This window comes from Oncorhynchus keta, chromosome 23 (assembly GCF_023373465.1).
Source record: "Oncorhynchus keta strain PuntledgeMale-10-30-2019 chromosome 23, Oket_V2, whole genome shotgun sequence".
In the NCBI taxonomy this organism is placed as follows: domain Eukaryota; kingdom Metazoa; phylum Chordata; class Actinopteri; order Salmoniformes; family Salmonidae; genus Oncorhynchus; species Oncorhynchus keta.
In genome coordinates this window covers 39,499,767-39,643,945 of record NC_068443.1, presented here as the reverse complement: position 1 = coordinate 39,643,945, position 144,179 = coordinate 39,499,767, and the positions used below count along the sequence as shown (strand labels likewise).

At 42.7% G+C, this 144,179-nt stretch overlaps 3 protein-coding genes, 1 long non-coding RNA gene and 13 other non-coding genes across 25 annotated transcripts in view; 3 read left to right on the top strand and 14 right to left on the bottom strand.

The window, feature by feature from the left end:
* Nucleotides 1–25,073: 25,073 nt before the first annotated feature.
* Nucleotides 25,074–84,930, bottom strand: nyap2b (neuronal tyrosine-phosphorylated phosphoinositide-3-kinase adaptor 2b). Of its 5 annotated transcripts, none has more exons than XM_052477205.1 (7): nt 84,793–84,905; nt 48,278–48,481; nt 38,084–38,406; nt 33,996–35,075; nt 30,738–31,781; nt 29,731–29,828; nt 25,074–27,583 (listed from the first exon to the last, which is right to left on the bottom strand). In XM_052477205.1, exons 2-7 carry the CDS (start codon nt 48,454–48,456, stop codon nt 27,368–27,370), a joined length of 2,940 nt encoding a protein of 979 aa, XP_052333165.1. In that variant the 5' UTR covers nt 48,457–48,481; nt 84,793–84,905; the 3' UTR covers nt 25,074–27,367. The 5 variants fall into 5 exon arrangements, with proteins under 5 accessions (XP_052333165.1, XP_052333163.1, XP_052333164.1 ...); XM_052477203.1 differs by lacking the exon at nt 84,793–84,905 and adding an exon at nt 51,853–52,711; XM_052477204.1 differs by lacking the exon at nt 84,793–84,905 and adding an exon at nt 51,853–52,711 and having other exon boundaries at nt 48,278–48,478.
* On the top strand, nt 65,740–73,692 carry LOC118402308 (uncharacterized). Its single transcript, XR_004829467.1, has 3 exons — nt 65,740–65,869; nt 65,980–66,068; nt 73,209–73,692. It is a non-coding gene; the product is annotated as an uncharacterized LOC118402308 (long non-coding RNA).
* On the top strand, nt 84,154–91,412 carry zgc:110269 (probable flap endonuclease 1 homolog). Of its 3 annotated transcripts, none has more exons than XM_035800404.2 (11): nt 84,154–84,349; nt 84,678–84,753; nt 85,070–85,172; nt 86,767–86,821; nt 86,911–86,972; nt 87,103–87,239; nt 88,986–89,046; nt 89,289–89,420; nt 89,698–89,843; nt 90,110–90,254; nt 90,694–91,412. In XM_035800404.2, exons 1-11 carry the CDS (start codon nt 84,268–84,270, stop codon nt 90,748–90,750), a joined length of 1,056 nt encoding a protein of 351 aa, XP_035656297.1. In that variant the 5' UTR covers nt 84,154–84,267; the 3' UTR covers nt 90,751–91,412. The 3 variants fall into 3 exon arrangements, with proteins under 3 accessions (XP_035656297.1, XP_035656300.1, XP_035656299.1); XM_035800407.2 differs by lacking the exon at nt 84,154–84,349 and adding an exon at nt 84,868–84,946 and having other exon boundaries at nt 84,686–84,753; XM_035800406.2 differs by lacking the exons at nt 84,154–84,349; nt 84,678–84,753 and adding an exon at nt 84,799–84,946.
* Nucleotides 91,413–91,515: 103 nt separating this feature from the next.
* Nucleotides 91,516–102,561, top strand: LOC118402306 (arf-GAP domain and FG repeat-containing protein 1-like). Of its 3 annotated transcripts, none has more exons than XM_035800403.2 (12): nt 91,516–91,819; nt 93,825–93,918; nt 94,277–94,392; nt 94,597–94,738; nt 97,799–97,955; nt 98,310–98,417; nt 98,581–98,725; nt 98,842–98,927; nt 99,021–99,089; nt 99,384–99,545; nt 100,918–101,015; nt 101,321–102,561. In XM_035800403.2, the coding sequence occupies exons 1-12, from the start codon at nt 91,653–91,655 to the stop codon at nt 101,378–101,380; spliced, it is 1,404 nt and encodes a 467-aa protein (XP_035656296.1). In that variant the 5' UTR covers nt 91,516–91,652; the 3' UTR covers nt 101,381–102,561. The 3 variants fall into 3 exon arrangements, with proteins under 3 accessions (XP_035656296.1, XP_035656295.1, XP_052333167.1); XM_035800402.2 differs by having other exon boundaries at nt 99,021–99,107; XM_052477207.1 differs by lacking the exon at nt 98,310–98,417 and having other exon boundaries at nt 99,021–99,107.
* A 17,743-nt stretch (nt 102,562–120,304) lies between these two features.
* On the bottom strand, nt 120,305–120,377 carry trnam-cau (transfer RNA methionine (anticodon CAU)). The gene has a single exon. It is a non-coding gene; the product is annotated as a tRNA-Met (tRNA).
* A 7,802-nt stretch (nt 120,378–128,179) lies between these two features.
* On the bottom strand, nt 128,180–128,252 carry trnav-cac (transfer RNA valine (anticodon CAC)). The gene has a single exon. It is a non-coding gene; the product is annotated as a tRNA-Val (tRNA).
* Nucleotides 128,253–128,689: 437 nt separating this feature from the next.
* Nucleotides 128,690–128,762, bottom strand: trnav-cac (transfer RNA valine (anticodon CAC)). The gene has a single exon. It is a non-coding gene; the product is annotated as a tRNA-Val (tRNA).
* Nucleotides 128,763–129,900: 1,138 nt separating this feature from the next.
* Nucleotides 129,901–129,973, bottom strand: trnav-cac (transfer RNA valine (anticodon CAC)). Its single transcript has one exon. It is a non-coding gene; the product is annotated as a tRNA-Val (tRNA).
* Nucleotides 129,974–130,414: 441 nt separating this feature from the next.
* Nucleotides 130,415–130,487, bottom strand: trnav-cac (transfer RNA valine (anticodon CAC)). Its single transcript has one exon. It is a non-coding gene; the product is annotated as a tRNA-Val (tRNA).
* A 5,184-nt stretch (nt 130,488–135,671) lies between these two features.
* Nucleotides 135,672–135,745, bottom strand: trnav-cac (transfer RNA valine (anticodon CAC)). The gene has a single exon. It is a non-coding gene; the product is annotated as a tRNA-Val (tRNA).
* A 1,135-nt stretch (nt 135,746–136,880) lies between these two features.
* On the bottom strand, nt 136,881–136,953 carry trnav-cac (transfer RNA valine (anticodon CAC)). The gene has a single exon. It is a non-coding gene; the product is annotated as a tRNA-Val (tRNA).
* A 1,138-nt stretch (nt 136,954–138,091) lies between these two features.
* trnav-cac (transfer RNA valine (anticodon CAC)) lies at nt 138,092–138,164 on the bottom strand. Its single transcript has one exon. It is a non-coding gene; the product is annotated as a tRNA-Val (tRNA).
* Nucleotides 138,165–139,301: 1,137 nt separating this feature from the next.
* trnav-cac (transfer RNA valine (anticodon CAC)) lies at nt 139,302–139,374 on the bottom strand. The gene has a single exon. It is a non-coding gene; the product is annotated as a tRNA-Val (tRNA).
* A 1,137-nt stretch (nt 139,375–140,511) lies between these two features.
* Nucleotides 140,512–140,584, bottom strand: trnav-cac (transfer RNA valine (anticodon CAC)). Its single transcript has one exon. It is a non-coding gene; the product is annotated as a tRNA-Val (tRNA).
* Nucleotides 140,585–141,722: 1,138 nt separating this feature from the next.
* trnav-cac (transfer RNA valine (anticodon CAC)) lies at nt 141,723–141,795 on the bottom strand. The gene has a single exon. It is a non-coding gene; the product is annotated as a tRNA-Val (tRNA).
* Nucleotides 141,796–142,933: 1,138 nt separating this feature from the next.
* trnav-cac (transfer RNA valine (anticodon CAC)) lies at nt 142,934–143,006 on the bottom strand. Its single transcript has one exon. It is a non-coding gene; the product is annotated as a tRNA-Val (tRNA).
* A 1,138-nt stretch (nt 143,007–144,144) lies between these two features.
* The window catches only part of trnav-cac (transfer RNA valine (anticodon CAC)), a 73-nt gene continuing 38 nt past the window's right edge, over nt 144,145–144,179 (bottom strand). Inside the window, exon 1 of the tRNA in view lies at nt 144,145–144,179. This exon is cut by the window's right edge and continues 38 nt beyond it. This is a non-coding gene — a tRNA (tRNA-Val).

The window sequence follows — 144,179 nt, the reverse complement described above, 5'->3', positions numbered from 1 at the left end:
AATTATAAAAAGGGTTATATGTTTACGTTGTCAAATGTCAAACTTCTCAAAATACACTTTCTGGCAATAGGCCTAGCTGATTATTGAGATGCAGCTGTCAGTGAAAAGCAACGCATCTAAAATATATGTGACGATAATTTGAAATGTTGAAGAGAGAAGAGGGGGAGGGGTGTGTGGTGACGATATTGGTGTGTTTCCCGCCAAATCTTGCACATTAATTGCTTGAAATTGTTTGCCCTTTGATTGTTTGTATCAATTCCCTATTAAATATGTAACCAGTAGTACATTTACCGTTAATCCTTGTCATTTGTTTGCGTTAATGCATGGATTCATTAGGCCAATAGTCATTCATTACCGTTCCCATTCTCGACGTGGAAACGTTGTTTGCAGAGTTCACAATCTGCTACACTTGTGAGAAACAAGTTATGGTTGATTTCGTACCGTTATTTACAAGTTGTCAATTTCTTCATTGTGTTTTGTTTAGAGCGCTCCATGTGAGCAATGCGCATGTGGCTGGTTTCTCTGTCTTAATGTTGATTTGATTTGATTTGCGCTTGCGCGCCTGAGCGCTCATATAAGTACTTGGCCTGCTGCCTTCAAATCTAGGAAAGTGCCCATTAGAGGATGTCTGATTGTCTTAATTATCTCACCACCAAATAACCTGTATTTATCCGGATATTTTGTGAATTTATTTGTAGTCATTTTTGACTTAGTTGACTTAGTAGACCTACTGCTACATTGGCCTAGGCTATATCTTAGTTCCATGCGCTCATTTCTTTAGCCTCCAATGGATCACGGTCCAATCAGTGTGCATATAGCAAAACCTGGTGCTCTCGCATAAGTGGCATTTTAACTTTGAGATTTTTTATCATTTGTATTAACCACGTGACAATTATTTTGAGACGGTATTATTGAAATGCGCATATGAAAATCATAACTGGCACACAGATCGGTAGAAACGTTAGGATAAATGTAAGCTTCCTCAAACCTTAAACTCACAAATTGAAACTAGCGCCACCTAGGAATAGGCCGATGTGAACAGAGCGCACTTTTCTTTGTAGGTCTACTGCATAATTACAACGTGTGTGAGAGCGAGCGATAACGAGAAGGGTGTTGTAACTTAGATGGTTCCTATGCGATCCATCGTGGAGAAAAGCGCTCACCTCTATCCAGCACGAGCGGGCGGTAGCACCACTTGTTGTGGCGCGCCCAGCGCTGTGTTGCTTGCTTGACTAGTGGGTGTGTTGTTATGTGTCAATAACATTTAGACTACGTTACCCAGCAGGATATGCGGGATGGTTGAAGAATGCCTTGCATGGCAAAACATGGAGTTTTCTTGCTGAAGTATCTGTTCATTAAAAGTAGTTAAACCCACGCCCCAGTTTGTAATTATATAAGGAAAAAAAACATAACAGTGGGCTGGCTAATACACCTAAGTGTTTGACAAGGGCAGGACAGGCCTGCGAGCCAAGGGCGAGAGAATGCCATGTTCCTTATTTGATATTGTTCCCATTCCCCTTTCTCCAGGTTTAGAATTGTAAATAAAACAAAAGAGTGTAAAATGATTGCGAGAGATGCTCCAGAGCACTTGATATCCACCACAAGGGGAGAGAGAGAGAGACGTGACTTAACTCAAACTAAACTGTCTATCAATAGAGCAGAGCGTGTGTCCAACTCCAAACACCCCACAGGAGCATATCATGACCACACCAGTTATAAAACAAGGCTGAGAGCTCTCCATGCAAAATGAGGCCCATATACATTTCTCTCTCCCCTACCAATCCCATTTTCATATCAATAATGCAACATAAAAATAGTTGAGAAGTTTTATTTTTATAGTCCAAAAGCACAAATTCTTGCAGTTTTACCATCACCACCAGGGGGTGCTGCAGCACCCCCAGCACCTGTACTTCCCACATCATATAGTCGGGCAGTCGCGGATGGGTTATTACTATCAGCAATTGTGAGCGGATGCTGGTGAACAAACAGCTGGCCCATGCACCACTACAATGCAGATTTGCAGCATAGATTAAGGGACCAGGCTTCCGACAGGCGGTACTTTAGTTTAATTGATGCAGTGCCCAGAAAAAGTCCTAAAGAGACACTTATCAACTTTGTGCCAAATATATCCATTTCAATTTGACATAAATTGTCTTTCAAAGTAAAAAAAATATATATTTTTTTTCTCCATCACTCGACCGAAATTATTAACATTTTAAATTCATGTTGTTACATGGACAAGTGTGTCACATGCTCACACAGAAGGAAAAACTATGGAAATCACTCACACTCTTGTCTGGGACCTGCTCGTTCTTATTATAGCACAGTGATCTCATCTCACACAGTGAGTGTAATTTGTGTTCATGGCCAAATGATCACAACTGTTTGTGGCTAGACAAACTAGCTAGTTGAGTGGCTTGATAATGGTAGCTAGCGTTACCCTAGCGGCTGGGCACACAAGTCAACAAAATACTCTAGCTAGCATTTGAAGCTAGCTAGCTAATGTAATGTTACTGTACCAGTAGGTTTGCTACTTGCTATCTAGCTAATGTTAGTAAGGGAAAAAGATCTGTGTCTGTGGAAAAGATAGTTAACTTATCCTATTGACTAGCTAGCTAACACTACTGTAATGTTACAGTTAACTTATCCTATTGACTAGCTAGCTAACACTACTGTAATGTTACTGTACCAGTGGGCTTGCTACTTGCTATTGTGTGTCACTGTGAAAAAGATGGCTAGCTAATCATATATACACAGCCTATTTACTTGGCTACTAGCTGATGTGTTTGTTAGATAGCAACTTGAATTGAGTGTTTGTGTGTGTGCTCTGTGTAGGGACCGCGGTGGTGTAGCACTGTAGTGTGTTTGAAGACTTTCTGTGTCCGAGGGGAGTGGAGAGCTGAGAGAGTTCAAGGTGACTGTGGAGATTAGAGGGCCAGTCGCAATCACACAGCCTTGGACCTATCACAACACTCCATGTGGTACAGGGAGCCATCACTGGTAACACAGAGGGGATGAGATAGGGGAAGGGAGGCGAGAGGCGCAGGTGGAGGAGGACGTTTGAGATGGGGGAGAGTCTGACAGTTGGACATTCTAAGTCTGTGTACTGTTTCAGTTTTCAAACAGCCTACCTGTCTATGAATCTGGAGGTGTTTGGGATGGAGAGGACAGTGGACTCAGTGGAGGACATCCCAGCCACTTGGCAGTTTTGTCACTGCTATTTCCTACCGACGGATAACAGGACAACACTTTTAATTATACAATTCACTCGATTCATTGATTATATTTACAAACAGGTCACCACTGCTCCAGCCATCTCCTTCTCCCTTTTTTAATTTTTAAATTTTTAATTTTACCTTTATTTAACCAGGCAAGTCAGTTAAGAACACATTCTTATTTTCAATGACGGCCTGGGAACAGTGGGTTAACTGCCTGTTCAGGGGCAGAACGACAGATTTGTACCTTGTCAGCTCGGGGGTTTGAACTCGCAACCTTCCGGTTACTAGTCCAACGCTCTAACCACTAGGCTACGCTGCCGCCCCTTTGTGATGTCTTATCCCTTTCCTGGCACCTGGCCAGCTGAGTGCAGGTGGGCTCTCCTTCAACATATGTTGATGTTCTCACCCCAAATACACACAAATACACACAGGTGCACACATACACAGGTAAACACACTATTAGGAGTGTTCATCACCTATTTCCATGTTTAGGACTTTGTGTGTCAGAGGTGAGGGATTATAAACCAGTATTTGAGTTGAGGCATCTGGTGTTGAAGGAGGACATGCAGATGCACTCCAATTTCCTGGACAGAAAGTTGACATTGTTTTTCCCTACACCCTTTCCTTTAACCCCAACTCTCACCCTGGCCTAGCCCCTAACTTTCAAACCCCTAACCCCCAAGTTTCTGACCTGACGTGTGTGTTACAGGAGGAGTTGAATGCGGAGCACCCGGATCTCTGCGCCATGATGGCTGACTTCTTGCAGTTCCTGTTACTACGAAAACCGTGCGATGTCATTATGTACTTCACTACTTTCCTAAAGAAAATAATGTACTTTTTACTTAGGAAGCATAATCTCAGGCTTTGAAATGACAGAGGAGCATGCTTCAGTGCAGTCAATGAAGAGCACAACCACAGGGAAATATTTATTGGAGGAGGTTAACAGTGTGGCAATGCTGGGACTGTGTTCTGAAAAGTTATCCAGTTTGACCACTGATGGGTGCCCAAACATGAAATAAAAACACGTTGGCTTTTTGAGAAGGATACAAGCTCAAGTAGCTGGGCTCAACCCAGATCAAAACATGAACCATGTTGTGGATACAGTCACTAAAGTGGTAAACTTCATAAGAGCAAAATCTTTAAACCACAGGCAATTTGTCTCACTTTTGGAAGAGAGAGTCAGTCGGGTCATGCAGATCTCCCTTACCACACAAACGTGAGATGGATGAGTTCAGGGAAGGTGCTTCAAAGGGTGTGGGACCTGAAGTCAGACATTGATGAGTTATTGCAAATGAAAGGAAAACACGTGGTTTCCCTCAAATGCAAGATAAGGAATGGTTGGCTGGTTTTCCTTCACCGTGGACATCATGGCCTTACTGAATGAACTGAATTCCAAACTACAAGGGAAGGGCCTGTTTGCACAACAAATGTACAGCCTTGTCAAAGCCTTCAAGGGAAAATTACTCCTCCTGACCCACCAAGTAGAAGCCAACAATCTCACCCACCTTCCGACACTACTAGTCTGTTCCCTATTAGATGATCAGAGGGAGAAGTATACATCGCTTCTGCATGCTTTGAATGGTGAGTTTTCTCATCGTTTTGAGGATTTCAAAGTGTTGGAAAATGATATGCTGTTGCTTTCTTCTCATTTCACCTTCAATGTGGATAACGCTCCCACTAACCTGCAACTTGAGCTTATCGATCTTCAGTCTGATGGATGCAGTGATTCAGTCTGATGCAGTGATTGGAGAACTATTCAAAACAATGTCACTGACGAGGTTCTATGCATCTCTCAATAAACAAAACTTTCCAAAGATTAGGAGTCATGCTCAGAAGATGTTTGTACTGTTTGGGTCAACCTATGTGTGTGAACAGACATTTTCAGTGATGAAATATAACAAGTCAAGGCACAGATCATCTCTTACTGACTCTCACCTCTCAGCAATCCTTCGCATAGCGACGTCAGAAACTATACCTGACTTCACTGCTCTAGTCAATGCCCATCAGAGGCTTCACTCCTCACACTGATTGAGTATTTTAAATGTAATTTCTCTCTCTCTCTCTCTCTCTCTCTCTCTCTCTCTCTCTCTCTCTCTCTCTCTCTCTCTCTCTCTCTCTCTCTCTCTCGTGTTTTTGTGCATACCCGTTAACAAGAATTCTGTCCGGGGTGCTGAATGCACAGTGTACTTTTTCCCCTGTGTAGTTCATTGCATGTTTAATATTGAGAATACATACCAAAAGGAGAACATGGATGTGGTTTATTTCTATGCACGTTAAAATAAAAAGTTACAATTAGTAGCATATTTGGACGTGATTTACAGTAGATGTATCTGTTAACACAGTCATACACATGATGTATAATCCTGTAATATGATTCTGGCCCGCGATGGCAAAAAATATATTCTAATGTGGCCCTCCATAGAAAATAATTGCCCAGGTCTGTTCTAGTAGCTTCCACACAGGTGCTTTAATGAGGACAATACTCTTCTGGTTAGCAGTTGACGCTAGTATGTAAAGTGTACCTCGATCTAGAGTATGGATCAAATATGATTGCTTTTATGGATGTTTTTTATTTTGTGAAACTGTTTTTACAATGTCTACTGTTTTTGTTTGCATGAGCTGTATTGAAACAAAGTCCAATCAACTCTGTTGTAATAGCAATCGCAAGAGTTACACTAATGTCAGTTGGTGTGAATGAAAGAAAATGTATTATTTAATGTCTTGTATGTTTCCCATGGTTAATACTGTATCTGTTAATTTTATTTTATTTTATTTCACCTTTATTTAACCAGGTAGGCAAGTTGAGAACAAGTTCTCATTTACAATTGCGACTTGGCCAAGATAAAGCAAAGCAGTTTGACACATACAACAACACAGAGTTACACATGGAGTAAAACAAACATACAGTCAACAATACAGCAGAAAAATAAGTATATATACAACGTGAGGAAATGAGGTGAGATAAGGGAGGTAAAGGCAAAAAAAAGGCCATGGTGGCGAAGTAAATACAATATTGCAAGTAAAACACTGGAATGGTAGATTTTCAGTGGAAGAATGTGCAAAGTAGAGATAGAAATAATGGGGTGCAAAGGCGCAAAATAAATAAATACAGTAGAGGAAGAGGTAGTTGTTTGGGCTAAATTATAGATGGGCTATGTACAGGTGCAGTAATCTGTGAGCTGCTCTAACAGCTAGTGCTTAAAGCTAGTGAGGGAGATAAGTGTTACCAGTTTCAGAGGTTTTTATAGTTCGTTCCAGTCATTGATAGCAGTGAACTGGAAGGAGAGGCGGCCAAAGGAGGAATTGGCTTTGGGGGTGACCAGAGAGATATACCTGCTGGCGCGCATCACTATCTTCTAGTGAGAATTCACAGAACTGCTACTTTGCTTTGGCTCCGACGCGATCAATCCATACATTGTAAGAATAAAGTTCTAAATGATATTATGCTCATGCTCGTCTGACTTAACAAGTAATGCTATTGTTTGTATAACCATTTTGAGTGCAAATTAAAAGCAACATTTCATCTGTATACATGTATATACTGATGCACTGGCACTTTTTAAAGCACTTAAGAGGCAGGGTCAACTCAGTGGGGACAGGTCAGGATGGTGAGCACACACCAGATACAGCATCATTACACTCTTCCAGTATACATTGTCTACATGCTTTAGTTTCAATGTAATTATGTAATTATGTATTATGACCTAAAAACACATTTGAGCCACTGGGAAGGAGACCCGAGTCGGAATGTACTGTAGAACACACATGTCTGAACTGTTGTCTTTTTCATTTGGTGTGATCGGTGTTCAACAACAACAAAAATGAAACAAAAACAACTTTGTGATGTGCTGAATTAAGAGGACTAGAGTTCCCAGAGTACACCTGCTGTTACTGGCTACGTCAAGTCATTATTGCAGTTGCATTGTACAGAAAATATCATACAACTGTCTCTTGAGGTGTGTTTATAGAGAAAGTTAGGGCACAGTACTCTTAGTCCTGAATAACTTACTTGCATACACATTTTCTTCATTTTTCCTGTGGTTGTGTTGCTGCTTCGTGCCTGCAGATTTCCCTTCCCCACTGATCAAGGTCCCTCTCTAGCTCGAGCTGGAATGCTGTCCACGCTCCTGTACATGCTGGGCTCAAAATCTATTGCGTGTGTATTAATGGTCTCCTGAAGCCGGAACTCGCAAGATGTCAGCCCCTGTGAATCGGCCAATGCAACCATGAGTAGGTTGCGTTGAAAACAATGGTTGGCCATCTTGGAGGCTGTCTCTAGTACCTATTATAGCTCAGTGTGATAGACCTACTACCGTCTTGTAACATTGGGGTAAACACAATATTTAAAAAACTGGTTCAAACCTGTAGGCTTATTATTGAATGGTAAATGTGTGAAATCTACATTTGTATTTTTTGTGTGTATTCATATTCATCTGTATACAGTGTTATCTGTGCTTGGCAGGTATTGCCAACATTAGCTGAAAGGGGTGGGGTGTTTTGATGTGACTCTGACCTGTCACGGGGGCAACACTGTCAAGATTGCGCCGAAGAACATGGCGGACACTAATCCAGACGCTTATAAGAAATCCTGCTATGCCCTCAGACGAACCATCGAACAAGCAAAGCGTCAACACAGGATTAAGATTGAATCACAGGGATATTCCATGTCTTATTTTTACCCATCTACTATTAGGTGCCCTTCGTTGTGAGGCATTGGAAAACCTCCCTGGTCTTTGTGGTTGAATCTACCCCATAAAAAACAAAAATATCTTATTTACATAAGTATTCAGACAGGTTGCTATGAGACTCGAAATTGAGCCCAGGTGCATCCTGTTTCCATTTGATCATCCTTGAGATATTTCTACAACTTGATTGGAGTCCACCTGTGGTAAATTCAATTGATTGGACATGATTTGGAAAGTACACACCTGTCTACATAAGGTCTCGCAATTGAAAATGCTTGTCAGAGCAAAAACCAAGTCATGAGGTCAAAGGAATTGTCCGTAGAGCTCTAAGACAGGATTGTGTCGGTGCACATATCTGGGGAAGGGTACCAAAACATTTCTGCGGCATTGAAGGCCCTCAAGAACACAGTGGCCTCCATCATTCTTAAATGGAAGAAAGTTTGGAACCACCAAGACTAATCCTAGAGCTGGCCACCCGGCCAAACTGAGCAATCGGGGGAGGTGACCAAGAACCCCATGGTCACTCTGACAGATCTCCAGTTCCTCTGTGGAGATGGGAGAACCTTCCAGAACGACAACCATCTCTGCAGAACTCCACCAATCAGCCCTTTATGGTAGAGTGGACAGACGGAAGCCACTCCTCAGTAAAGGGCACATGACAGCCCGCTTGGAGTTTGCCAAAAAGCAACTAAAGGACGCTGACCATGAGAAACAAGATTCTTTAGTCAATTGAAAACAAGATTGAACTTGGCACCATCCCTATGGTGAAGCATGGTGGTGGCAGCATCATGCGGTGGGGATGTCTTTCAGTGGCAGGGGCTGGGTGACTAGTCAGGATCGAGGCAAAGATAAACAGAGCCAAGTACGGAGAGATCTTTGATAAAAACCTGCTCCAGAGAGCTCAAGACCTCAGACTGGGGCGAAGATTCACCTTCCGACAAGATATCAACCCTAAGCACACAGCCAAGACTGTAACGGTTGTCGTCTTCCTCTTCTGAGGAGGAGTAGGATATATCGGACCTCTCGGTCAAACTGGGAGCGCGGTATATAACATACTATAGAATTTAACAGGTGAACATACAGGTGATTTTTTTGCATTGAAGTGTGTTGTCTACCACTGTAAGTATGTAGAACTACTGTAGTTTTCATAATTGTCCCTCAAATCAAATCAAATCCAATTTTATTTGTCACATACACCTGGTTAGCAGATGTTAATGCGAGTGTAGCGAAATGCTTGTGCTTCTAGTTCCAACAATGCAGTAATAACCAACGAGTAATCTAACCTAACAATTCTACAACTACTATCTTATACACACAAGTGTAAAGGGGATAAAGAATATGTACATAAAGATATATGAATGAGTGATGGTACAGAACGGCATAGGCAAGATGCAGTAGATGGTATCGAGTACAGTATATACATATAAGATGAGTAATGTGGGGTATGTAAACAAAATGGCATAGTTTAAAGTGGCTAGTGATACAAGTATTACATAAAGATGCAGTAGATGATACAGAGTACAGTATATACATATACATATGCGATGAGTAATGTAGGGTATTGAAACATTATATTATATTAAGTGGCATTGTTTAAAGTGGCTAGTGATACATTTTTACATCAATTTCCATCCATTTCCATTATCAAAGTGGCTGGAGTTGACTCAGTACGTTGGCAGCAGCCACTCAATGTTAGTGGTGGCTGATAAAAAATAATAAAGTGCAAATTTGATATAAAAGAATAGCCAATCAGTGTTGAGCTAAACTGAGTGAGCACATCTGTGAATGGTCCTGTGCACACACAAAAAAGTATCAAGCGAAGCCAGTTTGGATTTGACTTCACTCCTATCACATCATTGACAGGAATACATCATTGACAGAAACAACTTGAATTGTTGCATCTTGTTGTGCTGTTGTCCTCCGGTGGCTAGCTAACTAGCTAAAATTGTCCCTTTCCTAAATTAGCCATGGATGGAGATAGGGATTTGGACAAGTGGTTTCACTTAATTCTCCTTACTGGCCAATGATTATAATAGAGATTCTGATCCAACCATGAACTCATACATTGTGCCCGTGGACTGAGAGTATGGAAGTTCACTATGTAGCTAGATGTAGAAGGCTAATGTTAACTAGCTAATGTTGCCCATGAAAGGAAGTTAGGCTAGCGAGCAAGCATTTCAGCCAGGTAGCCTAGGACAAAAAAAAATAAAAGCATGTACTGTATCACAGAGTCATAAACCGTTTCATCAACATGAAAGAGAGGAGGATGTCTACAAGTTTCTCTACAAGTAGGGTGAGCTTTTTCTACAAACGCGCACACTCACACAAAAATCAGAACCAAAGACAGACACATCATATTTAGCTGACGAGGATTGAACTATATTGTTTTTATTTTATTTTTCACTGTATTAGACTAAGCAGGTCTAATACAGGTGATTTGGTGATGTTATAGGTGATTTGATGATGTTGAAATGGTGCTTGAGTAGTGGAGGCATCTCCTGTTTTCTTTGTGACTTGCGGTAACTCTCTGTGGATCTAAATCAATAGTTGTTTAGTAGACATAAAATCTCGAAATCTCTAAAACATTAACTTGCTTGACCATGCTGTATGTCATGTAACTGTTTGTTACATGCAAAATGCTTTGTCGACTTCACCGGTCAGAGATTTGCGTTCCGGTTTTGTGATGAAACAAAGGTGCGGTTGAATTTATTCTGCAACTGTCTTTTTATTGTCTTGGCCTTAGGTCTATATATCACGGTTGCAAGGCATATGAACTAACACTTTTTAATCATTGCATGTATCATTTAATTTACCTTTTTTTTAATTGCATTTATCAGTTTGCCATTCTAATTTAGGATAAACATTGCATTTATAATTCTAGCATTTCAATTTAGCATTGAAGCATTGCATTTTGGAATTGGACTTTAACCCTCCATAATTCTGTGCCATGATCCACACACGCCAAAAGATTGCATCTGCACGTACAGAGACAGATCTAGTGTCAGCTTAATCTCGCTAAACTAACCTGACCTTATTGGTTGAACATGCATCTCTCTCCTTCATACCTTCGCTTGTAAACATTGGCAGGAGCCTCTTTCTGGCAAGGAATAGTATTCTGGGAATTATTGCTGTATTTACCGGTAATGTGTTTTGGCTTCACTGGTGAAATGTGGGTTGTTTAGAGCTAGGATAAACTTAAATTCATCACCTGGGGAATTTCTGTGTTGACCTTAACTCCACCTGTTTCATTAAGAGTTGATTATGCAGTGTCATTAGGTTTGTCTGTCTGTGTCCATGTTCAGTGTTACACATTGTGAAACCCCATGGTACTGTCCAAGGTTTGTAGTGATCTAGAGCAATAGGATCCCAATGGAATTGCCCTACGCCCTCAGCACTTGCATTAATGCCTACATTATGTTAACAGCTACACATCTACGATAAAATCATTAAGGCATTAAGAAACTGTTAAATGCAAGTCTGGTTTAAGAGTTCACACAAGGATTGGAATCTCAAATCATTTGGAAAGTGAAAGTAGGCCAGTTTTATTGCCAGATGTGTAGTGGGAGTTATCCTGTCTTACAAAATAAATCCCCCAAATATCCAAATATTTAGGAAACATAAGTAAATGTTGCTCCATGTTTGTGAAACTAACTTTCAACACAAGATATGGAGAGGAGACAGCTATAAGTTGATTAAAAAAAGCACAAGCTGTGAAATACATTTGTCACACACAAACACACATACACTTTCATGGGGGTCTATGACGGACGGCCTAGTGTAATGACCACGACTGTGTGGGACCCGTACAACTTGAACTCTATGGTTGACACTACGGCTGAAAATATTAAAAGGAATCAAAGAAATTCTGCATCATCTTTAGAATCTTCTGTCATAAAACATGCATGCAAAGTTTCACAGTTCACCCTCGTGATGGGCACCGATTTTGTTGAATCTTTCCACTTGATATCGATATCATAATGGAATACTGTATATCAGAAACACTTTTTACCTCAGTTGCAATGTTTGATAACAACAATATTGAAACTGTGCCAATGTTCAATTTCTCTAGACAACTGGTTGCCCATTAGGCCAGGTGTGAATGTTCTGGGGGCCTTAAACTTACCCAACCAGTTTAAATGACTGCACGGCCAGGCACGACTCCAACACCATCATTAAGTTTGCTGATGACACAACAGTGGTAGGCCTGATCACCGACAATGATGAGACAGCCTACAGGGAGGAGGTCAGAGACCTGACCGTGTGGTGCAAGGACAACAACCTCTCCCTCAACGTGATCAAGACAAAGGAGATGATTGTTCCTTGGTGTTCACATCACCAACGAACTAGCATGGTCCAAGCTCACCAAGACAGTCATGAAGAGGGCGCAACAAAACCTATTCCCCCTCAGGAGACTTAAAATATTTGGCATGGGTCCTCATATCCTCAAAAGGTTTTACAGCTGCACCATCGAGAGCATCCTGATGGGTTGCATCACTGCCTGGCATGGCAACTGCTCGGCCTCTGACCTCAAGGCACTACAGAGGGTAGTATGACCCAGTACATCACGGGGTCCAAGCTTCCTGCCATCCAGGACATCTATACCTGGTGGTGTCAGAGGAAGGCCCTAAAAATCATCAAAGACTCCAGCCACCCTAGTCATAGACTGTTCTCTCTGCTACCGCACGGCATGCACTACCGGAGCGCCAAGTCTTGGTTCAAGAAGCTCCTGAACAGCTTCTACCCCCAAGCCATAAGACTCCTGAACAGCTAATGAAATGGCTACCCAGACTATTTGTATTGCCCCCCCCCTTCTACGCTGCTGCTAGTCTCTGTTATTGCATAGTCACTTTAATAGCTCTACCTACATGTACATATTGCCTCAATTACCTCGATTACCGCACATTGACTCTATTTATTTTTTGTGTTATTTTTTGTTTAGGTATTTTAATACAAGGGTTAAGGGTTTGTAAGTAAGCTTTTCACTGTAAGGTGACACCATGGGGCGGCAGGGTTCCCTAGCAGTTAGAGCGTTTGACTAGTAACCGGAAGGTTGTAAGTTCAAATCCCCGAGCTGACAAGGTACAAATCTGTCGTTCTGCCCCTGAACAGGCAGTTAAACCACTGTTCCTAGGCCGTCATTGAAAATAAGAATTAGTTCTTAACTGACTTACAATTTGATTTGATTTGAAATCCCATCTTCCCAATCAGTAGGCTAGGTTGAGAGCCAATGAGAAGGGCTGTGAGAGGGTTTTATGAATGCAGGAATAGTCATGTATGCTTTTTTATCGATATCTTATTGATATTGATGCCCACCACTAGTTCACACTAACTTATCTGTTCAGTGCATCAGTGGTCAATTTTCATGTCTGTCAGCATCTCATTGGTCTGTGTGTGTGATACAGTATGTGTTTTTTTTTTCACTAGCTCCACCATGAGCTAGTGCTCAAACATAAACAGTATCCTACACTCTTAGTAAAAAAGGTTCCAAAAGGGTGCTTTTGGCTGTCCCAATAGGATAACCCTTTTTGGTTCAAGGTAGAACCATTTTTGGTTCCATGTAGAACCCTTTCTACAGAGGGTTCTACATGGAACACAAAAAAGGTTCTAACTGGAACCAAAAGGGTTATCTTATTGGGACAGCCAAAACGGCCTTTAAGGTTCTTGATATAGCTTATTTAAAAAAAAAAAAAAATTAAGATTGTGTTATTTATCATGTATTGAGTATATACGTTTGATAAGAAACTTAATAAGAAAGTGATGTCTGCACAACGTTTGGAAAAAAGACTGAGACGAAGCTGCAGACTTATTGATAGATGTACATGGTGGAATGACAAAAGGGTTAATATTGTGCTCCATGCAGTAGCAGCAATTCATCACATGCTTTCAGCTCATACATATCCATGTTTTCCAGACCTGAATACTCATGCTAGCTCCCATAACTCATGCCTAAGCTTTAGCTTAATAGGCTAATATGTTCTCGAGGACCACTACACCTATATCAGACACATTTGATGTGATGTGTCATTTCCTCTCCAAGGGGCACCAGGGAGGCTGAAGCAGGTCACAGGGGCCTTGCAGGGCCTCACGGCGAGAAGGGAAGGAGGGGTGACGAGGGACAACCTGGGCTGGAGGGGGCATGAAGGGGATAGGGTGTGTGTGTGTGTGTGTGTGTGTGTGTGTGTGTGTGTGTGTGTGTGTGTGTGTGTGTGTGTGTGTGTGTGTGTGTGTGTGTGTGTGTGTGTGTGTGTGCTCGTTTGTATGTCTTGGCCAAACCACCATAGCTTTAGTCCTACATGGTGCAATATTACTTTTACCCCCAATACGATCAGAAATTGTGCTATTTGTGATGGAAACTGTGAACACTTTATCAAACAGCCAACTGTTATAATGCTTAATTACTTGTTATAACTGTTTATGAGCTCGTATAATATCATATTATATGGCTTGTAACATATAACATATCAGAATCAATTGATTATAAGAATCAACAAATAGTTTGGAGAGGGAGAGACTCATTTTAGAGTTCACAGAATTGTGGCCAATACTGGAATATTAGGCCATCTAGTGGTTATGCGCATGAAGTACAGTAAGTTAGAACCAAAAGGTTATCTCTGAAGCCAGCGAAAAGAGATAAAGAACTGCACAACAATTCCACATTTGTCTTTTTTATAAATTGAAACAGACTTGTACAAAAATGCACTTGTTCCTCTTTTAAAAAATGCCATTGTCTGTCTTTTCCTACAAGCACTGACTTCGCTAATAACTTCTATATTGAGGAAATAAACCCTCTGTCTATAAAGTGTTCATGAAATGCTTGCTCGCACGCATATTACCATGGCTCGTAGATACAGGCATTTTCTCTCCCAAACATGATAAAAGGAAAACTTAAAATATTACTTTCAAATATTATGAATGAAGAGATCATAATGATTCCTTCTAAATGTTATCTTAAAAAAACTCAAAAAGGATGAAAATAACAAAAGACAAACAAACGAATCACACTTCTATTGTTAAATAAATATAATATAGTAGATATACACCGAGTATACCAAACATTAGGAACAACTTCCTAATATTGAGTTGCACTCCTCCCCTTTTGCCCTCAGAACAGCCTCAATTTGTCGGGGCATGGACTCTACAAGGTGTCAAAAGCGTTCCATAGGGATGCTGGCCGATGTTGATTAAAATGTTTCCCACAGTTGTGTCAAGTTGGCTGGATGTCCTTTGAGTGGTGGATCATTCCTGATACACACGGGAAACTGTTGAGCGTGAAAAACCCAGGAGCATTGCAGTTCTTGACACACTCAAACCGCTGTGCCTGGCACCTACTACCATACCCTGTTCAAAGGCACTTAAATCTTTTGTCTTTCCCATTCACCCTCTGAATGGCACAGACAGACAATCCATGTCTCAATCTCCTCCCCTTCGTCTACACTGATTGAATTGGATTTAAACTTAAATGTGCACATGCACTCTGATCTGAATGGATCTGAAAAGCGCATTCACTCTGGGTGATTGAACGACCCCATTGCTGGTTTTTTATTTTTTTTATTTTTTATTTCACCTTTATTTAACCAGGTAGGCTAGTTGAGAACAAGTTCTCATTTGCAACTGCGACCTGGCCAAGATAAAGCATAGCAGTGTGAACAGACAACACAGAGTTACACATGGAGTAAACAATTAACAAGTCAATAACACAGTGGGCTATCCCACCAATAGAATTCTACTCAGTCAACAAAATCACAGACTAAATCTTGCAAAGTTTGATTTGTTTTGGTTTGTTGCATTGAATGTCCTAGGGATTGATGAGGTGCCTTCCTAGGTCAGTTCCCAGTCCGTTACCAGTCAGCTGTGGTTCTCAGTCTCAGTCTGCTGCTGTTCCCAGTCAGCTGTTGTTCCCAGTCTCAGTCCGCTGCTGTTCCCAGTCCGATTTCAGTCCGCTGCAGTTCCCAGTCAGCTGCTGTTCCCAGTTTGTTCCCAGTCTGCTGTTGTTCCCAGTCCTCTGCTCTTCCCAGAATGCTGCTGTTCCTAGTCCACTGCTGTTCTCAGCTCTTAACTCCCAGTCCGCTGTTGTTTCCTGTCCGCTGCTGTTTCCAGCTTCACTCTTAACTCCCAGTCCGCTACTGTTTCCAGTCCGCTGCTGTTTCCAGATCAGTTCCAGTCCGCTACTGTTTCCAGTCCGCTGCTGTTTCCAGATCAGTTCCAGTCCGCTACCGTTCTCAGTCCGCTGCTGTTTCCAGTAAGCCCCTCCTGACAAAGTGGGTGAAAACAAGTCCTCTCTGTTTTGGCCTGGTTTTTCTCGCTGCCGCCTCCAGCTGGGCTATTATTGCTGTATAGTATCTAGATCCAAAATATATGTGTTCACTCGAAATGTAAAATTTGTGTTGAGGGAGTGAGTCACACTTCTAGATGGTGTGAGCAGGTGCGATTGGTCCTAGGGTTGTACAATTCTGGCAACTTTCCCCAAATTCCCAGAGGTCCTGGTTCAGGATTCGTATTTCCTTCTAATTTCCCCCTGATTCTTCAAACCTTCCAACTTTGAAATTCTGGAAAACCTGGGAATTTGGGGAAAGTTCATAGAAACGTGCAACTTTAATTGGTCCTCTTCTCTCTATAGCCTCACTCGGGGACCAAGGAGATCCAGGTGACCCAGGACCCAGAAGACCACCAGGAACACTTGGACACCCTGGCGTCTACGGAGCTCCAGGCACACTGTAATGGACCCCTACAGTCCCCGTACTGTATGTCTTCTTAAGGCATCTAGATGTAGTTTCAAAGAATCACTGGAGAAGTCCGAAGGCCTCTCCTTCTATTAAATGACGTTGCAACTTTGTGTGTGTGCAGGTTTCCCTTGTCCCTCAGGTCCGCCAGGTTGTCCAGGACCCCCAGGACTTCCCAGAGGACCTCTCAGAGGTCAAGGCCTTAAGGGTAGTCGTAGAGCGGACCTTCCCACAGGTACTAAGACCCAACCTACGTGCCACCTCGTAACTTACATATTACATTGTAACCTCTATCTCTTTTGTCTTCTGTACCAGTATACATTTGTGCAGTTGACCCTGGCATTGTCACGCCCTGATCTGTTTCCCATGTTCTTGTGCTTGTCTCCACCCCCTCCAGGTGTCGCCCATCTTCCCCATTATCCCATGGGTTCTCTGTTTGTCTGTTGCCAGTTCGTCTTGTTTGTCAAGTCAACCAGCGTTTTGTTTCTCCTGCTTTTCTCCTCTCTCTCTTTTCTCGTCCTCCTGATTTTGACCATTGCCTGTCCTGACTCTGAGCCCGTTTGCCTGACCACTCTGCCTGCCCCTGACCCTGAGCCCGTTTGCCTGACCACTCTGCCTGCCCCTGACCCTGAGCCCGTTTGCCTGACCACTCTGCCTGCCCCTGACCCTGAGCCTGCCTGCCGTCTGGTGCCATTGCCCCTACTCTGGATTTCCGACCCATGCCTGTCTTGACCTGTCGTTTGCCTTCCCCTGTCCTGTTATTGTAATACACATTGTTACTTCAACACAGTCTGCTCTTGGGTCTTACCTGAAACCGGATAGGCATGTTTTTAAATTATTTTTAAGATAATAATAATAATAATAATATATGCCATTTAGCAGACGCTTTTATCCAAAGCGACTTACAGTATTGAATCTTTTATAAACAATGCAAAACATACACATACAAACAACAACAACATCATACAGCCCCTGGCATGGTTTTGATGTACATAGGATTGACTTGACTACGAATTTCTCCACAGGGCCCTCGGGACCCCCAGGTGTGCATGGTCTGGATGGGCTAAGAGGTCAGAATGGAGAGAAGGGAGCAAGAGGTGAGGGGATTGTCAATGAATAACAGTCTCTGAATAAAAATACTGTGGCTACACATACTGTATGTATCAGTACAGATGCACAGTAACAATTTATTTTAAATAAATTGTCATTGCATGATTGATATGCCATACCCTATGTAAGAGGTTGGAATGTATTAAAATAGATTTGTGTGTGATTTTCTTTAACTTTATACAGTAGATATATAAAACGGCTCTGTGTAGTTCCCTGGTGCGGTGGTGTACAAATGAGTATTGCATGTGTAACCTGTGTGAAATGGCTAGCTAGTTAGCAGGGTGCGCACCAATAACGTTTCAGTCGGTGGCGTCACTCGCTCTGACACCTTGAAGTAGTTTTTTCCCCTTGCTCTGCAAGAGCCGCGGCTTTTGTGGAGTGATAAGTAATGTTGCTTCGAGGGTGTCAGTTGTTGATGTGTGCAGAGGGTCCCTGGTTCGAGGCGAGGAGAAGGACGGGAGCAATACTGTTGCACATGGAATTGCTTTTTAAAGTGGTTGGGTTGTTTTTTATTTTTTTATTTTAGAATTCAACCTTTATTTAACTTGGTAAGTCAGTTAAGAACAAACTCTTATTTACAATTACGGCCTACCAAAAGGCAAAAGACCTCCTGCGGGGACGGGGGCTGGGATTTAAAAAATGATAATAAATAAGTTAAAAATCAAATAAAACAATGAAAAAATGTATAGCGTATAAATATAGGACAGAACACACATCACGACAAGAGAGACAACACGACACTACATAAAGAGACTTAAGACAACAACATAGCAAGGCAACAACACATGACAACACAGCATGGTAGCATCACAACATGACAACAACATGGTCGCAACACAACATGGTAGCAGCACAAAACATGGTACAAAAATGATTGGGCACAGACTGCACAAAGGGCAAGAAGGTAGAGACAACAATACATCACGATGTTAGCTACTATATAACTCCTGTATGGTTGATTAAATGTGTGATGTCACTCAGGACCCCCAGAAAAGTCACCTGATTCCAATCAACTAGTCTTTAATCAAGACTATACTTAGAAGACCAACATAGGCTCAGGATACGAAGGCATTCATGGACCTCCAGGTGCGTATGTGTGCGTCTGTCTCTGTCTGTTTGTAAGAGAAAGAGTGCACTCCAGAATATGTGATTGGAGTTTATTGGTCAGAAATCCCGCTAATGGCTCATGGAGCATGGCACTCCACATCCTTTCCAACAGCTCTGCTAAAAACTGCTCAGCGCTCACAGGGAGAAAAAGAACTGTCACTCCGAATTCGCTCTATTCATTAAAATCACAATTTCAATCAACACCCATGTGTTTTTGTGACGACCTGGACCCATACTTTGATTTTGAAGTATTGAAACCAAACCATATGATTTGAATGAAAAAGTATTTTAATAAACATGAAAAGGTTTCAAATACATGTCGTATTAAACAGCATATAAACACTCTAAAAAGATTAGGAGCCAGACAGGGAGCCTAAGAAGGGGAAAGAAGGGGAAAAAATAATTATTTAGGCTATATTATTTCAATTATTTCAAGGCTGTAGCCTACAAAGAAAAACTTTGTGAAGCATTTGCGAGTGCGACACTAGGTTGGTAGGGACATAAAGTTCTCAGCATTTAAACAACATTTCATTGTATTAAATCACTATAGTATATAGTCTGTGACTTACTTATTAGGCTCAGTCTACAGTGCCTTTGAATTCATTTTTAGAAAGTCGAGTTTGGCAAGAGTCGGTGGCTTCAGTCTCACGCGATGGTGCCTGGAGAGCAGGCCAGCAGTGGAGAATATCCTCTCCTCGCTTGCAGAGCCACTGGGGATACGAAACATCCTTCGGGCCACTCTTGCCAGACTGGGCAGAGATGCAACATTTAAAACAATATATATACACTGTTGAAGTCGGAAGTTTTCATACACCTTTTGCCAAATACATTTAAACTCAGTTTTTCCACAATTCTTTACATTTAATCTGAGTAAAACATTCCCTGTCTTAGGTCAGTTAGGATCACCACTTTATTTTAAGAATGTGAAATAACAGAATAATAGTAGAGAGAATCATTTCTTTCAGCTGTTATTTCTTTCATCGCATTCCCAGTGGGTCAGAAAATGACATACACTCAATTAGTATTTGGTAGCAGTGCCTTTAAATGGTTTATCTTGGGTCAAATGTTTCAGGTAGCCTTCCACAAGCTTCCCACAATAAGTTGGGTGAATTTTGGCCCATTCCTCCTGACAGAGCTGGTTTAACTGAGTCAGGTTTGCAGGCCTCCTTTCTCCCACATGCTTTTTCAGTTCTGCCCACAAATTTTCTATGGGATTGAGGTCAGGGCTTTGTGATGGCCACTTTGTTGTCCTTAAGCCATTTTGCCACAACTTTGGAAGTATGCTTGGGGTCCATTTGGAAGACCCATTTGTGACCAAGCTTTAACTTCTTGACTGACGTCTTGAGATGTTGCTTCAATATATCCACATAATTTCCCTGCCTCATGATGCCATCTATTTTGTGAAGTGCACAAGTCCCTCCTGTAGCAAAGCACCCCCCACAACATGATGCTGCCACCCCCGTGCTTCACGGTTGGGATGGTGTACTTCAGCTTGCAAGCATCCCCCTTTTTTCCTCCAAACATAACGATGGTCATTATGGCCAAACTTCTATTTTTGTTTCATCAGACCAGACCAGAGGACATTTCTCCAAAAAGTACGATCTTCGTCCCCATATGCAGTTGCAAACCATAGTCTGGCTTTTTTATGGAGGTTTTGGAGCAGTGGCTTCTTCCTCGCTGAGCGGCCTTTCAGGTTATGTCGATATAGGACTCGTTTAACTGTGGATATAGATACTTTTGTACCTGTTTCCACAAGCTTCTTCACCAGGTCCTTTGCTGTTGTTCTGGGATTGATTTGCACTTTTTGCACCAATGTACGTTCATCTCTAGGAGACAGAACGCATCTCCTTCCTGAGCGGTATGACGGCTGCGTGGTCCCATGGTGTTTATACTTGCATACTATTGTTTGTACAGATGAACGTGGTACATTCAGGTGTTTGCAATTTGCTCCCAAGGATGAACCAGACATGTGGAGGTCTACAACAAAAGCAATGAGACACGGAGTTTGAAGGTAGGCCTTGAAATACATTGACAGGTACACCTCCAATTGACTCAAATGATATCAATTTTCCAATTTTTTGAAAAATTACTTGTGTCATACATAAAGTAGATGTCCTAACCGACTTGCCAAAACTATAGTTTGTTAACAAGAACATTTTAGAGTGGTTGAAAAACATCCTAAAAAAACTATCCTAAAGATTGATTCCATACATCGTTTGACTTGTTTCTACGACCTGTAACGGAACTTTTCCAGTTCTTGTCTGGACAAAGTGCTCGCACCTCATGAAGATGGACTGAACACGCTAACAACAAGTGGCTATTTGGACAAAAATGATGGACTTTATGGAACTTTATGAAACAAATCAGTCATTTATTGTCGAACTGGGATTCCTGGGAGTGCCTTCTGATGAAGATCATCAAAGGTAAGTGAATATTTATGGTGTTATTTCTAACTTCTGTTGACTCCAAAATGGCGGATATTTCTCTGGCTGGATTGGGCTCTGAGCGCCGTTCTCAGATTATGCTTTTTCCATAAAGTTTTTTTGAAATCTGACACAGTGTGACAGGTTAAAGGAAATATTCATAGCCTGTTATACATTAAAAAGTATTAGTAAGTTCATAGTATGTGAGGATCTTAAAACATCTAAGGTTAAAAAGATGCATTCAGTATTAGTTGATAGAAATTGATAACATTCATATAATTGTGTTAAAGTTCAAATCTGTCAAAGGGTACGAATTGTGAGAGTAATGTGTAAACGTTATATTGATTACTTTATTTTGTGGTGCCTAAAAGTGTTAATCTGTGATCTACGAAATGCTCTTAATCTATGAGCCGGAGATCGATTGCTCTGGTCACCATCATGCTTTCGGGATTTGTGTCTTTTCAGATTCCACAATGATTCTTTAGATGTGGACACTACATCACCGCACTCCCTCTCTTGCTCTTGGTCCTCATCTTTGTAAGTCACCTTGATTTTGCACCTGTGTGTTCTATCAATTTAGCAAACTCCATGACAGTAGCTAAAGCAAGGGGCTATAGCAGCACACAAGTAGACTACAAATGCATGCTGGGCTCGATTGAGCTCTACTGGAGGCTACTGGAATGAAATTGGAGCGGGCTAGAAGGCCAACGCTCCAGACTTTATGAATCTCCCTCTGGCTTCAGTCAAATTGGGCATGCTCTGCTCCTCGCTCTGCTCCAGCTCTGCTCCCACTCTCTGGTGCATAGGAGGGGTTTACCATGTGTTTTTATTGTCTCAGTATTCAAGTGCTCTGTTTTCAGGACCACCCAGTGAACCGGGTCGCACTGGTACTGCAGTGCCTTCCCCAGGAGACGCAGGCCCCCCCGGGCCACCAGACTACTCAGGACCACAAAGGCCGAAGGTAACCACACAACACACAACTCCGAAACACTTTTTTATTTGACAAGTCGAGGTAGTTCCTCCCTGATGCATTCTGTTTTCTTCTGTTTGGTGCCTAATGTTATTTTCTGAAAGGTGCCAGAGGCCCAGCGGGGCACATGGGCCCCAATGGACCAAGAGGTCCTCTAGGTGCCTATGGCCTCCTGGGGCCCAAAGGTGACAAAGGCAGACGCAGGTGACCACTGAGATCAGCAGAGCTAACTGAGACAATTCTAGCTGTTTTAGCCTGTCCCTCTGATAACACAGTTCCTCTGTATCACCTGCAGGTCCCAAAGGCCATCCCGGTCAGTACCATTGAGGAACCCTACTTTGTCTCCCTGGCCCCTCAGGATCATTAAGTCTACCTGAACCCCAACCCCAGGAGATGCAGGTAGCTTAGTGTTTGGGCCAGTAAACAAAATGTTGCTGTATCGAATCCCTTAGCTGATAAGGTAAAAATCTGGCATTCTGCCTCTGAACAAGGAAGTTAACCCACTGTTCCCTGGTAGGCCGTCATTGTAAATAAGAATTTGTTCTTAACTGACTTGCCTTGTTAAATAAAGTGCACATTTTAATGCTGGGCCCTGTGGAAACCCTGAGCCTCATGGTAGCTGACCAACAGAAACAGGAGAGTTGTGTGTGTGAGTGCGTGCCCCCTTACCCTCACACTGACTGATCCTGGTGTTTGTGTTCTCTCCTGGGTCCTAAGGGTCCTGCTGGGTTGCAAGGGCCCCCCAGGGAGAAACAGACTTGGAGACACGAGCCAGGCAGGCTCATGTCTGCAAGTCTTCAGCACCATGCCCTTCTGCTACTGCAACACCTGTGACTACGCCAGACACAACGGTAAGTCCTACTGGCTCTCCACCTCTGCGGCCGTGCCCATAATGCTCATGTCGGGCTGCGAAATCCTCGGCCACATCAGCAGCTGTGCCATGTGTGAGAGACGCCCTCGCAGCCAAGATCACAACGCCCCCAGCTGTCCCCTCGGATGGAGGAGTTTGTGGGCCAGCTACTCCTTCCTTATGGTGAGTGTGTTAGGGGTGTGGTAGGTGGTAGGGGTGGGGGATCTCTGTATGTGTGTATGACTTTATTGTCTGCAATGTTGTTTGTGTGTGTGTGTGTGTGTGTGTGTGTGTGTGTGTGTGTGTGTGTGTGTGTGTGTGTGTGTGTGTGTGTTTGTACTATCCTCTCCTCTCTCCAGCACTCCGGAGCAGGTGGCGAGGGTCAGTCTCTGACCTCGTCGAGCAGCTGCCGGCGTGGAGTGGCACGTGCCAATACTTTGCCAATGTCTACAGCTTCTGGCTGACCCTTGTTACCCGAGCCGAGCAGTTTGGCACCACCCCCGTCCCTGGCGTGTTCCTCCAATCAACAGCGCCAGCAGGTCAGCCGATGCCACGTGTGTACCAAGGGCTGATGCACACACTGTATATATGCACACACCTTATGTCACCTATTTATTTTCTTTATTCTTTATTGTATTTTTATTGGATTGAGAGAGTTGGAGGTGAAAGATAGGAGAGAGAGTGCTAAAAGAGCAGTGGGCCGGATTTGAACCCAAGCTGTAAATGTGCTCCAGAGGCAGTGACATAGACCATTAAACACTCCAGGCCACGTCACCTCCTATTTCATCCATAAGTCAAGTTACCTCATACTATGATTGCCGAAATTCCCTGACCCCTCTAAATCACTGCTATTTTGGTTTTTCCCAATTCTGTGCTAGCCCTGTCGGTTTTCCACTGTATAGCCTTATACATTTGTCAACTCTTCGGGGCTACCACCATCATCTACCATTTGATCATGGAGGCACGGGGGCTAAGAGGCAGAATTTTCACTTTTGGATAACTAGCGTGCCCAATTTCAACTTCCTGCTACTCATGCTAAGAATATAAGATATGCATATTATTCATAGATTTGGATCGAAAACACTCTGAAGTTTCTACAACTGTTTGAATCATGTCTGTGGGTATAACAGAACTGATGTATCAGGCAAAACCCAGAGGACTAACTGTTCAGAATTATTTTTTTTGCCTCTCTCTGTTCCCTGCCTTGTTATTGCCAAGGGATATTTCTTAGGAACCTGTTTTCATTTCCTACCACTGGATGTCTCCAGTCTCTGGAATTTGGTTGAGGTTATTCCTTTGTGCAATGAAGAAATAGGCCAACTAGGAACTGGGTCCACTTTTGTGAGTTGCGCAAGACGTGAAAAGTGGCGCTGGTTTGTTGTCTTCCTGTATTGAACACAGATTGCCCTGTCTACAATTTGATAGATTATTAACGTTTAAAAATACCTAAAGTTGTATTACAAAAGTAGTTTGAAATATTTTGGCAAAGTTTATAGGCAACTTCTGAAATATTTTGTAGTGACGTTGCTTTTTTTGTAAGTTGTTGTTTTCTGGATCAAACGCACTTTATAAATTGACATTTTGGATATATATGGATGTAATTAATCAAATGTGATGTTTATGGGACATATTGGAGTGCCAACAAAAGAAGCTTGTCAAAGGTAATGCATGTTTTATATTTTATTTCAGCGTTTTGTGTAGCGCCTGCAGGGTTGAAATATGCTAACTCTTTTGTTTACTGCTGGTGCTATCAAATTGTGCTATGCCATGTTTGTATTACAGATAAGTAAAAGTTTTTATTCTTTAAAAGTTTCATCCACAAGAACAAAAATCCCTTTAAATCAAGTTGTGATTTACAGGGACCTTTTCCATTAACTTTACCAAGTGCCCTTTGAGTACCACAATGTGGGTTACTATTGAAAAAAGATATGTATCAGAGTAAACTGTAAAGACCAAAAGCACAATCACATAATACACCAGGAGTCCGAGCTCTTCCACAGCGGGTTGAAGTTCATATTTATTTCTATCGACAACAGAACCCATGTGACAATCAGCATACAGTACTTCATTTTCGCAAACATTTTTTTTTCTTCTTTTCCTTTTTAGAAATAAGACAGATGACTCTGACAGTGCTGTGCTCTCTCTACCTTTCACAGTGCTGTGCTCTCACTAACTTTCACAGTGCTGTGCTCTCTCTACCTTTCACAGTGCACATATTCTATACAGACACAAAAGAGATTGTACATCGTTATACATTTCAGACCTGCGCCGACCAACCGTGTGGGGCAGAAAAATTCATGTTTACAACAATCATTTCAGAGTTGACCTGCATACAGTGTAGCTTGGCACACACTAACACACACTAACACACACTCACACACACATACAAGTATAAAGGACTCGGTGGGACCTCCGTGTTGATTTCTCAATGGAAGGGGTACTGCACTGGCTTAACCAGTTAGGTTGTTCATGCTACTCCTAGGTTTCCTTTCCTCTATTCCTGTAGGACTGCTGCTCATGTCTGCCAATGAATGGACAGATTTGGGGATCTAGACGTTTATTGGTCTCTCACCCATGTTATTCCCCAACAGCACTACAGTACACTGCACCTTAAACAACCTCAAAGGGATTCATCGCTTGATGTAGGACCATCCCCCAACACAGATCTATAGTTAGATTACCCAAATCCTAACCTTAACCTAGGAGATCATTAAGAAATCTGGCCCTGGAGCAACTGTTAGAGGCAACTCCTGAGTCACCCATGACTTCAGTCACACCCCTATTGCCCATGCAGGTGCATGCTGGTCTATGGAGGACAGGAATAGGAGGGGGGGTACATCTAAAACAGTTTGGCAATGTAGACATTGCATTTCTTACGTGCAAAAGATAACCTCTTTAGATGATGTAGAAGGTAGAGGGGGAGTGGAGTGGTAGCTGGACATGGATCCAGTCTAATTCAGTGTGATGGAGGATGATGGGTAGTGCAGTTTTTCATTATTAATCTTTACTTTACAAAGCCTTGATCTGTAGGCCCTTGTGTAACCCATGTCCTTATACTTGGGCAGAGCTGTGGCCACCCTATAGGTCCTTATCATCTGATCCCTAAAATGGATGCTGCCAAGCAGCCAATCACAGGGGACAATGCGTCACAGACAGCCAGTCACGGATGACGGCATGTCACAGACAGCCAATCATCTGTGATCATACCACCCAGCCAACCAGTGATAACGTATTACATGGCACGGCTCTACGACTCTACATTTTACCCAAAAATATATAAGCACATTTTTCCAAAGTTATTTCTCAAGCAAGTGCATAATATACACATATTCTGCCGTAAGTTTAAGTTTTTGTCTAAAGGTTCAGGCGTGGATTGTTCCGGCTGGTTGTTGGTGTGGATTGAGTTCCGTATCTACTCTGTGGGAAGATGCCCTCAATGTGTCTGGCAGAGTAGGAGAGCTGACCTGTGCCAGCTATTGCCACCAACCCAACTTAGATAACCAACCCTTGCAAAGTGCAACCTCACCAACAATTTACCTCAGCAGGCTGGTTTGGGATAATAGGTTTGTCCTTAGGTTTATCTCCCTGACCCACCCTCGTTTCTATCTTAGTGTTGTGTACTATGTACATGCTAGCCAACCCATCTCATAACAAATAAATCCTTGTCAAAGGCTCTGACTGACTACACAGCTTGTAAACTTTTACAAACTGAAGCACAAGATTCCTGACCTGTTCTAGGACTAAGTATTGTACATACTAGAACACATTGGCCCAAAGGCTAATGGCAACCAGAGCCATGTATTTAGATCGAAATATATGACTCTGATAGTCAGAATATCCTCCATTCAAAAGAATGCTTTGAGTACTGGAAATTCATTGAGCATTTGGCATAAATAATTATCCGTGATAGATTATGCTTTAAAATGTAAAATACCAAAACGAAAACATAAAAGAAACATTGGATTGCTCTACATCTACATAGTTTTTGCTGCTTTATCCCCTTTTGTTTAGAAAATATTTATTCGTACTAAGTATTTTACATGGAGTCACTTGAAATAGAAAAATATCAAATATCACCAGTGATGATGAGAGAACATTACAACCTGAACAAGCGGAAATATTGCTATGGTAACCACCATTGTCCTTTGACATCAGCGATCCCCTCCCTGCTCTTATTGGCTGCCCCAGACCCCCGTGATGCGGAGTAGGCCAATCAGTAGGCACAAAGTCTAGATGGGGATTGGGCGTGGGGCCAAGTGGGTTATAGTTAATCATTGGTTATAGTCAGATGGCTGTGTCCCAGAACACAGTGGTCTGAGTGGGGTATGGGGGCGGCTGGATCTTTTTGGCCCCGTTGTTCTTCTGCTTGCACAGGTTCCTGTCTGGGTGGTTTCTGTCTGGGGGCCGCTGCCTGGAGCGGATCTCCATGCATAGGGTGCGCTTCCTCTCGATCTGCTCCAGCATGGTGCTGTCCCCACACATCCACGGCATCTGGGGTACCTGGGGAAAAGTGGAGAAGAGCAGTAGGCAACCAGGGAACGTAAATCAAGCACTTCCTAAGAATGAAAGAAAACAAGATAGATATTGATCCAGGTCTGCAGTAGGGGCCAATCTGTTTTATTATTAGTATTTTTTTTAACCTTTTTTAACCAGGTAAGTCAGTTGAGAACAAGTTATCATTTACAACTGCGATCTGGCAAAGCAGTGTGACACAAACAACCACACAGAGTTACACATGGAATAAACAAACAGTCAATAACACAATAGAACAGCCTATATACAGTGTGTGCAAATTAAGTAAGATTTAGGGAGCTAAGGCAATAAAAAGGCCGGCCATAGTGGTGAAATAATTACAATTTAGCAAAAAAAAAAAAAGTTTAGCAACACTGGAGTGACAGATGTGCAGAAGATGAATGTGCAAGTCGAGATATTATATATGGGGATGAGGTAGTTGGGGGGGCTATTTACAGATGACCTATGTACAGGTGCAATGATCTGTAAGCTGCTCTGATAGCTGATGGTTAAAGTTAGTGAGGGAGATATGAGTCTCCAGCTTCAGTGATTTTTGCAATTTGTTCCAGTCATTGGCTGCAGAGAACTGGAAGGAAAGGTGGCCAAAGGGGGAATTGGCTTTGGGGGTGACCAGTGAAATATAACTGCTGGAGCGTGTGCTACGGGTGGGTGCTGCTAAGGTGACCAGTGAGCTGAGATAAGGTGGGGCTTATAGATGACCTGGAGCCAGTGGGTTTGGCAACGAATTTGAAGCGAGGGCCAGCCAATGAGAGCATACAGGTTGCAGTGGTGGGTAGTATATGGGGCTTTGGTGACGAAACGGATGGCACTGTGATAGACTGTATCCAATTTGCTGAGTAGAGTGTTGAAGGCTATTTTGTAAATGACATCGCCGAAGTCAAGGATCAGTAGGACAGTCAGTTTTATGGGGGTATGTTTGGCAGCATGAGAGAAGGATGCTTTGTTGCGAAATAGGAAGCCGATTCTGGATTTAATTTTGGATTGGAGATGCTTAATATGAATCTGGAAGGGGAGTTTACAGTCTAACCAGACACCTAGGTATTTGTAGTTGTCCACATACTCTAAGTCAGTGCCGTCCAGAGTAGTGATACTAGGCGGGTGGGCAGTTGCGGGCAGCGATCGGTTGAAGAGCATGCATTTAGTTTTATTTGCATTTAAGAGCAGTTGGAGGCCACGGAAGGAGAGTTGTATGGCATTGAAGATCATCTGGAGGTTAATGCAAAGAATGGCCAAAAGAAGGGCCAGAAGTATACAGAATGGTGTCATCTGCGTAGAGGTGGATCAGAGAATCACCAGCTTCAAAAGCAACATCGTTGATGTATACAGAGAGAATTGAACCCTGTGGCACCCCCATAGAGACTGCCAGAGGTCCGGACAACAGGCCCTCCGATTTGATACACTGAACTCTGTCTGAGAAGTAGTTGGTGAAGCGGGCGAGGCAGTCATTTGAGAAACCAAGGCTGTTGAGTCTGCCAATAAGAATGCGGTGATTGACAGAGTCGAAAGCATTGGCCAGGTCGATGAATACGGCTGCACATTATTGTCTTTTTTCGATGGCGATTATGATATTGTTTAGGACCTTGAGCATAGCTGAGGTGCACCCATGACCAGCTCAGAAACCAGATTGCATAGTGGAGAAGGTATGGTGGGATTCGAAATGGATGCTGATCTGTTTGTTAACTTGACTTTCGAAGACCTTAGAAAGGTAGGATAGATATAGGTCTGTAGCAGTTTGGGTCTGGAGTGTCTCCCCCTTTGAAGAGAAGGATGACTTCGGCAGCTTTGGGGATCTCAGACGATACGAAAAAGAGGTTGAACAGGCTAGTAATAGGGGTTGCAACAATTTCGGCGGATAATTTTAGAAAGAGAGGGTCCAGATTGTCTAGCCTGGCTGATTTGTAGGGGTCCATACTTTGCAGCTCTTTCAGAACGTCAGCTATCTGGATTTGGGTGAAGGAGAAATGGGGGAGGCTTGGGCAAGTTGCTGCGGGGGGGTGCAGAGCTGTTGACCGGTGTAGGGGTAGCCAGGTGGAAAGCAAGGCCAGCCGTAGAATAATGTTTATTGAAATTCTCAATAATTGTAGATTTATTGGCAGCATATCTCATCGAATTACCTGTGCCTCTGGTGCTTGCCTCTGTGGGGTCCCCAAGGGAGAGGGTGTAACTGGGGCAGAGAAGGAGCGGCCATACTTCGGAAGTGCTGGTTTCAGTTCTATAAAGAGGGACAATGTACTTAAATTAATACATTTAGCTCACTCTTTCAATAGTTTATATGCAACAAAACTAAAAGTTATGGTGAAGCAATACACAGTTATAAGCCTAATCACAATCGCAAACCCTTACTAATCATCTCTCAGCATGTTTTATGTCTTGTCTATAAGATAACACTTGGAATCACATTTCATTTTATGTTGTGCAGCCTAGGCTTCTAGCTATTTAGACTACAGTGTGTTTCAAAGGGCACCTGCACCTGGTCTCAGTATTCCCGCCAAACCAGAGGAAATCACCTTTCTTGAGTTTGAAACTGCACCCTGATGAGAACAGTTGGCCTAGGTAAGTTTCTTATTTCGTGTGAAATGTTTCGTGAAAATTGTGTTTGTTCTTTTAATTTTAAAACTTTACTGATTTAGTATGAAATATCCTTATAATTAATTCAAATGGTCTTCAAATGACAATCAAGGTGACGGACAATATGCTAACTAAATTAGCCTAGCAATCTAGCTAACAAGCACACTCAAAATATGTTTTATTGTCACACACGCACCGGATAGGTGCAGTGAAATGTGTTGTTTTACAGCATGTGTCAAACTCATTCCACAGAGGGCCGAGTCACCCGAGTGCCTGCGGGTTTTTACTCCATCCTTGTACTTGATTGAAGAACTACCTTTGTTTTATGTACATTTTAGTTACCCATGTAACCCAGTCAGAGAATGTTCAAATTGTTTGATTATGGATATGCTACTTGCATGTTATTGCAATCAACAGTATAGCATCTCTAAACTTTGCAGATTATTGTGCTTGATGAGGACATGTTTAGTGCGTGTCAATCATTTACCACAGTCACTTCCTGGTGTCTGGTTGTGTTGAGCTGCATGTGCATTTTAAAATAGTCTATCCTCACCTGTATTGCCAGTTCCCAACATCATTGGCGGACTGCCAGCAGGTCTTCCATGCCGAGTTGGTGTGGCCGTCGATGATTGTTGCCCTGATACACCGTTCTTCTCTTGTGCTTTTGATTGCTCAAAGTTGTAGGTCCCCCTATCTCTGCTATCACGCCTGGGCAAGACATCTGAGCTGTAACCCACCCGGTCTTTGTCGCGCCTAGGATCTACGCCATTGGCACTCTTGCCATAGCTATCGCGCCGGGGGGGCAGTTCTGAGCCATTGCAGCTTCTGTCCTTGCTGTCACGCCTGGCTTCAAGGCCATGTCTGGCGGACTCTTTGATGTCCTGTCGGGGTAAGAGCTCCATTCCATTGTAACTTCGTTCTTTGCCCTCTTGTCTAGACTCCAGGCCGTAGCTCGCCCTGTCTCGGTCTTTGCTATTACGTCTGCACTCAAGGCCATTTCTGGGTGAATCTTTGCAATTTTGTCTGGGTAGGAGCTCTGGTGGCTGATCAATTCGTTCTTTGCTGTCATGTCTCGAATCCATTTCGTTCCTGGTTCGGTCTTTGCTATCTTGCCTGGGTAGAAGTTCCGGTGGGTTCTGGTGGCTGAGCCTTTCTTTGCTGTCTGGTCTGGACTCCACACCATTCCGGGGAGAGTCTTTACTGTCCTGCCTTAGTAAAGGCTCCATGCAGTGGACACTTCTGTCTTTGCTATTGCGTCTAGGCATCAATTCTATGTTATTGCAGCCCCTGTCCTTGCTGTCCCGTCTGACAGGCGGGGGCTCAATATTTGTGCAACCCCGATCTTTACTGTCTCTTGTCATAGGCAAGGGCTCCACACTATTACAACCCCGGTCTCTGCTGTCCCGTTTCATAGGCAGGGGTTCAGCACTGCTACAGCCCCTGTCCTTGGTGTCGCGTCTGTGAGAAGACGACTCTTTGCTACGTTCCTTACTCTCCCGTTTGGACTCCTTGCTCTCCCGTTTGGACTCCTTGCTGTGACTGTGCCGCTCCTTGCCGTCACGTTTGGACTCGCTGTTAGGCTTACACTTGGACTCGGCTATAACAGAGGAGAAACACAGTCAGACACCAGAAAATACCAAGTTTCTTTAAGTCCCTAGTTATTAGTTAGGCCTAGTGGTATCTACTGTTATTTCCTAGGAGAAACACAGACAAAAACCTTAAAATGCCAAGTTCCTGCATGTCCTTACCAATTAGTTAGTAGTTGTGGCGCAATGCCATATTCTGTTACTTCAACACAACATAACTAGTAAACATAACCTATATAAAAATGAACAATTGTATTAAAGCACTGCACTAACGCTATATGGCCACTTGGTTTCACCCATGCGCTGTGGGTACTATGAACCACTGGGATGAGACAAGGTCCTTTTGCCTGAATTACTGGGAAATGCTGTTGTTTCATTTGACAGATGTCATGGAGACATCCATGATGTGAATTGCATAGATACTATTACCAATGGGTAGGTAAAGGCTCAGTAACCACTTTCAATGCATTCTTGTTTAACACATTTATTTGCTGTTTTAATCGGTCATATTTGGTGAAATATTTCTAAAACAATGCAGTTGGTATACATGGAAATTGTAATGTTCTATCTCTTTCTGCTTGTCTCTCTCTATTAGGCTAAAAGACAACACAAAACTGCGCATCAATAAGACATTACTGCATATGCATGAAGAGGACAGAGCCAACAAATGATCCCACAAGCCAATTAAAGCTAAGAAATTCACAGAATTTGTATAAAAGGCCAGATCAAAACATTTGCCAGAACCACCAACCAATATTTCCTACATTCAGAGAAGATTGTGGTGTTACAATTCCAGGAAGTCAGCATCTGTCATAGATTGGGGCTTCTTTCTCTCTCCTGATTGGTGACTGTGAAGCTGTTTCCCTGATTGGTTCAATCTTTACTAGCTGATTGGGCCAAGATAGGAATAGAACTCTCTAATCAGGTGTAAATGTCTTGGTTGTCTCTTAGGAAGCCTACTGCTGCTGCACATGATCAGTTGGAAGCTGGAGTGACCTGCGCTGCGATTGGCCCACTTCCCCACAGGGAGGGATGCTGCAAATAAGAGAGGCTCCTTCTTCTGTTGCTATGACTGGGTTGGAGTTGGTGGTTGCTATGAAGCTCTCGGAGTTAAGAACAGATTGACACGTGCCCAGTCATTTTTTATGTATAGCCCGAGATGGGTTCAAATGCACTCAACCAGTGGGAATTCCCCCATGGAGTTAGTTGCTATGTTAGATCTCTCTCCAAATCATCAGCCAATCTGATAAAAACCCAATAACACACTTCACTGCTCTTGTGACCATAATTAAGTCCTGGATACCTACACACAATTTACTCTTTTACAATTTGTAATACAGTATTGTGTGCATATGCAATGAATAGCCTATGTGGTTTCACACACAAATTCATATTTTATTTCTTTGCATTTTAGGCCCATTCAAATTTCAGGCCATGTGTCAACAGGGGTCATTAATTAGGAGAAAATCAATGGCTGAATTATGCATACAAATTAAATAAATGAATCCACGATTGAATATAAAGATTACAGGATGGTTGACAAAGCATGGATATGGAAAACCAGTTCTGAAGTTTTATAAATAAGTATTAACCTCTGGAGTTGGGTAACTATCTGGATTCACCATTTGTGCAATTTTGGAAAAGTACTGGATGCATTGGCCTCCTGTGTTTAAACATGTTTACATATTTAAGAGTAATGCTGTGCGGTGGCTTAATGCCATTGCGTGGTTTGAGAGGCATGCCGACCGCTTTACTCCCTAATCCGGGCCAGATTAAATCATATGATCTGTATCAATCTATGTTTGGTGGGCATAGATTAAACGGGCTCACGGAGGAAATGCTTGCAAAGAGCCACAAACACCCACCGCAAACATCAGCAGCAGCATCTCCTAATTTAGTGGGATTGGAAGTTGTTTAACCAGATGAAAAGGGGTTTATATTAACGCGACACTGATGAGAAAACGAATAAATCATTTCACAAAAAAATTGAGCCATTGCTGTAGTTTGTGCATCAATGTGTCAACAAACGTGTCAATGTTACACTGTGGGTTATGGCATGGCAGTCAGTTTGGATCAGACTGGATAGTGGATACCTGTGGAGGAACTCTTTTTTTTACACTCTACCTCTATGTTCATATTGACTGATTCTGTAACTAGATTGACAAATAGATGATGTGATGCGTTGATTGACTGATTGATTGACTGACTGAATGATTGACACTCACTCTCCCCGGGCTCCTTCGACTTCCTTCCGCTGGTGTTCTTCTTCATCATGTTCCTACCGGCGGTGAATAGGTTGGTCAGCTCGTCCAGGGGGCTGGTCGGTGTGCGTGAGCGCCCCGTCGACACGTTCTGCATTGACCCATGCAGCCTGCCCCCAGCAACACAGTCCTGGGGTGGCGAGCCCTTTCCGTGGGGAGTGGCAGAGGCACTGCGCGGCAGCCCACCTGGAAAGGGAATGGGGGCGTCGAAGGGTGGCGCACGCATCAGGCTGAGGGGAGTTAGGCAGCGGCCCATGCTGACGGGCGAGGGGCAAGCTGAGTGGCTGCGCTGATAGCCGTGGGTCGAGGAGGCCGAGGACTTGTAGAGGGTGCAGGGCAGGGGCGGGGCCGACGAGCGACCCGACACGGTCAAGGTGGGCGTGGCGGTCAGCTCCCGGCGTAGGTGCGCCAAGGGGGGCTCGGAAGAGGAGGTGGGTGACTTGCTGTAGGCACCGGGGTTGTCCATCATGGGCAGTTTGGTCAGTGCATCCAGAGGGGTGAGCGGGGACTCGTCTGAGTTTGGCGAGCACTGGGCTGGTGAAGGGGGGAACACCAGGAGAGGCGGCCGGTGGGTTAGCAGGTTGGGGAAGGGCGCGGGAATGTCACAGAGGGGGATGTTGCGCGGAGTGGAGCAGCGGCTGAGGGGCTCTGGGTCCAGTGGTGCCGGGGTGGGGCAGGCGGAGCGGCATCCCGGGGGGTCCCAGCGGTAGTCCATGTCATCCAGGAGGGGGTACTTCATCTCCTCATACACCGACTCGTCCGGCTCCTCGTCCTCACTCCTGGGCGCCTCTGTTTGCCCCCCGCCCCCAACACTGGCGCCCATCTCGATGTAGACGGGCTCATCCGAGTCGGAGTGGTGGCTGGGGCTCTCGTCGCTCGGCGGCGAGGGGTTGTGCTCGCGCTCCGCAGAGGGGGAGTGACCCTTGCAGCCTCCGTGCTTCCTGATGTAGGACTCATCGAAGGAGGTGCTCAGCTGGGTGTTGGGATTCCTCCTGGGTTTGGGGGGAGGGACCCTCTTGCAGTCTTCGCCGCAGCCTTGTGGCGCTGAAGGAGCAGAAAAACAAAACGTGTTAGCCATATCATAGTAAACCTTCCCTGTAGTATTATTACGTTTTACATGTCTTTGTTTTTAGGTCAGATATACGGCAATGTAGTAGTTAAGTGTATCTGAGTCAAACTGTGTGGGTTTTTTCAGGTTGTTATGACGTAGCGTTGCAGTGAATCCATTTGGGTCTTGTATATCACAGCCATATAGAGACAGGTGTTCCTTTAGGCTAGATATGTTCTGGTTACAGTATATTGTAGTGCAGAGGGAGAGAGTGTATTTCTAGGTCAAATAGTGTAGTGTATAAGTGTGTCCCTTTTTCCCGTTGGTCAGATGTAAGTGGAAGATAAGAGCTGGAACATGTCTCCTTCAAACTGCAGATTTTACACCTTTAATAATTCAGACGCCAGATGGTCCAGGCGCACGCTCCTCTCTATGACTCACCACCGCCATCACGACACACACACACACACACACACACCCACACACCATTCATCCCTTTGAAATCTTTCATGTACAGTACATCCATAACCTCAACCCAACCTCAACATATTCACATTCATCGTCTCTGAACTTAAATCTCTCCCTACTACACACACAGGGAAAGGGCAAATATGTTGTTTTCCTCCAACAAGTGCACATAAAAACACAGGTTGCACAAACACAGGTTGTAAATTCAACAGGGCTTTATATTCCGGCACCATTTTCTCAACCAGATGATAATAGCATATATATATATATTTTTTTTGTCAGTTGAACAACTGAATGCATTCAACTGAAATGTCTCTTCCGCACTTCACCCAACCTCTCATTTGAGCACAGTCAGCGCGTGCGTGTGTGTGCGTGTGTGTGCGTGCGTGTGTTTTTCAATTGTTGATGTGGCTATGTGTCAGTGTAATTTGTGTCTCCGCACTCGGATGTGTGTCCTGTTATTACTATCATTATGCTAACTGGGTTGCATGGTGGATCTTGAGATCTGTTTCACGCACAGATGATGAGTTCATCCTCCCCCGCCTCCCTTCCCCCGCTCTCTCGCCCCCTCCCCCGTAGCGGATGTGTTTACCCACACCCCCTCTCCTCCTAGGGGAAAAGGAATCTAGGTCAATCGCTCCTCCTGAATGAATTCTGCTTCCGACTGGCCCCTCCCCCCTGCTCGGCGCAGAGCCTGCTCCGGCTCACGCAACAACCCTTCTTTCTGTGATGGACACCCCCACACTCCGACGGCGATTGGCCGGGACGCCTTAGAGCTCAACCGTTGCCACAGCTTCATTGGCCCTCGCTGCCTGCCGCTGTTCTGATTGGCCGGGCTACGGGGGTCTTGTTTCTGTGGGATGGTTGCCGTGGTGCAGAGGAAGATCTGTGCGCACACAGTGATCCCCTCCAATCTGAGACAGCCAGGGCAACTCCCTAACCAACCATCACATCGGCACACACGTCAAACTGCAACGCAGTCGAATGCGGCCGTATATTCACCTTTAAGTCTCTCACAGGCCTTTAAGACTAGAATACTTTAATAGCCTGTTAATTTCTTCACTTGTTGTTTCCTTGCTTAGCAGGTGTTCTTTGTTTCTGTCCAACAAACAAACATTTTTTTTCATGCCATTTGATATAGGTCTACAGCTGAACAGTGATTGAATTTATGGCTCTTATGCTCTATTGGTTCACATCCCAGTATCCACAAGGCCACACTACTGATTTTATCTATGATTAGCGATGGTTGAATGTCGATCCAGTCAAATATAGCTTGTCTCTGCTTACATTTTCTAGTACAGTAACCATCTTTTTCCCAATGTGTCCCGCTTCCGTCGATCGTTTCATTAATCTGCTTTCCCCTGAGATCTGCTGTTATTATTAAATTCAGGGGAATTGCCGATTGCATGCAACAACGACTTACAGTGAGTGACCTCTGACACTTTTTCCTCACAACAGACGCAGAGTGGATCACTTTTGTCTACCTGGTGAGGATTCATGCTAGAGCCAGATCACAAAGTGGATAAAGGCTAAACGAGTCACACCAGGACACCAAATTCAGATCTCTCCGGATGTGACCCATTCTCGGAGCACATTCTTGTGCAAAATGTAAACTGGATCTTTGTGGGCTTTGAGGAGGAAAACGGATGAGCAGACACTGTAAAACACAGATACTGTAGGTTGCACATGCTGTGTGGAGGCATTTTCCAAGCGGTTAGCTTTCGACAGCTCATCAAAAAGGAGACCGGTCACTTTGCACGCACCCTTCCAACCTCCTCAAGCCTGAATGAGTTACTAGAGTCAGGTTGTGTTGCTGTGAAATCCACAGGAGGTCGGTGGCACCTTAATTGGGGAGAGAGTGCTCGTCTTAGTTGCTGGAGCGGAATAGGTTGAACTGTATCAAATACATCAAACACACGGTTTCCGTTTCGGACATTATTACGAGTAGTTCACCCCTCAGCAGCCTCCTGTGGTGAAATCTCAAGCGGGGGGAATCTAACACTGCAACATGTCCGTGTGTGGAGGACAAAAGTATGATGAAAATAAAGTCTGTTCGCACATCCGCCATCCAATAATAGTGGAAAAAAACTGGCCGACTGGGCCTACATAAACACCATTCATGACCGTCAGGAGCAGTGAGATTCAATGACCAAGCAGAGCCTCACCCACCAGAAGCCAATGTTCATCCGCATTGCTACACTCAACCTCATGTACACTCACTGCACTCTGGCTTGTAAGGGCTCATTCAGTCCCACTGCAGTGGATGGTCATTTGTTTACGGAGTGTGGGCCAAATTGTGTTGTTGTTATGTAAAGTCAGACAGGAATGCTGTACAGCGCTGTCACACATAAACCACTCAGTGCATATTGTAGTGTAGTGTTGCTCAGAGTGTTTCTCAGGTCTTGTGTGTTTGTGTAGCTGTGCGTCGGGTAGTATTTTTCATAGTTGTGTACTAAGCCAATGTTGCCTTAGCTACGTTGGATTACAGGCTATAGCTAGCTACTTTGCTTAGCTAGCCGTGCCATTCCATACTTACCATCACAACTGTCCGGATTGGCCCTGCAGCCCCTACAGACCAAGGTGGGGCTGTGGTCCACTGTCTCAGAGGAAATGCTCAACTTGGTAGCCGGGTCCCTCCTGGGTTTAGGTGGGGGCTGCTTGCGGGACGTGGGGCTGCCCACTTCCTCCTCCCCACCGCCATTACTGCCCCCACCCACCGAGTGTAGGGACTGGGAGCGCACAGCGAAGCCCGGCCCGCAAGCAAGATAGGGGGGCACGGGCATGCGCTCTGGGGGGGGTGGCATTGTCATGGAGCCCATGCGCAGGAGCTTCCCCTCAGTCACCACCTCTTCGCCCGTCCTGAGAGAGAGAGAGAGAGAGAGAGAGAGAGAGAGAGAGAGAGAGAGAGAGAGAGAGAGAGAGAGAGAGAGAGAGAGAGAGAGAGAGAGAGAGAGAGAGAGAGAGAGAGAGAGAGAGAGCTGGTCTGGAATCTGATAGTATAGGTGCTCGTGTGATAATGCACGACGGTACATAGAACTATCTTTGCATTCGACATAGAAACAATTTATTATGGATGGAAAACCAAGCAAATGTAACCACACTGAACACTATAAAGATGAAATGTATTGCTTTCAAATCCAAAATGATTAATCCAGAAATAAACAATAAATCGATCAATCTTTCATTCAAACAGTTGTTGTAAGTTACTGTGACAAAGATTAATCTATAAAGATAATTAGTCAACTTAAACATCACCGATACATCAGTCCTTCCCTCACCTCTGGAAGTCTGCCCTTTCACAAGAACTTCAACCAAAAATAGCACACAGAGGTCTACTTCGATGTTTGTTTGTGCACGTGGGTGTGTTTCCGCTTGCCCTACTCTCTTTATGAGTGCTCAAATGATGCAAGCGTCAACAATGAGAGCCACATTAGTACCACTCAGCCGAGAGAATCTCTCTGTGGGTAGCCATTGATTTGTGTTTAACCCTGGGCATGGTTAGCTCAGCGCTCCCAGCCGCAGAGACACAATGACACGATGGAAGTCTCCCCACTCCGGCCACCATCGATCCCTCTTTAAAAACCCGGATGATTAGCCTGAATGGAGTGGTTCATGTGGCAGAATGGGGCTTTAACAGTCACAGGACTGTAGAGTTGATTTCTGACTCTCTTACTGCCAGATGGTGGTGACTTTAGCTTCATTTCAAGTACTATTTTTTTTATTGAGAAGGTCACCAGCAAACAGAATATATCACGGCGAAAGTTTAAATAAAGTTTGGAGATGATGAGGCGGACAAAAATAGGAAGTAGTAGTTAGGCGACTGAATAAAAAAAAAATTGTCTTAGTTTTTATAGCCCTATATCATCAGATATTGTCAGATACGAAAATGTGTTGATTGTGGTACAGTATATGGTCAACACCTTGAATACATTTTTGAAAAATCAGAGTAAATACCTGTAAGTCAAGTTGAAAAATGACAAAAGCAAATAGCCTAACAATTATTCTGTCTCCAACCACAAACCTACAGAACTTTTTGCACATGCACACACCCACTCACACAGTGCCCATTCAAACTACTGTGCATCATCTGCTGTGTTGAATGTGTACTTCCTCCCTACTTATGCATCGTTCTCTGTTGGTGCTCAACTACAACTCAAACTCCTCATTGCACTTGATACAGAGTTTTCACAATGTCAATGGATGAGAGTTGAACCACATGTAATTCATCCCTGATGGAGACAGTACTCCAGTTGCAGAGTGCCTCTTTGAAAAGGTTAGAAAATTGGAATGACCAAATTGTTTTGGAAAATATAGAATGAATGTTCCATCAAGACCAGTTGGACAGAAACAGTGATGTTGACATATTAGTATTCTAAAACATTTTTGTCCAGTTACTGTCATTGAGGGGAATCAATCATCTGCACTGAATCAGTTAAAGGAAAACCAACCTAAAACCTTTTGTGTTTTTGGTATCTTTTGGTGGTTTAGCCCACATTGTGGAAATTAAGTCCAAGAGTTTATCCATACATTAAGTCAATGCGTCAGTCAAAATACTAAGTTGGAAGATTATTGTGACATTAAGTGGCATTGTGTGCGTACAAATGCTTGAATGCATGCATGGGCGGGGGTGGGTGGATGTTTGCGTTTTATGTGTGTGTGACTTTGCTGACTTCCACTGACTCCAAGCCAGCTGCTGAGCAGCAGGAGCTTGCAGGGTTGGGTTCATTGGTTAGGGGCTTAACTTTGCCTAGCAACAGGGTACCCACGGAAACCAGACACAAAGCCTGCTGCTGTCCAGCTCCGCACAACAAACGAACAGATGAGAGACTACAACTCCCAAGTCCTAAACCTCGATCTGTAGTTATTAAAAGGCAAAATCCACTCAAAACTATTAATTCCTAAAATTCACAGTGTTAAATAACACTAATATGTGAGATTTTTTTTTTTGTGAACAAATGTTTCATTTTATTGTTATACTAAGATTGTATGCAACATCTGAAAATCGTTGTGGAAAACTGTTGCAGATCAAGTCGACTACAACACACGCAATGCTCTCTCAATGGGCTGGCTGACTAGCAAGCTAGGTAGCTAGCTAGCAAATGTAGCTACACACAATACTACCAAAGTCAATATCAGCATGTGAAGTAGCTAGTTAGCTGTACAATCGCCTAAACAAACGGCACTATAAATATAGGAGTCTACAATCCCGCCATGTTCAATCTACAGATCAGTGTGCCTCGCAGTCTGATATTTGCAACGGCCTTGCAATGGCACCATGCAATGCACCCTGGACTGAAGAGGCAGACAAATAGGAGACATGTGGAGGACCCACTGTTAAATGACACATTTCTCGAGGTAGGAATATTGGAGAAATATTCTAAATGGCTCCCGCGTTATGACATCAGCCAGTATTGAAATCTGACATGCATGACAGACGTTTTTGCAATCAGTCTAGTGAGAGCAGCTTTATCGCAATGCTGTGTCATTGCGAATTTCTGCATGCTTGAACGGCAATAGCTCAGATACACATGAAGACATGAAATGACCCAAGGAATCGATAGAACATCGCTCAGAGATGTAGCATTCAAAATGGGTGACTCTTTCCTTGAACCTGTAGACCTCCCTTGTGGACAGCTATATGACACCTACCCTCCTCCAGCTACCAAACCTATCACACACCACCTGAGGGTTCCAGGATCTCAGGTTATGAATCACTACAGTGGATCGTGCCAGTCACGCACATGATGGAGGTAGCATTGAGCTGGCATTTTCAAGACCAGGGAGGGAAAAATCAAACAGCTCTCAGTGTGTATTCCTGGTCATGCCTTGTGCCCAGAGGAGCTTGGCACCAGCTGATGTTATGTAGCCTAGAAGACAGTGCCTGTTTCAAACACTCTCTTTGGTACTTTCCTATTCTTTTTTTAACCATGAACACACTAATCATGGTATCTGAATGGCAGGAGTTATAATTTTCCCTATGTACACTGTTAAAAATAAAGGTTCAAGGTGAAACCAAATAAGGTTCTTCAGGGCGATGCCATTGGGCAGGGCTGCCCAACCCTCTTTCTGGAGATCTACTGTCCTGTAGGCTTTCAGTCCAACCCTAATTTATCATATCTGATTCAGCTAGTTAAGGTCTTGTTGAGCAGCTAATAAGTACAATCAGGTGTGTTAAATTAGGGTTGGACTGAAAACCAACAGGAAGATAGATCTCCAGGAAGGGTTATGCAGCCCTACCATAAGGGAACCATTTTAGGCTCTCTAAAGAACCTTAAATGAGATGGTTCTTTGAAGAACCACACACACTTAACACCCTATTGTTGAGAAAAATCTGCATATTTCTCAGGGTGCCTTTCAAGTACATTTTTGAGTTACCAGTACCACCAATAACTGTGTTTGCTACAGAGACATGGTTGTTGCATTCATACATTTTCAGTCCTGTGGCCTTCACCATGTGAAATCCTAAGTGAATGTGTTATCATTAAACATTTATTTTTTAACACAGCATAATTCATAAGGCTTATTTTGAGACCCTAGTTTTACCCTAATACAGTAGCCTGAAACTCGTGGTTTACAGGCCACATCAGGCCTGAACGGCACATTATGCCATCTTGCAAAGTGATGTGTAAATCCTATTGGAATCAAGGAAGCGGGGATAGCCAGCATTTGCCTTCAGAATGACTGCCAGTGTTAGGAAGACTAAGATATGAGATGATATAAAGTGGAACAATAATTTCAGTAATGGGTGCCATAGCCTCAGTCCATAGTAACCGATTGAATTAGTTTACAAAAATGTATGTTATTTATATTTGAGTAGAATACGATTAATTAATCAATTGTGTACATGCAAAAACATAGATATTGAAACAAACAATTCTTAAAATCCACCTGCAGTAGAGCATGCTGGGAAATATGATAACGATGGGCATGGTTTTGGTTCAACTTTGGTTATTGTCACCAACACTGGGGTTATTTTACACCACTGAGTGTTAATTTAACTCTTCACGGTGTTAATTTAACTCCTGAATCAACACAAAAAGTGTTACACAGAAATATCAACAGCAGTTAATAACTCTTTGGGCTGGGATTCCGCTAACGGGATCGATATGACGACAGCCAGTGAAAGTGCAGGGCGCCAAATTCAAAACAACAGAAATCCCATAATTAAAATTCCTCAAACATACAAGTATTTTATACCATTTTAAAGATACACTTCTTGTTAATCGCACCACAGTGTCCAATTTCAAAAAAGGCTTTACAGCGAAAGCTAACCAAATGACTATGTTAGGTCAGAGCCAAGTCACAGAAAAACACAGCCATTTTTACAGCCAAAGAGAGGAGTCACAAAAAGCAGAAATAGAGATAAATGAATCACTAACCTTTGATGATCTTCATCAGATGACACTAATATGTTACACAATACATGTATGTTTTGTTTGATAGAGTTCATATTTATATTAAAAAAAATCTCAGTTTACATTGGCGCATTACGTTCAGTAGTTCCAAAACATCTGGTGATTTTGCAGAGAGCCACATCAATTTACAGAAATACTCATAATAAACATGGATTAAAGATACAACTATTATGCACAGAATTATAGATACACTTCTCCTTAATGCAACCGCTGTGTCAATTTTTTTTTAAACTTTACGGAAAAAGCACATCATGCTATAATCTGTGTACAGCGCTCAGAGACCAAAACAACCCAAACAGATATCCACCATGTTGTGTCGTCAACAGAAGTCAGAAATAGCATTATAAATATTAACTTACCTTTGATGATCTTCATCAGAATGCACTCCCAGGAATCCCAGTTCCACAATAAATGTTTGTTTTGTTCGATAAAGTCCATAATTTATGTCCAAATACCTCCTTTTGTTTGCGTGTTTAGTTCACAAATTCAAACTCACTAGGATCACTTGGAGCAGACGAAAAATCAAAAAGTTCCATTACAGTTCGTAGAAACATGTCAAACGATGTTTTGAATCAATCTTTAGGATGTTTTTAACATAAATCCTCAATAATGTTCCAACCGGAGAATTCCTTTGCAATGCAATGGAACAGAGCTAACTCTCACGTGAATGCGCGTCACCAGCTCGTGGCTCTCTGGCAGACCTCTGACTCATTCCCCTCTCATTTGCCCCCATTTCACAGTGAAGCACCAAACAAGGTTCTAAAGACTGTTGACATCTAGCGGAAGCCTTGGGAAGTGCAATTTGACCCCATAGACACTGTGTATTCGATAGGCCAAGAGTTGAAAAACTACAAATCTCAGACACTTCCTGGTTGGATTTTTTTCTCAGGTTTTTGCCTGCCATATGAGTTCTGTTATACTCACAGACATCAATCAAACGTTTAGAAACGTCGGAGTGTTTTCTATCCAAATGTTTGGATAGTTTACTCTGGGCACCTTTTTCATACAAGCTACTCAACTTCTTTGGGCTGGGGGCAGTATTAATACTGGCCAATTTTCTGTATGCCATGACAGGGACACACCTGCAGGCTTCCATATATTTCAAGACCTTTAAGAATTCCCGAAGAACTGTAGATGTCCCATGAAGAAACCTCCACTTAACTCAAAGGTTCTTTATCGGCTAAGAGTTCCCCAAGGAACCATACCAGCTGAGGAAGAACCCTTTAAGAATCTTCATCGTTTTCAGTGTAGTAAATCAAGTGACGAGTTGTAGCTTTTGCTTTGAACTCATAAACGCTGCAGAAATGATCAGCTAATGTTATAACATTATTGTTATTTCATAATCATTTGTTATTTCCCTAGAATTGGAAAAACTTTATCCATGCAATGTGGAAATATGGCTTCACTATAACATGGTGGTACTTAATTCATATACTCTGCAGAAATGACAATAATAATGTAATCATAATCAGACGTAATAATAATTAAGCTCTGCTCGCTCACACACAGGCGTCTGCAGGAAAGCACCCATGAACATTAACACATACAGAACTGTGTATGTACCAGGTGTGTAACTGCTGGAGTGTATGTGTGTGTTATTTATAGGATCTTTGCCCAGTGATTGGCTGGAACTTAGACCACAGGTGCACAAGGAACAGTTGGATGAAGGGTTGTCGTCGGGCAGTTCTGGCTCTGTGTCAGTAGGCTACTTGAGTCTATGTGACATTGAATGCACAATAAGACACCAAAAAAGAACAGAACTAAGTTTTTGTGTGTGTGTGTGTGTGTGTGTGTGTGTGTGTGTGTGTGTGTCAATACACACGGAGTGTTATGGACAGACTTTTCCCTTACAATTAATCTCACACATAAACCCAATTATTTTGTTTGTTGGTGACATATTGCACATTCCAAGTCACATAGAGACACAAGTAGACACAGAACCAGAACTGCCCGACAACAACCCTGTGCGCGTATATCCCTGTGTGTGTGTGAATAACTACTCCTTCAGATACAATGGAAACACAAGTGGGATGGCACTGTAGGCAGGAAGACCCTCCTCACTCAAACCAACTTGGTGCTCTGATTGGCCTGCGGCTGTTCCAGCTGTCACCAGGCAGAACACATCTCCTGCTAGTGAGCTCTCCACACTTAATCTCTTTCTAACAGGTTTCTTTTCTCTCCCCCTCCCTCTCGCTCTCTCCCGTTCTCTCCCATTCTCTCTCTCCCATTTCCTCTCGTATATCTCTCTTTCTCCCCCTCTCTATCTCTCTTTATTTTTGCTTCTCTCTCTCCCTCCATCAGTTACTATAAAAATGGGTCGTCTCATTGACCTACTTATAGGCCTCGTCCAAAATCCAGCTATTTTTTTATACTCTTCCTCTAGCTACTGTGTATTAATATTTTACATTGACAACAGCTGAGAAACGGATAGAGAGATATCAGGACACTAGATAGCACTTTCCTCAAGGCAGCACCTCCCTTGGAATGGGTACAAAATTAGGATGACATCAGACTCGCTGTCGGTGTGCTAGGTAACTTTTGCTGCAATGTGTTCATTAAGTGAAAAGTAATATGAGTTTCTTGTGCTCTCCACAGAACGTTTCGTCATACGACTGGAGGACCTGGGACTTTGTGCTTTAAAACATGCACTATATTGGTTTCTCAAACAGAACTTGCTCATAAACGCTACTCATGTAAACGGTGCTGTGCATAGAAACATTGCAAGTGCAGAGAACATATACAGTTAATGAATGGAAAATAATATTACGAGTCAACTGTAGTTGATTTACTATCAGAAGAAGACACTAAATGGCCCAAGCTGCACATACACTGCACATACCTGACACTCTCCACAACATTTGCAGAGCTTAACAGGTGAAAGCAATCAATGCCGTACAAGGCTTAAAGAGTGATGACTGTTCAGGTTTGGAACACATTCCCTAGACCTAGAAAATGTTGCAAACACTTGTAGAATAAGAATCTGTCGAGGAACTCTGCTACCACTGTTAACATGTAGCATTGGAAAGCGACACACAACCAGACGCCTCTCTATCCATCTGCTGTCATGTCTTTTATGGGCGAACCACACACTTGCCTCCACAGCGCCTACTTGTTCACACACAACCAAAGCACGCCGGCTCCACGTGCTGCCCATGTCGTGCAGCCACTTCCTATTCGCTCAGCTTTCGGATGCCACGTGGTGCCGCTACATAGCCCCAAGTAAGGACAACCAGTCTCCTCTGCCTCACTTTCACCTGGACAGAGGATGAAAGAGGACGCAAACATTTGCAAGACACTACTGACTATTCCAATGCAAATTCCAATGCAAATTCCAATGCTTTGTAGGAGTGTTTGTAACCACTGTATCAGTTGACTGAAATTACAAACTCTCAGTTAGTAAATCATATTATGTACATTATATTTGACTGGTTTTGAGTTTTGGCCCAATCTTCCATCATTAGCCAGCTAACAAATATAGCCTAGAGTTCTGTTGATTAAAAACAACCTTAAACCAATCACACACTTAGTGCATTTATGTCCAATAGTGAACGTGGGCTCATCCATCAATTTTATGATCACAATCTCCCTAAATCTAGCCTGGTCCCAGATCTGTTTGTGCTCCTATGGTTGTTGTCATCTGTTTCTGCCGTCTTGCCAAGTCCTATTGTCGTTACCATGCCAAACAATGACCATAAGGGTTGGCTGTACGGCACAAACAGATCTGAGACCAGGCTACCTTAAAACTACTCTCCATCAAGTGGAGCAGGCAGGGACGACCTCTAGCCAAGGACAAGTCCCAAATAAGTCAGTAAATGATAAATTAACTCTACTCCGTAGAGAGGCCCGCAACGACCCACTGGCACCCCAAAGTACAGCAATATGCCATGGCTTAAGGGACACACACACACACGCACACTCTGTGAGCTCTTAACAGAAGGGACTGAGGACATGTTACACACCCAAGACACACACACGTGCACACACGCACGCACACACGCACGCCCATGCACACCCACTCAAGAACCACAAACAGTACACACATCCTTTCCTCTCTGTTGTGTATGGCAACTCAACAGTTTGACCAACGCAGTACAAGCCTTTGCTCCAAATCAGAATAGCACACCATAACGCCGGGCGGAACACTTTTAAAATCCTAACATCGCCGAGCCTCTCACATTAAACAACCGTCTTTCCTGTTGTGTTTTTGCATTGCCGACGTAGTGGTGTGCACCGTGCACACTAAACGATGTGGCGCAGACGTGGGTCACACACGATAAGGTTCTTCCCTTTGTGGTGAGGATTCTCGATACCACGCCGTCTCGTTAAAACAAGGATGTGACTAGATAGCTAGAACGAGCCATAGCTCAAAGCAGCCTCATAAACGTCAGACATTCACGCGTGTGATACAGTTGAAATATCTAGCCAATACATTTTGAATTTAATAACATTGTGTGTCAGAGTCATTTCCCCAGCTCCAGTGTACACATTCTGGGTGATGCGATGCAACGTCATCATCTCACTGGCTACTGCAGATCACAGTTCTCAAATCTTGTTGCTGCATGTCTCACGCTACAAGAGCATTGCAGATTTTGTGCCGATAAATTCAAACACGTTTCCAAATATTGGGACGTCTGAGACTGCTCAAAGATGGGTCAAAGCCCTCGGATTGTGTCTCTGACTCGTTCACATTAAACGAGTGTCGGTGGCGGCCGCGCGACCCAAGTAGTCAACGACATGGGGATTTTGTCTCCGATCTCAAAAACTTCGGGGCAAAAATCACATAGTGTACACTCAGCTTAAGGAAATGGAAATCCGAAGGCCCCCTTGAAAGATTGGACAAGGTGCCCTAAGGGCTCGTTTGGGCCAGATTCATTGTCTTGGAGGCTGTAATTGTAATTGTAAGAGGTCCGTGGCATCGGCAGCACAATGCAACTTAAGCCTGCGACTTTACAAGCATATCATGTATAAGTGAATCTATATATAACTGTATAAGCATGCGGTGTGTGTGTGTGTGTGTGTGTGTGTGTGTGTGTGTGTGTGTGTGTGTGTGTGTGTGTGTGTGTGTGTGTGTGTGTGTGTGTGTGTGTGTGTGTGTGTGTGTGTGTGTGTGTCTTCAGGTGTATTATAAGATGCATGACTGTCGTTGATGCTTTGTTACATTTAACGTTAAGTCCTCACACTAGTATGGTGTGACATCTCACGTCTATAGACAAGCATGACGTGACTGTATATTTGTATCATTTCTCAAAGGTCTGCGGCCCAGGTTTTGGAAGGAGTGTCCTGTAGGTGTACGAACACATTTTTAAGTCTCCTACCTCTTTATGGCTTCTTCCTGTTTTCTCTTCTTGTCGTTCTTCTCCTGTAGGTAAATCCTGTTCCTCTCATTCCTGGCGTGATCCAGGTTCTGAGAGACCAGCCCGCTGTAGGCTCTTAGTCCGCTATCTTCAACATACTGGAGAAATCTCAGAGTTTCTTCCTCTTTGGAGCTCATCATTCTTCACAAGCGATCCGGCAGCCTTCTTCGAGAGGAACACAGAGCAGTGTTAATGACAAATATGGTATAGTGGGCTCAGTGATGTTTACGGTGGCTGGTGGCTGTGTATGGGTGGGGTTTTTTTTTGCTTATAAATGGGTTGTTAGTATTAGTGGTAACAGTTGCGTCATGGCTGCGACCACAAGTTTCATCATTATCCCCCCTGGAGCATGGGAAACGTATAGTACAAACACACAACTCTGAAGGGGCCCCACTGTCTAGTCGCCCTGATAAATGGCTTCAATGGATCAAGAACTTACGGATGAAAGAAGGAAAACAAATGACACACAACCGAATGACAGTAGCCTTAGGCTTAGGATGAAGCAACATACAGTACTGAGAAGTCCTTCAACGTCACGTACTACGCATACAGAATATCAGGCATTATGCTACCGATTGCACTCATGTGCATTCCTGTGATTTGTGCTGGATTTACACGTAGAACTGCTGCGGTTCCTGATCAAATAATCTGGCTTGTGCTTTTGCCTGCTTCTCCACAAGATTATTCTTTATAAGATTTCCTCCACAAACAGTTGTGCGTCACAGGCGAGCTGCGTGAAGGAGGATGCTCCATTGGGGGAAAAAGAGCCTCTTCCCTGACGGCTGCTCGACTGTCAACCCCTTTGCTTTCGCTCATATGAGAGGAATGGACGGTGAAAACAGCACTGTTTACAGCCACATCCAAACGCACCATTGAGCATCTGACGATGAGGTGTGCGAATTCAGTGAGCTCGTAGATGCAGAGTGCACACTGTGCATAGATGCTGTTTGAGAGGGAATGTGTGTGTACCGGTATGTGTGTGCGTGCAACAGCACAATGCGTCCTGCAGGAGTCTGTAGCAGAAGAGAAGAGAACACACACTTTTATGTAGGTCAATGTTTTCAGATAAGCCTAAGAGACTCGTGCTGTTTACGTGTGAGCGGCACTGAGTGGACTGTGTGTGGAGTGGGGGGAGGGGACCTGGGGGACAGTGTGTGTGTGTGTGTGTGTGTGTGTGTGTGTGTGTGTGTGTGTGTGTGTGTGTGTGTGTGTGTGTGTGTGTGTGTGTGTGTGTGTGTGTGTGTGTGTGTGTGTGTGTGTGTGCACATATGCATGTGTGTGTGTGTGTGTCTGTCTGTGCATGTGTGTGTGAGAACGTGTGTGTGTGTGTGTCTGTCCATGTGTGCATGTGAGAACGTGTGTGTGTGTGTGTGTGTGTGTGTGTGTGTGTGTGTGTGTGTGTGTGTGTGTGTGTGTGTGTGTGTGTGTGAGTCAGAGAGTTTGGAGAGCAGCCAAATGGATGGCATGGCTAACTTAGAAAGACCAGATAATTGTCTGGCACACTATACCTCTACTGTCTGTCTGTTCTGTCTGTCCATGAATAACCTCAACGTTGGGGTTAGTGAGTTTAACTGCACGTGGGGCAGTCTGTTCCGGTTTGCTCCAGAGACCACTCATTTTTAAAAGGGCCCAGTTTTGAATCAGGGTCACAGAGAGACGAGAGACAGACCTAATTTACAGAACTGTGTTTTAGCTTGTGGCTGGAGCGCTACAGTTAATGCTGCAGAATTGCATCTCATAGTTGAAGTTTATCATTGATGCACAGGCACAGGGCACTTTTGCATCTTTTTCTGAGTGCCGGCCCTCTACGCTGCATCTAGTGGTTGAATTTTGGTCCATGTACCATAGTTAAAAAGCACAGTGGTTTCATGAAGCTGCTGAGTGGTGAAGCACTTTTGAAGCCCACCGTGAAATCTCAGTGTTGAAGTGATGAGTGGACATGTTAAGTGGATGTGTTCAGTGCAGAGGTAAAATTCTGTCAGTGACAGGGGGGCAACGCAGGATTCAAACACTGCTGGAGCTGAATTAAGCCTGCCTCTGTAATCCCTGTAAGCCTGCAGCGCTGTGCAGCGCTGGGATCAGCTTGTTTATCACACTGTTTTTCAGTAAAACCTTGCAGCCCTGTTTCTCCTCCTATGGTCCTGCACAGTTCATCATCTCTTCCCTTCCTTTCACCTCTTTCTTTGATCTTTTCTCTCGTTTAAAATCAGCTATATCTGTTGGAGATGCTCTCTCTCCAGTGCGTGCAATTTGTTACTCAATCTTTTCTCTTAAAATGTTGTTTTGCAGCTCCGAACCTAACCCACATCCTTTCTTTCCCTCACTACGCCTCATTTTTGACTACCCTCTCCATCCAATCCTCTTCTTAGGTGACATTGATTGCAACAGTTGGTCATCCAAGGCAGCCTTTTTCCCCAAACGGGAATGAAAGTGGCGCACTACGTCCGTATCTAGGCAACGGTGGCACTGGGGGTATGGGGATATTCTCGAGTGGTGTCAAAAAAAATTGCACAGCTAGGTCAGTGAAAACCATCCCTCATCATACAGAGGATCAGGTAACAAAGGTGAACCCTATGAAATCAATGGCGCTGTTTGCTGACGACACAACAGTGGTAGCCTATAGTGAGGAGGTCAGAGACCTAGCAGTGTGGTGCCAGGACAACAACCTCTCCCTCAATGTAAGCAAGAGTTTCAAGTTCATTGGTGTCCACATCACTGATGAACTATCATGGTCCAAACATACCGAGACAGTCATGAAGAGGGCACGACAATGCCTTTTCCCCCTCAGGAAACTGAAAAGATTTGGCACGGGTCCCCAGATCCTCTAAAGGTTCTACAGCTGCACCATCGAGAGCATCCTAACCAGATGCATCAGCGCCTGGTATGGCAACTGCTCGGCATCTCACCGTAAGGCGCTACAGAGGGTAGTGCGTACGGCCCAGTACATCACTGGGGCCAAGCTTCCTGATATCCAGGACCTATATACTAGGTGGTGTCAGAGGAAGGCCCAAAAAATTGTCAAAGACTCCAGTCACCCAAGTCATAGACTGTTCTCTCTGCTTACGCACAGCAAGCGGTACCGGAGCGCCAAGTTAGGACCATAACAGCTTAACAGCTTCTACCCCCAAGCTATAAGACTGCTGAACATTTAATCAATGGCCACCCAGACTATTTACATTGACCCCCCCCCCTCTTGTTTTTACACTGCTGCTACTTGCTGTTTATTGTCTATTCATAGTCACTTTACTAATTACCTCGACTAACCTGTAAATAGCCTCGTTATAGCTATGTAATTTTCTTGTGTAAATTTGGATTTAATTTTTTACTTTCGTTTATTTAGTAAATATTTCCTTTATTTATATTTTCTATATTGCTGGTTAAAGGCTTGTAACTAAGCACTTCACAGTAAGGTTGTATTCTGTTATATTTGGCACATGACAAATACAATTTCACTTGATAGGTTAGGAGAATGTGTGTGTGTGTGTGTGTGTGTGTGTGTGTGTGTGTGTGTGTGTGTGTGTGTGTGTGTTACTTACAGTGGAGCTGTGTCCCTGCTGACTTGAGGGCCAAAGCGGTGTTCTCCAGGTGAGTCCAGTGCGAGCCGCTGAACAACTCGGACAGATCCTGGAGCATCTGTGCAGAATTCCACTTAAATCCACAGGGAAGTCCAGTAGCCATTGTACGCTCCCGACAGTAAGGCTTGCTCAGAGGAGTACTCCAGGGCAGGGGCAGTGCCAGCAAGGCCGGTGGATGCCCAGATCAGTGCTCCCTCCCCTGGGTAGCCGGAGAGACCCGAGACCCAAGTCCCTGTCCAAACGATGCTAGACTCCAACCCAGGGGCCAGCTTCACACTCATCTGCACATGCTACAGAGCACGGAAGGAGGCAGCAGCACTGGACCCGACCCTAACAGCATCACACACACATCCTCACTGACAAACAAACAGACAGACACAAACAAGCCTCGCACACACTCCTCTTGACTTTCTGCACTTTCTGCAGAATGAATTCACACGCCGGAGTTGACTTGTTCTTCGTGGCTTTTTCTGTCTGATCCGATGAACCCTCGGCTTTCCAGGTGTGTGTGTGCCACAGGTGCAGTTCGTGCCCGTAGATGAAAAGAAGAGCGGTGTGTGTATGTGTGTGTCAGGGGGTGTTCAGTCGGAGCATCCCTCCACTGCCTCTCTCATCCACACAGAGCTCCTCTCTGCGAGCCTGAGCCACAGCAGATGAGTCCAGGCTTCAGAAGCGGGGATCACAACACAAAGAACACGCCTACTCTACCTTCCTCTCTCTCTCTCGCTCGCTCTCTCACTTTCTTTCTCTCGCTCTCTCTCTCTCATGGCCGTACTGCACCTACTGTGTGTCTGAATGTGTTTTTCTCTTTTCAGCACCACGGAGAGCTCTCTAATCAGCTGCCTGGCGTTGTGGGTTGGAGTAGAGGGGGTTGGGGGTGGGAGGGGCATTGGTGCCTCCGCTGCTGCCAGGGTGTGTCCTCTTTAGACACAGCCCCCCTGCCCCGGCAACCACACTACCGCTCCCTCCCTCTATCCCCCCCTCTCTCTCGTTCAGCTTGTAAACAAGCATGGGATACACACAAAAACACAGCAGACAATGAATACACTGACTTACATTCACATGTATGCATTCATACGTCCATACCAAATAAACCAACGACTCTGTATGCACAAATGGAACAAAAACAACAAATGCACATAGAGAAAATGTCAGAAAGCACCCAAAAAACAAAACCCATCTGCAAAACACAACTTCACCCCCCCATGAATTGAAACGCACTCTGCACAACCACGCAAAGAGGAAATCTATGTTAAGGCTGCACATCCCTGGCGCAACTCAGACGAATGGACACACAAATGGCACAGTTAGAGTTTGAGGTTGTGACCTTGTGTGTTTGTTATGAGATGCTACTGCTGCTAGTGCTGTGTTTACAGTATGACTATACAGACATTGCTTTCCATAAGGACACAGGGTAGTTGTTTGTGTGATGGGAGCGCTCAGGTACAAGGCGCGGATGCAGCGGGCTTTTACGGCTGGATTAACACCGTATACACAAAAGGATTAGGGTAGCAGCGATCTGTTGTTTTCATCAACCCTACCCTCCGTTCCCCTCGCCCCCTCCCCTCACTTTCCCCCCTCCCTCCCCCTCGGTTCGGTCTCGCACTCGGCTGCAGAAACAAGGAGTCCTGCAGAGGGGAGGCGGGGGACGGGGACTGTGTCAGAGGCGACCACAAATTAGTTTACAGAAACAAATGGGAATTTAGGGTGTATTAACTGCTGTCCCTAATTCAATTGTATTGATTTAGATACAGCAGAGAGCAGAGCAGGTAGGGAGCAGGAGGCTCAGTTTTCCTGCAAAGGTTGGTAAAAATGTACGTATCTCCAAGCAAAGCTTAAACCATGAGGACGTACAACTTCTAGTGGTTGATCAATTGTATTGCAAGCTCATGTTGTTGTTTTGGGGAACTTGGAGGTATTTTATGGTGGTTGGGAATAATAATAAAAACATTAAAACGTAGGCCAAATGATTAAACAGATGCATTTGCCATTGGTAATGCTATCGCACAGCAGCATATAGCCTAATAGGCCTCTGTTTGTTTTACTTTTCTTATGTAGGCTTAAATCATAATTATTTTGCAGGACATATTGATGTCCCTACTTTTCTGACATCAAAAGGTCAAACAGGTTGATTCCCTCTGCACAACAAAAATGAGTCTACCATCTATCCATTGTTCATTCAATAGCCAAGCGTGCTTGAAAGTAAATAGAACGTTAGCCTATTTAAACTATTCAACTGTACGTGTAGGTTGCAGTATTGCTGTGCAATAGGAGCGCAACATCATAGTCTATTTCATCTCAGAGCCTATACCAAGGCAGGAGAAAGAAAATCATGTATTGATCAACAAAATACTGAACAATATACACGACAAAGTATGTGGACACCCAATTTAAACGTGTTAACCCTCGCAAGGCTGCTGGCACAGATGGCATCCCTAGCTGTGTCCTCAGAGCATGCGCAGACCAGCTGGCTGGTGTGTTTACAGACATATTCAAGATGGTTACCATTGTTCCTGTACCCAAGAAGGCAAAGATAACTGAACTAAATGACTACCGCCCCGTAGCACTCACTTCTGTCATCATGAAGTGTTTTGAGAGACTAGTGTCGTGTCTTTGGCTATGCCGGATTAAGTGATATGACATGCTATTCTATAAAATCATTTCTCCGTAATTAATATCACCTGATTGAGCTAATCATGTAAATGTAATTAACTAGAGAGTCGGGCACCACGAAAAAATATTTATAGAGCTGATATCTTCCGAATAAACTCTTAAAGACCTAGTAATATTGTACATCAATAGCAGTCAATATCAATCGTCATCTTATTTCAGTCTCATCTGAAAGTTGTAAATTCTTTGGTTATCTGCAATACAAAATTGGGTTTAGTTATTTATTTACTGAATACCTAACTAATCACACAGAATTACAGATACACATAATTAAATCATAACTTGATTACAAATTACATCATAAAGGAAAACGTCCCTAGCGGACAGAAAGAGATATGACAGCTTGTTACACAAAAGAAAAGGGCTGGGTTTGAGTGAGAGAGCGGGAAGACTGAGTAACAAAGGAAGAAGCTGTGCTATTGTAAATACAGTATGTTATGCATTCTAAATTACCGCCCATTTGGAAAAGGAAAATGCAATAAATATTTACTCTGAGCTGCGCTTCAGTAGGTTGTAGATGGAAGGCCGTGTTGCCCAACCAAGTCCTATGAAGAATGTTGGTAAATTGGATACGTTGTAATAACGTTGTTGTGTGGTCGACGGTATACTCTGTCTGTTCCTTTCTAACCTGCGTTTGCAGCTGCGGTTGCTAACTCAACAGCTAGGAGGTATCACTTCTGTAGTGAATAAGAGTTCAAAGTTCATACCATTCGCAACCACCTTCACAGAAAGTGTTGTGAAGAAGGCACAACAGCGCCTGAAGAAATTTGGCTTGTCACCCCAAACCCTGACAAACTTTTACAGATGCACCACCGAGAGCATCCTGTCGGGCTGTATCACAGCCTGGTTCGGAAACTGCACTGCCCTCAGCAGCAAGATTCTCCAGAGGGTGGTGCGGTCTGCACAACGCATCACCGGTGGAAAACTACCTACCCTCCTTGACACCGACAGCACCCAATGTCACAGGAAGGCCAAAAAGATCATCAAGGACATAAACCACCCGAGCCACAGCCTGTTCACACCGTTACCATCCAGAAGGCGAGGTTAGTACAGGTGCATCAAAGCTGGAACCGAGAGACTGAAAAACAGCTTCTATCTCAAGGCCATTAGACTGCTAAACAGCAATCACTAACTCAGAGAGGCTGCTGCCTACATTGAGACCCAATCACTGGCCACTTTAATAAATGGATCACTAGTCACTTTGTACATGCCACTCTAAATAATGCAACTTTAATAATGTTTACATATCTTACATTACTCATATCACATGTACATACTGTATTTTATACCATCTATTGGACCTTGCCTAAGCCGCTCAGCCATCGCTCATCCATATACATGTACATATTCTCATTCACCCCTTTAGATTTGTGTGTATTAAGTAGTTGTTGGGGAATTGTTAGATTACTTGTTAGATATTACTGCACTGTCAGAACTAAAAGCATAAGCATTTCGCTACACTCGCATTAACATCTGCTAATCATGTGTATGTGACAAATACAATTTGATTTGATTTGGCTATTTCAACCACAGCCGTTGCTGACAATTGTATAAAATCCATGCAATCTCCATAGACAAACCTCAGCAGTAGAATGGCCTGAAGACTGAAGAGCTCAGTAACTTTCAACGTGGCACCGTGATGAATCACGCTTCAACAACTCATCTGGCAGTCCGACGGACAAATCTGGGTTTGGCGGCTGCCAGGAGAAGACTCGCTGCCCGAATGCATTGTGCAAACTGTAAAGTTTGATGGAGGAGGAATAATGGTTTGGGGCTGTTTTTCATGGTTCGGGCTAAGGCCCTTAGTTTCTGTGAAGGGAAATCTTAACACTACAGCATACAATGACATTCTAGACGATTCTGTGATTCCAACTTTGTGGCAACAGTTCGAGGAAGGCCCTTTCGGTGTGGAAGAACTTGATGGGCCTGCACAGAGCCCTGACCCCATAACCATCAAACACCTTCGGGATGAATTGGAACAACGACTGCGAGCCAGGCCTAATCGACCAACATCAGTGCCCGACCTTAATAATGCTCTTGTGGCTGAATGGAAGCAAGTCCCCGCAGCAATGTTCCAACATCTAGTGGAAAGCTTTCCCAGAAGAGTGGAGGCTGTTATAGCAGCAGTGGGGGACAAACTACATATTAATGCCAATGATTTTGGAATGAGATGTTCAATGAGCAGGGGTCCACATACTTTTGGCCGTGTAGTGTATAATATTGTAAAGAAGTATGGGCTGTAGCATTTACTTTCAAATTGTTTGAATAGACAATCAATCTTGCAGAATGCGTAGCCAGTGTTTGGCACTCGCAATAGGTGGCATGCATTTTTTGTTTGAAAAAGTCACTGCAAAAGATGAAAACATTCTACCCACACCGCTATAGAAATGTGATTAAAATTAGAGTTTGCTCTTTCTTTTAGAAACTGGCATGGCCCAGTTCTAACATTTCCAAATCATACAACAAATGAGGACATTTTTGCTACTATAAATGGTGAATGGAGGGCATTTTCCAGGTGGGGTTGTAGCACTCGTTCACATATAGTATGGGGGGGGTTTAAAAGAGAACTAGTTCCAGTGAAGGATTTTGGTCAATGTAACTGCAACTGAAGTAGGCTATTCTAATTCTGTAGTAACCACTGTCTCAGGAATAGAGGTGGAATAGTTCTCCTTTTAAGGATGTGCATGTACTTACTGTACTGTAGATTTAAGTGATAGGAGGTAAGCATGCATTATTGATTTGGGTCATTGATTTACAGTAGACCTCATTAGGGCAACTAATCAGGGATTTCCCCATATTGAATTTACTGTACTCTAGTGTTTTTACAGTTCAGCCAAGCACGTAACAATGTAAACAAAATATTGATCTGCTACTGTAATTGGCAAATGATGTGGCTATATTGGTCAATTGGTCAATCAAAAACAATTAAGAAGGCAAAATCGTTAGGAACAGTCATCAACTTGCATGTAACATTTAACGCACTATACACAAGACAATTAAATCACGAGAGGAAAGCTATTTTCCGTAGCTTCACAATAAAGCTCCACAAACAGTTTCAATAGTGTCTTTGTGTTTAGGAGACCGCAGAATGTCTGTCTTGTATTAAAGTAGGTTGTCTGTCTGGTTTTCACTCCACATATAGGGACTGTTGGATGAGGATGAGGGCAGTGAGACGGTCCTGTTGAAGATGTCAGACTCTCATTAAAGTTTCAGGGCAGTTTACTTCCACCCCTGTAGGCTCCCTTGTAAAGTGAAGCTTCCCACTCTGGCCAGCAGCACACAGGCACCAGACATACCACACACACATATACCGGAACACACGCACGGCACAAATACAGGAACATGAACACACACAAAACCACATACTGGTAAACATATGCACGCACACAGGCATACACAAAAACACACCCACACTTTTCCATTCATTCACATAGGCACAAAGTTGACCTCATTCTCACACACATGCAGCACATGCACACACCCATATAGTCAAATCATTACCGTACTGCTAGCATAGGCAGTTCTTGTAAACCATTAGAGCAGGGCAGTCCATTAGGTAGTCAATCTCATCGATACATTAATACGGTTGTAGGCCTACATAGTATCTTTGATGTCTATTTATGCTGTTGCATCACATCCCCCTCAAAAAGATATGGTGCATTCCACTGGCTTCTATCACTCTAAAGGTCCTCAGCATTCATCTTTATGTTACAATACAGCATGTACCATTTACACAACCTTTTAAACAATATGGCAAAATGTATCAGGGATCAAGGTAAGACCCAAGTGCAGACTGTGTGAAGTAACAATGTTTATTGTAACAACAGGGGCAGGCAAACGACAGGTCAAGGCAGGCAGAGTTCAGTAATCCAGAGGTGGGGCAAAAGGTACCAGACGGCAGGCAGGCTCAGGGTAGTCAGAGGTCAATAATCCAGAGGCGAGACAAAGGTACCGGACGGCAGTCAGGCTCAGGGTAGTCAGAGGTCAATAATCCAGAGGTGAGACAAAGGTACCAGACGGCAGTCAGGCTCAGGGTAGTCAGAGGTCAATAATCCAGAGGTGAGACAAAGGTACAGGACAGCAGGCAGGCTCAGGGTAGTCAGAGGTCAATAATCCAGAGGTGAGACAAAGGTACAGGACAGCAGGCAGGCTCAGGGTAGTCAGAGGTCAATAATCCAGAGGTGAGACAAAGGTACAGGACAGCAGGCAGGCTCAGGGTAGTCAGAGGTCAATAATCCAGAGGTGAGACAAAGGTACCGGACGGCAGTCAGGCTCAGGGTAGTCAGAGGTCAATAATCCAGAGGTGAGACAAAGGTACAGGACAGCAGGCAGGCTCAGGGTAGTCAGAGGTCAATAATCCAGAGGTGAGACAAAGGTACAGGACGGCAGGCAGGCTCAGGGTAGTCAGAGGTCAATAATCCAGAGGTGAGACAAAGGTACAGGACGGCAGGCAGGCTCAGGACGGGCAGAGTGGTCTGGCAGGCAGGTACAAGGCCCAGGACTGACAAGGGTCAAAAACCAGGAGGATGAGGAAAAAGAGAGCCAGTGAAAAAGACAGGCGCTGACAGGACGAACACTGGTAAGCTTGACAAACAAGACGAACTAGCAACAGACAAACAGAAAACACAGGTATAAGTACGCAGGGGATAATGGGGAAGATGGGCGACACCTGGAAGGGGGTGGGTCAAGCACAAAGACAGGTGAAACAGATCAGGGTGTGACAAAAATGTAAATTTCCACTCAAATAGACATGCCTAAAAGTAATACATCTTCATGAGATGGCCATAAACAATAATTAGAAATGTTGCATAGGTCTGAAACTCACCTTTCTGATAAAAATAGATAAGTTGCTGAGGTGTACAAATATTATGAAAATAAGAAAAAACCATCCTATTCAACAAAAGTAAGGGAATAGGGTTTGAAATGAATTAAATGCTTTCTAAATGTAGTAACAATCAATCAACAAACAATCCCCATTTCATACAACTGATGACATAGTGGTGACCAAAAGAAAGTGGTCTTGATTCAATTCTACTAAGTTATTTAGTATTTTTTCATGTTGAGAGCTGAAAATCCGGCTGAGAATATCACAGCGAGATGAAACTGCAACTGCTGGATTCGACAAAAAGTCATTCAAAACCGGTCCAGAACTGCTTAAAATAGGGGACTTAATTAAAGACATGCTTGGGTACTTTGGAGACTAGTAAGTCTTTTTTTTTAACCTCCAGCTTTGGGCTGGATTTGTCAATGTGTAGTTCATTCATGTATAATCTCTGAGCAGAATTACTGTCTTACCTCAATTAGCCACGAAATCCATAGTCTGAAAGTGATTGTTTTTTGGAAGCTGTGTGGTGCCATTTTCCCAACATTATGAGTTTCAGCCCCCTAGCAATTTCAGTTTCAGCCAATAAGCTTCAGCACCTTGCCGTTTGAGTGACAGCTAGCAAACGCACACACAGCAGAGAGAGAGAGAGCAATGACGTCGTGCACATATCTGCACATTTGAGACGTAGAGATATAGAATCTTCATTTGATCACTATTTTGTTGATGATAATTTTCCTGCAAGGCAATGTTGTATTCAAGGTTTAAGAAGCCTACCAAAGCTTATAATTTCCAATTGATACATTTTATTTTAGGGCAAATCATGTCTGAAATTCTAAAACCCTACAATAAATTGTCATTCATTATAATACACACAATAATTCAATTTTCCTGTTGCTGCAAGATAATTTTTCTGCTGTATCAAACTGGCTCAAATTAAGATCCCACAACTTGTAGTATGCAATTTTTGGGGACCACTTTTAGCTCAAGGGCGCTACTTTCAAAACTACTGGCAAAAAATATATACAAACGTACCGGAGAATCTCTTTAACGTCTAAGAGCAGTTCGCCCACTCATTTAGAGATCCCTCGCCCCCAGAGATGTCAGGCAGAGACACGAACACAAACACAACCCCCACTTCTCGTTAGCCAAGATGAAGAGGTGAAAATGGGGGTCTGAGGAGTGTAATCCCTCAAACAGGCGGCTGGGGGCTTGAATCCGGGGGTTTAACCTCCCATAAGTCCTTAAATCCCCAGTTTAGACGTCCAAAACTGATGGGATGAAGCCCCATGCATGGCTGCAGACAGGCTGGACCCAGACAGAAGACCCTCCTCATCCCTGAGTGTTCAACGGATGGACACGCCGGAGGGGAACAGTGGTTACGGAGTTGACCAGGAGATACAATGTGGTTACGGAGATAACAACCACGTGTGAGAGGTGCACTGTGGCTGCGGTGTTGACCATTCTGAAATTAACTGTGGTTACGGTGATGACTGTACAGGTTAACTAGCTATTCATAGACCACAACCTTGTGGTTATCATGCATATTTTTCTCAGTCGTTTTTCAATGTGCTTACGGTGTCATAAAAAGCCCATTAGAAGAAAAATCCTGTTTCTTAAAAAGCAAACACAAAACATTTGTGACCCTATTGCTAACTGACTTACCAACAAAGTATTCTGTGTCAGTCAAACTGCAGTTGTTAAGCTTGTGTTCTGGCTTTCTGTCCCCAAAGCTCTCTCTCCATGCCAACCCCTTCATGATGTCATGCCTGTAGCACCTGTAACTGTGACATCCTACTGTAGCCAGCTACAGAGGGAGCAAATAGGAATCCAAGGCAGCCATTGATATCTTTAATAAAGTGCACACCACCTAGTACAGTCACCTCTGTAACCTCAGTGCATTTACACAAATATCCAATGACTCCTATGCTGAAGCATATCCCAGTTTAGGTCACCTAACAGAACAAACTTTGAAGCTAGATGGGGGGCGATCAATTCACAAATGGAGTCCAGGGCACAAGTCAACGTCTTACTTTCAAAGTCTAAGCTAGCAGTCATCATCAAGTCGACAATCTACTGGCAAATCCTTTTAAATCCTTGTCATATTGAAGAGAAATAATTAAGAGAAATTATAGATAAAACATATCGGTGTTCATCGGCCATTGTTCATTAAGATTACACAATAATCAGTTGGAAAATGCAAATTCAACAATGAGTCGTTTGGAAGGAATCAGTGGCTAACTGCAGGCGTTGCAAAGAAACCCCTACGTTAGCCTGCTATTCAATGGAGTGGCTGTGTTTTTTTCCCCAGAGTTCCCACCATAAATCCAGAGAATGCCAGACTTTGATGATAAAGTTCGATGACAAAATTTCACAAGGTGAGTCCAAAGATGTCTTGTATGCTGCTGCATAAATTATGTAATATTCTGGGAAGAAATGTATAAGAAAGTAATGCGAAGTGTATGTTGTGTAGTAAGCTGTTAGTAGCCCATGTGTATCACCCTAATAATTTGGTCTATTTTCACCAAAGCGGTATTGTAAACACATAACGTTAGTAGTTGTGGTGCTTGGCTTGCAAGTGCAAATTCAGACGTGTATTTGTTTTTAAACGCAAAGAACCAAAGGCGTTCCCTGTCACGCCCTGACCTTAGTATTCTTTGTTTTCTTTATTATTTTGGTTAGGTCAGGGTGTGACATGGGTGATGTATGTGTTTGTACTGTCTAGGGGTTTTGTATGTCTATGGTTGCCTAGATTGATTCTCAATTAGAGGCAGCTGTTTATCGTTGTCTCTGATTGGGAACCATATTTAGGCAGCCATCTTCTTTGGGTATTTCGTGGGTTATTGTCTATGTGTTAGTTGCCTGTGTCAGCACTATATTTAGCTTCACGGTCGTTTTTGTTGTTTTTGTATAGTTTGTTAAGTGTTCTTCGCCTTCATTAACATGTATTCATATCACGCTGCCCCTTGGTCTCCTCCATTCAACGAACGTGACACACCCTAATAATTTGGTATACTTTCACCTCTTAATTTCGCCTACTGTTTAACTTGGTGGTGCACAAATAGCCTATAACCTGTTTTAGAAAAATGTAATCAACGAATATTGTAAGAGCTTTCATTGTCTGTTTATGTTCCCCATTTATTCATCCTACGGTTCTGACTGGTACAGGGAGTACACTGTAAAAATGGACAATGTTCTGAGTTCTGTCGCCGTACATTTCAAAAGTGCTGAACAAACAGTTATATTGACTCTGTCTGTCGTCGCTTGCTCATTAATGTCTGAATCGAAATTACGGTTTGCCTCTTATCCGCTTGCTGTCCCCTTATGCCATAATTTGTACATCTCAGTTGTCAGTCTTGAAGGAGTTCCCACATATGCTGAGCACTTGTTGGCTGCTTTTCCTTCACTCTGCAGTCCAACTCAACCAAAACCATCTCAATTGGGTTGAGGTTGTGTGATTGTGAAGGCCAGGTCATCTGATGCAGCACTCCATCACTCTCCTTGGTTCAATAGCCCTTACACAGCCTAGAGGTGTGTATTGCTGCAGAATGCTGTGGTAACCATGCTGGTTAAGTGTGCCTTGAATTCTAAATCAATCACAGACATTGTCACCAGCAAAGCACCACCACACCATCACACCTCCTCCTCCATGCTTCAGGGTGAGAACCACACATGCAGAGATCATCCGTTCACCTACTCTGTGTCTCACAAAGACATGGCGGTTGGAACCAAAAATCTCACATTTTGACTCATCAGACCAATGGACAGATTTCCACCAGTCTAATGTCCATTGCTTGTGTTCCTTGGCACAAGCAAGTATCTTCTTATTGGTGTCCTTTAGTAGTAGTTTATTTTCAGCAATTCAACCACGCAGTCTATTCTGAACAGTTGATGTTGAGATGTGTCTGTTACTTGAACTCTGTGAAGCGTTTATTTGGGCTGTAATCTGAGGTGCAGTTAACTCTAATGAGCTCTAATGAACTTTCTGTAACGTCGTTCTTCGTTTGTCAAAAGAGAGTCGGACCGAAATGCAGCGTGGTGGTTACTCATATCTTTAATGAAGGAAGAGCGATACATGAAATAACTATACAAATGCAAAACGGAACATGAAACCTAATTACAGCCCATCTGGAGTGCTAAATGACTTAAATGTAAATGTAAATCTGGTGAAACTACACAGAGACAGGAACAATCACCCATGAAATACAAAGCGAAACCAGGCTACCTAAATACGGTTCCCAATCAGAGACAACGAGAATCACCTGACTCTGATTGAGAACCGCCTCAGGCAGCCAAGCCCATACAACACCCCTACTCAGCCGCAATCCCAATAATACAAAAACCCCAATACGAAATACAACAACATAAACCCATGTCACACCCTGGCCTGACCAAATAATTAAAGAAAACACAAAATACTAAGACCAAGGCGTGACACTTTCCTGTGGCTGTCCTCATGCCAGTTTCATCATAGCGCTTGATGGCTTTGTGACTGCACTTGAAGAAATGTTTAAAGTTCTTGAAATTTTCCGTATTGTCTTAAAGTAATGCCAGACTGTCGTTTCTCTTTACTTATTTGAGCCATTTTGCCATAATATGGACTTGGTCTTTTACCAAATAGGGCTGTCTTCTGTATACCACCACTACATTGTCACAACACAACTGATTGGCTCAAGAAGGAAAGAAATTCCACAAATTAACTTCCAGGTGACTGCCTCATGAAGCTGACTGAGAGAATGCCAAGAGTGTGCAAAGCTGTCATCAAGGCAAAGGGTGGCTACTTGGAAGAATCTCAAAACACTTTGATTTCTACATGATTCCATGTGTTATTTCATAGTTTTGATGTCTTCACTATTATTCTACAATGTAGAAAATAGTAAAAATTAATGAAGAAAAACCTTGAATGAGTAGGTGTGTCCAAACCTTTGACTGGTACACACACACACACACACACAAAATACCCAAATGCAGACTGTGTTGAAGTAACAATGTTAATTAGAGCAACAGGGGCAGGCAAACGACAGGTCAAGGCAGGCCCGAGGTCAATAATCCAGAGTAGTGGTCAACGGGACAGGACAGCAGACAGGCTCAGGACAGGCAAGGGTCAAAACCAGGAGGGTGAAAAAAGCAAGACTGCGGAAAGCAGGAGCTGAGACAAACCACTGGTTGACTTGACAAACGAGACGAACTGGCAACAGACAAACAGAGAACACGTGTATAAGTACACAGGAGATAATGGGGAAGATGAGCGACACCTGGAGGGGGGTTGAGACAATCACAAGGATAGGTGAAACAGATCAGGGCGTGACACGTCCCTTACTTTAAAAACGTCTTTCACTCCATCAGAACAATGTTTGTAAATAATGTAATTGTTACCAAGTACTGTAAAGCCTAAAAAAAACTATAATATTGATATCAGAGATGGTCATGGATGGACATTTCTTTAGCCTCATCCCTTAGCTCTTTACCAAAACAGTAGCGAGGAGACCGCTTTGTCATCGTTTGAACTACAGATTGCTCATTTAAATTGCTAATATTTCTAACAGAAAATACAGAAAACAATGAATGAGACTGATATAATGTCAATGTTTTCATTGATTTAAAATGGATTTGACATCCTGCTTATATAACCAGCGTATCCCGTTTGTGCTAAGGGGTAGTTACAACCAAGGTTGGAGACTATTGGTAACTGTTGGTGATATAACACTGACGCTCGACATTTTAAGATGACTTCACAGTTGTCACAGAGAGAGAACCCAACAAACAAGATCATGGATAAAATGCAATCAGCAGTTGCAGCAACTCACTGGAAGCTTTAAAGCAAGTCTTATACATGAATTGTGTTTAATAGAGACAGTTGTGGTTGAACAACGAAGCAGTGTAGCCTGATCCTCGCACATTCAGATGGTTCTTCTTCATTCAGAACAATTTAATATAAAGAGTTGCCTGTTTATTCACTCTGTTTATTCACTCACGCTTGTGGTGAGTTTATGTTATATCTGCCTATAAAACCAATACTACATGGGATACTAATTGAATGCCACACAGTGATTCATGTTTATTAAAGAGGTAACAATAAGGGTCATGGTAACGAAGCATGAGGTTTTACAAAGGGAGCTGTGTGCTCTTTCCCCATAGGAGACAGTTTTCCCACACTTAATATGAGCTGGTTTCCAGTGTTGAACTAGTTGAACTATGAAAAGACAGTCTGGTAATATTATTCCTGAACATGTTGGGTGTGTTTGTTTTCTCACAGATATTCTGATCAAAGGAGTTTGCGAGTGGCGGTGGTGAGACGGCAAGGAGAAACTCCACTGGAACAACAGAGAAAAATAGATGGAGTTTGAGGCCCAATGGGGAAAGTTGAATAGATTGACAGAGAAACAACAGAATAATAGAGAGACTAAAGTGTGAAAAGCCAGAGAGACAATTGATTGAACAGCCTGTAATGACTGACCGAGAGAGCGAGAGGGCGACAGAGACCAGGTAAGGAAGACATTTTTGTTGTGTTGTTTAAAAAATATATATTATAAGTAATCGTACAAATGAATTGTATTCCTTTTGATTATTATTTACAAACATAATTTTACTTTCAGTTCGAGGGTGGTTGGATATCAGAGAACAGCTTGAAAAAAAATGAAAAAGCAAAGGAAGTTGGGGGGAAATGGAGAGACAAAGAAAGAGGGTAAGTCAAACTAGATAATTGTATCAATTATATTGAGGATGTCTTGTGGTGATTACAAAGTATAATGTTCAAATTCCCAAGCCCACACTGTAGTTCCATACACTGTAAACCCCAAGACATTTTTAACTCAAATACTTCTAGTAAAGTTGAACTGAAAGTAAATGAAAAGTCATTATTGCTCAAAATGTTTGTGGTCCTGACTCAAAACTACACTGACCAAATATATAAATGCAGCATGTAAAGTGTTGGTCCCATGTTTCCATGATCGCATACTTTTTCCAGACGCACAAAAAGCTTATTTTTCTCAAATGTTGTTCACAAATTTGTTTACATCCCTGTTAGTGAGAAATTTCTTCTTTCCCAAGATAATCCACCCAGCTGACAGGTGTGTCATATCAAGGAGCTGATTAAACAGCATGATCATTACACAATTGCACCTTGTGCTGGGGACAATAAAAGGCCACTCTAGGGAGCATGCAACTGTCCACCAGAGCTGTTGCCAGAGAATTTCATGTTAATTTCTCTTGGAAGTACAATAAGCCGCCTCCAACTTAGTTTTAGAAAATTTGGAAGTACGTCCAACCGGCCACAACCGCAGACTACGTGTAACCTTGCCAGCCCAGGACCTCCACATCCCGCTTCTTCATCTGCGAGACCAGCCACCCGGATAGCTGATGAAACTCTGGGTTTGCACAAGCAAAGAATTTCTGCATAAACTGTTTTGAACTGTATCAGGGAAGCTCCTCTGCATGCTCGTGGTTCTCACCAGGATCTTGACTAGACTGCAGTTTGCCATCGTGACCGACTTAAGTAGAAAAATACTCCCCTTCGAAGGCCACTGACACGCTGGAGAAGTGTACCCATTCATGGATGAATCCTGGTTTCAACTGTACCGGGTAGAATGGCATTGTGTGGGCGAGCAGATTGCTGATGTTAACGTTGTGAACAGAGTGCCCCATGGTGGCGGAGGGGTGATGGTATGGGCAGGCATAAATTACGGACAACGAACAGAATTGCATTTTATCGATGGCAATTTGCACAGAGATAACGTGACGAGATCCTGAGGCCCATTGTCGTGCCATTCATCCGCGACCATCAGGTCATATTTCAGCATGATAATGCACAGCCCCAAGGATCTGTACACAATTCCTGGCAGCTGAAAATGTCCCAGTTCTTCCATAGCCTGCATACTTACCAGACATATCACCCATTGAGCATGTGTGGAATGCTCTGGATTGATATACAGCAACTTTGCACAGCCATTGAAGAGGACAACATTCTACAGGCCACAATTAACAACTGATCATCTCTATGCAAAGGAGATGTTTCGAGCTAAACGAGAGAAATTGTGATCCCAACAGATACTGACTGGATGTCTGATCCACCCTCCTACCTTTTCTTATTGTTTATTTGTGACCAACAGATACATATCTGTATTCCCAGTCATGTGAAATTCATAGATCATTTCATTTTTGTATTTTTATTTAGCCTTTATTTAACTAGGCAAGTCAGTTGAGAATAAATTCTTATTTTACAATGAAGGCCAAATCCTTCCCTAATCCATACGACGCTGGCCCAATTGTGCACCGCCCTATGGGATTAGAGCCTAATTAATTTATTACAATTGACTGATTTCATTAAATGAACTGTAACTCAGTCAACTCTTTGAAATTGTTGTGTTTATATTTTTGTTCAGTGTAAATGAGAAGTCACACCAACTCTATTTTTGTAAGTTATGATAACAAATTAACTGTTTTTAACATCTGTGTTTTTGCACATGATGGTCATTGATTAATCTTGTGGTACAAAAAGCTAAATAACATACATTTTTCTAACCTAATCCAATCTTTTTTTCGTAAAAAAAAATGTCTTACCCCCTTTTCTCCCCAATTTCGTGGTATCCAATTGTTAGTAGTTACTATCTTGTCTCATCGCTACACCTCCCGTACGGGCTCAAGAGAGACGAAGGTCGAAAGCCATGAGTCCTCCGAAACACAACCCAACCAAGCCGCACTACGTGCATCCAAACCGGAAGCCAGCCGCACCGATGTGTAGGAGGAAACACTGTGCACCTGGCGACCTGGTTAGCGCGCACTGTGCCCGGCCTGCCACAGGAGTCACTAGTGCGTGATGAGACAAGGATATCCCTACCGGGCCAAGCCCTCCCGAACCCGGACGAAGCTAGGCCAATTGTGCATCGCCCCACGGACCTCCCGGTCGCGGCCGCTGTGACAGAACCTGGGCGCGAACCCAGAGTCTCTGGTGGCACAGCTAGCACTGCGATGCAGTGCCGTAGACCACTGCACCACCCGGAAGGCCCCTAATCCAATCTTTTAGTTCGAATTTTTACACCCAAGAAACAAAGAGATCTTCTGTTGGATCTGACAATTAATCTTGATGGTTGTACAGTCATCTCAAATAAAACTGTGAAGGACCTCGGCGTTACTCTGGACCCTGAGCTCTCTTTTGACGAACATATCAAGAATCTTTCAAGGACAGCTTTTTTCAATCTTAGTAACATTGCAAAAATCAGAAACTTTCTGTCCAAAAATTATGCAGAAAAATGTATCCATGCTTTTGTCACTTATTGATTAGACTACTGCAATGCTCTACTTTCCAGCAACCGGATAAAGCACAAAATAAACTGCTAGAATCTTGACTAGAACCCCAGAATGTATCACATTACTCCAGTGCTAGCCTCTCTACATTGGCTTCCTGTTAAGGCTAGTGCTGATTTCAAGGTTTTACTGCTAACCTACAAAGCATTACATGGGCTTGCTCCTACCAATCTTTCCGATTTGATGCTGCCCTACATACCTACACGTACGCTATGGTCACAAGACACAGGCGTCCTTACTGTCCCTAGAAGTTCTAAGCAAACAGCTGGAGGCAAGGCTTTCTCCTATAGAGCTCAATTTTTATGAAATGGTCTGCCTATCTATGTGAGAGACGTAGACTCGGTCTCAACCTTTAAGTCTTTATTGAAGACTCATCTCTTCAGTAGGTCCTATGATTGAGGGTAGTCTGGCCCAGGGGTGTGAAGGTGAACGGATTCCAAGAACACAGGATGAGATGTTACTATCCTTTGTGCAAGCACTTCCAAGAGTTAATGAACAGTGAGCGTGGTGAAATTTGGGGAGCGCATCGTCAGTAGTGGAACGGAAAGGTACTGGAGCGACGAACTGCCCTTGCGGTCTCTGCCTGGCCGGTTCCCCTCTCTCCACTGGGATTCTCTGCCTCTAACCCTATTACGGGGGCTGAGTCATTGGCTTACTGGCGCTCTTCCATGCCATCCCTAGGAGGGGTGAGTCACTTGAGTGGGTTGAGTCAGTGATGTGATCTTCCTGTCCAGGTTGGCGCCCCCCTCGGGTTTGGGCCGTCGGGGAGATCTTCGTGGGCTATACTCAGCCTTGTCTCAGGGGAGTAGGTTGGTGGTTGAAGATATCCCTCTAGTGGTGTGGGGGCTGTGCTATGGCAAAGTGGGTGCAGTTATATCATGCCTGTTTGGCCCTGTCCAGGGGTATCGTCGGACAGGGCCACAGTGTCTCCCGACCCCTCCTGTCTCATTCTCCAGTATTTATGCTGCAATAGTACCTTGTCCCGGACCTGCTGTTTTGGACTCTGAATGATCGGCAATGAAAAGCTGACATTTACTCTTGAGGTGCTGACCTGTTGCTGCCTCTACAACCACTGTGATTATTATTATCTGACCCTGCTGGTCATCTATGAACTTTTGAACATTTTGGCCATGTTCTGTTGTAATCTCCACCCGGCACAGCCAGAAGAGGACTGGCCCATCCCTCAGAGCCTGGTTCCTCTCTAGGTTTCTTCCTAGGTTCCGGCCTTTCTATGCAGTTTTTCCTAGCCACTGTGCCTCTACATCTGCATTGCTTCTACATTGCTTGCTGTTTGGGGTTTTAGGCTGGGTTTCTGTACAGCACTTTGTGACATCGGCTGATGTAAAAATTGCTTTAGAAATACATTTTATTCAATTTGATTGATATCGGTTTGAGTAGAGTCTACAAAATAAATGTATGTAACTGTGTTCTGATATATTTAGTGCAACATGTTTCCTAAAAACGTTTGAGTAATTACAGCACATTGGGGTTTACAGTGAGGGAAGAGGAGACAGAGGGCCAGAGCGCTGTTGTCTTGGGCCAATCTACATCATAAACGTGTCTCATGTCTTTGCTCTCTCTGAGCTCTAGGCTAAAGCCACCACAGAGGAAGACAGAACATTTCTGAACTTTTGCTTTTTGAGTGTAGTTAACTAACTGTTTTGTATTTACTGATTTATATTTGAGTTACGGCTCATTGATAACTTTTATGTAATCAGTTTCCTAAAAATGTTTAAGTAAACTTAGTTATGTTTGAGTAATGGTGAATTATAGTTTCTAAGTAAGGTGGACTTTGCTGAACTCAAACATTTAATGTATTGCAACTTATACTTACTAAGTGACTGACTTAATATGATTATTTCATGTTCACTTCACCATATTGATTTCATTTAACTTCGTTTTTTTTTTAATGTATAGAGAAATCAAAATAACTAAGTGGATTTACATGAAAGAATGTACATAAACCTCAGTCAGAAATGGGCATTTGCATTAATCATATGAAGGTGGTCGTGCTCACTTCAGCTAATTAAGTAGATAATCAGTTTCCTCAATGTTGGAGAAGCCAGAACTGATCCGGTTTTACAGTCTACTCATTCTTCAGATTTGTTTCCTCCTGTTGTTAAAGTATTTGTCTTTCCAAATGTAGAGAAAGAGGAATAGATTGAAGAGAGTCAACCAGATAGAGAAGAGAGGGATATTTGAGGGAAATGACCAAGTGAGGTCCCTGAAAACTTTGGAGCAAGAGGTGGAGATCACTTTGGCGAATGAAGTAGAATGGAGAGAGGATAAAAAGAGAGAGAGAGAGATAGAGGGAAAGAGTGAGGGAACACTACTCCAGCAGTTTATAGAACAGCTGTGGAAGGATCTGCTGGACGAATGGAGAACATCTGGAAAGAGAGCGCCAAATATGGTGAGAAAGGGGGATGAAACAAGACATGGCACAATAGACAGAATGGGTGACACCAAACAAGTTTCAGAGATTTCAGGCAACGCAGAGAGAGAAAGAGATTGGTCCTTCTGTAGCTCAAGAGATGAGGGGTACATACCACGCACACATGACTGATGAGCATGCATATATTATTATTATTATTATTATAGATGAAGCCTATGAGATTCTGTCACTCTTCGGCTAAATGGCATATATTATTATTATTATTATTATAGATGGTGGGATAACAAAAAACAAACAGACACTGGGTAACAGTGACATTCTAATCTACATAGAACATATTCTCAGGGGATGGTTGTAGAATAGTTTTAGTCTGGGGAAAAACTGACATTTATAATTTTTACCAATCATAATTGTTCCATATTTTTATGTTCGTGAAATTGCCATACAAAATAAATAAACTATTGCGATTTGGAGGTAATCTTGTTTTCCTTTGAATTGCTCCTTTGATTATATTACAAATCTATTTTACTGTTGCTTACTAATATTTTCAGGGACGTATTCATTATACACCAATTCTGTTTTTCAACTGTTTAAGTAATGATTACACTGCAGTTTATTACATCCACCATATGATACATTTCATCCATGAGATGAAAGACGTTTTATTTTACTTTTGCACACCTGTATTTAGCGAAACATGGCAAGTCATGTGATACCATTAGTCTATGATACCATTAGTTTGCCATTACAACAATGACTGAATGACGCTACCGCTATGGGGTAACATTAACTGGCTAGCTAGCTAGTTGACACTGTCCGCTGCCTGTCTATGACAGGTCCATGGCATGAGACACAGTCCGCTGCCTGTCTATGACAGGTCCATGACATGAGACACTGTCCGCTGCCTGTCTATGACAGGTCCATGGCATGAGACACTGTCCGCTGCCTGTCTATGACAGGTCCATGGCATGAGACACTGTCCGCTGCCTGTCTATGACAGGTCCATGGCATGAAACACTGTCCGCTGCCTGTCTAAGACAGGTCCATGGCGTGAGGCACATGAGTTTGGTTGATGAGCAGCACACAGAGAAGATAAACACACCTTAACTTAATTTGATCATTTAGCTTATGAAATCTGCAGTTCAAGAAAGCAATTTATCAAAAGAGTAAATGAGTATTTAGCGAAACAATGTTGTTGTGAGAAAATGTCTGTTGCTAGATAACTACACTACACAACCAAAGGTATGTGGACACCTGCTTATCGAATATCTTATTCCAAATCATGGGCATTAATATGGAGTTGGTGCCCCCTTTGCTGCTATAACAACCTCCACTCTTCTGGGAAGGCTTTCCACTAGATGTTGCAACATTGCTGTGGGGACTTGGTTGAGGTCAGGGCTCTGTGCTGGCCAGTCAAGTTCTTCCACACCGATTTTGACAAACCATTTCTGTAGCTAAGTACAAGAAAAATCCTAGAGGAAAACCTGGTTCAGTCTGCTTTCCACCAGACACTGTGAGACGAATTCACCTTTCAGCAGAACAATAACCTAAAAGACAAGGCCAAATCTACACTGGAGTTGCTTACCAAGAAGACAGTGAAAGTTCCGAAGTGGCGAAGTTAAAGTTTTGACTTAAATCTACTTGAAAATCTATAGCAAGACCTGAACATGTCCAACAATGATCAACAATCAATCTGACAGAGCTTGAAGAATTATGAAAATAATAAATTGGCAAATGTTGCACAATCCAGGTGCAGAAACTTAGAGACTTACCCAGAAAGACTAACAGCTGTAATCACTGCCAAAGGTGCTTATACAAATGAATGGCTCAGGGGTGTGAATACTTATGTAAATTAGACATTTCTGTATTTCATTTTCAATACATTTGCAAAAGAAAATCTATTTAATCCATTTTGAATTCAGGCTGAAACAAAATGTGGAATAAGTCAAGGGGTATAAGCACTTTCTGAAGGCAACACAGACATCACAACTACTACTACCAGACTCTTGCCAAAACTGCAAAAGTTAAACATTTGACCGCCAATCCCCCCTTCCTTGATACATGTGTAAATACAGTTCTATAAATTATGCTTTTGTGTATTAGACAAAAATGATGCTGACTCCCTTCCAGTGTGTTCTGTGTTATCAGCCAGCCCTGGCTCCGTGGACCCCGAGCCAGACCGACGCTCCTGCGGTGGACAAGTGGTTTAGGCATGCAGAAGAGGTCTGGAACGATGCCCACGTGACGCTCCAGCGTGCCTTCCACCACCAGAAGGAGCAGGTGGATCGTCACCGCAGTGAGGCTCCTGGGATTCATCCTGGCAAATCATGTCTGTCTCTCCACTAAGAACCTCCTGCTGTCACGTCTACTCCCGCTCCAGCAGGCAATGTCGCTGGTTTACTAACAATCGGTCGTGGCTACCCGTCTTGAAGCACATCTGGTAACCCTCGTTACGCACACCTGCGTCTCATCAGTCACAACTGGACTTCATTACTCACCGTTTATATTGTACTCTTCTGTTAGTAGTCGTCAGGTAGTATTGTGTGTTTCCATGTCAAATGCTTCTCTTGTATCCTTCTCTTGTATGTTCATTATTAAACTCACGAACTGCACTGTGCCTACATTACAGTAACTGAAGGCAGTCTTCCTTTACTCAGGACACCCATGGAAACTCTTACCAACCATTCTTAAGAGTGAGTCTTATAGTTAGATGTGGAATAATGCACATGTATATGGAGTTGTACAGGTAACTGCCAAAATAATGGAAAGACTTGAGTAAATGAGTGATACAATGTATATTGAAAGCAGGTGCTTCCACACAGGTGTGGTTCCTGAGTTAATTAAGCAATTAACATCCCATCAAGTTTCAAGATTTATTAGTCATATGTACAGGATACACATGGTATACACCACCAACAAAATGCTTACTTGCAGGTTACTTCTCAACAATGCAATAAATATAAGAAATAAAAGACAAGGATAATGTATGAACATAAAGTAAATAAATGGCTTAGCAGAATAGAATAAACATGTTCGCAAAAATATAAAACAGGAAGGCACAATTTCTAGTGCAATATTTACACGTGTTTTAGGTAAGGGGGTATTGGGGGGCAAGTGTTTTAATTGTGCACTATTTAGCAATCATAATAAGCCTGGTAGCAGCAGTTGTGATGTGTATGCATCGCGTGGATGTGTGTATGTCTGTGTGTGTGCTAAGTTGCGGAGAATCAGAGCAGGTGGTCAGTCCAGTTCAAGTGTTCAGCAGTCCGATGGCTTGTAGATAGAAACTGTCTCTGAGCCTGTTGGTATCAGAGCTCATGCTCCGATACCGTCTGCTCGACGGTAAGGGAGTGAACAGCTTGTGGCAGGGATGTGTGGGGTCCTTGATGATGCTACGGGCCTTCCTTAGGCACCGTTTTGAGTAGAAGTCCTGGATGGGTGGGAGCACGGTGCCAGTGAGGTACTGGGCTGTCTTCACCACCCACAGAAAGGGCCTTGCGGACATGAATGGAGCAATTCCATTACCAGGCCATGAGCAATCTATTCGGTTGCTCTCGATGGTGTTGCGGTAGTATTTGGAAAAGACCCGGGGTGGTATGTCGAATTTCTTCGGCCACCCTAGGAAGTAGAGACACTATTGCGCCCTCTTGACGAGTGGTAGTGTTGTTGGTCCATGTCAAGTCCTCGGTGATGTGGACGCCAAGGAACTGAAAACTACTGACTCTCTACTGCAGTCTGGATCGGGGCATCGGGGCATGTTCCCTCCTCTGCTTCCTGAAGACAACAGTCAACTCCTTTGTTTTGCTGACGTTGAGGGAGAAGTTGCTGTCCTGGCACCACAATGCCAGTTCACATACCTCCTCCCTATGAGCTGACTCGTCATTGTGGGCCGACAACCGCGGTGCCATCAGCAAACTTGATGATGGAGTTGGAGTCGCACAAAGCCACACAGACCTGGGTGAACAGGAGAGGGCTGAGGACACACCACTGGGGACCCCTGTGTTAAGAGACCGTGTGGAGGAGGTGATATTGCCAGTCCTCAAAGCCTGTGATCTGCCCATGAGGAAGTCCAGGATCTAGTTGCAGAGGGTGGTGTCCAGACACAGGGTTCTGAGCTTGGTGTCGAGCCTGGATGTCACAATAGTGTTGAATGCTCAACTGTAGTCAATGAACAGAATTCTCACATTGATGTTCCTCTTGTCCAGATGTGAATAGAGATCTGTTAGAGTGGTAGGTGAATTGGAGTAGGTCCAGTGTGCCTTGCATGCTGGCCTTAATGTGGGCCATAACCAGCCTCTCTAAGCACTTCATGATGACCGGGGTGAGTGTGACAGGGCAACAGTCATTTGGGCATGCATGTCCCCTTGTTTTTCTTGGGCACTGGGACGATGGTGATCTCCTTGAAGCAGGTGGGTACTACAGCCTGGGGCAGGGACAGTTTGAAGATGTCAGAGAAGACGCCCACCAACTGGCCAGCACACACTCTGAGGACGCGGCCAGGGATGCCATCTGGGCCGGCGGTTTTGTGAGTATTCACTCTTCTGAGAGTTTTCCTCATTTCAGCCTCGGAGAGCGAAAGCACCTGGTTGTCCAGAGAGCAGTGAGAGTCTTCCTGAATGCCTCGGTATTATCCGCTTCAATGAAAGTATAGAATGTGTTAAGCTCATCTGGAGGGAGACTTCAGTGGGCACCACACAGCTGGATTTTCCTTTGTAGTCTGAGATAGTCTGTGTTGTGAGTCTAAATGATCAATTTAAGTTTGAGCTACGTGTACAAGGCTACCTGCTTGCCTTGTACACGTTGTGCGACATCTGAGCTCATTCTGAAGACATTGAATGCTGCACTACGGCCTCTCAGCATGGTACGGATATCTCCATTCATCCTGGGTTTCCGATTCATGCCCACAGCCGTTTCCCTGCCACTCAATCACAACAAACAAACCTCTTGCAGGTTGAGTTCAATAACTACAGACAGATGTATGGTGAGATGCCGGAGGAAGCTATCAATAGGTCAGTAGCCTACAGAATAATATAAGAAGATATACAGTGCATTCAGGAAGTATTCAGACTCCTTAACTTTTTTCACATTTTGTTGCATTACAGCCTTATTCTAAAATTGATTAAATAAAAAAATGCCATCAATCTACATACCGACAAAGCGAAAAACGCTTTTAAGACATTTTTGCAAATTAATAAAAAAGATAAGTATTCAGACTCTTTGTTTATGATACCTGAAATTGAGCTCAGGTGAATCCTGTTTCCATTGATCATACTTGAGATGTTTCCACACCTTGATTGGAGTCCACCTGTGGTAAATTAAACTGATTGGACATAATTTGGAAAAGCACACACCTATCTATATAAGGCTCACAGTTGACAGTGCATGTCAGAGCAAAAATCAAGGCATGAGGTCGTAGGAATTCTCCGTAGAGCTCCCAGACAGAATTGTGTCGAGGCACAGATCTGGTGAAGGGTACCAAACATTTTCTGCAGCATTGAAAGTCCCCAAGAACTCCACCAATCAGGCCTTTTTGGTAGATTGGCCAGACGGAAGCCACTTCTACACCTTAGCCAAATACATTTAAACTCCGTTTTTCACAATTCCTGACATTTAATCCTAGAAAAAATTCCCTGTTTTAGGTGAATTAGGACCACCACTTCATTTTAAATGTCAGAATAATAGTAGAGAGAATGATTTATTTCAGCTTTTATTTCTTTCATCACATTCCCAGTGGGTCAGAAAATTGCACAACCTAGATTAGTATTTGGTAGCACTGCCTTTACATTTTTTAACTTGGGTCAAATGTTTCGGGTAGCCTTCCACAAGCTTCCTACAATAAGTTGGGTGAATTTTGGCCCATTTCTCCCGACAGAGCTGGTGTAACTGAGTCAGTTTTGTAGGCCTAGTTTTACTGTGGATATAGATACTTTTGTACCTGTTTCCTCCAGCATCTTCACAAGGTCCTTTGCTGTTGTTCTGGGATTGATGTGCACTTTTCGCACCAAAGTACGTTCATCTCTAGTAGACAGAATGCGTCTCCTTCCTGAGCGGTATGACGGCTGTGTGGTCCCATGGTGTTTATACTTGCGTCCTATTGTTTGTACAGATGAATGTGGTACCTTCAAGCATTTGGAAATTGCTCCCAAGGATGAACCAGACTTGTGGAGGCCTACAATTTTTGGCTGATTTGGCTGATTTCTTTTGTTTTTCCCATGATGTCAAGCAAAGAGGCACTGAGCTTGAAGGTAGGCCTTGAAATACATCCACAGGTACACCTCCAATTGACTCAGATGATGTCAATTAGCCTATCAGAAGCTTCTAAAGCCATGACATCATTTTCTGGAATTTTCCAAGCTTTTTAAAGGCACAGTCAACTTAGTGTATGTAAACTTCTGACCCACTGGAATTGTGATACAGTGAATTAATTATACGTGAAATAATCTGTCTGTAAACAATTGTTGTAAAAATTTGTTGTGTCATGCACAAAGTAGATGTCCTAACCGATTTGCCAAAACTATAGGTTGTTAACAAGGAATTTGTGGAGTGGTTTAAAAACAAGTTGATGTCTCCAACCTAAGTGTATGTAAACTTCCGACTTCAACTGTATGACAGCATTGCACATTCTTGGCATTCTCTCACCCAGATTCATGAGGAATGATTTTCCAACAGTCTTGAAGGAGTTGTTGGCTGCTTTTCCTTCACTCTGCAGTCCAACTCATCCCACACCATCTCAATTGGGTTGAGGTTGGGGGATTGTGGAGGCCAGGTCATCTCATGCAGCACTCCATTACTCTCCTTGGTAAAATAGACCGTACAAATCAAATCAAATGTTAATGGTCACCTACACATGGTTGGCAGATGTTAATGCGAGTGTAGCGAAATGCTTGTGCTTCTAACAATTTCACAACAACTACCTTATACACACAAGTGTAAAGGAATGAATAAGAATATGTACATAAAAATATATGGATGAGCGATGGCCGAACGGCATAAGCAAGATGCAGATGGTATAGAGTACAGTATATACATATGAGATTAGTTTTTTTTATTTATTTTACCTTTATTTAACTAGGCAAGTCAGTTAAGAACAAATTCTTATTTTCAATGACGGCCTAGGAACAGTGGGTTAACTGCCTGTTCAGGGGCAGAACGACAGATTTGTACCTTGTCAGCTCGGGCATTCGAACTTGCAACCTTTCGGTTACTAGTCCAATGCTCTAACCACTAGCATTGGGCTACCCTGCCGCCTGTAGGGTATGTAAACAATGTGGCATAGTTTAAAGTGGCCAGTGATACATGTATTACATCAATTTTTGTATTATTAAGAGGCTAGAGATTTGAGTCAGTATGTTGGCACCAGCTACTCAATGTTAGTGATGGCTGTTTAACAGTCTGATGGCCTTGAGATATAAGTTTTCTTTCAGTCTCTTGGTCCCAGGTTTGATGCACCTGTGCTGACCTTGCCTTCTGGATGATAGTGGGGTGAACAGGCAGTGGCTCGGGTGGTTCTTGTCCTTGATGATCTTTTTGACCTTCCTATGACATCGGGTGGTGTAGGTGTCCTAGAGGGCAGGTAGTTTGCCCCAGGTGATGCGTTGTGCAGACCTCACTACCCTCTGGAGAGCCTTACGGTTGTGGGCGGAGCAGTTGCGTGCTAGGTGATGATACAGCCCGACAGGATGCTCCCGATTGTGCATCTGTAAAAGTTTGTGAGTGTTGTTGGTGACAAGACAAATGTCTTCAGCCTCCGGAGGATGAAGAGGCGCTAATGCGCCTTCTTCACCACGCTGTCTGTGTGGTTGGACCATTTCAGTTTGTCCGTGATGTGTACACTGAGGAACTTAAAAACTTTCCACCTTCTCCACTACTGTCCTGTCGATGTGGATATCGGGGTGCTCCCTCTGCTGTTTCCTGAAATCCACAATCATCTCCTTTGTTTTGTTGACATTGAGTGTGAGGTTATTTTCCTGACACCACACTCCGGGGGCCCTCACCTCCTCCCTGTAGGCCGTCTTGTCGTTGATGGTAATCAAGCCTACCACTGTAGTGTTGTCTGCAAACTTGATGATTGAGTTTGAAGCGTGCATGACCATGCAGTCATGGGTGAACAGGGAGTACAGGACAGGGCTGAGAACGCACCCTTGTGGGACACCAGTGTTGAGGATCAGCGGGGTGGAGATGTTTTTTCCTACCCTCACCTCCTGGGGGCATCTCGTCAGAAAGTCCAGGACCCAGTTGCACAGGGTGGGGTCGAGAACCAGGAGATTACTGGGAGTTTGGAGGATACTATGGTGTTAAATGCTGAGCTGTAGTCGATGAACAGCATTCTTACATAGGTATTCCTCCAGATGGATTAGGGCAGTGTGCAGTGTGATTGTGATTGTGTCGTCTGTGGACCTATTTGGGCGGTAAGCAAATTGGAGTGAGTCTAGGGTGTCAGGTAGGGTAGAGGTGATATGATCCTTGACTAGTCTCTCAAAGCACTTCATGATGACAGAAGTGAGTGCTATGGGGCGATAGTCATTTAATTCTGTTACTTTAGCTTTCTTGGTAACAGGAACAATGCTGCCCCTCTTGAAGCATGTGGGAACAGTAGACTGGGATAAGGATTGATTGAATATGTCCATAAACACAACAGCCAGCTTGTCTGCGCATGCTCTGAGGACGCTGCTAAGGATGTCGTCTGAGCTGGCAGCCTTGCGAGGGTTAACACGTTTAAATGTTTTACTCACGTTGGCTGCGGTGAAGGAGAGTCCGCAGGTTTTGGTAGTGGGCCGTGTCGGTGGCACTGTATTGTCCTCAAAGTGAGCAAAGAAGCTGTTTAGTTTGTCTGGGAGCAAGGCATCGGGGTCCGCAACGGGGCTGGTTTTCTTTTTGTAGTCGTGATTGACTGTAGACCCTGCCACATACCTCTCGTGTCTGAGCCATTGAATTGTGACTCTACTTTATCTCTACACTGACGCTTAGCTTGTTTGATTGCCTTGCAGAGAGAATAGCTACATTGTTTGTATTCGGTCATGTTTCCGGTTGTCTTTCCCTGAATAAAAGCAGTGGTTCACGCTTTCAGTTTTGCGTGAATGTTACGTCAATCCACGGTTTCCGGTTGGGGAAGGTTTTAATAGTCGCCATGGGTACAACATCACCGATGCACTTGCTAATAAACTCGCTCACCGAGGCAGCGTATTCATCAATGTTGTTGTTCGACGCTATCCGGAACATATCCCAGTTCACGTGATCGAAGCAATCTTGGAGCGTGGAATCAGATTGGTCGGACCAGCATTGAACAGACCTAAGCACGGGCATTTCCTGTTTTAGTTTCGGTCTATAGGCTGGGAGCAACAAAATGGAGTCATGGTCAAATTTGCCGAAAGGAGGGCGAGGGAGGGCTTTGTATGCCTTGCGGAAATTAGAGTAACAATGATCCAGGATTTTCCCAGCCCGGCACATTCCATATGCTGATAATATTTAGGGAGCCTTGTTTTCAGATTAGCCTTGTTAAAATCCCCAGCTACAATAAATGCAGCCTCGGGATATGTGGTTTCCAGTTTACATAGAGTGAAGTTCTTTCAGGGCTGTCGAGGTGTCTGCTTGGGGGGGAATATACATGACTGTGATTATAATCGAAGATAATTGTCTTGGTAGATAATGCGGTCGGCATTTCATTGTAAGGAATTCTAGGTCAGGTGAACAAAAGGACTAGAGTTCCTGTATGTTGTTGTCACTCGGGACTAGGTGGGTGCAGGAATCAGACGCAGAGAGAGAGAGTAACTGAGTTGAAGTGCTTTACTCTTGCACAACAAAATAATAAGCCCAACAAAATACAGGGTGCAGGACACTATACAAGACAACCCAAAAACCACAGGGTGTCAAGTAAAGAAAAGAAAATACACCACTACCTAACATGCACACACGTAACATTAAGACAATCCCCCACAAAACAAGGGCGGGTCAAACTACTACATATAGGGAAGCTAATTAAACCAGAATACACACAGGTGAAACTAATAAGACAAAACCAACAGACAAACGAAAAAGGGATCGGTAGCGGCTAGTAGGACGGCGACGACGACCGCCGAGCACTGCCCGAACAGGCAGGGGAGCCACCTTCGGCAGAAGTCGTGACAGTTGTTATGATCACACCACGACTCGTTAATAATAAGGCATACACCCGCGCCCTTCTTCTTACCAGAGTTATGTTTGTTTCTGTCGGCAAGATGCATGAAGAAACCAGGTGGCTGTACCGATATGATAATGTATCCCGAGTGAGCCATGTTTCCGTAAAACAGAGAATGTTGCAATCTCTGATGTCTCTCTGGAAGGCAACCCACGCTCGGATTTCGTCTACCTTGTTGTCAAGAGACTGGACATTGGCATACTCAGGAGCGGTGGGCGATGTGCCCGTCTACGGAGCCTGACCAGAAGACAGCTCCGTCTGACCCTTCTGCGGCGCCATTGTTTTGGGTCGCCTGCTGGGATCCAATACATTGTACTGGACCAAACAGAGGATCCACTTCGGGAAAGTCGTATTCCTGGTCATGATGTTGGTAAGTGGACGTTGCTCTTATATCTAATAGTTCCTCCTGGCTGTATGTAATAAGACTTAATATTTCCTGGGGTAACAGTGTAAGAAATTATACATAAAAAAAAAAATACAGCATAGTTTCTTAAGAACACTAAGCGAGGCGGCCATCTCTGTCGACGTCAGAGTTGTGTTTTTGTTCCTTGTCCTGTTGAAAAACAAATGATAGTCCCAATAAGCACAAACCAGATGGGATGGTGATTCGCTGCAGAATGCTATGGTAGCCATGCTGGTTAAGTGTGCCTTGAATTCTTATTCAATCACACACAGTGTCACCAGCAAAGCACCCCCACACCATCACACCTCCTCCTCCATACTTCACGGTGGGAACCACACATGCAGAGATCATCCGTTCACCTACTCTGCATCTCTCAAAGACAAGGCGGTTGGAACTGAAAACCTCAAATGTGGACTAATCAGACAAAGGACAGATTTCCACTGGTCTAATGTCCATTGCTTGTGTTTCTTGAACCAAGCAAGTCTCTTCTTTTTATTGGTGTCCTAAAGTAGTGGTTTCTTTTCAGCAATTCGACCATGAAGGCCTGATTCATGCAGTCTCCTCTGAACAGTTCATGTTGAGATTTATCTGTAACAAGAACTCTGTGAAGCATTTATTTATTTATTAGTTTTTATGTCTTCACTACTATTCTACAATGTAGAAAATAATAAAATAAAGAAAAACCCTTGAATGAGTAGGTGCTTCCAAACTTTTGTCTGGTACTGTTTATCAAATCAAATCAAATTGTATGTCTCATGTGCCGAATACAACAGGTGTAGAACTTACAGTGAAATGCTTATTTACAAGCCCTAACCAACTATGTAAAAAAAATATATATTAAATAAAAAAATACTTGAAAAAAAAATAAGAATAAGAAATGAACGTAACAAATAATTAAAGGGAAGCAGTAAAATAACAATAGTGAGGCTATATACAGGGGGTACCTGTTCAGAGTCAATGTGCTGGGGCACAGGTTAGTCGAGGTAATTGAGGTAATATGTACATGTAGGTAGAATGATTAAAATTACAATGCATAGATAATAACAGAGTAAAAAAAATGGCCATTAAAAGAACATAAAATTGATCAGAAATACAGGGTAGACATTGTTAATGTTGTAAATGACTATTGTAGTTGGAAACGGCAGATTTTTAACAGAATATCTATATAGGCGTAAGGAGACCCATTATCAGCAACCATCACTCCTGTGTTCCAATGGCACGTTGTTTTAGCTAATCCAAGTTTATAATTTTAAAAGGCTAACTGATCATTTGAAAACCCTTTTGCAATTATGTTAGCACAGCTGAAAACTGTTAATTAAAGAAGCAATACACCTGGCCTTCTTTAGACAAGTTGAGTATCTGGAGCATCAGCATTTGTGGGTTCGATTACAGGCTCAAAATGGCCAGAAACAAAGAACTTTCTTCTGAAACTCGTCAGTCTATTCTTGTTCTGAAAAATGAAGTATATTCCTTCCAAGCAATTGCCAAGAAACTGAAGATCTCATTCAACACTGTGTGACATTGGAACACAGGAGTGATGGTTGCTGATAATGAGTCTCTGTACGCCTATGTAGATATTCCATTAAAAAATCTGCCGTTTTTACAATAGTAATTTACAACATTAACAATGTCTACACTGTATTTCTGATCAATTTGATGTTATTTTAATTGGACATTTTAATTTCAAAAATGACATTTCTAAGTGACCCTAAACTTTTCAAGTTCATGAGGAAATCAGGAAATTGAAATACATTTATTAGGCCCTACTCTATGAATTTCACATGACTGGGAACACAGATAAGCATCCTTGGTCACAGATTCCTTAAAAAAAAAATGAGTCTCATAATGGGCCTCAGGATCTCGTCACATTATTTCTGTCCATTCAAATTGCCATCGATAAAATGCAATTGTGTTCGTTGTCCCGACTGCCACCATAGGGCACTTTGTTAACGACATTGACATCAGCAAACCGCTCACCCACACGACACCATACACGTGGTCTGCGGTTGTGAGGCCGGTTGGACGTACTGCCAAATTCTCCACATTGGGGGTGGCTTGTGTCTGGTGGACATGTATGCAGTCAGCATGCCAATTGCATGCTCCCTCAAAACTTGAGACATTTGTGGCATTGTGATGTGTGACAAAACAGCACATTTTAGAGTGGCCTTTTGTTGTCCCCAGGACAAGGTGCACCTGCGTAAGATCATGCTGTTTAATCAGCTTCTTAATATGCCAGAACTGTCAGGTGGATGGATTCGTGTGGCAGGGATGTAAACATATTTGGGCACAACATTTGAGAGAAATAAGCTTTTTGTGCATATGGAACATTTCTGGGATCGTATATTTCATATCAGGAAAAGATGGGACCATACTTTACATGTTACGTTTATATTTTTGTTCACTGTATATCAATGGATTGTTTGTAAATTGTTTACTGTAAGAAATTATGGGTGGCTTACTGTCTCTTACTGTGCTCTCTCCATTTGTTTGATCCCTCCTGCCCCTATTGGTAGATTCGTGTAGCAACAACAAAACAGGTTTCCGGGTGCACAGCATCACCAAAACTGTGTATCTAATTTGTTGGCTTTATAACTAACTGTCAGACAAGCACAATGGGTATTACAAAACTGGCAGATTTGATTCGTAGCGATGCACCTGGTGCCATTTCTTACAAAGAGATCTGCGACTACACAGGTAAGTTTGCATGCTTAGCTACTTAAGGCTAACGTTAGCTAGCTAGCATGCAGTTTGCTACTAGTATCAACATTGACCTCCTTCATATGCTCTTTATCTCATCCTAGTATGTATAATGTTATGGAGCATCAGTGTGCCCCACCCAATAATTGACATGACGTCTCCCCAACATTGACTCTACCAGACAGGGCAGGCATTATTCACGTTATCAAACTAGCTTGGTCAAGTTTAATCCAGTACTAGATATGGGCACATTTGGATGTTTCCTACTCATTGAGTTCACTCAAAGATTTTACAAATGCAGTCATTTGTTTTGTCTCAATTTTAGGAAAGGTCATTGCGTTGGACACCTCCATTGTTCTGAACCAGTTCCGCACTGCAGTACCAAATCTTCGGTTACTGGGGTGAGCTGTCATTTCTGACTTCTAAATTGAGACGCTTACCCAAACGTTGGCTTTGTTGACAGCACCTCAAATGTGGCTTCTTCCTCCTTCATCGGCACTGATCTAACATCACAGGATAGGGGAGAGCATATGGCGAATATCTACCAGTTATTTACTGTCATCTGTCCAATTATTTCCAGCTCGTGCAGATGAAGTAAGTAGCTAGAGGAAGAGAGGGAGTCACTTTAGACTATTGGGATGTGTAGACCTGTGTAAACTAACTGAATTCTGGGCCATGTTTCTGTTTCTAACCCATGTTCCCATCCTTTCACTCTAGTCCCTTGACAGGTTTGTTCTTTCGAACGCTAACCTTCCTGGAGCATGACATCAAACCATTGTTTGTGTTCGATGGGAAGCCTCCTGGAGAGAAAAGGGCTGTGGTTAGTGGTGCTCTTAGAATTACAGCTGAGACCATAGCTACCTACGGTGCCTTCAGAAAGTATTCACACCCCTTGACTTTTTCCCCATTTTGTTATTAGAGCCTGAATTCAAAATGGATTAAATTGAGAGTTGTTTGTCACTGACCTACACACAATACCCCATAATATCAAGGTGGAATTATGATTTTTCTTTTAAACATTTTTTCCAAATTAATAAAAAATGAAAGCTGAAATGTCTTGAGTCAAGTATTAAACCCCCTTGTTATGACAAGCCTAAATAAGTTCAGGAGTAAAAATGTGTTTTACAAGTCACATAATAAGTTACATGGACTCACTGTGTACAATAATAGTCATTAAACAATCTGGTTAAACACTATCTCATCTCTGTACCCCACACGTACAATTATCTGTAAGGTCCCTCAGTCGAGCAGTGAATTTAAAACACAGATTCGACCACAAAGACCAGGGAGGTTTTCCAATGCCTGGCAAAGAAGGGCAGCTATTGGTAGAGGGGAAGACATTGGATATCAATTACAGCATGGCGAAGTTAATAATTACACTGGATGGTGTATTAATACACCCAGTCATTGCAAAGATACAGGCATCCTTCCTAGCTCAGTTGCCAGAAACAATGAGATCAATGGTGACTTTTAAACAGTTACAGAGTTTAATGGCTGTGTTAGAAGAAAACTTAGGATGGATCAACAACATTGTAGTTACTCTAAAATACTAGCATAATTGTCCGAGTGGGAAGCTCGGAATAAAAATATTCCAAAATATGCATCCTACAAGGCACTAAATTAATGCTGCAAAAAACTTAGTGAAAGCAATTCACTTTTTGTCCTGAATACGAAGTGTTGTGTTTGGGGCAAATCCAATACAGCACATTACTGAGTACCACTCTCCAAATTTTCAAGCATAATGGTGGCTGCATCATGTTATGGGTATGCTTGTAATCATTAAGGACTGGGGAGTTTTTCAGGATAAAAAACAAACAGAATGGAGCTAAGCACAGGCAACATCCTAGAGGAAAACCTGGTTCAGTCTGCTTTCCACCAGACACTAGGAGATGAATTCACCTTTCAGCAGGAAAATAACCTACAACACCAGGCCAAATCTACACTGGAACTGCTTACCAAGAAGACAGTTAATGTTACTGAGTGACTGAGTTACAGTTTTGACTTAAATCTATGGCATGACCTGAAAATGGTTGTCTAGCAATAATTAATAACCCATTTGATAGAGCTTGAAGAATTTTGAAAATAATAATAGCAAATGTTGTACAATTCAGGTTTGGAAAGTTCTGAGACTTACCCAGAAAAACTCACAGTTGTAATCACTGGTAAAGGTGCTTCTACAGAGTATAGAGTATTGTGTCTAGATGGGTGAGCAAAAAAATCTATTTAATCAATTTCAGTCCGTGACAACAAAATGTGGAATAAGTCAAGGGCTATGAATACTTTCTGAATGCACTGTACCTCACAAAATGATACCCTCACAGGTAGTGCACTACACTAAATAGGGAATAGGGTACAATTTGCTACAGTCCATGTCAATACGATTTAATTGAATTGTATTCTCTGTTTTCTTTCAGTTGGAGAAGAGGGCACAGGCTGCAGGCTGGAGCTCCCCCAGTCATTCAGGAGCAGGTAAGAGAAACATTGGAATTCAATCACAGCGCATACTAGTTTTCCATCTTCCTGTATTTTACTTTTGACCTCTCTGTGGGCACCTGTAGTGTCCCCTCAGACACAGGACTGTCTCCACCTTCTGAAGCTTATGGGTGTGCCCATCATCCAGGTCAGTGTGTGAGTGCTCTATGTAGCATGCTAACCCTGAACACATACCCTAATTATACCAAGTTGTCTTGAACAAAAACCAACCACCATAACATATGAACCCTCTCCTTCCACTCTCTCGCTCTCTCCAGGCTCCAGGAGATGGCGAGGCACTATGTGCCCACCTGGTGAAACAGGGCACCGTAGACGCGGTAGCATCAGAAGACATGGACACTTTGCCCTTTGGTGGAAACATCCTGATCCGCCAGCTCAATGCCAAGAAAAACAGGTGAGAGTGCACCTTTGAGTCCATAACCATGTCTATACAGCCTGGTCTCATAGACTAGACGTAATATAGTAAATGTACTTCAGGGACACTCAAATTAGTATGATATGTTTCGTATTTATTTGACCTTTTTTTAACTAAGCAAGTAAGTTAATAACAAATTATTATTTTCAATGATGGTCTTTCTGTTACTAGTCAAACACTCTAACCACTAAGCTACCTGCCGCCCCAATGGTTAAGACAATGATTTGGTATGGGTGAGTGTATAAGATGAATGTCTAGCAACCCAAATAACGCGAATGTCAAGAAACTACAAGGTTGCATGTTCGAATCTCATCACATTTTAGCTAATTATCAACATTGTAACTACTTACTACTTTTTAGCTACTTTGCAACTACTTAGCATGCTAGCTAACAATTCCCCTAAACCTAACTTTAACCCTTTAAAATCACTCATAACCTTAACCCTAAGCTTAACCATAAAAGCTCAAGACATAGTGAAACGTTTGCCTGCCGACAGTACTTAGCACCTCTGAACAGGGGGTCTGCAGTCAATGTCTTTTTTATTCACACAGCAAAGACCTTGGAAGTCGTCAGGCACAAAAGCCTTGTTAAAATACTCCAAACCAGAATGTGGCAGTTGCGTTGTTTGGCTTTGCATATCTGTGCGTATTACTTATGGTCTACATTCCAAGCTATCAAATCGAATTGGTCGCATACACATATTTAGAAGTTGTTATACGGGTGTTGCGAATAGGATGGTGACATGGACACTCTGGCAAATGTTGCACTAATGTTGCTATTTTATAGAAAGCCCTTGTTGATATTAACCAGATGACCACAGCTAGATAACTACCTAGCAAGATGACGAAGAAATCATTTAATTCACTCTCCATAATCCCATACTGTCATTGCCAGCCCATAGCCAAATGTTTAGCTAGCTAGCTAAAGTTAGCATATTTGCTAGCTAGAGCAACATAGCCAGCTAAGGACACTGCACTAACTCAGCAGCTAACACAGGCAGCTGTTTAATGGAAACTAGCAAATCCATTGTGATTTAATTATAATGCCAATACTAGCTACAGTGGTTAGATAGTTTGGAGGAAGTGTTTAGTGTTGTGTGTATTGCATCTGTGCACTTAGCTAGCTACTATTCAATAGCCAACATTGCATATGAAGTGTTGGCTCCCCCACGTGGGGGTTTGTGCTCTCTGATTGGCTCAAAGTGAAGTAGTTGGCCACTGACACGAGCATTGCGATTCTACAAGTAGAATTGGTAGGTTTGGCGCTACCGGGTCTGCAAGCAGCAGGTACTGCTTTTGTTCTAGCAAGAGAAGGAACACTCCCACTGTGATAAATACCTATTGGCAGACTATCGGCACAGAGATTGTTGGTGTGTTTCATGCATAACACTGACCCTAACTGTAACCCCTAACACCTAGGTTAGCTAACGTTAGCCACCTAGCTAGTGTTAGCCACAATAAATTGGAATACGTAACATATATCATACATTTTTGAAAATTCGTAGCATGATGTAATAATTGTGTTTCACAACATATTGTACAAATTGCAATTCATAACATATCATATGGTATATCATATCATATGGCCATGGTTACTTTTAAGCACTTTGTGGCAAAGTATTAGTAAAAATTGTTTTTTTTAAAAACATGATGACTGATGTTGTAACTGTAATGACTGATGGCCAGTTCTCTGGGTCTCTAAATCAAATTCTTCTTCTCCTCGCAGCGAAGTCATTGAGTACTCTCTGCCCAAGATGCTGGACATTTTGAAGATAACACATGAAGAGGTAAGATACCTCCTCCACCCAAAGCATTTGTATTGAATGAGGCAAAGGCCTTCATTACATGTTCATAGGCACCATGTGTACAAGCATACTACATTATTGTAAGGCATAAACATCATGTACCTTTCTCTCAAGTGTAATCTCTCAACTGTCTCTCAACCCTCAAAATGCTCCCATACTATCTATTCAGTGATATTTAATCTCTTAGGCTAACACCCCTTGTCTTTCCTCCTAATGTATGTCAGTTTGTGGACCTGTGTATCTTGTTGGGCTGTGACTACTGTGACAAAATCACAGGCCTTGGACCTAAGAGAGCTCTGACTCTGATCCAGCAGCACCGGAACATAGAGAACGTGGTGCTGAACATCAACAGAAAGGTACATATTCCCTCCCTGACAACTGTTCATATTACTGCAATGCAATTGTCTTGGAGATGTTGGTGCCAATGTGTTTGCTGAAGTCTTATCTTTAAGTCTGGATCAAATATACTAGTAAACCAAGAAAATATTAAATGATCTATGTCATTTGTTACCACTCCAATATATGATAATATAATGATTATTTCATTTTTCATCTCAGACCTCACCATCTATGCTATGTTCCTGTCCATGTAATTAGACTAACACCCAACCCCTTTTCTCCCTCCTCCTTCAGACCCACCCTGTCCCACTGTTCTGGCAGTATCAGGATGCCCGCAAGCTGTTTTTGGATGCCCCCCTGACCGAGCTCCCGAACCTGGTCTGGACTGAGCCAGATGAGGAGGCCCTGGTCCACTTTCTGTGCCACGAGAAACACGTCAAGTACTGTTCTGGTCCTGTATGACCGACCACCTTTGGAATTAGACCAGGGGCCATATGTATCAAGCATCTCAGAGTAGGATCAGATTCCCCTTGACCATGTAATCTTATTAATTGTGTTCGAAAAAGTCAAACTGAGGCGCTCGATATATGCGACCCCTGGTGTGCACAAATCGAGTCCTCTATATCTGCAGTGCATGGTTGTTTTATGTCCTTGCCCAGTAATCTAAAACGGAATTATTCCATATATGTGTGTGTGTGTTATGTAGGGAGCAAAGAGTACGAGGTCGAATGCAGAAGTTCAGTGAGAAGCGTGAACGCCTGAGGAAGGAGAGGGAGGAGGACAAGGCAGCAGGACCGAGCCGACAAACTCGCATGGAGGACTTCTTCCGTGTTACACGGAAAAGGCAACAGGTAATATAACCCCACTATGACACTTTTATGACACCTCACCATTTTATGGTGGGAGTACCTGCTAAACTCTATATCTCAAGGCCCAGAGCCTGGTATAGAGATGGCTATATATCAGACTTTATTAGCCTGTTCATTGATGCCAAATGTTTCATATCTACGGTATTTATGGCTTTGGAGATCCCCATACTGTATCAACCCTTTACATTGGTCCACTATATCCAATACAGCTACGGTTAACTTGTCACATTGTTGTAACAATGTCACATTGTTGCCTTGCCTTGTTTGGCAATATAATATTTCATGATTACAGGTTGGCTAAAGCAGAAACAGACTGGAATCTAGACTAAAGGGATGTGACACCTAAATTAGCCTGTGTATTTCTGGTATGTATTCAGTTATTGTGTTGTGTCTGAAATACCAGCCTTATCTCCACTTGTAGCCGTCTGAAACTGGGGATTCCATTGGCACCAAAGAAAAGAGAGCGAGGCCAAAGTGACAGTGCCCTCTGATGGAGTCTGGTGGTACTGCAAATGCATCCTTACCAACCAACTGTCTGACAGTTAAAAGGATGTGCTTGTTCATGAGGGTCTACCTGAGAAAGGAGCTGTGCAGATCAACTGATCTATACATTTCATTAACTTCCTAACGATTGAGCATAAACCAATTCTTATTATGTAAAGATTTGTGACAGCGAGTACCTCGGGGTCGTGTTCATTAGGCACCGCCTTGAAACAGGGGGCAGACTACCTGGGCATATCCAATAAGTAATGCTCATATTCGATTTCCGTTTTAAAAACGTGCCCTAATGAACATGACCAGGGCAACTCCTAGGGAGCAAGTAAACAGGATGAGCAGAGGCGGAGACTCATTGGCGAGAACAGTGCAACCACTGTCTGTGGGGCCATGGCTTGCTTGTTCCCTCATCCAAAACAGGAGCCAATTGATTTCTATGGAGGAAGGTCAGATGGGCTCATGGCTTATTTGGTGGACACCTGCTACCCTCAACAGTGCCAAATTTGAGGCAAAGGACTTTCTTATCTTGATAAACATGATCATGTCAAAGTAGAGACCAAAATATGATAATATCTTGTATCTGTGTTTTTACACAAGATGTCAGTATGATGGTATTTACTATTAAACTTTTATTCATCAATGTAATTTGTTGTCGAATGGTCATTGCTGCCCACCAGATCTTCCCACCGGTAGGTGTCAGTCACTTTCCGGTTAGTTGTCTGGTACACCTCCTGTATGCCAACGAAGAAGGAACGTGTCCGTCCCACTAGACCTCTCAGCAAGGTGTCTGAACCACCACCGCTGTCGAGGCAAGCCTCCCCGAATACATCCTCTCCCTAGGCCTCGATAAACTTCTCCCACCGTTAGTAGCCCCATTGCTCAACCATGGCGACGAGTGCGAAGCGAAAGCAAGAGGAGACGCATCTCAAGATGCTTCGGGAAATGACTAGCCAACCCCCGAATAGGAAGTGCTTTGATTGCGACCAGCGCGGCCCGACTTATGCCAACATGACAGTGGGTTCCTTCGTCTGTACCACCTGTTCTGGCATCTTGTAAGTACTGTGTTGATTCTATGATTGTGTTTTTATGTGGGCTTGTTTTTAAAGCAAAAGGACGCTCTTTATTACGTGTTTTGGTGGTTTAGCCTAACGTTGGCAAGCTCCCCAACACAGCAGGTAATGCTATCCGACGTTAGCTCGAGGCCATTGGTTGGGCTGGGTCGCAAGCCCCATGCTTTGTTGTAAGGAGGCGTCTCAATTCCCAATCTTTAGAAGGTCAATATTCAGTTCCATACCTAGCTTGGCAACTAACTAAAGGATTGTTTGTGCCGAAAGTACTTGTCTGATAAAAGGCAAATATTTGACCAGTGTGTCAAAACGGCACGTCACCGCGCCGGCGAACCTATTTCCCAATCATCTCGTCTATACCGTAGGCGTAGTTTGGGACATCCGTTGCTCACGCCTATATGTGTATAGATCGAGCAGGGATGGGTCTTCTGGGGGCCTGATTGTTGACACACTTTTTGCTCCAGCTCCTGCTAAAACACCTTACTCCAATAATCAACTAATCAAGGTATTCAGTTTAGAATGCAATTCCGTTTAATCAGGTGTGTTAGTTATAGGGCTGGGGGGAAAGTGACAGGCCCCCAGGGATTGGAGTTTTCCATCCCTGAGATAGAGGAAGTGTATAAGTGCCAGACAGACACTGTCTTGTAGAATACATGAAATGGGACAGTAGGTCAAGTAATGCAAATGATATGGTTCAGAGACCACAATAGGAAAGGACTTCTAACAAGACCACAACTGATGCCACAAGTGATAATCTCACGTCATATGTGAAGGCTAGGCACATGAATGCATAGCCTTATGAGTCATATAATGACTTTCACTGGTGGTTTTCACTTTTGGGATGTGCCATCTGATTTCAATCACTTTTTGACCTCTTTTGGACATGAATGCCAAAACATATAGGAGATGGAGTTTCCCAAAGTGAACCCTTTTTGCATACCCCACCCTTCCATGAAATATCCATGTCTTCATCACTGGACAATATACATGTTTGAGTTTGATATAATTCAAAAGCTCACAAACAGGGTTGTCAAACTTGTATATATATATTTTTTAATTTTTAACATAAATTATCTAAATGCATAAACTCATTTTTTCCCCACATGTAGCTTAGACCTTATTTGACATCATCTGATGTGTTTGTTAGGACTGCTAAAGGTTGAAACAGCATGCTATTGGGTGTCTTGGTTTGCCAGATAAATGTACTAAAATGTGAATAAAAAATGTCATCTTTGAAATGGTAGCACAAAGATGGTTTGGAGGTCCACACCTCAGAGAATGTTGACTTGAATGAGAATATCAGTTTTAAATTATACTGTCAATCTTCCATAGGAAACCTATTGAAATCATAGAAATGTAGATAAAAGAATAGACATTCCAATTTAAGTTGACATTCTACGCTGGGGGGACTGGTGGCCATCTTTGTGGTAGTAATTGGAAGTAAACATTAGAATTTCAATTATGTACCAGCTAATTTGCAGTGGTCTGAAGAGAGAAATCCATTCTATGAATGTCTATGATTGAAATTACACCCGCCCTGTATTCAACAGTATGCTGTGTCTCAACAGATAGCGGGCACAATACAAACACCTCAGCTTATGTAAAATATGGTTAAAGCATGTGCAAAAATTAGTTGTTTTTGATAATTGCTGCTAAAGGATAAATAGTTTGACATCCCTGTTTATATTTTCCAGTGTTAAAGACATTGATGCAAAATGGGGCAACTTTGAGCACCTCTATCTCCTAAATGTTTTGGCATTCAGGTTCAAAAAGTCACTCTCTGGCCACTTCTACCATGGGCAAATGTATATGACAAGTTTTGTTCAAATATAAAGGGGTGCGGTCAAAAAGTGATTGAAATCAAATGGAATAACCCTTTTGACAGTGAATGTCAGTAAATGCACAGTTTAGCTGTGAGTGTGCAGTCATGTTGTGCCTGGTCTTTGTAAACTGAATGACACCGAATACATACCCCTCCACTCCCAACTAGACGAGGGCTGAATCCCCCCCACAGAGTGAAGTCCATCTCTATGACCACCTTCACGCAACAGGAAATCGAATTCCTACAGAAACACACCAACGAGGTAATGACATGAGGTCAAGTAATGTACTAAGAAATGTGCACTTCAACCCTAGTGATCTGCAGGGAGTGCAGGTTTTTATTCCAGTTTAGCACTAACAAATCCAATTCATTCAAAGGTATTGATGATTAGTTGAGTCAGATGTGTTTGTATTGGGCTAGAACAAAATCCGGCTTACCCTGTGGGTCCCTAGGACCAGCATTGGAAAAACACTGGATTTAGTGTATGCATGTCTGTCTCCTCATGTCTGCTTTCTTTATTTGAGGTTTTTTTGTTTCTCTCTAGGGAGTTTATTGGCATTCCTTTTTCTCTCTCGCGCTCTCTCGCCACACCCTCTCCCCAAACATTTTCTCTACTCTAGGTTTGTAAACACATCTGGTTGGGGCTGTACAATGACCGGACATTGGTTGTTCCAGACTTCCACGAACCACAGAAAGTAAAAGAATTCCTCCAGGAAAAGTACGAGAAAAAAAGATGGTGAGATGCTTCTTTTTGGTTCATTCATCTGTTCACTGAACTTCACTCACTTGCTTTCTATTGTGTTGTGTGAACTGAACATCTTCAAAAGCAGAATAATTTGATTTGCAGATCCGACTAACAACCCATTTTTACATGTGAAAATGATTTCACCTTGGGAACTCCCCATCGATTCTATTTTTATTCATGGTTGTGTGCACACAGGTACGTCTCTCCAGACCAGGCTAGAACGGTAGCCACAGCCCAGGCTTCCAAGTCGGGCACCTCAGCCAGCAGCACAGGCAGCACCCCGGAGGTCCAGCCCCTGAGAACCCTGCAGCTTAACAAGACCCCCCCAACGCGTCAGGTATTTCCCCATCTTCTTTCCTAACATATGACGTAATACATTTCAGGCTAATGTGTTTTTGAGTCATTTCCTAACATATGGGGAAATCCATTTTAGGCTGATGCAAAATCCCTTTTTTAATTCCATAGGTATTTGTAGAAGTGCACAGAAAGTGGCTGTTTAGACCTGAATGCCAAAACATTCAAGAGATAATGGTGCTCAAAGCTGACCCATTTTGTATACTCCACCATACATCCATGTCCTCATCACTGGAAAATATATATGGTTGAGATTGATCATATTTAAGAGTTTACAAACACCGTTGTCAAACTATTTTGTTGTCTTCCAAAAAAATGAAAATGTTCTGTTTTTTTTTACGTCAAATTTTCAACATGATAAATTGGTTTCACATATGTTGTAGCTTAGACTCTATTTTACATCATCTAGGTTTTGTTTTGTGCCGCCATCGGTTGAGATACAACATGCTCTTGAATACAGGGTGGATTTCATGTTTTGGCTGATAAATGTACAAAAATAGAAATCATTTGGAAATGTCAACTTTCAAATAGTACCACAAAGATGGTTGGAGGTCCACACATCAGAGAATGTTGACTTGAATGGGAATATCTGTTTTAAATTATACTGTCAATACTTCATAGGAAAACTATTGAAATCATAGAAATATAGATAATAGAATAGACCTGACAATTTAACGCTAGAATCGCCGGGCCTAGTAAATGATACAGTCCAGTAACAGCTCATCTTTAGAACGTATAATGTAAAAGAAGGATAAGGAACCCTCAGGGTGCCGCGGTCAAATTATTTAGTATAAACATAAGTGCTAATGCTGATAAATAGACATAAGACAAATGTATATGTACCTTGACAAATATATATTCATGACCAGATATGAAAAAAAAGGAGGCATTTATTGATTGTATCGGACCCTGTATTGGGGGCCCTTAACCGTGCCTTTACGCGTGAATCAATCTCGTCTTCTCATATCTATGCTCCCAATTTTACACTATTCTAAATGAATTCAACCTCTTGTCTTCACCCTCCTTATCATTCAGTTAGGCCTAATTTGAATTCAGTTGAAGTAATGTGCACAATTATCAGTTTCTGTCATCCACGCATCCATTTAACCTACGTCATTCATTCGGTGAGGAGAGAGAGAGAGAGAGAGAGAGAGGGAGAGAGAGAGACACATTAGTGCCTGGCTAGGTACCAACGTCCTACAGCGCATTTACCTTGGAATAGGTGAGGAGAGAAAACAACTGGTTCTTCTGTTTGTTTTAATCACATTCTGACAACTGAGCAATGTAAAATACAGACATTTAGGAAAAGTCAGGGAAGGAGCAGTACGTTGCTTTTTTCTACCCCAATTTGTTTTATTTATTTACAAAATCAATCATCTGTGGCCGTTGGCATTAACGGTTCTAGTGTTGACATTCGACAGTGGTCGGACCGGTGGTCATCTTTTGTTCTAGTGATTCAAATTATACTTGTACCAGCTAATTTGCAGTGGTCTGAAGGGATGGGTCCATTCTATTATTTCTGTGATTGAAATGAAACCCACCCTGTTTTTAAGAGCATGTTTCAACTGATGGTGGGTACAACACAAAGTCAGATGATGTGAAATAGGGTCTAAGCTACAGTACAACATTAGCAATTTTAGATACTTTATTAAAGGTCTAAAATGTTGTTTATTTACAAACCCTCTGGTCATTATAAAATAAAAAAAAATAGAAACGTCACTTTTTCAGGGCCCTGTCTTTCAAAGATCATTCGTAAAAATCCAAATAACTTCCCAGATCTTCATTGTAAAGGGTTTACATACTGTTTCCCATGCTTGTTCAATGAACCATAAACAATTAATGAACATGCACCTGTGGAACGGTCGTTAAGACACTAACAGTTCACAGACGGTAGGCAATTAATGTCACAGTTATGAAAACTTAGGACACTATAAAGAGGCCTTTCTACTGAGTCTGAAAAACACAAAGAAAGATGCCCACGGTCCCTGCTCATCTGCGTGAACGTGCCTTACGCATGCTGCAAGGAGGCATGAGGAGTGCAGATGTGGCCAGGGCAATACATTTCAATGTCCGTACTGTGAGACGTCTAAGACAGAGCTTCAGGGAGACAGAACGGACATCTGATCGTCCTCGCAGTGGCAGACCACGTGTAACAACACCTGCACAGGATCGGTACATCCAAACATCACACCAGTGGGTAAGGGACAGGATAGCAACAACAACTGCCCGAGTTACACCGGGAACGCACAATCCCTCCATCAGTGCTCACACTGTCCGCAATAGGCTGAGAGAGGCTGGACTGATGGGCTTGTAGGCCTATTGTAAGGCAAGTCCTCACCAGACATCACCAGCAACAACGTTGCATATGGGCACAAACCCACAGTCTCTGGACCAGACAGGACTTGCCACTGACGAGTCATGGTTTTGTCTCACCGTGGGTGATGGTCAGATTTGCGTTTATCATTTAAGGAATGAGCCTTACACTGAGGCCTGTACTCTGGAGCGGGATTGATTTGGAGGTGGAAGGTCCATCATGGTCTTAATCCCATTGAGCACGTCTGGGACCTGTTGGATCGGAGGCTGAGGGCTAGGGCCATTCCCCCCAGAAATGTCCAGGAACTTGCAGGTGCCTTGGTGGAAGAGTGGGGTAACATCTCACAGCAAGAACTGGCAAACCTGGTGAAGTCCATGAGGTGGAGATGCACTGCAGTACTTAATGCAGCTGGTGGCCACACCAGATACTGACTGTTACTTTTGATTTTGACCCCCCCCCCCCTTTGTTCAGGGACACACTATTCAATTTCTGTTAGTCACATGTCTGTGGAACTTGTTCAGTTTATGTCTCAGTTGTTGAATCTTGTTATGTTCATCCAAATATTTACACATGTTACGTTTGCTGAAAATAAATGCAGTTGACAGTGAGGACGTTTTTTTGCTGAGTTTAAAAGTCAATGGGTGCAACCCCATGTCCCCAGTTATTTTTCTTTAAAGCATGCTGTCATGCTTTAATGCCCTTCCATCTCTCTCTCCCTCCCTCTGCCAGTCGCCGGTGGTGGTTCGCTCCCAGGCCTATCCTATAGTTCAGGAGAAGAAGTTTGACCTCCTATCTGACCTGGGTGGAGACATCTTTGCCACTCCGCCCTCTCAGGCTGCCAGCAACTCCAACTTTGCCAACTTTGCACATTTCCCGAGCCAGTCAGGTAATGAGTGGGAATGGCCTTCACTCGAACTAACTTGAGTTTCAGCCAAATTTCCACTTAGTCGTGCAATAATGTCAATGGGTGACTAAATGAAAATTTGACTCAAATGGCAGTTCAGGAGTTTCCCAGTATTGAGTTGATTCGAAATGTTTGTCTTCAATGAGACGACATCATATCTTGAGGGCTTGGAAATGATCAGTTATAAAGAGTAGTGTAAGAAGACTTAACACGTTATGATAATGTGTTTGTGTTAAATCATTGTCATCTGCCCCTCCTCCCATGTACCATAATGCCATTATGATTTCCTCATTCCTCACGTTGTCAGTGTTTTGTTTCCTCCTCTGTGGTTTGCAGCGACTCAGGTTAGCTCAAACGCTGACTTTGCCAACTTTGAGGCGTTTGGCAACTCTGGAGTACCTTCACATTTCAGCACCTCACCCCCCTCACAGTCCTTTGCATCAGGTACCCCTGGGTCCCATTCTCATACATTCCCTCTTATTTACATTATATCTGTTCCAAGCCCAACAGGGGCACAGTATGTTATCTTATTTTTGTGTGTTAGTGTCCATGTCCATTGCCATGTGTGTATATTGACCCCTGTGTATGTCTCTCTCGCTCTCTGTAGGGCGAGGTGTCCCAGTGCCGTCGGTGGCCGGTGCTGTTCCGGCTCCGTCCCAGCTGGGCACTTCAGCAGAGGACCGCTACGCTGCTCTTGCTGAGCTGGACAACGAGCTGAGCTCTTCGGCCCCCACAGGGAGCAGTGTCCAGGGGTGAGAGACAGACGCCACTTCAAAACTTGGCACTAAAAATAGGTTTTAGATATGCACAAACTAACACTGCCTCTGGATAACAAATTGATTCATGTTATGTATTTATGTGAATCTAGGAATATGTTTGGAGCTGTGTTGGGAACCTCGCCTGCCCAGACTCAGTCAGTATTACCCAGCATGCATGTGCAGCAAGGCTTTGGAGGTGAGTGGATTGTGTTACATATTCCTGAACATTGAGTTCTGAAATGGGTGACCCTCAAATGTAATGAAAACATGATGTAATGTCCTGTTTCAGCCATCCCGTCCAATAATCCATTTGTTGCCGCCGCCCCGGATATGGCCACCAACCCCTTCCAGACTAATGGTATAGCACCGGCCGCAGGTGTGTGTGTGTGTGTGTGTGTGTGTGTGTGTGTGTGTGTGTGTGTGTGTGTGTGTGAGAGAGCACGTGAAAGTACATAAATACATGCATAACGTGTGTGTGTGGGTTTGAAGTCAGAAGTATGAACACAAGGACATGTTTGGGCCTCTGCCAGTGAATGCGTGTCAATTTGTCTGAAATAGCATTGTTTGATATCAGTAGATACTGTACATTGAAAGGTACGGTTGTGTTTGTGGTACTCACTCCGCTCCGCTCTCCCCTCTCTGTGTTTCGTAGCCTCGTTTGGCACAGGCTCTATGAGTATGCCTGCTGGCTTTGGGAACCCCTCCTCTTACTGCCTCCCGACCAGTTTCAGTGGGACATTCCAGCAGCCCTTCCCTGGCCAGGCCCCTTGCCCTTACACCCAGCCGGGGGCCTACCACCCCCAGCAACCCAATGGTAAGTTGTGTGCCCTCTTCTCCTTAGTAGTCTCACCCATACCACAATATAGTTTGGACTTTACTTCAAAGCTGTGATTCCCCCCCCACCAAATATTGTGCTTTGACTCACCAAATGTTTCAAATTTTCTTGTGGCCCTCCACTATAAACAAAGGTTGTTTTTCTGGCATGTATCCCTGTAACAACGGTAAATGTAATAACTTTTCTGTTTGAAATAACTTGTAGATTTTTTTCTTATGTAATAAAACCAGTAAATGTTAAAGCTTGCTGGTAATCGTAATAAATTGTGGAATGATAAAGAGAACTTTAGCTGCTAAATCTAAACATGTCATCTACAATAGTTCCCTGCTAATAATTAGTCGCTAAAGAAGTCCCCAGGACGTCACAAAATGGTCGCCAGGACGTTGTCATAGTCCCCTGGCGGTCTTGTCTAGTTCCCGGTTGGTCCCGGGGACGACACTGGGGATATTGTTTAGGATGTTCTTTATGTCATAGTCCCTGGAGTTTTTTTTTTGTCTAGTTCCTGGTTTGTCCGGGGAACGTCACCTGATTCTCAAATAAACGTATATTATATTTTGTTCAGTATAGTTTGTATTGAGCTGGATGGTTGCTGGTGTCTCTGACTGTGTTAGTTCTGTGCAGCACATGACTTTGATAGCCTCTACTGAACTGAAGCCAAGGTTGTTAGCTTGTGTTACCTTGTAATGGCAGTCTTCAGGTTTCATGCAAGGTTACACAACACGTTCATTTGACACCAATTGCCCTGGTGCCATCCTGATCGGCCAAACCGATTTTGAAATCGTTTGAATACTTTGGGTGTTTGCTTGAGCTTTCCCAGAGTGCCGGATTAATGGTTTTAGCACTAGTCCATGTCCATAAAAACAAGGGAAATAACACAGACATTATTATTACATGATCAGTTGAAGTTGTGGTTCATGAAATAAAGTTGCTACTGAACTGATGACCTGACATAATAACCACCGGATAACATAATAAGCTTGATTTAATAAGGATAAAATCAAGTGGTGTGTGAGTGAGTGAGACTATGCATGTGTGTACATCTCAATGTGTGCTTGTGAGTGTCTATGTATTCCTGTATGAGTTGTTTGTGTTGTGATTGGCACTAGGTATGTGGTGGTATGTGCATTAAATTGAGGCTAGTAGTACAAAACATTGATTTTTGGTATGTTATTACATGTTTGGTTGAAGTTATTACATTATTCATGAAGTTGTTACTCACCGGTTAATGTAAAAAACTTTCCAATTTAGCAGAAAAGGTCAACTTTACCGTTCAACATTTTATTGCGTTTACCAGCAAGTTGTTACATTTACCAGGTTTATTTCAGCCAGATTTTTTTCTCTGCATGGACAGGCCCTGTTGGATACCCAGTCTACGGGCAGACCAAGCCCTCCATGACCCCCTTTGGGCAGCCCATGGCTGGGCCGGGGATGACCAATAACCCATTCATGGTGAGCAGTTTGTAGCTTGTGTGTGCGTTTCCAGATCATGTTGTGGGACCGAAGGATGCATTGTGGTCTTTAATAGTAATACTTGTAATACCAGTGTGAAACACTTTGTGACATAACACATACAGGTCTGAACACATACAATTTACATGCACATGCAACTTCTGCATGGGTCCAATGTAAAAACACCTATGTGGGCGGTCACCCATGCAGCTGCGCTCTCTCTGCTAACTTCATTGATGAGTTTGGAAGTCATGCTGATAGTGATGTTATTTTACGATATTGATGAACCATTTGTTTTGAACCAGGCGGGAGCCCCGGCTGGATCCTACCCCGCTGGAGGCTCTTCCACCAACCCCTTCCTGTAGCGCGCCTATCTCCTCGTCAACACCACCAGAGGGCAGCATGTAGCACCTATTCAATGCACCGGCTCCGTCACACCCTGTGATGTGAACGTACAGTTCTGAAACTCTGAATTCAAGTTTTTATTAAAAGCTTAGTTTATGACACTATAAAGGACTATGGGATTTGGGACTGCCATGGAATGATGCCCTTGGACTAAATACATTCTCTATACATTTATTTTTTTTGTTCATTTGACAGCTCTTTATTGTGCATATCGGCATTTGTAATCACATTAAAATACAAGGTATAATAAGGACTTGACATGGTTGGGCAACATTATGGATGTGCCACTATGTTTTTACCCGTGTGTTTATAGGATAACAATCAGGGTTGTATACAAGTCTAAGAGAGAACTGAGGTGACGTGAAGAGTTTTTGCCTCGAATGATGTGAATTATCAGGCTGGCAGAGGAGATATGCACCTAATTCTATTTGAGGGGCTACTGATGGTCAAATTCAGTATAATTTAATTCCGTGTAAAATAAACTATGTAATGTGTAACGGTTTGAATGGGCATGACGCCTCTGCCTGTAGGTATGGCATCCGGGAAAGGGACTTTTATTTGGTCCATAATTAATACCACTATTACTGCACGTGGCCCTGTTCTTATTAGGCTCAAAACACCATAGTGCTATCCCAAGGCGTTGCAACAGCATTTTGCCTAGCGGTTTACAAAACCGTTGAATAACCTTGAATACAACCCAGGTCTTTTAGCCTTACTCTTTTTTTTATTTGTTACTAGGATAAGTCCAAGTGTAACAACAGCCCAAACACACTAACGTTAGCTAGTTTTGAGTCCGTTTGGAAAGGAACAAATGCCTGGTAAAAAAAAACATGAGACCCCAGACTCCAGCACTAGCCGTTTTGACGACAGGCAGGTGTCTACTGCAGCACAAAAAGAGAGGGAAGGAGAGGAGGAAATAGAGAGGAAAGGTTCTTGTGCTCTCAGCGAGCCCTCGCCATGTAACCTGACACGCATGTGTGTATAAAACACCTGAGAAGTTTGTTTTTATTTGGAGAGATGGTTACTTGTGGCACCCAATCACTTTTAATGAATTTAATCGTTACTTGCCATTACAGGAATATGTAAGTCAATGTGTACATATATAAATATATGTATAAATATTAAAGATTTTTAACTACAATATGCTTTTGATTCAAATGTTTTCATTTAGAATTCCCTATCCCCATTACGTAACGATGCGGGGGTAAAATCACAGGGGAAGCCAAAAAAAAGCCACATTACAAATAATTGCGTTGTTTGCTTTATAACCTGTTAGTTCATATGCCTTGCGACAGTGATAGGCCTTCGGAAAGTATTCAGACCCCTTGACTTTTTCCACATTTTATTACCTTTATTGCCTTATTCTAAAATTAATTACATTTTTCCCTCAATCTACGCGCAATACACCATAATGACAAAGCAAAAACAGGTTTTTAGACATTTGTGAAAATGTATAAGTATTCAGACCCCTATGTTGAAGCACGTTTTGGCAAGGATTACAGCCTGTTGTCTTCTTGTGTATGATGCTACAAGCTTGGCACACCTGTATTTGGTGAGTTCCTTCCATTCTCTGCAGATCCTCTCAAGCTCTGTCAGGTTGGATGGGGAGTGTCGCTGCACAGCTATTTTCAGGTCTCCAGAGATATTCGATCGGGTTGAAGTCCGGGCTCTGGCTGGGCCACTCAAGGATGTTCAGAGATTGTCCCTAAGCCACTCCTGCATTGTCTTGGCGTGTGCTTGTGGTCGTTGTTCTGTTGGAAGGTGAACCTTCGCCCCAATCTGAGGCCCTGAGTGCTCTGGTGCACAAGGATCTCTCTTTACTTTGCTCTGTTCATCTTTCCCTCAATCCTGACTAGTCTCCCAATCCCTGCCACTGAAAAACATCCCCACAGCATGATGCTGCCACCACCATGCTTCACCATAGGGATGGTACCAGGTTTCCTCCAGACGTGATACTTGCCATTCAGGCCAAAGAGTTTAATCTACAGTGCCTTGCGAAAGTATTCGGCCCCCTTGAACTTTGCGACCTTTTGCCACATTTCAGGCTTCAAACATAAAGATATAAAACTGTATTTTTTTGTGAAGAATCAACAACAAGTTGGACAGAATCATGAAGTGGAACGACATTTATTGGATATTTAAAACTTTTTTAACAAATCAAAAACTGAAAAATTGGGCGTATAATAAATGTCGTTCCACTTCATGATTGTGTCCCACTTGTTGTTGATTCTTCACAAAAAAATACAGTTTTATATCTTTATGTTGGAAGCCTGAAATGTGGCAAAAGGTCGCAAAGTTCAAGGGGGCCGAATACTTTCGCAAGGCACTGTATTTTTCATCAGACCAGGGAATCTTGTTTCTCATAGTCTGAGAGTCCTTTTACTGAGGAGTGGCTTCCGTCTGGCCACTCTACCATAAATGCCTGATTTAGTTGTCCTTCTGGAAGGTTCTTCCATCTCCACAGAGGGACTCTGAAGCTCTAATTTGTGGTCACCTCCCTGACCCATCTCCCCTGAATGTTAAGTTTAGGACAACAGCTCTAGGAAGATGTCTTGGTAGGTTCCAAACTTCGTCCATTTAAGAATGATGGAGGCCACTGTGTTCTTGGGGACCTTCAATGCTGCAGAAATGTTTTGGTACCATTCTCCAGATCTGTGCCTTGACACAATCCTGTCTCGGAGCTCTCCAGACAATTCTTTCGACCTCATGGCTTGGTTTTTGCTCTGACGTGCACGTTGGGACTTTATATAGACAGGTGTTGCCTTTCCATACCCTGTCTAATCAATTGAATTTACCACAGGTGAACTCCAAGTTGTAGAAACATATCAAGGATGATCAATGGAAACAGGATGTTCCTGTGCTCAATTTCGAATCTCATTGCAAAGGGTCTGAATACATATGTAAATAACGTATTTCTGTTTTTTATATATATACATTTCTAAAAACCTGTTCACTTTGTCATAATATTGTTTGTAAATTGATAGACATTTTTTTATTTAGTCAATTTTAGTATAAGGCTGTAACGTAACAAAATGTGAAAAAGTCAAGGGGTCTAAACTTTTCGAATGCTGTGTGTGTGTATACCTACAGTATCTACTCATTCAAGTTATTATATATATTTTTTAAACCATTTTCTACATTGTATAGTAATAGTGAAGACATCAAAACTATGAAATAACACATGGCATCATGTAGTAACCAAAAAAGTGTTTAAACAAATAAATATATTTTAGGTTTTAGATTCTTCAAAATAGTCACCCTTTGCCTTGAGGACAGCTTTGCACTCTCTTGGAACAGTCCTCTACTCTCCAAATTCATCAAAGGAATGTGCTTTGTCTCAAAATACCTTTTTTCCCACTGGAACTCTAACACGTTCAAAAGTGAATACTGGAACACTATAATGTAGAATGTGGGGAATGGTCAGAGGCAATCTATAGAACACTTGTTTTGTGATGTCATTAAAAATGTTATAAAGGAAATACTGTAACTTGGAAAGTATACCCACTACATAGATGAAGTTTCCATACTATGGGTTGTGCATGTAATATGAAAATTATGAAATTAAGTGTTTAACTTTTTATGGCTGTAGGGGCAGTATTGAATAGCTTGGATGAACGGTGCCCATATCAAACGGCCTGCTCCTCAGTCATAGTTGCTAATATTTACATATTATTAGTAGTATTGGATAGAAAACACTGACGTTTCTAAAACTGCTTGAATGATGTCTGAGTATAACAGAACTCATATTGGCAGGCAAAATCCTGAGTTGAAATCATAACAGGAAGTCAGAAATCTGAGCTTGTATGTTTTAACCATAGTCTCCAATGAAATCCCCTTCAGATATGAATGATGTTGCACTGCCTAGGGGTTCCACTAGATATCAACCATCAATAGAAATTATAATGAGGTTTCTATGTTGTTGTGGGAGTGAATGAGAGCAGAATATATCAGATGTCCATCAAGCAGACATTTTGTGATCGCGCTTTTTCCTCATGGTAGTCGCTTGCGTTCCATTGCTCACGAAGACGAGAAGGAATACTGCGGTTGGAACTTTATTAAAGCTATATGTTAAAAACATCCTAATGATTGATTCTGTACATAGTTTGAAATGTTTCTTCGACCTGTAATATCACTTTTTGAAGTTTTTGTCCGATATAACGCTGACCATAATTAGAGTTTGGATATGTATACCAAACGTGCTAACAAAATAAGGTACTTGGACATAAATAACGGACATTTTTGAACAAAACAAACATTTATTGTGGACCTGGGATGCCTGGAGTGCTTTCTGATGTAGATCATCAAAGGTAAGGGAATATTTATCATGTAATTTCTTGTTTATGTTCATGCCCTGTTTGCGGCTGTGGTGTTTTTACTTTTGAGCGACGTCTCAAATTATTGCATGCGTCTCTTTTTCCGTAAAGTTTTTTTGAAATCTGACACAGCGGTTGCATTAAGGAGAGGTATATCTATAATTCCATGTGTATAACTTGTATTATCATCTACATTTATGACGAGTATTTCTGTGGAATGATGTGGCTATGCAAAATCACTTGATGTTTTTGGAACTAGTGAATCTAACGCACCAATGTAAACTCAGATTTGTTTATATAAATATGAACTTTATCAAACAAAATATGCATGTATTATGCAACATGAAGTCCTATGAGTGTCATCTGTTGAAGATAATTCAAGGTTAGTGATTCATTTAATCTTTATTTCTGTTTTTTGTGAATGCTATATTTTGCTGGAAAATGGCTGTGCTTATTGTGGTTTGGTGGAGACCTAACATAATCGTTTGTAGTGCTTTCGCTGAAAAGCCTATTTGGAATTGGACACTTTAGTGGGATTAACAACGAGAATAGCTTTAAAATGATATAAGGCATGTATGTTTTAGGAATTGTAATTATGAGATTTCTGTGGTTTGAATTTGGCGCCCTCTATTTTCACTGGGAGTTGTCATATTGATCCCGGTATCGGGATTGCAGCCATAACAGGTTTTTTAGAGAGGGATGTGATTTGAGAAGTTATAAGAGAGAGAACTTTGCACAGTGAGTAATCCCCATGCCCGAAGTGAGGTCCGGGAGCGTGCCAGCCTGCCAGACCCACCCCTTTCGAGAAAAATGCAGTGGTGGAAAATGTACCCAATTTCCATACTTGAGTAAAAGTAAAGATTCCTTAATAGAAAATGACTCAATTGAAAGTCACCCAGTAATACTACTTGTTTAAAGGTTTTTGGTTTTAAATATACTTTAGTTTCAATAGTAAAAGTATGAATAATTTAAAATGTCTGATATTAAGCAAACCAGACTGCATAATTTTCTTGTTTTTTAAATGTACGGAAAGCCAGGGCACACTTCATCAGTCAGATATAATTTACAAAGTGAGCCCGCCAGATCAGAGGCAGTAGGGATGACCAGGGATGTTCTCTTGATAAGTGTGTGAATTAGACACTTTTCATGTCCTGCTAAGCATTCAAAATGTAACGAGTACCTTTGGGTGTCAGGGAAAATGTATGGAGTAAAACGTACATAATTTTCTTTGAGAATGTAGTAAAGTAAAAGTTGTCAAATATAAATAGTAAAGTAGTTATGTAGTACTTTAAAGTATTTTTACTTAAGTACTTTACACAACTGGAATAATGTATAAATGATGGGTTATGAATTAACACTGCACACCAAAAAAGCGTGCAGCTCCAGCTGTGTGTTTAAAATGGTTAGAACTTTGAATCTCAGATGATAAACTCACCTCCCGGACAATCAATGGTATGGCTGATTAGCTGTCCTAAGTAAAGTATCTTTGAAAGTGAATTTAAGTAGGACCATCCTGTTACTCTGCTCAAACCATTGTATTACACTACTCTCATCACCCCACTGGGGAACCATCGATACGGCTGGCTCAGAGATGGAAACTCGGCTCTGTGATTCGGACTCGAGTTGCACTTAAGTTGCAAAGAAAATGACTTAAGACTTGACTTAGACTTGGGATCAATTGACTTGACTTGGACTCTAGATGAAAGACTCATGAACAAATCAAGTCAGTACTGGGTTAAGTTTTAGTTGTGCGTCCTGTCAGATAACATGGAACAGGCTGCGTTGTAACACAGAAAGTAGTTTAATACAGAGGGCTGAAAAACGTTCTAGAACGTCTGTGTCATTTCTACGTCACTAGTACTACAGCTTAACAGTTGTAATCAGCAACAATGTCATCATGTGGGGAAGCTTTTGTTCTTATATTTGGTTACAAGAACCTGCAGTATAATGCCAGTACTGTACTGTCACTCAACTATCATCTGCAAAGTATACTGAGCACAAGTAGTCACCTAGTCTAGTAAAAGCAATGCAGCAGTCACTCAAACGCCGATTCCAGGGTGTGTTTGTGAATGTCAGAATGGGCACTCGGATGTACAGGCAACAACTTCCATGTGGTGACAATGTACACTACCGTTCAAAAGTCACTTAGAAATGTCCTTGCTTTCCATGAAAACATACATGAAATAAATTGGAAATAATATAGTCAAGACTTTAACAAGGTTATAAATGATTTTTAATTGAAATAATAATTGTGACCTTCAAACTTTGCTTTCGTCAAAGAATCCTCCATCTGCAGCAATTACAGCCCTACAGACCTTTGGCATTCTAGTTGTTAATTTGTTGAGGTAATCTGAAGAATACCAGCTGACTGCTTCTTCCCTAAATAGTTATTGCATAGTTTGGAGCTGTGCTCTGGGTCATTGTCCTGTTGTAGGAGGAAATTGTCTCCAATTAAGCGCCGTCCACAGGGTATGGCATGGCGTTGCGCAATGGAGTGATAGCCTAACTTCTTCAAAATACCTTTTACCCTGTACAAATCTCCCACTTTTACCACCACCAAAGCGCCCCCAGACCACCACATTGCCTCCACCATGCTTGACAGATTGGCGTCAAGCACTCTTCCAGCATCTTCATTTTTTCTGCATCTTACGTTCTTCTTTGTGATCCGAACACCTCAAACGTAGATTTGTCTGTCCGTTTCTCTTATGGAATAGCCTTCATTTCTCAGAATAAGTTTCAGAAGAAAGTTATTTGTTTTTAGCCATTTTGAGCCTGTAACCGAACCCACAAATGGTGATGCTCCAGATACACAACTAGTCTGAAGTAGGCCAATTTTATTGCTTCTTTATTTAGAACAACAGTTTTCAGCTGTGCTAACATAATTGCAAAAAGGGTTTTTTAATGATCAATTAGCCTTTTAAAATGATAACCTTGGATTAGCTAACACAACATGCCATTGGAACACAGGAGTGATGGATCGCTGTTAATGGGCCTCTGTACGCCTATGTAGATATTCCATAAAAGACCAGCCATTTCCAGCTACAATAGTCATTTACAACATTAACAATGTCTACACTGTATTTCGGATCAATTTGATGTTCTTTTAATGGACCAAAAATATGCTTTTCTTTCAATAACAAGGACATTTCTAAGTGACCCCAAACTTTTCAACGGTAGTGTACATAATGATTACTGGACACAGGAATGTTCTTGCAACATTCCAATGAAATGTGTCTAGAACACTAATATTGAATATTCTGAAAATATGGTAACCACTTCTGTGTGACATTAAAGGAACGTGTTTGTTCTTAACTGACTTGCCTAGTTAAATAAAGGTAAAAGAAAAGTGACTCTTCCCTGTAACCAAAATAATAATTTTTAAAAGTGCATAGCAGAGAACATGTCTACTTCTGATTCAGGAGCGTTGGGTTAAATGCAGAAGACACATTTCAGATGAATCATTCATTCATGATGCAGTGGACAAGAGTAGGGATGGAAATATCTCCTTTATAGTAAAATAATTGCATGAATATATCATCGCATTTGTAGGTCTGAGAAAAACTAGCCTTTTTATAAAAATGTCATGCAATTCTTTGTAATTTTACATATTAACAGAATGTTTTAATACCACACAAATGACTGAAATGAAAAGCTACTGTTCCTCTTATATATCTGCCATGCCAAATCAGTGTGTCTTGTCGCAAAAAAACTTTCCCAGTTTTCCATCATAAGGAATCGGAGTATGGCGTCAGGCCCACCTTTCCACCCCAGACAGGGTAGGCCTACCAATGCAAAAGAATGTATGCTTTAATTGCTGGCTACTCTTCCTCCATGTCTTAACCCAAAGAGAGAAGAACACAAGTTGCTCCCTTAAAGCTGTCTGGGTTTTAAAATATTCTATTGTACAGAAAGTGAATGGCTTAATCAATTGATTGTGACAGAATTCGATTACTTTCCAAGCAAATTGAACGTTTTCTCTCCTTGGCTAAAGAAGGTTGTAGCTCAGCCTCAATGTCAAAGAAACAAAATAATGATATCCCCATATGCATCGAAGTCACTTCTTTCCCGCGTATTTTCCAACTTCTGTCTAGCATAAAGCATCACGGACCAAAGCGTTGTTATAGATACGTTTATATAATGGAATCTGTTGAATTTTCTTAAATATTATGTTAACATGGGGTAGACCTGTGCTTTTAACAATGTCATGTTTTATAAAAGTTAGGCTTATGGCGTACCCTCTCATACTCCCTCAAATAACTTAACAGCCTGTCACTGACATGGAGGTAGGCTATTTCAATAGCCGAATTTCATCTCTCATACAGGTAGGCCTACCTCTTCTTAAATAGGAAGAAATATGCTCCAACACAAAGCCCTCTTGTTAGTTAAGTGTAATTAAAATGAAGATGGTTGAAATGTTGATTTTCCTACTCAAATTTAGTAGGTGCATTTTTCTTTGACTCTCCTCCTGAACTGCCACTGTAGACATACACACCACAGCCATTGGTACAGCAGCACGTTTTTGATCAGCAAGAGCAGAGCCGGCTGTGGCTCAAGGTTGGAATATCCATTGCGGTGTGTAATGCAGCCTAGTTGTAGTTACACCATCCCAGCAGCTATCTTAGAAATATAACTTTGCTCTGTGATTATCCAATCATGAACTTCATAGTCTAGATGCTGTAGATGATTTCATTGAGATCACACTAAATAGCCTATAGGTTCCCAGCGGAGAATCAGAGATGAGGGGCGGCACACATCGATATACAGTGCCTTCGGGAAGTATTCAGACCTCTTTTAACCACATTTTGTTACGTTACAGTGATATTACAAAACAGATTAAATAGTTTTTTCCCCTTATCAATCTACACACAATACCCCATAATGAAAAAGCAAAAACTATTTTTTTTAAATAAAATACGAACAAAAAACAACTGAAATATAACATTTACGTAAGTATTCAGACACTTTACTCAGTACTTTCTTGAAGCACCTTTAGCAGTGATTACAGCCTCGTGTCTTCTTGGGTATGACGCTACAAGCTTGGCACACCTGTATTTGGGGAGTTTCTGCCATTCTTCTCTGTTTATCCTCTCAAGCTATGTATTGTTGGATGCCGAGCATTGCTGCACAGCAATTTTCAGGTCTCTCCAGAGATGTTTGTTTGGGTTCAAGTCCGGGATCTGTCTGGGCCACCCAAGGACATTCAGAGACTTGTCCCGAAGCCACTCCTGCGTTGTCTTGGTTGTGTGCTTAGGGTCATTGTCCTGTTGGAAGGTGAATCTTCACAACATTCTGAGGTCCTGAGCATTCTCAAGCAAGTTTTCATGAAAGATCTCTCTGTACATTGCTCCGTTCATCTTTCCCTCGATCCTGACTAGTCTCCCAGTCCCTGCCACTGAAAAACATCCCCAAAACATGATGCTGCTATCACCATGCTTCCTCCAAAGAGTTCAGTCTTGGTTTAATCAGACCACGGAATCTTGTTTCTCATGGTCTGAGAGTATTTTAGGTGCCTTTTGGCAAATCCTAAGCGGGCTGTCATGTGCCTTTTACTGAGTGGCTTCCATCTGGCCACTCTACCATAAAAGCCTGATTGGTGGAGGGATGCAGAGATGGTTGTCCTTCTGAAAGGAAGAAGAACTCTGGAGTTCTGTCAGAATGACAATCGGATTCTTGGTCACCTCCCCTGATGCTTAGGTTGGCCGGGCGACCAGCTTGGTTGTTCCAAGCTAATTAATTTAAGAATGATGGAGGCCAATGTGTTCTTGGGGACCTTCAATGCTGCAGACATTTTTTTTGTACCTTTCCCCAGATCTGTGCCTCAACACAATCTTGTCATGGAGCTCTACGGACAATTCCTCCGACCTCGTGGCTTGGTTTTTGCTCTGACATGCACTATCAACTGTGCAACCTTATATAGACAGGAGTCTGCCTTTCCAAATCATGTCCAATCAATTGAATTTACCACAGGTGGACTCCAATAAAGTTGGATAAACATCTAAGGATGTTCATAGGAAACAGGATGTACCTCAAATCAATTTCAAATCTCATAGCAAAGGGTCTGAGTCCAGTTTATTTGTAATACATTTGCAAAATAATCTAAAAACCTGTTTTCGCTTTGTCATTATGAGGTATTGTGTGTAGATTGAGAATTTGTTTTTTAAATCCATTTTAGAATAAGGCTGTAATGTAACAAAATGTGAAAAATGGAAGGGGTCTGAACTCTCCAATTTTACTGTATAGTCCAATAAGCAACTAATTCTGAAAACACTGAGAAATATGAACTTTTCATCAATTACAAATTACATGACCCTCCCCTGGAATAGGGATGGAAATGTTCTCTAAGGTGTGGGAATGTTTGTTTTTAGCTGGGTCACTGCCCCCCCTGCTCACGACTAGCTAGGTAGATAGTAGTGAAATAAGCATATGCCCTCGAGTAAAGCGAATTACCATGCTAAAAATAACTGCATTGATTGTAACCCAATCAACCCCTGATTAAATGACTCTATTACGGTCGGCTAAATCAGGCAGTGCCTGCTTGGTCGGCTAAGTCAGGCAGTGCCTGCCTGGTCGGCTAAGTCAGGCAGTGCCTGCCTGGTCGGCTAAGTCAGGCAGTGCCTGCCTGGTCGGCTAAGTCAGGCAGTGCCTGCCTGGTCGGCTAAGTCAGGCAGTGCCTGCCTGGTCGGCTAAGTCAGGCAGTGCCTGCCTGGTCGGCTAAGTCAGGCAGTGCCAACATGGTTTAGATTCACAGGTGTGTCAGAAGGGCAGTTTCCAGGAGGGCAGAGGTTCGAGAGATTGTGTCCATTTATAATGTTTGTACCATGTTTTGTGCTGCTACCATGTGTTCCTACTATGCTGTGTTGTCATATGGTGCTACGTTGCTATGTTGTTGTCTTAGGTCTCTCTTTATGTAGTGTTGTGTTGTCTCTCTTGTTGTGATGTGTGTGTTGTCTATATTTGTATTGTATTTATTTTTAATCCCAGGCCCCGTCCCCGCAGGAGGCCTTCTGTCTTTTGGTAGGCCGTCATTGTAAATAATAATTTGTTCTTAACTGACTTGCCTAGTAAAATAAAGGTTAAATAAATTCCCTGTGTGTTGCAATTGAGTCTTTTACCAAAAATACTTTTGAAATAGTTTAGTTGCTAAATCAGAGATTTGAGCTGTGTTCGAATACCCATCCTAACATACTGTATTCTACATAATTAAGGAGTATATACTACATACAGTTGAAATCAGAAATGTACATACTCTTAGGTTGGAGTCATTTAAATTAGTTTTTCAACCACTCCACACATTTCTTGTAAGAAAAACTATAGTTTTGGCAAGTCGGTTAGGACATCTACTTTGTGCATGACACAAGTCATCAATTGTTTACAGATTATTTCACTTTTAATTCACTGTATTGCAATTCCAGTGGGTCAGAGGTTTACATACACTAAGTTGACTGTGACTTGGAAAATTCCAGAAAATGATGCAATGACTTTAGAAGCTTCTGATAGGCTAATTGACATCATTTGAGTCAATGTATTTCAAGGCCTACCTTCCTTCAAACTCAGTACCTCTTTGTTTGACATCATGGGAGCAATTTTCCTTGGGAGGAATTTCCAAATGCCTGAAGGTACCAAGTTCATCTGTATAAATAATAGTACGCAAGCAGAAACACCATGTGACCACGCAGCCATCATAAAGTCTCCTAGAGATGAATGTACTTTGGTGTGAAAAGTGCAAATCAATCCTAAAACAACAGCAAAGGACCTTGTGAAGATGCTGGAGGAAACGGGTCCATAAGTATCAATATCCACAGTAAAACGAGTCCTATATCGACATAACCTGAAAGGCCGCTCAGCAAGGAAGAAGCCTGCTCCAAAACGGCCATAAAAAAGCCAGACTACGGTTTGCAACTGCCCATGGGGACAAAGATCGTACTTTTTGGAGAAATGTCCTCTGGTCTGATGAAACAAAAATGGAACTGCTTGGCCATAATGACCATTGTTTTGTTTGCACGCCTCCCCCTTTTCCCTCCAATCTCAAGAACACCATCCCAACCGTGAAGCACAGGGGTGGCAGCATCATATTGTGTGGGTGCTTTGCTGCAGGAGGGGCTGGGGCACTTCACAAAATAGGTGACATCATGAGGCAGAAAGATTGTGGCTATATTGAAGCAACATCTCAAGACATCATTCAGGAAGTTAAAGCTTGATCACAAGTGGGTCTTCCAAATTGACAATGACCCCAAGCATACTTCCAAAGTTGTGGCAAAATGGCTTAAGGACAACAAAGTCAAGTTATTGGCGTGGCCATCACAAAGCCCTGACTTCAATCCTATAGACAATTTGTGGGCAGAACTGAAAAGATGTGTGCGAGCAAGGAGGCCTACAAACCTGACTCAGTTACAGCAGCTCTGTAAGGAGGAATGGTCCAAAATTCACCCAACTTATTGTGGGAAGCTTGTGGAAGGCTACCCAAAACATTTGACCCAAGTTAAACAATTTAAAGGCAATGCTACCAAATACTAATTGAGTATATGTAAACTTCTGACCCACTGGGAATGTGATGAAAGAAATACAAGCTGAAATAAATCATTCATTCTTCTATTATTCTGACATTTCACATTAAAATAAAGTGGTGATCCTAACTGACCTAAGACAGGGAATTTTTACTAGGATTAAATATCAGGAATTGTGAAAAATTGAGTTTAAATGTATTTGACTAAGGTGTATGTCCACTTCCGACTTCAACTGTACTATTAGTTTATTTTAGTATACTGTAAACGGAACAGTATCCTTTCAATTGAGCGTACTAGCTCTTCACCGGTCTACCGGAAGTTGACGCTGTGGCTATGTAAACTCTAGCTAAACTCAGAAAAAAAGAAACGTCCCTTTTTCAGGACCCTGTCTTTCAAAAGTCATTCATAAAAATCATAATAACTACACAGATCTTAATTGTAAAGGTTTTAAACACTGTTTCCAATGCTTACCAATGGTAGGCAATTAAGGTCACAGTTATGAAAACGTAGGACACCTTAGTGGCCTTTTTACTGACTCTGAAAAACACCAAAAGAAATATGCCCAGGGTCTCTGCTCATCTGCGTGAACGTGCCTTCGGCATGCTGCAAGGAGGCGTGAGGACTGCAGATGTGGCCAGGGAAATAAATTGCAATGTCTGTACTGTGAGACGCATAAGACAGTGCTACAGGGAGACAGGACGGACAGCTGATAGTTCTCACAGTGGCATACCACGTGTAACAACACCTGCACAGGATAGGTACATCCGAACATCACACCTGCAGGACAGGTACAGGAGTTACACCAGGAACACACAATCCCTCCATCTGTGCTCAGACTGTCCGCAATAGGCTGAGAGAGGCTGGACTGAGGGCTTGTAGGCCTGGTGTAAGGCAGGTCCTCACCAGACATCACCAGCAACAACGTCGCCTATGGGCACAAACCCACCGTCTCTGGACCAGAACAAGACTGGCAAAAAGTGTTCTTTACTGACGAGTCGCGGTTTTGTCTCACCAGGAGTGACGGTCGGATTCGCGTTTATTGTCTAAGGAATTAGTTACTCTGAGGCCTGTACTCAGGAGCGGGATCGATTTGGAGGTGGAGGGTCCGTCATGGTCTGGGGGGGCGTGTCACAGCATCATCAGACTGAGCTTGTTGTCATTGCAAGCAATCTCAATGCTGTGCGTTACAGGGAAGACATCCTCTTCTGTCATGTGGTAGCCTTCCTGCAGGCTCATCCTGACATGACCCTCCAGCATGACAATGCCACCAGCCATATTGCTCGTTCTGTGCGTGACTTCCTGCAAGACAGGAATGTCAGTGTTCGGCCATGGCCAGCGAAGAGCCCAGATCTCAATCCCATTGAGCAGGTCTGGGACCTGTTGGATCAAAGGGTGAGGGCTAGGGCCATTCCCCCCAGAAATGTGCGGGAACTTGTAGGTGCCTTGGTGGAAGAGTGCTGTATCATCTCACCAGATACTGACTGTTACTTTGTTCAGGGACACATTATTCAATTTCTGTTAGTCACATGTCTGTGGAACTTGTTCAGTCTATGTCTCAGTTGTTGAATCTTGTTATGTTCCTACAAATATTTACACGTTAGGTTTGCTGAAAATTAAACGCAGTTGACAGTGAGTTTAGCTTGTTAGGATAACACTTTACTAGTTAGACATTTTATGATTCAGGGTGTGTTCTTAAATCCAATCTGGAGTGCCAGAGTGTGCTTGTAAATTCAGAGCATTGTCAGTCCTTTTGTAAATTCAGAGCATTTCGCTCTCATAGCGCACACTGGATGCTCGAGCAGAGGGGTGTGGTTGATTTGAGCATTCTGACCTTAGCTTGGGTGCTTGACTGCCGAAGTAACGTTGCTCGCTACTTCCAGACACAAATGGGAGTGACCATTTTACTCGCCCTATCAGAGTTGGTTAGGCAGTTTTCATGTAATCCAGAGTGTTGGTGACTACCTGTGTTGCTGGCAACAATTTAATAATGCTTTTTTGCCTAAGTTAACTGACACCGGACATATTCAACCGATGTTGAGCGCTCATAAATTCATTATTCTGAGCTCTAATAGCTCAGACAAGAGTGCTCTGAAATCGGAGTAGATAGCCAGAGTGAATTTACTCGAATGTCCATTGAGAATGTACAACGACTATACCATTTAGCTAAGATTTACGGGAATTGTCAAGTCAATAAACGTTGGGTAGTTAGTTTATAGTTAATATACTGGCAAGTTTGATGTGTAAGTAGACAACTAGATAGATAGCTAGTTAACATACCTGTTGTACCTGCTGTAATGATATGCTTTGTGATTCGTAAGGACAGCTTAGCTAACAAATTGTCAGCCAACATAGCATGTAAGGTTACTTATTTGAAAAGTAATTACTTTATTACATTGCTCAACATTTTGTTAGTTAAAGCAATTCATTCTTATCCGCTATCGTTGGACTTAGGCTGCATATTTTCCGCCATTTTCTTAAAATCTGCAAATGATGTGAAGCCACGCCTATTTTCTGTAGAATTGCATTATGGACCCTAAAGTACGGAAATGGTGTTCTCTGCGTTTATACTTCATTTTTTGGGGCGGTTAGAGTGAGTAGTATGAGTATTTGAACACAGCTATGGTCTACAAAGCACTTGTAACAGGTTCTGGCTAGGTTGGGCAAGGGGCTAAGTGACCCTGTTGACAGGTACTGTCTGAGTGATGGTTTCCCAGGTCAGGTCAAATTAAATCAAATTTTATTCGTCACATAGGTATGATTAGCTAATTTTATTGCGAGTGTAGCAAAATGCTTGTGCTTCTAGTTCAGACAGTGCAGCAATATCTAACACTAACATGGAATCTAACAATTCCATAACAACTACCTAATACACACAAATCTAAGTAAAGGAATATGAATATACAGTATACATAGAAATATATGAATAAGCAATGACAGCGGCATAGGCAAGATGCAATAGATGGTATAAAATACACTATATACATATGAGATGAGTAATGCAAGATATGTGAGTGTGGTGTTTGGCCCACGGATCCTTCAGTTCAGCCAGGTACTGTGTCAGGCCCACTATGACTACCTGGAGCGTCTGTCAGTTTTTGCTTGTGTTGTTTAAACCCCTGATGATTATTTAACTGAATGATTGACCGCAAACCCTTGTCTCTGTCCCTAACCACTGTTCTTTGTGTGTCTGTCAGCTATGTGGTTTGGAGGTGCGAGTGGTGCGGGGCCACTTTGGCTCTGTGTTGGCCAAACTGCGGACACTGATCAGGCAGAGGAGCCAGCAACAGCAACTCTGTACAGACCCAGAGAGCTACGATGTATAACACCATGGTGGAGCGCAGAGAGCCCCGCTGCAGATATAGAGCCAGGTTCCGAGCAACGCTGAGGCGGAGCAGTTCTGTAGTAAAGACATGCGGCGCTGTGTGGTGACTGGGTCAGAGTGTGTCACATGGGGACTCAGGTTATGGAAGAGGGGACTGGAGCTCTGATTCGGGGACCTCATTGAAATTATTTTTTGGTTGTTTGATATTTTCACTCTATATAGATTCCTTGAGGTTTACATGCAAAAAGGACTAGAGGTTGGGATTGGTCTTGGATGGACACTGTACAAGTCATTTTTGACAAATATGATGACTGCTGAATGTTTGAATGAATGTTTTTTATGTTAACAAACTAGGCTGCTGCTTTTGATGCTGCTACCCAGCAAAACCATGTTTGTTTGTTTCATCTTTCAATCAGTAAGGTGGCTGTGTTGGAAGAGGGTCAGTTGTCTTGCAGCAAAGGATGTTGTGGCGATGATTGGAGATGTTAAAATGCATTTTTAGCTGCTGTTGCACATGTCTTATGCCCTATACATTATTGCACGAGCAGTACTAACATTTGGTGGAATGATTCAGGGAGTGCATGTTTCTGAAAATAAAAGGATAAAACCCTGTACCTCTCAGCTGTGTCCTCATAACATAACTTTAATCCTAATTTATTTTGTAAATGTATATTTCAAATGTACATGCATGTTTACAATATCACAATATTTTAAACATTCTCATGACCTAGGCCTATATTCCATTGGATATCCTTATCTAGGCGAAACAACTTGAGGGCCAAGAGGTCCAATAATTTTAACATCCTCAATATTTATTTATTAATGAACATGTACAAACATGGTAGTAGCTAACAATAGGGAAAGTGATTCAGCCTGACTTCCATTCCACTTATGGATATTCACTGTCACTAACCCTCCTGATGCAGGTTGGGTGTCCTCTCTCTCACATACACATAGCACAGGCCTACTTGCTTGACCTACTGTTAAATATGGTAATGTTGCTATGCTGAGAGGCAGGTGAACAATTTATTCCACTAAGCCAATCGATTTGTAGGCAGTTGATAAAGAATTTATAAATGTATGAAGAGGGTGACGCAACAGAAAAAGTGGAAGAATGATGGAGAAGATAAGTTACGTGAAGCAAAGGGCTAGCAACCATGGCTCCCATCGATAGACAGCCACCTGGGTTTGGTGAATTCACAATTTGTTTTTCACCGCTGTGACCTGACAATCAGACACAAGCGATGTCCAATGACTCCAACTATGATGTGGATCTCATGTGGATCTGACAGCTGCCTGACCTGCTGGGTCCTCTTTGACTTCCAGGTGTCTCTGGGCCATGGCGTGGGCATCACCCTCACACTCATGACCCTCAACATCTACCTGTCCATCCTGCGGCTACTCCACTACCCATCGCTTGTACTTCACATTCAGGCTGACGGCCTAAACCGGCATAAACCCGGACGACGGTGGGCCAATTGTGTGCCGCCCTATGGGACTCCCAATCACAGCCGGTTGTGATACAGTCTGGTTGCATTGACTGAAAAGATGTAGTCGAAACCCGCTGCATGCATCATATATGGATTTATTGCCATTTTTTTATGTGATCTTTATATTTTTGGAGAGTATTCACAGTGCGAATTATAGAACGTGTTACCAATTCAATACATTTTTATAAGCAATGATTTCCTCATTTTTATGCAATTAAAGGCCCAGTACATGGTCAAAAAGTTATCATATCTAAATCTGAAATGTCAGACTACAAATTGCAAGAATGGATCACTCTGGGGTCAGGTGTTAAAACAATGTGTAATTTAGCCTATTAAACACAACTATGCTTCAAGTGATAATTAGGCAGGTCTGGTGCTGAAAAAGAATGGAAAAGATTGCCGATTTTCCCCATATTTTCTTCTCTTTTTGTAGTTCCAGTAGTTAGCTAACAATATTTCAATTTAGTTCAACTACCACCAAGCTACTGCAAAATGTAGTTTAATTACTGGTTAAACTACATGTAGTTCACTTCTCCCCAACACTGATAATTTGCAGATCTGCATATTCATCATGAGTTGAGTTGCCAACCACTGCAGGTAACACTCTACACTTGCCTTGCAATTTGACAGACTGTCTAACTATAAATCTCAGGCCTTGAGTTTTAAAGATGACCCAATATGACCTTTTTGATGTTCGTGAATATCCCAAAAGCTCTGGATCCAGTTTCAACTAATTTAACTAGCATGTCCCAGATTCTTGGGCTGGACTTTCCAAAGACCCCCAGCCCAAAGCATGTTAACGTTCTTCGTCATTAATCTTGTTCTGGATGCAGCTCTAAAGAGTGGTCGCTAGCTGGCACAGCCACAAAGTCATAAAATCTGATTTTAACCTTAACCACACTGCTAACGCTAACCTTAACCTTAAATTAAGACTAAAAATAACATTTTTGTTGTCATGAATTTTTACAATATAGACCATTTTTACTTTGCAGCTGGCCTATCTAAGGGAACATTGCTCAGTTCTGCCTCTAGGACAAGACTCATGACAATATACATCAACCTGCTAGCGCAAACCTCTTTATCCACTCCAATGACCCTCTCCTCCCTGAACATCACTATGCGTCTTCCACTGTTTGTGTGGGCCAGGTGTCCTGGCTGGACTGCCAAATACTGAGAAGTGCGAAGGAAAAGCATGAATTCCAACATTGGGACCGAGCCCTAAGTGAATAGGCTTACTGTCCAATTTGTTCAAATTTGTTTCCGCCCGGTTTCGAACCGGGGACCTTTCGCGTATGAGGCAAACGTGATAACCACTACACTACGGAAACCTAATGAGTGCAAGGGAATACCCCCCTGTATTGGACACAAATGAATGGGAAGTCATTGGCATCGGACAAACCATATACACATTGTCCAATACCACCCAATTCGGCGTTGATTCATGCAAAGTGTATTGCAAATGCCATATGGCAATTGCCAGTTGTAACACTTTAAAAATCCAACAGGTGGCGAATCCGCTCCCACCTTGGTTTTTCATATTGGAAATGTTACCCAAGTCAACGTCCAAAAGCAAAATTTTGAAAAAATGTTTTTTTTTGTCAAAAACTTATCACCCCTTAAAAAAGTGCTTTCTGGACCGTTTTTCGAAATTCTTTCGATTTGTTTGTCAATTACACATGTGTTAGAACTGTATGAATATACTTTTGTCCAATTTAATTATCATATATATATTTTTTTACATGCGCATAAGTAATATGTTTTGTCCATTTTCAATATGATTTCATAGGAAGTCAAAAGTCAAAAGTCAAAAATGTCAAAATTTTGTAAAAAACTTCACACACCCTTAAAAAAGTGCTTTCTGGACCGTTTTTCGAAATTCTTTCGAATTTTGTGTCAATTACACACGTATTGTAACGGCGTTCGTCTGTTGAAGAAAGAGAGTCGGACCGAAATGCAGCGTGTTGGTTACTCATGACTTTAATGAAAGAAAACGCGGTACATGAAATAACTGATACTAAATACAAAAACAACAGAACGAAACGTGAAACTAATTACAGCCTATCTGGTGACTACAACACAGAGACAGGAACAAACACCCACAAAATACAAAGCGAACTCAGGCTACCTAAATACGGTTCCCAATCCGAAACAACGAGAATCACCTGACTCCAATTGAGAACCGCCTCAGGCAGCCAAGCCTAACTAGACACACCCCTAATCATACACAATCCCAATGCTAATAAAACCCCAATACGAAACACAACATATAAACCCATGTCACACCCTGGCCTACCCAAACATATAACAAAAACACAAAATACAATGACCAAGGCGTGACACGTATAAGAACTGTATCAACATACTTTAGTTGTATTTTATTATCATTATTCATTTTTATTTTTTTTACTTGTGCATAAGGAATATGATTTGTCCATTTACAATATGATTTCATAGGAAGTCAAAAGTCAAAGTCAAAAGGCACTTTTTTGGGGGCCAAATGCCATAAGAAATTTGACATGCTCAAAAATCCTGCAGAAATGCAAAATTGACTGGCCTGATGAACACAGGATGGCCGAGCAGTGATAGTTGTACCTTTCCATCACTCGTTGTGTTGATTTCATCATGTCCATTTGGTGATGTTTTTTCACTATAGAATCATATTGCAAATGCACGTGCATTTGCAATATGTTTCAATGGGCATTTACCATATGAAATTTGACATGCTCAAAAATGCAAAATTGACTGGTCTGATGAACACAGGATGGCCGAGCAGTGATAGTTGTACCTTTCCATCACTCGTTGTGTTGATTTCATCATGTCCATTTGTTTATGTTTTCTCACTTTTGCAAAGTCACTGTGCATTTGCAATATGGTTCAATGGGCATGTACCATCACGATTTTGTCATGCTATAAAAATCCTGTAGGAATGCAAAATTGACTGGCCTGATGAACACATGATGAACTGGCGCCGACAGAGATGTTGGCGCCGACAGAGATGGCCGCCTCGCTTCGCGTTCCTAGGAAACTATGCAGTTTTTTTGTTTTTTTTACGTGTTATTTCTTACATTAGTACCCCAGGTCATCTTAGGTTTCATTACATACAGTCGAGAAGAACTACTGAATATAAGATCAGCGTCAAGTCACCATCAGTACGACCAAGAATATGTTTTCCGCGACGCGGATCCTGTGTTCTGCCTTACAAACAGGTCAACGGAATGGATCGCATGCAGCGACCCCCCAAAAAAACGACTTCGTAAAAGAGGGAAACGTAGCGGTCTTCTGGTCAGACTCAGGACACGGGCACATCGCGCACCACTACCTAGCATTCTTCTTGCCAATGTCCATTCTCTTGACAACAAGGTTGATGAAATCCGAGCAAGGGTAGCATTCCAGAGGGACATCAGAGACTGTAACGTCCTCTGCTTCACGGAAACATGGCTCACTGGGAAGACGCTATCCGGGGCGGTGCATCCAACGGGTTTCTCCACGCATCGTGCCGACAGAAACAAACATCTTTCTGGTAAGAAGAGTGGCGGGGGCGTATGCCTCATGACTAACGAGACATGGTGTGATGAAAGAAACATACAGGAACTCAAATCCTTCTGTTCACCTGATTTAGAATGCCTCACAATCAAATGTAGACCGCATTATCTACCAAGAGAATTCTCTTCGATTATAATCACAGCCGTATATATCCCCCCCCCCCAAGCAGACACTGAATGAACTGAATGAACTTTATTTAACTCTTTGCAAACTGGAAACCATTTATCCGGAGGCTGCATTCATTGTAGCTGGGGATTTTAACAAAGCTAATCTGAAAACAAGATTTTATCAGCATATCCATTGCGCAACCAGGGGTGGTAAAACCTTGGATCATTGTTACTCTAACTTCCGCGACGCATATAAGGCCCTGCCCCGCCCCCCTTTCGGAAAAGCTGACCACGACTCCATTTTGTTGATCCCTGCCTACAGACAGAAACTTAAACAAGAGGCTCCCACGCTGAGGTCTGTCCAACGCTGGTCCGACCAAGCTGACTCCACACTCCAAGACTGCTTCCATCACGTGGACTGGGACATGTTTCGTATTGCGTCAGATAAAAATATTGACGAATACGCTGATTCGGTGTGCGAGTTCATTAGAACGTGCGTTGAAGATGTCGTTCCCATAGCAACGATAAAAACATTCCCTAACCAGAAACCGTGGATTGATGGCAGCATTCACGTGAAACTGAAAGCGCGAACCACTGCTTTTAATCAGGGCAAGGTGTCTGGTAACATGACCGAATATAAACAATGCAGCTATTCCCTCCGCAAGGCTATTAAACAAGCTAAGCGTCAGTACAGAGACAAAGTAGAATCTCAATTCAACGGCTCAGACACAAGAGGCATGTGGCAGGGTCTACAGTCAATCACGGACTACAAGAAGAAACCCAGCCCAGTCACGGACCAGGATGTCTTGCTCCCAGGCAGACTAAATAACTTTTTTGCCCGCTTTGAGGACAATGCAGTGCCACTGACACGACCTGCAACGAAAACATGCGGTCTCTCCTTCACTGCAGCCGAGGTGAGTAAGACATTTAAACGTGTTAACCCTCGCAAGGCTGCAGGCCCAGACGGCATCCCCAGCCGCGCCCTCAGAGCATGCGCAGACCAGCTGGCCAGTGTGTTTACGGACATATTCAATCAATCCCTATACCAGTCTGCTGTTCCCACATGCTTCAAGAGGGCCACCATTGTTCCTGTTCCCAAGAAAGCTAAGGTAACTGAGCTAAACGACTACCGCCCCGTAGCACTCACTTCCGTCATCATGAAGTGCTTTGAGAGACTTGTCAAGGACCATATCACCTCCACCCTGTTGATTTCATCATGTCCATTTGGTGATGTTTTTTCAATATAGAATCATATTGCAAATGCATGTGCATTGTTGTGCAACTGGTAACACAAAAATAAAAATATGGTTGTAAATGCATTTACCGGGACTCCTATTGTCCATGCCCGCTATCGGAGTACCCTACTACGGCCCTCTATCTATGGGGGCAGTCCTCAGTGCTTTATGGACTGTTTAAAAAAAATTCTGATGGATACGCATTGTTGTGCAACTGGTGATTGAAAATAGGCACCTGGTAACCCAAAAATAAAAATATGGTTGTGAATGCATTTACCGGTCATTCTGATATTAATGCCCGCTATGGGAACACAGGATGGCCGAGCAGTGATAGTTGTACCTTTCCATCACTCGTTGTGTTCATTTCATCATGTCCATTTGTTTATGTTTTCTCACTTTTGCAGTCACTGTGCATTTGCAATATGGTTCAATGGGCAGGTACCATCACGAATTTGTCATGCTATAACAATCCTGCAGGAATGTGAAATTGACTGGACCGATGAACTCGGGATGACTGGGCAGTGATTCTGGTTCATCTCAATGGCTCGTTAGGGTTGATTTCAGAATGTCATTTTTGGTGATGGTACCTCACTGTTTAAACATATTGCAAATGGGCAAGAGTCACCAGCAAGTCACCGTCCATCAGTCAATTAGATATCATTCTGACACCAAACTGATACAAACTGACTTTTTACAAACCCACTTTTTCCAACTCGTTTAGTAGCCAACTATCACATACTTCAGAGCTGGCCCAAAATTCACAACGCCTTTGGTTCAAACCATAAAAAAAAACATAAAACACGTAGTTACATTCTAGCTGCGGGTCCATTTCTTATGTTATGTGTAGGCCTAGCTGAGGCGACCCCGAATCCCAAGTTTCGGCTCGATCGGTCATTTGGTGTCCGAGCAAAACCCTATTTGGTGCTGAAAATCCACTTTTTTCCATTACTTGCTACGGGGTCCTTGAATGAGCTATCGGACAGAAACGTTGGGGTCTGTCTATATGGGCCGAGACGGTCGCAATGCACCTAGTCTTGCAACTCTGGGACATTTCTAAATGTCGCCATTTTCGTGATGCAAAAATGAATTGAAGTCATTGCAAATGTACGAAGCTGTTTCTCGGTCCGAGAAACGTCTAGAGCCACGTAACTCACCACGCACTATCGACCTGAGGTCTAGAACAGGATTCTAAAGTTTAAGGAACTCGGTTCTTTAAAAGTTCCAACAAGGTGAACTAATGCAGGCAGTGTATGTCTCTATGCACCCCAATGGGTCCCTACTTCCAAGCTGTGTGTGTGTGTGATTTAGTTTTCCTTTGAAATTTTATGGGAAAAATGACTGATTTACAGTTCATGGGGGTTGCCTAATCACACATATGAAGTTTTGGACAGATCTGACTTTTTTAACTCTTCGAAACAGCCCCTGAGACACCAATTATGGCACTTCCGGTTGGCACAGGAAGCTATAAGTCAACACATATCCTCAATGGGGTATGCTTTTACAGAATCCTGAGTTTTAAGTCTTTACGTTAAGAACTGATTTAAGGACTGATTTACACAGGGTTGAATGCACTATGTCTATCAAACTGCAGGCAGGGTATGTAAAAACACTTTTAGGGTGATTTTAACCACTTCCGGTTGGTCCAGGAAGCTTAGAATCAACACAAGTAGACCTCATACTGGCCTGATGGACTGTTACCAAAGACAAGTTCATACGGCATTCATAACCCATATAGGCTTCAGGTTGAATTTAGGGGTGCAGGCAATGTATTCCTATGGGGAGAGAAGTCAATGCAAACTCTTTGAAGTAAACACCTTTTAACTATTAAGAGTTAATGCCACACGGTCAAGGTTAGGCTTGCACGGATCGGGAGGACCTTAGGAACGTACAAGAGGTCGAATTGTGCTTCTCACCCTAACGGTTCTCTCTCTGTCACCCAAAAGCAAATGACGTTGTGGGGCAGGCTTCATTTTGGGCCTACTTTTCTCATGGTTGCTGCGCTCAGACCGAGCGAGCTACGGTCAAGCGGGATATCTCGTTGAACTCAGCACGGCCTAGAGATTATGTTTATGCCATTGCCTGCTCTCTGTGTCTTTGAGCACCGCACTTTTTAACTCCATCCTTGCTGTGTGTGCGTGTGAGAGCTTTTCTTTGACATCTGTTGGGAGAAATGACTGATTTACAGTTCATGAGGGTTACCTAGTCACACATATGAAGTTTAGGAAAGATGTGACTTTTTAACCCTTCAAAACAGACAGTGTGACCCAATTAAAGGCACTTCCGGTTGAGCACAGGAAGCTATAAGTAAACACATGTCTTGATTGACATAGACACTTACAGAATCCTGAGTTTTAAGTCTTTAAGTTAAGAATTGACTGATCTACGATCTACACGGAGTTGAATGTAGTCATTTTCACCTTTGAAGGTTATGTACATCAAAACACCTTTTGGGTCAATTTAACCACTTCAGTTTGCTCCAGGAAGCTTAGAATCGACACAGGTAGACCTCATCGTGGTCTGATGGACTGTCATAGAAGACAGGTTCATTAGGCATTCATAACCCACATAGGCTTCAGGTTGAATTTAGAGGTGCAGGCAATGTATTCCTATTGGGAGAGAAGTCAATGCAAACTCTTTGATGTAAACACCTTCTTTTAACTGTTAAGGGTTAATGCCACAGGGTCAAGGTTAGGCTTGCACAGATCGGGAGGACCTTAGGAATGTACCTGAGGTCGAATTGTGCTTCTCACCTTAACGGTTCTCTCACTGTCACCCAAAAGCAAATGACATTGAGGGCCAGCCTTCATTTTGGGCCTACTTTTCTAATGGTCGCTGTGCTTAGACCGAGCGAGCTACGGTCAAGCGGGGCATCTTGTTGAACTCGGCACGGCCTAGAGAATATGGAAATGCAATTGTAGGCTTTGTGTGTCTTTAAGCACCGCACTTTGTCACTCCATCCTTGCTGTGTGTGTGTTTCTGTGTGTGTGTGTGTGAGAGAGAGCTTTTCTTTGACATCTGTTGGGAGAAATGACTGACTTACAGTTTATGGGGGTTGCCTAATCACACATATGAAGTTTTGAAAAGATCTGACCTTTTTAACCCTTGGAAACTGCCACTGTGACACCATTTAAGGCACTTCCGGTTGGCACAGGAAGCTATAAATAAACTCATATCATGATTGGGGTATGCCTTTACAGAATCCTGAGTTTTAAGTCTTTACATTAATAACTGAGTTATTTACGGAGGGTTTAGTGAGTGTGTGTTATTTCAGAAAATCATAGAAAATCACAGAAATCTGGCAGAGCTCCGCAGCACACTTTAAAAAGATTCGTAAGAACACCCTGCAACTGGATCTGTAACCGTTGGGGAAAAAAACACCTATTCGTGAACATCACCAATCTGTCGTTGTACGATTTCTCTTAAATGACGATAGATTCTCGTTCTTTTTTTATTGACACCGGAGGCTCCTTGACTTTGACGTGAAGTGGAAAAATAATTTCTCTATTTTCATTTTGGACCTTTAATCCCAGATAAATGGCCATAACTCAAAAACCGTTGAGGCCTAGACGCCATCTTGTTCGGGGCCAACTGCCCATTATGCCAAACCTATGCTCACGAGTTTCGGCTTCAAAATATTTTCCGTTTTCGAGATAAGGCCCCGTCGTGAATCGTGATGTTTTGTCCAATAGCAATATGATTGCTTATGCCCTCTTGTGGGAATTTCCGGGAAGCGGAAAAATGACCAAAATCTTATTATTTTTGTAAAACGGAAACCGAATGTCAGACAAAGTTCATTTGACGACATCCTGGTAGGTCCGGCCCTGCCGCTCGGCCCGACGCCGTCCGCGGACTTTAGAAACGATTTCGGACGTCTAGTAAGGGACCGTACATTTGCAATATGGACTTTCTCACTAACCATACAGGTACTGCCGAAATCTTCCCTTAAGGTATGGAATACTAAGGGTGTGGCTGACTTTGGCGGAGTGGGACATTTATCGCTCTCAGAACCTATTGAAAATCTGAAATGACTTAGTCCATTAATTAAGCAATAAGGCTTGAGAAGCCGGGAATTATGAGGTATTTTTAAAATATCCGAAAACTTTCCGAATGCACTGTACCTATGCAGGCTTGCTTCTTTTCCTTTGCTCGCCAGCCAACTAAATCTATCACACAATCACATCAAGCAGAAATAAAATTAGGACCGAGCCCTTAATGAATAGGCTTACTGTTCAATTTGTTCAAATTTGTTTCCGCCTGGTTTCGAACCAGGGACCTTTCGCGTGTGAGGCGGACATGATAACCACTACACTACTGAAACTACAATACAAAAAGAGGAAGTCGTGGAAAATATTAGGAATGCCCACAAGTTTACCTCACATAATATCCCAAAGTGAGTACCACAGAAAGAGCCATAATACCCATTAAAAACTAGCGGTCAAACAGGAAAATGGTTCCAATCATTTTCCCACCCTTCATGTTCCCCACAGGGGATTTTAAAAACACTTAAAATAAGGGCTGTGTTTCTTGTCGGCTTACCCTGGAGTGGTAAACTATTTGAATCATTATGGACCTCAGACCACACGTAGCAGGAATATTTTCAGAGCACCCAAGATAGCCACACATGCAGAGTACGTTACGCGACTAAAAAAGGTAAGTCTGAATACCAAATACTGAGAAGTGCGAAGGAAAAGCATGAATTCCAAAATTGGGACAGAGCCCTTAGTGAATAGGCTTACTGTCCAATTTGTTCAAATTTGTTTCCGCCCGGTCTCGAACCGGGGACCTTTCGCGTGTGAGGAGAACGTGATAACCACTACACTACGGAAACCTAATGTGTGGAATACTAAGGGTGTGGCTGACTTTGGCGGGGTGGGACATTTATCGTTCTCAGAACCTGTTGAAAATCTGAAATTACTTAGTCCATTAATTAAGCAATAAGGCTTGAGAAGCCGGGAATTATGAGGTATTTTTAAAATATGTGTTTTATTAATAAAAACGATATGTTATCGCTTTGTCATTATGGAGCATTGTGTGTAGATAGATTTTATTTTATTTCGTCCATTTTAGTATAAGTCTGTAATGTAACAAAATGTGGAAAAAGTAAGGGGTCTGAAAACTTTCCGAATGCACTGTACCTATGCAGGCTAGCTTCTATTCCTTTGCTCGCCAGCCAACTAAATCTATCACACAATCACATCAAGCAGCTGAAGTGACAGAAAACGATCAACATTTTTGTTTGTCTTACCTTGGATTATATTGCCATTTCTTTGGATATATCCATTACAATGACCCTGATAAATGCATTTGCCTGGCTCAGAGAAGCTGTCAGTCTGTTCACATTCATACAGATCGCACGGTGGAGGTCCCCAAAAAAACGGCAACATTGATCCACAGGTCGGAGAGGTAGACAGCAAGGTTTAGATAAACCACAACTGTTTCAAACCAAATGCTAGCCTCTGGGTATTGGGAAATATTGAATATGACCTTTCGCGTGTGAGGCGAACGTGATAACCACTACACTACTGAAACTACAATACAAAAAGAGGAAGTCGTGGAAAATATTAGGAATGCCCACAAGTTTACCTCACATAATATCCCAAAGTGAGTACCACAGAAAGAGCCATAATACCCATTAAAAACTAGCGGTCAAACAGGAAAATGGTTCCAATCATTTTTCCACCCTTCATGTTCCCCACAGGGGATTTTAAAAACACTTAAAATAAGGGCTGTGTTTCTTGTCGGCTTACCCTGGAGTGGTAAACTATTTGAATCATTATGTACCTCAGACCACACGTAGCAGGAATATTTTCAGAGCACCCAAGATAGCCACACATGCAGAGTACGTTACGCGACTAAAAAAGGTAAGTCTGAATACCAAATACTGAGAAGTGCGAAGGAAAAGCATGAATTCCAAAATTGGGACCGAGCCCTTACTGAATAGGCTTACTGTCCAATTTGTTCAAATTTGTTTCCACCCGGTTTCGAACCGGGGACCTTTCGCGTGTGAGGCGAACGTGATAACCACTACACTACCGAAACTACAATACAAAAAGAGGTGTCATGGAAAATATTAGGAATGCCCACAAGTTTACCTCACATAATATCCCAAAGTGAGTACCACAGAAAGAGCCATAAAATACCCATTAAAAACTAGCGGTCAAACAGGAAAATGGTTCCAATCATTTTTCCACCCTTCATGTTCCCCACAGGGGATTTTAAAAACACTTAAAATAAGAGCTGTGTTTCTTGTCGGCTTACCCTGGAGTGGTAAACTATTTGAATCATGATGTACCTCAGACCACACGTAGCATGAATATTTTCAGAGCACCCAAGATAGCCACACATGCAGAGTACGTTACGCGACTAAAAAAGGTAAGTCTGAATACCAAATACTGAGAAGTGCAGAAGGAAAAGCATGAATTCCAAAAAAACGGGACAGAGCCCTTAGTGAATAGGCTTACTGTCCAATTTGTTCAAATTTGTTTCCGCCCGGTCTCGAACCGGGGACCTTTCGCGTGTGAGGCAAACGTGATAACCACTACACTACGGAAACCTAATGAGTGGAATACTAAGGGTGTGGCTGACTTTGGCGGGGTGGGACATTTATCGTTCTCAGAACCTTTTGAAGATCTGAAATTACTTAGTCCATTAATTAAGCAATAAGGCTTGAGAAGCCGGGAATTATGAGTTATTTTTAAAATATGTGTTTTATTAATAAAAACGATATGTTATCGCTTTGTCATTATGGGGCATTGTGTGTAGATAGATTTATTTTATTTCGTCCATTTTAGTATAAGTCTGTAATGTAACATTACATTACATTTACATTTACATTTAAGTCATTTAGCAGACGCTCTTATCCAGAGCGACTTACAAATTGGTGCATACACCTTATGACATCCAGTGGAACAGCCACTTTACAATAGTGCATCTAAATCTTTTAGGGGGGGGGGGGTGAGAAGGATTACTTACCCTATCCTAGGTATTTCTTGAAGAGGTGGGGTTTCAGGTGTCTCCGGAAGGTGGTGATTGACTCCGCTGTCCTGGCGTCGTGAGGGAGTTTGTTCCACCATTGGGGGCCAGAGCAGCGAAAAAAGTTTTGACTGGGCTGAGCGGGAACTGTACTTCCTCAGTGGTAGGGAGGCGAGCAGGCCAGAGGTGGATGAACGCAGTGCCCTTGTTTGGGTGTAGGGCCTGATCAGAGCCTGGAGGTACTGAGGTGCCGTTCCCCTCACAGCTCCGTAGGCAAGCACCATGGTCTTGTAAATGACGGATGCGAGCTTCAACTGGAAGCCAGTGGAGAGAGCGGAGGAGCGGGGTGACGTGAGAGAACTTGGGAAGGTTGAACACCAGACGGGCTAAATGCGGCCTTCTGGATGAGTTGTAGGGGTTTAATGGCACAGGCAGGGGAGCCCAGCCAACAGCGAAATTGCAGTAATCAAGACGGGAGATGAAAAGTGCCTGGATTAGGACCTGCGCCGCTTCCTGTGTGAGGCAGGGTCGTACTCTGCGGATGTTGTAGAGCATGAACCTACAGGAACGGGACACCGCCTTGATGTTAGTTGAGAACGACAGGGTGTTGTCCAGGATCACGCCAAGGTTCTTAGCGCTCTGGGAGGAGGACACAATGGAGTTGTCAAACCGTGATGGCGAGATCATGGAACGGGCAGTCCTTCCCCGGGAGGAAGAGGAGCTCCGTCTTGCTGAGGTTCAGCTTGAGGTGGTGATCCGTCATCCACACTGATATGTCTGCCAGACATGCAGAGATGCGATTCGCCACCTGGTCATCAGAAGGGGGAAAGGAGAAGATTAATTGTGTGTCGTCTGCATAGCAATGATAGGAGAGACCATGTGAGGTTATGACAGAGCCAAGTGACTTGGTGTATAGCGAGAATAAGAGAGGGCCTAGAACAGAGCCCTGGGGGACACCAGTGGTGAGAGCGCGTGGTGAGGAGACAGATTCTCGCCACGCCACCTGGTAGGAGCGACCTGTCAGGTAGGACGCAATCCAACGTGAAACCGCGCATGGAGATGCCCAACTCGGAGAGGGTGGAGAGGAGGATCTGATGGTTCACAGTATCGAAGGCAGCCGATAATCTAGAAGGATGAGAGCAGAGGAGAGAGAGTTAGCTTTATTAGTGCGGAGCGCCTCCGTGATGTGTGAGAAGAGCACTCTCAGTTGAATGACTAGTCTTGAAACCTGACTGATTTGGATCAAGAAGGTCATTCTGAAAGATAGCGGTAGAGCTGGCCAAGGACGGCACGCTCAAGAGTTTTGGAGAGAAAAGAGAGAAGGGATACTGGTCTGTAGTTGTTGACATCGGAGGGATCGAGTGTAGGTTTTTTTAGAAGGGGTGCAACTCTCGCTCTCTTGAAGACGGAAGGGACGTGCCAGCGGTCAGGGATGAGTTGTGAGTCTGAGGTGAGGTACAGAGAAAGGTCTCCGGAAATGGTCTGGAGAAGATTGAGGGGATAGGGTCAAGCGGGCAGGTTGTTGGGCAGCAATAGGCCGTCCAAGACTGTTTCAAACCATTTCATCTGGAGAGAGAGGGAAAAGAATATGGTCAGAGCATAGGGTAACCACACACTGTGACAAACCAATAGGGTGTGTTTGACTTTGCAAACGAGGATCGGATCTTACCTCTTTTCAAAATGGTTGACAAAGTCATCTGCAGAGAGGGAGGGGGGGAGGAGGATAGGGAGGAGAAGGTGGCAAAGAGCTTCCTAGGGTTAGAGGCAGATGCTTGGAATTTTAAAATGGTAGAAAGTGGCTTTTTATTAGCAGAGACAGAAGGAAAATGTTAATCAGGGATGGGATGCCAGGTCCGCAGGGAGGCGATTTTTTTCCTCCATTTCCGCTCGGCTGCCCGGAGCCCTGTTCTGTGAGCTCGCAATGAGTATCGAGCCACGGAGCGGGAGGGGAGGACCGAGCCGGCCTGGAGGATAGGGGACATAGAGAGTCAAAGGATGCAGAAAGGGAGGAGAGGAGGGTTGAGGAGGCAGAATCAGGAGATAGGTTGGAGAAGGTTTGAGCAGAGGGAAGAGATGATAGGATGGAAGAGGAGAGAGTAGCGGGGGAAGAGCTGGTTGGGACGGCGCGATACCATCCGAGTAGAACCAGTGTGGGAAGTGTTGGATGAGAGCGAGAGGGAAAAATGATACAAGGTAGTGGTCGGAGACTTGGAGGGAGTTGCAATGAGGTTTTAGTGGAAGAACAGCATCTAGTAAAGATGAGGTCAAGCGTATTGCCTGCCTTGTGAGTAGGGGGAAGGTGAGAGGGTGAGGTCAAAAGAGGAGAGGAGTGGAAAGAAGGAGGCAGAGAGGAATGAGTCAAAGGTAGACGTGGGGAGGTTAAAGTCGCCCAGAACTGTGAGAGGTGAGCCGTCCTCAGGAAAGGAGCTTATCAAGGCATCAAGCTCATTGATGAACTCTCCAAGGGAACCTGGAGGGCCATAAATGATAAACAGCTTGAAAGGGCTGGTAACTGTGACAGCATGGAATTCAAAGGAGGCGATAGACAGATGGGTAAGGGGAGAAAGAGAGAAAGACCACTTGGGAGAGATGAGGATCCAAATGCCACCACCCCGCTGACCAGAAGCTCTCGGGGTGTGCGAGAACACGTGGGCACGACTGAAACTAGCAGTAGGAAAAGTAGCAGTGTTATCTGTGGTGATCCATGTTTCCGTCAGTGCCAAGAAGTGAGGGACTGGAGGAGGCATAATACTGAGATGAACTCTGCCTTGTTGGTTCCAATCAGATCGGCAGTTCCAGAGGCTACCGGAGAAACCTGGAACTCCACGTGGTTTCTTGTCGGCTTACGCCTGGGACCACCAGATTCATTATGGACCTCAGACCACGCGGTGTGGAGCGTTTGTGTGGTCTGTGCAGAGAGGAGAGAACAGGGATAGACAGACACATAGTTGACAGGCTACAGAAGAGGCTACGCTAATGCAAGGAGATTGGAATGACAAGTGGACTACACGTCTCGAATGTTCAGATAGTTAATCTTCTGTAGCAAGAATCTTATTGACTAAAATGATTAAAATGATACAGTACTGCTGAAGTAGGCTAGCTGGCAGTGGCTGCGTTGTTGACACTACACTAATCAAGTCTCAGAACCGTTGAAAATGTAATAGTTTCTACAGTGCTACTATTCGGGGGCGAGCTGGCTATTAGCAGTGTTGATTAAAATATTTGTTTTATTAAAAAACGATAATTATTGCTGGTCATTATGGGGTATAACCTAGAAAATTTTATTTTATTTCTACCAATTTAAAATAACAACAATAACAAAATGTGGAAAAAAGTAAGGGGTCTGAAAACTTTCCGAATGCACTGTACCTATGCAGGCTAGCTTCTATTCCTTTGCTAGCCAGCCAACTAAATCTATCACACAATCACATCAAGCAGCTGAAATGACAGAAAACGATCAACATTTTTGTTTGTCTTACCTTGGATTATATTGCCATTTCTTTGGATATATCCATTACAATGACCCTGATAAATGCATTTGCCTGGCTCAGAGAAGCTGTCAGTCTGTTCACATTCATACAGATCGCACGGTGGAGGTCCCCAAAAAAACGGCAACATTGATCCACAGGTCGGAGAGGTAGACAGCAAGGTTTAGATAAACCACAACTGTTTCAAACCAAATGCTAGCCTCTGGGTATTGGGAAATATTGAATATGACCTTTCGCGTGTGAGGCGAACGTGATAACCACTACACTACTGAAACTACAATACAAAAAGAGGAAGTCGTGGAAAATATTAGGAATGCCCACAAGTTTACCTCACATAATATCCCAAAGTGAGTACCACAGAAAGAGCCATAATACCCATTAAAAACTAGCGGTCAAACAGGAAAATGGTTCCAATCATTTTTCCACCCTTCATGTTCCCGGGATTTTACGCTTAAAATAAGGGCTGTGTTTCTTGTCAACCCTGGAGTGGTAAACTATTTGGGATTTTAAAAACACTTAAAATAAGGGCTGTGTTTCTTGTCGGCTTACCCTGGAGTGGTAAACTATTTGAATCATTATGGACCTCAGACCACACGTAGCAGGAATATTTTCAGAGCACCCAAGATAGCCACACATGCAGAGTACGTTACGCGACTAAAAAAGGTAAGTCTGAATACCAAATACTGAGAAGTGCGAAGGAAAAGCATGAATTCCAAAATTGGGACCGAGCCCTTAGTGAATAGGCTTACTGTCCAATTTGTTCAAATTTGTTTCCGCCCGGTTTCGAACCGGGGACCTTTCGCGTGTGAGGTGAACGTGATAACCACTACACTACTGACACTACAATACAAAAAGAGGAAGTCGTGGAAAATATTAGGAATGCCCACAAGTTTACCTCACATAATATCCCAAAGTGAGTACCACAGAAAGAGCCATAATACCCATTAAAAACTAGCGGTCAAACAGGAAAATGGTTCCAATCATTTTTCCACCCTTCATGTTCCCCACAGGGGATTTTAAAAACACTTAAAATAAGGGCTGTGTTTCTTGTCGGCTTACCCTGGAGTGGTAAACTATTTGAATCATTATGGACCTCAGACCACACGTAGCAGGAATATTTTCAGAGCACCCAAGATAGCCACACATGCAGAGTACGTTACGCGACTAAAAAGGTAAGTCTGAATACCAAATACTGAGAAGTGCGAAGGAAAAGCATGAATTCCAAAATTGGGACAGAGCCCTTAGTGAATAGGCTTACTGTCCAATTTGTTCAAATTTGTTTCCGCCCGGTCTCGAACCGGGGACCTTTCCACGTGTGAGGAGAACGTGATAACCACTACACTACGGAAACCTAATGAGTGGAATACTAAGGGTGTGGCTGACTTTGGCGGGGTGGGACATTTATCGTTCTCAGAACCAAATGAAAATCTGAAATGACTTAGTCCATTAATTAAGCAATAAGGCTTGAGAAGCCGGGAATTATGAGGTATTTAATATTTGTTTTATTAATAAAAACGATATGTTATCGCTTTGTCATTATGGGGCATTGTGTGTAGATTGATTTTATTTTATTTCGTCCATTTTAGTATAAGTCTGTAATGTAACAAAATGTGGAATAAAGTAAGGGGTCTGAAAACTTTCCCAATGCACTGTACCTATGCAGGCTAGCTTCTATTCCTTTGCTAGCCAGCCAACTAAATCTATCACACAATCACATCAAGCAGCTGTAATGACAGAAAACGATCTACATTTTTGTTTGTTTTACCTTGGATTATATTGCCATTTCTTTGGATATATTCATTACAATGACCCTGATAAATGCATTTGCCTGGCTCAGAGAAGCTGTCAGTCTGTTCACATTCATACAGATCGCACGGTGGAGGTCCCCAAAAAAACGGCAACATTGATCCACAGGTCGGAGAGGTAGACAGCAAGGTTTAGATAAACCACAACTGTTTCAAACCAAATGCTAGCCTCTGGGCATTGGGAAATATTGAATATGACCTTTCACGTGTGAGGCGAACGTGATAACCACTACACTACTGAAACTACAATACAAAAAGAGGAAGTCGTGGAAAATATTAGGAATGCCCACAAGTTTACCTCACATAATATCCCAAAGTGAGTACCACAGAAAGAGCCATAATACCCATTAAAAACTAGCGGTCAAACAGGAAAATGGTTCCAATCATTTTTCCACCCTTCATGTTCCCCACAGGGGATTTTAAAAACACTTAAAATAAGGGCTGTGTTTCTTGTCGGCTTACCCTGGAGTGGTAAACTATTTTAATCATTATGGACCTCAGACCACACGGAGCAGGAATATTTTAAGAGCACCCAAGATAGCCACACATGCAGAGTGGCGTTACGCGACAAAAAAGGTAAGTCTGAATACCAAATACTGAGAAGTGCGAAGGAAAAGCATGAATTCCGAAATTGGGACCGAGCCCTTAGTGAATAGGCTTACTGTCCAATTTGTTCAAATTTGTTTCCGCCCGGTTTCGAACCGGGGACCTTTCGCGTGTGAGGCGAACGTGATAACCACTACACTACAGAAACCTAATGAGTGGAATACTAAGGGTGTGGCTGACTTTGGCGGGGTGGGACATTTATCATTCTCAGAACCTATTGAAGATCTGAAATTACTTAGTCCATTAATTAAGCAATAAGGCTTGAGAAGCCGGGAATTATGAGGTATTTTTAAAATATTTGTTTTATTAATAAAAACGATATGTTATCGCTTTGTCATTATGGGGCATTGTGTGTAGATAGATTTTATTTTATTTCGTCCATTTTAGTATAAGTCTGTAATGTAACAAAATGTGGAAAAAAGTAAGGGGTCTGAAAACTTTCCGAATGCACTGTACCTATGCAGGCTAGCTTCTATTCCTTTGCTAGCCAGCCAACTAAATCTATCACACAATCACATCAAGCAGCTGAAATGACAGAAAACGATCTACATTTTTGTTTGTTTTACCTTGGATTATATTGCCATTTCTTTGGATATATCCATTACAATGACCCTGATAAATGCATTTGCCTGGCTCAGAGAAGCTGTCAGTCTGTTCACATTCATACAGATCGCACGGTGGAGGTCCCCAAAAAAACGGCAACATTGATCCACAGGTCGGAGAGGTAGACAGCAAGGTTTAGATAAACCACAACTGTTTCAAACCAAATGCTAGCCTCTGGGCATTGGGAAATATTGAATATGACCTTTCGCGTGTGAGGCGAACGTGATAACCACTACACTACTGAAACTACAATACAAAAAGAGGAAGTCGTGGAAAATATTAGGAATGCCCACAAGTTTACCTCACATAATATCCCAAAGTGAGTACCACAGAAAGAGCCATAATACCCATTAAAAACTAGCGGTCAAACAGGAAAATGGTTCCAATCATTTTTCCACCCTTCATGTTCCCCACAGGGGATTTTAAAAACACTTAAAATAAGGGCTGTGTTTCTTGTCGGCTTACCCTGGAGTGGTAAACTATTTGAATCATTATGGACCTCAGACCACACGTAGCAGGAATATATTCAGAGCACCCAAGCTAGCCACACATGCAGAATGCGTTACGCGACAAAAAAGGTAAGTCTGAATACCAAATACTGAGAAGTGCGAAGGAAAAGCATGAATTCCAAAATTGGGACCGAGCCCTTAGTGAATAGGCTTACTGTCCAATTTGTTCAAATTTGTTTCCGCCCGGTCTCGAACCGGGGACCTTTCGCGTGTGAGGCGAACGTGATAACCACTACACTACGGAAACCTAATGAGTGGAATACTAAGGGTGTGGCTGACTTTGGCGGGGTGGGACATTTATCGTTCTCAGAACCTATTGAAGATCTGAAATTACTTAGTCCATTAATTAAGCAATAAGGCTTGAGAAGCCGGGAATTATGAGGTATTTTTAAAATATTTGTTTTATTAATAAAAACGATATGTTATCGCTTTGTCATTATGGGGCATTGTGTGTAGATAGATTTTATTTTATTTCGTCCATTTTAGTATAAGTCTGTAATGTAACAAAATGTGGAAAAAAGTAAGGGGTCTGAAACCTTTCCGAATGCACTGTACCTATGCAGGCTAGCTTCTATTCCTTTGCTAGCCAGCCAACTAAATCTATCACACAATCACATCAAGCAGCTGAAATGACAGAAAACGATCTACATTTTTGTTTGTTTTACCTTGGATTATATTGCCATTTCTTTGGATATATCCATTACAATGACCCTGATAAATGCATTTGCCTGGCTCAGAGAAGCTGTCAGTCTGTTCACATTCATACAGATCGCACGGTGGAGGTCCCCAAAAAACGGCAACATTGATCCACAGGTCGGAGAGGTAGACAGCAAGGTTTAGATAAACCACAACTGTTTCAAACCAAATGCTAGCCTCTGGGCATTGGGAAATATTGAATATGACCTTTCACGTGTGAGGCGAACGTGATAACCACTACACTACTGAAACTACAATACAAAAAAGAAAGTCGTGGAAAATATTAGGAATGCCCACAAGTTTACCTCACATAATATCCCAAAGTGAGTACCACAGAAAGAGCCATAATACCCATTAAAAACTAGCGGTCAAACAGGAAAATGGTTCCAATCATTTTTCCACCCTTCATGTTCCCCACAGGGGATTTTAAAAACACTTAAAATAAGGGCTGTGTTTCTTGTCGGCTTACCCTGGAGTGGTAAACTATTTGAATCATTATGGACCTCAGACCACACGTAGCAGGAATATATTCAGATCGCCCAAGATAGCCACACATGCAGAGTACGTTACGCGACTAAAAAAGGTAAGTCTGAATACCAAATACTGAGAAGTGCGAAGGAAAAGCATGAATTCCGAAATTGGGACCGAGCCCTTAGTGAATAGGCTTACTGTCCAATTTGTTCAAATTTGTTTCCGCCCGGTTTCGAACCGGGGACCTTTCGCGTGTGAGGCGAACGTGATAACCACTACACTACGGAAACCTAATGAGTGGAATACTAAGGGTGTGGCTGACTTTGGCGGGGTGGGACATTTATCGTTCTCAGAACCTATTGAAAATCTGAAATTACTTAGTCCATTAATTAAGCAATAAGGCTTGAGAAGCCGGGAATTATGAGGTATTTTTAAAATATTTGTTTTATTAATAAAAACGATATGTTATCGCTTTGTCATTATGGGGCATTGTGTGTAGATAGATTTTATTTTATTTCGTCCATTTTAGTATAAGTCTGTAATGTAACAAAATGTGGAAAAAAGTAAGGGGTCTGAAAACTTTCCGAATGCACTGTACCTATGCAGGCTAGCTTCTATTCCTTTGCTAGCCAGCCAACTAAATCTATCACACAATCACATCAAGCAGCTGAAATGACAGAAAACGATCTACATTTTTGTTTGTTTTACCTTGGATTATATTGCCATTTCTTTGGATATATCCATTACAATGACCCTGATAAATGCATTTGCCTGGCTCAGAGAAGCTGTCAGTCTGTTCACATTCATACAGATCGCACGGTGGAGGTCCCCAAAAAACGGCAACATTGATCCACAGGTCGGAGAGGTAGACAGCAAGGTTTAGATAAACCACAACTGTTTCAAACCAAATGCTAGCCTCTGGGCATTGGGAAATATTGAATATGACCTTTCGCGTGTGAGGCGAACGTGATAACCACTACACTACTGAAACTACAATACAAAAAGAGGAAGTCGTGGAAAATATTAGGAATGCCCACAAGTTTACCTCACATAATATCCCAAAGTGAGTACCACAGAAAGAGCCATAATACCCATTAAAAACTAGCGGTCAAACAGGAAAATGGTTCCAATCATTTTTCCACCCTTCATGTTCCCCACAGGGGATTTTAAAAACACTTAAAATAAGGGCTGTGTTTCTTGTCGGCTTACCCTGGAGTGGTAAACTATTTGAATCATTATGGACCTCAGACCACACGTAGCAGGAATATATTCAGAGCGCCCAAGCTAGCCACACATGCAGAGTGCGTTACGCGACAAAAAAGGTAAGTCTGAATACCAAATACTGAGAAGTGCGAAGGAAAAGCATGAATTCCAAAATTGGGACCGAGCCCTTAGTGAATAGGCTTACTGTCCAATTTGTTCAAATTTGTTTCCGCCCGGTTTCGAACCGGGGACCTTTCGCGTGTGAGGCGAACGTGATAACCACTACACTACGGAAACCTAATGAGTGGAATACTAAGGGTGTGGCTGACTTTGGCGGGGTGGGACATTTATCGTTCTCAGAACCTATTGAAAATCTGAAATTACTTAGTCCATTAATTAAGCAATAAGGCTTGAGAAGCCGGGAATTATGAGGTATTTTTAAAATATTTGTTTTATTAATAAAAACGATATGTTATCGCTTTGTCATTATGGGGCATTGTGTGTAGATAGATTTTATTTTATTTCGTCCATTTTAGTATAAGTCTGTAATGTAACAAAATGTGGAAAAAAGTAAGGGGTCTGAAAACTTTCCGAATGCACTGTACCTATGCAGGCTAGCTTCTATTCCTTTGCTAGCCAGCCAACTAAATCTATCACACAATCACATCAAGCAGCTGAAATGACAGAAAACGATCAACATTTTTGTTTGTTTTACCTTGGATTATATTGCCATTTCTTTGGATATATCCATTACAATGACCCTGATAAATGCATTTGCCTGGCTCAGAGAAGCTGTCAGTCTGTTCACATTCATACAGATCGCACGGTGGAGGTCCCCAAAAAACGGCAACATTGATCCACAGGTCGGAGAGGTAGACAGCAAGGTTTAGATAAACCACAACTGTTTCAAACCAAATGCTAGCCTCTGGGCATTGGGAAATATTGAATATGACCTTTCGCGTGTGAGGCGAACGTGATAACCACTACACTACTGAAACTACAATACAAAAAGAGGAAGTCGTGGAAAATATTAGGAATGCCCACAAGACTCCCTCACATAATATCCCAAATTGAGTACCACAGAAAGAGCCATAATACCCATTAAAAACTAGCGGTCAAACAGGAAAATGGTTCCAATCATTTTTCCACCCTTCATGTTCCCCACAGGGGATTTTAAAAACACTTAAAATAAGGGCTGTGTTTCTTGTCGGCTTACCCTGGAGTGGTAAACTATTTGAATCATTATGGACCTCAGACCACACGTAGCAGGAATATATTCAGAGCGCCCAAGCTAGCCACACATGCAGAGTGCGTTACGCGACAAAAAAGGTAAGTCTGAATACCAAATACTGAGAAGTGCGAAGGAAAACCATGAATTCAAAAAATTGGGACCGAGCCCTTAGTGAATAGGCTTACTGTCCAATTTGTTCAAATTTGTTTCCGCCCGGTTTCGAACCGGGGACCTTTCGCGTGTGAGGCGAACGTGATAACCACTACACTACGGAAACCTAATGAGTGGAATACTAAGGGTGTGGCTGACTTTGGCGGGGTGGGACATTTATCGTTCTCAGAACCTATTGAAAATCTGAAATTACTTAGTCCATTAATTAAGCAATAAGGCTTGAGAAGCCGGGAATTATGAGGTATTTTTAAAATATTTGTTTTATTAATAAAAACGATATGTTATCGCTTTGTCATTATGGGGCATTGTGTGTAGATAGATTTTATTTTATTTCGTCCATTTTAGTATAAGTCTGTAATGTAACAAAATGTGGAAAAAAGTAAGGGGTCTGAAAACTTTCCGAATGCACTGTACCTATGCAGGCTAGCTTCTATTCCTTTGCTAGCCAGCCAACTAAATCTATCACACAATCACATCAAGCAGCTGAAATGACAGAAAACGATCTACATTTTTGTTTGTTTTACCTTGGATTATATTGCCATTTCTTTGGATATATCCATTACAATGACCCTGATAAATGCATTTGCCTGGCTCAGAGAAGCTGTCAGTCTGTTCACATTCATACAGATCGCACGGTGGAGGTCCCCCAAAAAACGGCAACATTGATCCACAGGTCGGAGAGGTAGACAGCAAGGTTTAGATAAACCACAACTGTTTCAAACCAAATGCTAGCCTCTGGGCATTGGGAAATATTGAATATGACCTTTCGCGTGTGAGGCGAACGTGATAACCACTACACTACTGAAACTACAATACAAAAAGAGGAAGTCGTGGAAAATATTAGGAATGCCCACAAGTTTACCTCACATAATATCCCAAAGTGAGTACCACAGAAAGAGCCATAATACCCATTAAAAACTAGCGGTCAAACAGGAAAATGGTTCCAATCATTTTTCCACCCTTCATGTTCCCCACAGGGGATTTTAAAAACACTTAAAATAAGGGCTGTGTTTCTTGTCGGCTTACCCTGGAGTGGTAAACTATTTGAATCATTATGGACCTCAGACCACACGTAGCAGGAATATATTCAGAGCGCCCAAGCTAGCCACACATGCAGAGTGCGTTACGCGACAAAAAAGGTAAGTCTGAATACCAAATACTGAGAAGTGCGAAGGAAAAGCATGAATTCCAAAATTGGGACCGAGCCCTTAGTGAATAGGCTTACTGTCCAATTTGTTCAAATTTGTTTCCGCCCGGTTTCGAACCGGGGACCTTTCGCGTGTGAGGCGAACGTGATAACCACTACACTACGGAAACCTAATGAGTGGAATACTAAGGGTGTGGCTGACTTTGGCGGGGTGGGACATTTATCGTTCTCAGAACCTATTGAAAATCTGAAATTACTTAGTCCATTAATTAAGCAATAAGGCTTGAGAAGCCGGGAATTATGAGGTATTTTTAAAATATTTGTTTTATTAATAAAAACGATATGTTATCGCTTTGTCATTATGGGGCATTGTGTGTAGATAGATTTTATTTTATTTCATCCATTTTAGTATAAGTCTGTAATGTAACAAAATGTGGAAAAAAGTAAGGGGTCTGAAAACTTTCCGAATGCACTGTACCTATGCAGGCTAGCTTCTATTCCTTTGCTAGCCAGCCAACTAAATCTATCACACAATCACATCAAGCAGCTGAAATGACAGAAAACGATCTACATTTTTGTTTGTTTTACCTTGGATTATATTGCCATTTCTTTGGATATATCCATTACAATGACCCTGATAAATGCATTTGCCTGGCTCAGAGAAGCTGTCAGTCTGTTCACATTCATACAGATCGCACGGTGGAGGTCCCCAAAAAACGGCAACATTGATCCACAGGTCGGAGAGGTAGACAGCAAGGTTTAGATAAACCACAACTGTTTCAAACCAAATGCTAGCCTCTGGGCATTGGGAAATATTGAATATGACCTTTCACGTGTGAGGCGAACGTGATAACCACTACACTACTGAAACTACAATACAAAAAGAGGAAGTCGTGGAAAATATTAGGAATGCCCACAAGACTTACCTCACATAATATCCCAAAGTGAGTACCACAGAAAGAGCCATAATACCCATTAAAAACTAGCGGTCAAACAGGAAAATGGTTCCAATCATTTTTCCACCCTTCATGTTCCCCACAGGGGATTTTAAAAACACTTAAAATAAGGGCTGTGTTTCTTGTCGGCTTACCCTGGAGTGGTAAACTATTTGAATCATTATGGACCTCAGACCACACGTAGCAGGAATATATTCAGAGCGCCCAAGCTAGCCACACATGCAGAATGCGTTACGCGACAAAAAAGGTAAGTCTGAATACCAAATACTGAGAAGTGCGAAGGAAAAGCATGAATTCCAAAATTGGGACCGAGCCCTTAGTGAATAGGCTTACTGTCCAATTTGTTCAAATTTGTTTCCGCCCGGTTTCGAACCGGGGACCTTTCGC

Excerpts from the sequence above, each read along its gene's own strand:
- zgc:110269 (XM_035800404.2), top strand. The coding sequence starts at position 84,268 with ATGGGTATTACAAAACTGGCAGATTTGATTCGTAGCGATGCACCTGGT. Across the intron at positions 84,754-85,069 it reads CCAAATCTTCGGTTACTGGG|TCCCTTGACAGGTTTGTTCT; the intron begins GTGAGCTGTCAT and ends CTTTCACTCTAG. Across the intron at positions 85,173-86,766 it reads CTGGAGAGAAAAGGGCTGTG|TTGGAGAAGAGGGCACAGGC; the intron begins GTTAGTGGTGCT and ends GTTTTCTTTCAG.
- LOC118402306 (XM_035800402.2), top strand. The coding sequence starts at position 91,653 with ATGGCGACGAGTGCGAAGCGAAAGCAAGAGGAGACGCATCTCAAGATG. Across the intron at positions 94,739-97,798 it reads AGACCCCCCCAACGCGTCAG|TCGCCGGTGGTGGTTCGCTC; the intron begins GTATTTCCCCAT and ends TCCCTCTGCCAG. Across the intron at positions 98,418-98,580 it reads CTCACAGTCCTTTGCATCAG|GGCGAGGTGTCCCAGTGCCG; the intron begins GTACCCCTGGGT and ends CGCTCTCTGTAG.
- nyap2b (XM_052477205.1), bottom strand. The coding sequence starts at position 48,456 with ATGATGAGCTCCAAAGAGGAAGAAACTCTGAGATTTCTCCAGTATGTT. Across the intron at positions 38,407-48,277 it reads CAGGAAGAAGCCATAAAGAG|GACGGGCGAAGAGGTGGTGA; the intron begins GTAGGAGACTTA and ends TCTCTCTCTCAG. Across the intron at positions 29,829-30,737 it reads GTTGGGAACTGGCAATACAG|AACTGAAACCAGCACTTCCG; the intron begins GTGAGGATAGAC and ends CCCTCTTTATAG.